We start from the raw sequence: 144,179 nt of genomic DNA on the forward strand, positions 1-144,179 counted from the left end.
TGGTCAATGGAGAGGCTATTTAATGGTGGTGGAAGGATTTATGGAATGAGAATGTTGGAGGAAACGGGAGTACCCGAGAAAATCCACGGCCACGATGTTGTCCACCACAAATTTACTTGACCGGGGATCAAACCAGGGAAGCCAGACACCAGAAGAAATAACACAATGCACATTTGATCATCTAAAATGTCCATATAATTGCTGGCAGTAATGTGTCATGTACATATAATAATTAAAGCCCGGAATTAATGTCAAAATTCCATAAGCGCCATTATTGCAATTTTCATGATATTTTTAGGAAAAGTGCAATTTCACAATTTAGAAGCAATTTGTTGCCATTGTCACAGGTTTTCTCTCCCGCTACTCTTTATTTACTCATAAACGACAGCATACCACAAATTTGGGTCGCTCTTATCTGGCCAAGCAATCTCGGTGTCTGATAATAACCGGTCTTCAGTGGCGTAACTAAAGACTTGGGGACCTCCCCGCAGACAGCGTGGAGTGGGGCCCCTTCTCTACGTCCTACTTCACGATTTGGGGGCCCCTTGATGGCTTGAGCCCCCCGCAATGCGGGGTCTGCGGGGCCCTTATTTACGCCACTAGGTCTGTTCCCGTTGGAATGTGACAAGTTGAGGAGCGGGGATGCTAGTGCGTATTCAGTTCTTGGAATTTTGAAGTAATGTTCGGTTCTTGGAATAACAAATGAAGATGTTTACATTCAAGAAGTAACCAGGTGGGCAGTTATTGTGAATCTTAGGCGTGTGCGATACAGGACTTGTATTTATGTGGGTTTCAGTATTTCAAGATGCTGAAAGTTGGTCTTTCTAGGCAACAGAAGTTGGAAAAATTTGGGAGTGAGTTCGGGCGTACTGTGTTTACAACAGACGTTTCTGTACTGTTTTGTAAGTTACAGTATGTGAAACTGTGGTTTCCGCTGAAAAGCGTTATTTTGTAACACACCATATAAGCACTGCAAAACATAATTCTGCAAAGACACGTAAATCAGCTGGTGAAAAGGTTCAAAATCTTCTTGGAACAGTCACGAATCCCGCTTCGAGTACTAACAGTTTTGCGAATGATCTGTGTGAAGCTCTAATTAACGCGGACATTCCTTTATGGAAGTTAGAAAATGTTTCCTTTAGAAACTTCCTCCAGAAATACACGAAAAAAAAACTCCAAGCGAATCATTTTTGAGAAAGACTTATGTTGATAGCGCGTACAGCAGAACTATTGACGATGTCCGTAAAAGTGTTGCTGACAAAAATATATGGATTTCAATTGATGAAACTTGCGATATTCTAGGACGTTCCATTGCCAACATTGTAATTGGAATTTGGGAAGGGAAGAAGGCACACAAACATTTTTGATTGCATCAGAAGTTCTGGAAAGAGTAAATGGCACGACAATTGCAGAAGATTTTACGAAATCGCTGAGTATTCTGTGGCCAGAATGTGTAAAATACGATAAGGTCCTTCTTTTTGTCACAGACGGAGCTGCATACATGAAAAGTGCAGCAAAAGGCCTTAAGGTTCTATTCCCACTGCATGTCACCTCTGCCACACGCACTACATAGAATTGCAGAGGAAGTTTGTTTTCATTTTCCTGACGTTGACCTTCTTGTGTCAAATATGAAAAAAAGTTTCTGAAAGCTCCTTCGCAAACAAGTGCGTTTCTCGAATTAGCTCCTGAACTTCCGCTTCCACCACAGCCTGTCTTAACGAGATGGGGTACATGGATTACAGCTGTTGTCTATTATGCTCACAACTTTGAACTCATCAAAAGAATCATTGATACTTTTGATGAGGATGATGCGTCTTCAATTAAGGTTGCTCAAAGTTTGCTTAAGAAGAATTCCTTGAAAAAGGACAGTCTCCGTTGCAACACATTTTGCAAAGTTACCAGATGCTATTGCCAAGCTTGAATAAAAACAACAGACTCTCGCTAGTTCTCTGAAAATTTTCAATGATACCCTCAGCGATCTGACTGTAGTACCTGGTGACAAGGGTAAGTACATTCGGCGTAAGTGTGATCGTGTTGTAAGTGATAATCCAGATTTTGGAAAATTGAGGGAAAAATGAAATGAAATCTTTAAGTTTAACGTCCCACAGTTATGCCGGTTAGGCTAAAGGAGACGGTGATAATAAGAAATGAGTGAAATGAAGGAAGTGGGAGGAAACGGGAGAACCCCGAGAAAACCCACGAGCACGGTGTTTGTCCACCACAAAGTCCACACGGCGCGAGCTGGGCTCGAACCAGGGACCCCAAGCACCGGAGGTGAACGCTTTACCACTGAGACACCTAGCCCCCGAAAATTGAAGGACATCACTAGTGTTATGAAAGGTGATGCTGATACAACTGTTGACAGTGATATGGATCCTTCCCAAATTACATGTTTCAAACATGCTCCAGTGATATCTATAGATGTGGAAAGATTATTTTCACATCTAAAGCGAATTCTTTCTGACAGGAGACAAAGTCTTTCCTTTGAAAAATCTTGAAAAGATGTTAATAATTTCAGAGAAAAAATATGAAAAACCTTTCGTAAGGGAAAATAAACTGCTAGTTTAGTGTAAAATGATTTTACTTTAGTATTTCTTGTGCTTTGAATGTTTGTGCTAATGTAACCGCGTGTGAATAAAATGTGATAGTGTTTTTAAATTATTGTTTCATTGTTATTACTGAAGAATGGCGAATGAATTGTTAGATGTCGTTCCTTCACTGGTGGCGCAAGTTTTCCAGAATTTTAAGTGGTAAGTACAAAATGCAAAATGAAATATTTTATTCGATTAGTAAACGAATATTTAATACTATAGATTTTACATATTTTAGTATTTATTTTTTCCACAAAGTTCGTGATTGCTTGTTTATTTTATTTCTCCATTTTACCTGCCATTTTTGGGTGTTTATTTTGCAATTTTGCCAGCCATTTTCGGGCTTATATTTCACCATTAATTTCGGGCTTTAATAATAATCACAGGACTCATATAACACCAGGAAATTGCGACTCTCTCCTTGCTCTGTTTCATGGTAGAGACGAGACATTTAATAGTATACGGTTCTTTGGGTAACACCACACATAAAAGGACTCTTAGAAATAACGTGCAAGAGAACTCATCGCCAGGGCCGGATTTCCCAATAGGAATTGATTAAAAAATCAGGCTAATAAAGCATTCTTTATTAGAGTTTTTTTTATTTATTTGCCCAAATGGCTAAATTGAACAAAACCAAAGTTATTCACCAATCTTTTGTTAATACATTAACGGTATTTTGTTAAGCCCAGAACCAAGTAAATTCCTCAAAAAACTTGCAATGATAAAATTGCATCGTGGAGTGGTGTTTAAGCAATTAACATATAGGCCTGATATAATTTTTTAATAAAGGTTTTTAGGTAAGTAACTTTAACCAGACTAGGGGGCGGAAAAATTATTGGGCCTAGGGGCGCCAAAATGCTAAATCCGGCCCTGCTCATCGGATCGTACTAGGCATTCCTATAATTGGTCGTCCATTCTTCATGTTGTCTGCCATTTTCTTCGTGCTAAACTATTATTTATAAATACGCTCATTGAAATGATTTACGTAACTTTATATTATTGCTAACATAAAATTAACCGCTTCGCTAGGTTAAAGCAAATTTAATAGCATATTCCGTTAGTCAATCACTTTTTACTATTACTGAAGCGCTCTTTGATATCAGTCATTTTCGACCATTTTTATAAAGTTCTCTTCCTTCCCGCCAAGTTCCGGGGCTGAATTTGGATTTATACGGTATCGGAAGTGTCACTGACTCCGAAAACTATGGACTCGACACTAATATCGGTTATTTTCTATCGTCTTTGTATACCTCCCCTTTCCCTCCCTTTAAGCTGCATAGTCAAAGTGAAATGATAAAAAACATTCCAGGTCCGAACCTCATCTGTGTTGATCGAGATCAGTCGGATGGTTCAACAGTTGTTAAGTCACAAACGTAGTCACTTACAGTTTTATTTATTTATGTAAATAGATAGATAGATATAAAATTGTAATCTTTAATATGTATTCCCACTACTAATTGAGCTCAAATTTTGTACACCAACGATAAAGACACAACTTAATCACTAGATTACAAAGCAATAAGAAAACATGAAATATTAATGTATTTTAAAGTATTTTATTACTGTTTTTACAGAGGTTTAAGACGAAACTTTCTTACACAATTTACGAAAGAAACTATTCCATTAACTGCTGAGTATTGTTACTGTGATCAGTTGTCAGAACTATTGTCAGCAGTATTATGTTTCTCCTTACTGTTAGACGAAAGCTTGGACTGAAACACAAAGCAATACATAATGTATTAGATACTATGAAAAATATGTTTGAAGCGAGCCTGAAATGTTACATTGTTTCCACTAGAGTTCTCCTTGAAACTTTTCATTTAAAGCTACATACATTTTTCATATACGACCAGTTAAATATAATAGATGTCATAACTAAGTAACACTATGGCCTATGGAACTCAAAGGTTCAATGCCACGATCACAAAAGCTCTCCACTGACTTCTATCCTTAGCCACATGGATCTAGTTTGTACTTTGTACTCCTATTTCTGAGAGATCCATCTTAACATTATTCTGGCACCTGTGCTTTGGTCTTCCTAATGGTCGTTTTCTGATTGGATTTCCAGTAAAAATTTTGAAAGTGTTCATATTTTCTTCTATTCTGGTTACGTGACCTACCCATCTGTCTCTCCTATACTTCATGACCCTAACAATCTTTTGTAAACGGTATAAATTATGTAGTTCCTCTTTACGAAGTTTCCGCCATTCCTCATTTCCGTTTCTTTTGGCGTCCAAATATTCGTCTCAGGACACTTTTCTGAAATACTTTCAGTCTGCGTTCTTTCCTCAGAGTAAGTGACCATGTTTCGCAACCATACAACACAACAGGCTCGTTTAATATATTTTAAGCTTCAAATTCCTCGACAGAATTCGCGACAACAATAGATTTTGAGCTGAATAATGACACGAATTCCCTGCTTTCAGTCAACATTTTATTTCTTCATGGATACAATTTTGATCTGTTAATATTGATCCTATATGAATGGATTAATGTATTGATTAGTCCATGCAGAAAATGTTTGCATGGAATAATTTAAAACACAGTAATGTAATATATGACATTCATTATTAACAGGATAAGGTCATAAATTATATTAATGTACTTCTAAAGTAAGCCATGCATACATTTTCTGAAATTATTGGACACTGTATTGAGTACTTAATGGACATACCAAAAATGGTAGAACGGGAGCTAGATTAACTTGGTGAGATTTGTCTTTAGATATTCGCCCATAAAGATCTTGGTTTGTTTACCACTCCTATTGTTTCAGCTAAAAAAAATAAAGTCCCTTGTTAGTTTTATGCAGTTCAGACTACTGATGACTCGTTGGTGATAACAGCAGAGAGCTAACTAATCAAATTAGGCCGAGGTTGATTAATTGATAGATCTGAATTTGGTATCTTCATTTTGTCTCTGTTACTCTAATGATTACCATGTTTTACTTCTTTCTTATACAGATACCCAGCATGTTATCACTTGCCTAGTATTTTGTCATGCCACATCTTTTACCTTCTACTAACGGAATTAATTACTTTGTTTCGTATTTGTTGATTATTATTAAATGAGAGGTAATCATAAGAAAATTAAGTGTTGATACATTTCTGACCTATTCCTAGCAGTTGCGACCAATTAACACAGTCAATAGAACAAAACTCGTACCATACATAATAATGAAAACAGTCAACTTCTCGTAATTCGCTTTGTTGCGATTTTACTTTCACTAATTTTTAACTTATATTTCTACTGTCGGTTCCTCATCAACCCTCAATAATATTAAACTCTATCTACAATATTACTAACTATTATCTAACAAAAGGGTTGTCATTTATTTACAATTATCTAATTTTCCAAAAGAATCTACATCATTGCCATAAATACCACAATACAACATTGAATCCTTACAACAAAATATCAACTTCTATTTTAAAGAAGTTTCTTTTTTCATAATTTTAGAGTGAAAAATGTACGACAGTATTAAATTACTACTAACCATAAACGGCTAGAAATTGGCAACGTTGTGTTGCAGAATTGGCCAAAATTATATCTGAACTACAGTGTAAAAAATCATTGTGTTATTTCAACGACATGCCTATGTGTTAACACGATTGTGTTTAAATAATAACACAAACAGGTGGTTAGAACAACTCACTCTCCATTTGGAGTTGTGTCTCAAATGCCGGTAGTTGAAATGACACAACGTTCAATTAACACAAGTGTAGAAACTTCGGTGTTGTTTTCTGCGTGATTGTCAAATATGTTGGGCAACTAATTATAAAGACTTATGTATTGAAGCTACAGACAAAGTAGAAAGACATACTTAAAACAAAACCAGGTATTCACAAACTTTCAAGTGCAAACCACGCGAAGTGTTCCCAATTGTTTTATTTAAAATGTCTGAAGGAATATGCCAACAGCGAGAAACAACACCGTATTACTGTGTCACTTCTACACTGCACTAGAGCTCACCAGTCAACGCCAGGGACTGTGTTTCAAAAATGGCGGAAAATAAATAGAAACATGATTAAGAGGCAAACATACTATAAGGATATAGGTAAGAGTTTCTTATCATGCTTGAACAAGACGTTGGTGAAAGTAGAATTTCGCACCTTCAAGAAATACTTCACAATAAATGATGGGGAGAATGACAAAAAAAAAAAAAAAAAAAAAAAAAAAAAAAATTAAATGAAGTGTTCTGTAGTTTACAATTCTTATTTTAAAACTAGAATCTTCGGTAATCGTAAGCGTACACACCACAAGTTTTTCCAACCCAGAAAAATGGTTACATCAACACCGCACACGGAGTTATTTCAACACCGAAATAGCTGTCGTAGTAACACAGAAGTAGAGTCGAACTAACACCAAAAACGGTGTAATCTGGTGGTCTGACCTTGAATTTTAATACAGGGAGTCTTGAATTAACACCAAAAGGGTATTACATATACGGCTTTGACCTTGAATTATGACACAGATTGTGTGTTGAAATAATGAGAAAATGATGTTGAAATAACACAGGGACTGTGTTATATTGATACTTGACATGGTGTAATATTAGCACAAAATTATTAACACACTACACATTGTGTTACTTTTTGTGTTGGTGCAACACTGCTACAAGTAACACTCAACACTTTTTTCCTATCGACTCTGACATAGTCGACCCTGACCAATCGATATATATATTTAGATAAATAATTCTACAGGCTATGTATCTTGTTACTTGTCTATTCTTATATATATATCGATTTTATGTAAAGGGCTATACTTCAGTTGTATATGTATGTATGCGTGAATGTATGTCTATGCAAGTATGTATATGTATATAAGTACATGTGAGTGTGTGGGAGGGGACACAAATTTTGCTGCATTTCTCTTTGTTGATTGATTTATTTATTTCTTATTTAAAATGGCGGAGTTAAGGCATAACCTTTTCTTCCACTCAACCATTTACATTTTTCTTGTACAATTGGACCTCATAATAGAGTTTTTTTTTTTTTTTTTTTTTTACGACGAGAATAAAAAGGATATACACTTAGGTACGTTAAAGAGCTACCGACATACAAAACAATACAGAAAATAAAACATGAAAAGTGAAAATGAAACTTATTACATATAAAATAAACACTAAAATAAACAAGCGACAATGCTTGAAGACATGTTAAACTATTAACAAATAAAAGGGGGAATTTATTACCTTGATGTAAATACATGCATAGCAAAATAAGATATACATATAATGAAATAAGTACCCTGTTCATTCACTCCCTCAATATGAGTGAGCTAATCATACTTACGATAGTATAGTGGCATTGATAGTTATAATATGTAAATAATACCTCAATATTGCCATGTCACTACCATGTCACGGGAAAGAACGGGGATTTTCATTATTACTACTGGTAAATAGATCAATAATGACACTAGGAATCTAGTCTATCATTTTATTTACAGTAATCTGAATGAATCATAAAGATGAGCTTAGTTGGCCCTCACAACTAAATTAATCATTACATAAAAGCACGACGCGAATGTCGGCACAATATCTTGGACCAACAAGCTCATGAAACATGTACAATTATTTGCAATGAATGCTATAAATTACTCCTGTCCATTATCTTGATCAATAACATGAATTTAAACCATTAAATCAAATAGTTTTGGACATAAGCGTATTTAAAACCTGAATCAATTTCATATGCAAATTCAGATAATAGTACAATGTCAAATTACAAGTCCTGGCACATAGGCCTAAGGTGCTTGAGGAATATGATTCGGATATATGCTACCTCTGGTTGTAATCTTATGCATCTTAAGAAACAAATAAAGAATAATTCCAACTTACATGTTTCCAAGTATAACATCCAACAATGGAATGGAGAGCAGGACAAAGTCTACGTGAGTACTGAGTACGGATAACGCGACTAGTATAGTTTCATCCGAGAATAATCAACTGACCCCTAGTAAATTTTTACTAGTGTTTTTATACACAATTTGTTATTCTCTTCTATCTTCCTGTTTTCTATTTCTGGTCTTTCTTACCCACAAAATTGTTATTTCTCTGTGACGTCAATCAGGAAGTCCTTGCCTATCTCGTCACAGGTCTACTTTTCTATGGTCAGAAATAGTTGTTGTTTTCCCTTTCACTTCACTTTGTTTGTCCAAATAAGAGGATCATTTCCGTGAATCAACTTTCTAGGTATATTTTAAATCAATTGTTTTAATAAACAATAAAGAATTTCATCCTAGTCTCTATTCACGTCACACTATAAAAGGAGAAACAAAGAAATCAATCATGATTATATACAGCATATAAAATACATTCCTATGATTGACTATGTATAGATAAAATGATGCACATACTTAAGTGATTGTGTATAATGTATACGTTCATACACATGTATCAGAAGGGAATAGAAAAGAAAATAAGAAGAAATAGAAAGAGAGAAAAAAAGAAAAAACGAACAACTGCATGATAACGCAAGGAATAGTTTCGTGTGTAACTTTTTTTTTGTTTTTTTTTTTTTTTACTGAGGACCTTCATTAGAAAGATATTATTTAAGCCGACGTTTAAAAATCAACACTGAACCAGAGTTTCTGATGCTTTTGGGGGTGTCATTCCAAACTTTGGTAGCAAATATAGTGTGAAAGATTTGGAAAAGAAATTAGATTTGTGCGTTTGAACGGCGAGTGTTGTGTTTCCTTTAGAACGGGTATTTAGTGGATGAGTATCGCCGAGAAATTTAAATTTAGACGATAGATAAATAGCTTATTTTTACAATTAATTATTTTATATAAAAATGTTAGAGAATGAATGCGGAGGCAGGTATTTAGATTGCGTCATCCTACAGTAGTTGCTGATAACAATGGGAGATGTGGTCGAAGCGCTTTTTATTAAATATGAAGTGAACGCAGGCATTCTGAATGCGCTGTAAACGTTTTGCCAGATCTTCGGTTAAATCAACATATGCTGCATCACAATAATCTAAATGAGAGATTACCAATGATTGAACCAGGGACGCTTTAGTGGGTTCCGGAAGAAGGTTTTTTAAACGCTGAAGAGAATGAAGGGAGCCGTAAGCTTTCTTGCATACTCTATTAATATGGTCTGACCAATTTAAGAATTTATCGATCTGGAGTCCTAGGCTATTGACGCCATCGCTTACAGGAATTGCTATGTTGTTTACAAGAACATTCGGTAGGCTTGTAATATTGATTGTAGAGAGTAGTTTACGAGAACCAAGTATGATATATTTTGATTTGGTTGGGTTTACTTGCAGTCCATTGTTACGTACCCATGTGCAGATACTTTCAATGTCACTGTTTAAGTGATCAATCGCGGTCATTAAATTTAGGGGATTAGTGGTTAAATAGCATTGTATATCATCTGCATATAAGTGATATTTACAATGGGTGATGTGTTCAGGTAAATCGTTGATGTATAAGGAAAACAGAAGAGGTCCTAGGGCGCTACCCTGCGGCACTCCACATGAGACAAGTTTCGTATTGGAGCATGTGTTATTAGTGACAACTTTTTGTTTTCTATTTGATAAATAGGAGCTAAACCAAGATAAAGTTGACTGGGAAAAGTTGTAGAAGGAAGACAGTTTGACAATCAGTATGTCATGGGTCTATAGTTTGGAAAGCTTTGATTATAGTATATTATTGATTATATATAATATAATGATGACTGCGATTGATTATATTACAGTTGTTTCTCTTACCCTTTTCATTTTTTAATAAGTATTGATATTTATTTCAATTATTACAATGCCTATTGTAAAAGGAATAATAGCTCTGTTTTGGGTGAATGATAAATAAATAAATAAATAAATAATGTCGAATCAACACCGAAAATACGAGGGCAAGTCAAGAAAGACTTGGACTGATTTTTTTCCCGGCAGTTCTGTTAACGCTGGAGCTTCATAGTTTGGCATACAAGTAGGGTGGGTCTTGCTGTGCATATATATAAAATGTTGTTAAGGAATCATTGCATGTTTGGTAACCACGACTTTTTATTGCAGGTGATGTTCTGCGCCGCCTCTAGAAGTCGTCTGTAGAAGACATGGAGTCATTAAGAGATGAACAATTTGCAGCTATACGGTTCTGCTATCGCCTGGGGAAAAGTGCAACAGAAACTCTAGGAATGTTGAGAGCAGCCTACAAAGATGACGCTCTGCCACGAAGTGCCGTGTTCTGGTGGTTCAAAGAGTTCAAAGAGGGCCGAATGATAATCACGAAAGCTGGTGGACCAGGTGTATCAGCGTCAGCTGTTACTGAGGTGAACATTAACACGGCAGCAGTCATTGTTAGAGAAGATCGCCGCATCAGTATCGACGATCTGGCAGCCGCACTACGCATATCTCATGGCAGTGCCTTCAAAATTTTGCATGACCACCTCCACATGAGCCGAGTGTGTGTGCGATGGATTCCGCGACTCCTGACATCAGAGCAGAAGGCCGTTCGAGTGGAGACTTGCAGGGAGCTGTTGCAAAGGTTTGAGGATGGTGGAGACGCCTACCGCACCGTGCGACTTTTTTCTATTCCCTGCCCTAAAATCCAGACTGCGTGGACGCCGCTTCTCCGATAATTCCGAGGTTCTGAAGGCATCGGAGGCGGTTTTGAAGGACCTCTCAAAGAATGGCCTGCGACACGTGATTGAGGACTGGAAGACTCGAATGAAAAAGTGCATTCAAATGGGCGGGGACTACTTTGAAAAGGATCATGTGCCTGTTGCTGAGTAATAATAAATTGCCTAGAAAAAAAATCAGTCCAAGTCTTTCTTGACTAGCCCTCGTATTAACACAGATCCGAATTTAACACTCCTCAACACCTGTTATGTGCTAAAAAGTAACACAACCCGTGTGTTAAACGCCAACACCGCGGGATCTGTGTTGAATTAACACTCCATAGCGGTAGTCTTGCTGGAACCACTGCCGTGTGTTAAATTTGAGTTGAATTAACACAATCATTTTTTACTGTGTACTTTCTTATTGGATATGTTTACTAGATCATGTAAAATTTCTACGTTTAGCCAGAAAATGGTCCATTGATAACAAAGTGAAACAAGTGCAACACGTCAAGCGAATAGCATAATTAATCAACAACAAATTATTGAATTATTTAATCAACACTATGCGTATTAAATACGTTTAACACAAACATAGCAATTAAAATAATTTCTACTGAACAACACGATTAACTTTCACTTACCTCTGTATGAATAGCCATAACACCATCAAAACCACTTGTGAGGATCTGAATATATGCTCTACCATCATTCCCTACTTCGACATATTTTCCTGTGCATTGGCCATTTTGTTTGTCTCCGCTAATGACATCGCAGTAAGTGCCAGCTGGCAAGCAAGTCTGTCAAATAAATAATATAAACTTTTATATATTTGAAATGCCTTTATATATGAAGAGAATATTGTAGAAAGAAAATCTTTCACTTTTATATTTTTATTATTTGTTTAGGTTTTACAATTTACTCACAAGTAGGTCCATTGTACCCTTGTAAAACAATGAAAATACTTCATATTTTATATTCATTACAAAATATTATTTATAGTATATATATATATATATATATATATATATATATATATATATATATATATATATATATATATATATACAGGGTGGTGCATTTAAAATTTACCACCCCCTCCATCTTCGAAACGACTACGAATATGAGAAAACGCAAACACATGTCCATCATTATTTTAAAGAGCTTGAATTTTGAGCTATAAAAGGTTCACCCCAGATACCCCTATATAGGGGTACGTAGGGTCAATTTGAAAATTTTAAATAGCAAAGGGAGTCGAGTGATATATCGTTGGAAAGGTCTCGACAAAAAATATTTTGCCGAAAGTTTCAAGTCTCTATGCTGACCCCGTTCTAAATGACGGGGATTCACATTTTGTGTGCATAAAGTCCGTTGCCACCCTGTGTATCTTCAAAACGACTGCGAATATGAGAAAACGGAAAAACACAGTCGTAATTATTTTAAGGGATTGAAATTATGTGCTATAAAAGGTCCACCCCAGAAATCCCAAATAGGGGTACGGGAGTAAACTTGAAGATTTCAAATGGCAAAGGGGGTTGAGTAATTGAACGGGCTCGACAAGTGAACTTTTTGATGTACGTTCTGAACTTGCTAGTTTGCCGAAATCTAAAATGTCGGTGAAATCAAATTTTGGATTGAGGGCCTTTGATTACTTTTAGATATCTATGGGTTGTGAATGTGGTGCTTCTACGTTTTTTTTTAAAAAAATATTTTTAGGTAGGGTGTAAGTATCATAAAAACGTAACACGAGAAAATTATAATTTATTGGGCTAAACTTGGTTTTTGTGCATCTTACTCCAGGTTTTGTAAACGGAGACGCATGTTGTGTTATATTGTATTGTCATTAGATTAAAGTTTTAAGAAATGGTTATTTCAAAAGTAGGAATACAGTGTTGCGAAAATATGGACATCAGAAAGAGGGATCAGTACTACCAGAGTATAGAGAAGTGGTAATCACTACAGATTTTAGACATGTAGGACTACGTAGTTTCGCTGTTTGAAAATTAAACAACCCGCGTACAGAGTCCCAAATTACCTTCCAATTAGTTACATTGGCGTAAATCAATTTTCGCATAAACATCTTAATGTGTCACTTGTTCGTCTGAGATTTGCCTCTAGGCGCACCAGTCGAAGCAGAGATGAATACACCGGTTGAGTGTTCGGACAAGCAAGTTATCCATTTGACAGAGTTGAGTTGAGTTGATTATGAGATTAGCATCCCTTTCAGCAGCGAGGCTACATGAGACGGGACCTACTGATAAACGTGGAATCCGAACCACTTGAGCTCCCGGCGGAAATCAAACCTGGGTCTCCCACGCAAAAAGGCGTGCACCCATTTGACAGAGACATTCCTAAGACCAAGAGAAATTAGGCTCATGTAAGCAATTAAAAGTACAATTGCCTATCCCATTTGCACATTTGGATGTTATTTTGCTTAGCAACTTTTACACTTCTCACATACAATTGTAAGTCATGCGTTACAGTGCTCATAAATTTTAATATTGTAGTTCTGCCTGTCTTCACGCCGAATCCAATCTTCATACAAACGAATGTAATTGGGTGCAGTCTTGCAATCAGTATTGAAATGAAGTAGTGGACGCTGTGTTGTTATAAGACATTTTATGGAGGATAGTTTGATTGAGCTTGTGTGTGTTCGAATTTTGCTGAAGATTTTCTTACGGCACTCATAATGAATCGTATGAAAGGAGCACGTTCTGCTGAAGATCTATTTGAACTTATTTTTGTTTTCGGAGAATGTGGGCGAAATTATTGTGCGACTACTAGGAGATTTAATGAATTGTATCCCGATTTTATAGCGCATAATTTCAATCCATTAAAATAATAAAGAATGTATTTTTTTCGTTTCTCATATTCGGAGTCGTTTCGCAGAAAACGGGGTGTCAACGGATTTTATGGACACGAAATGTGAATCCCCGTCATTTTAGATGAGGTCAACACAGGGACTTCAAACTTTCAGCACAATATTTCTCTTGCCGAGTCCATTTCAAGGATGTATCACTCCGTCCCCTTTGTCATTAAAAATTTTCAAGTTGACCCCACGTACCTCTATATGGAGGTGTCTGGGGGGACCTTTTATAGCTCAAAACTCAAGTCCCTTAAAATAATGATGACTGTGTTTTTGAATTTTATCATATTCACTATCGTTTCGAAGATACACTGAGTGGCAACGGACTTTATGAACACGAAATGTACACACCCGCCATTTAGGATGAGGTCAAGATAGAGACTTGAAACTTTCGGCAAAATATTTTTCTTATCGAATCCTTTCCAATGGTTCGATTCCGTCTTTTCCCTCTTCCCTTTCGGAGATGCACACTATGCACCTTAAACGTGATGTCACCTCCGCTCAGGAACTCCTCATTACTATTGAGAATGTTTTCTACTATGAAGAAAAGGATTTTCTGCGTCAAGGAATATGGATAGGGTTATTTAACTTAGACACAATGCTCTCAATTGTCATTCTTACAAAACTGTATTTATCAGCATCCTTTAATGTATGGACCAATACGAAATCAAACAGATGTTTTTCCGGATTTTCGATTTCATTAAGGCCGACACACATGATGGTTGCTTCTTTTCTCTTAATTCCAAAGTACGCATAATTATGGAATGCTCTCTTCACGACTTAAAATTTTGACACACCCGTAAAATACATTTTCCCAAGAACTCTCAAAACCTGATCCTGCTAAGTTCATAGGTTTCCCAGAACTCTCAGAACTTGGTCCTCCTCAGTTTACCTAATAGTTCAATAACGATCTTATTAAATAAACCATTTGTCTTACCTGCCAATACCAACTGCTTCAATTTTTCGCAAGTTTGCTTCTTTATCTTACCAAGGCAAAAGAATCCTGCCCGACAAAAATCGGTGATATCGGTTGCTGATCTACATCCTGCTAAAATAACACCCTGACTACCCTCATAATGATTTCTTAATTCTCGTAGTAAAGGTTGATACTTTTCATTACACACACATGCATAGCCATGAAATGGTAATTTTCAACTAATCTTGTCCATGTATAGTACACCACTTTAGGGGAAACAACCAGATATATGAATTATATCAAGGAGCTCTCCATCCCATTTAAATAACTGCGTATGTATCATCTGTAATAACGAAATTATATTCTTGTAATGAAATGACAGCATGTCACCCTTCCGGAACTTCATTAGTTAGTTCTCCTAAGTAAAACGCAATTGTAAGTTTGAGCTTATCATTACGTGCTTACACAAATATGATACTGTCCATGTAATCCTGCATTAGTCATGCATCTGTCGTCAATACGTCATGAAGTCAGAGCCTTACCAATGTCTTTTCCATTTCGTTTTTAAAAATTTCAAAATCTCATATTATTATTTTAACTCAACCACTTTCTGTGAAACCTCAGAACACTCATAGATTGTGAAGATTGTAAAATACCTGCCGAAGCTTTCGGCTCAGTTAAAATTTCCACGGATTGTTTTCATTCTCGATGTTTTTGTACATAATGATGAAGTGTTTCCCACAATGATTAGTACGTTATTTCTTTTTGTACTTTTGTACGTTATTTCCTTTTGTAGGTTTCGTAAAGTGAATTGAGGACTATTCTAACAATATTCCTTAAACCTGGATTCGTTCCGATATTGTCATGATTTAGCTGTATGCCTACGTAGTCATAATACTCTTGGATATTTTTCTTTGTCTTCTTTAGTTTGACACGAGGTAGGAAAACCTGAAAATTCCTGCTTCATTTTCACGAAGGAATTTACATAAACTTTCGTCAAACAATCCGAATTATCCTCCTTACGTCCAAACACTTCGGAATCCTATATCTTTTGAACGTAGAGGATTTTGTAAGCGTTTCTACAGAGCGGTAAAAACATATCATCTACGAACAGATAAAAGCATTACAACTAATATTCTATTATCAATACCCATCATGGTGTCAAACTTCCTTTGTATTTGCGTTCGGTACTGCATCATGTTTCAACAGGTTCATCCGTCATCATGCCAACATTATTTTGTATTCCACTAACCCAATCTTATTTTGTATTCCCGTCGGCATTCTGTGATATCCGTCCACCGGTGTGGCGGTCTTCTTTTGTATTTGTGTTCATGTTACAACACCCACCAGTAAGCTCATTATCCTACAACGCCAACTTTCACTTTCACGCAACCGGTTTCCGAAAGCCCGCACATACCTGTATATGTACCAGCATAGCCTATCATTGAAAAGTACATGTACCTCGTAAAACAAGTAATATTTTATATATTACGAATGAATAAAAACATGTCCCGCATGAATGAAGTTAATTCCCTCTCATGTTTAATATGATCACAGCATAGCTTTTCTACATTATGTAAATGAGCTTCGTATCTATGCGAAAGAACAAATAATTACAGTTTAAGTGTCCGAGTAAATTATTCCGAGAGAATAAAAAGATACGATCCATTTAAAAATAATATTGAATTATTAAAAATCGATCTGATAAATAACCTGGGTTCAAGATTAATTTTAATTTTAATATGTTCACACTTTAAGTGTTCATCGAGTAAATTACACGAAAATAAATAATTAACAACAAATTCTTAATACGTTCACACAGTGTTCGTATAAATTATTACGAGACATTAAAAGATATGATCTAATACATAACCTGAATTTCCTATAGAAACGATCCTGATAAAGAAATTACGTGATACAGGTCATTCAACCTTCCAGTAACTACTTCAACCCTCCTAACAATGAACCTTCCAGGAACCAGTCCAACCACACCAGGGTTATAAAAACCAATTAATTAAACAAAAGGACGGCTTCCTTTCATCTAAACACAACAGGGTCATAAATCAAATTTGACAATCGCTATTCACGATCACCGGTATGTCTGTCCCTACTAGCCCTCCTAAAATAATCTCACCCTCTTCACCCACGCCTTCATATTCTGGCTATGAGCCTGTCAACAATAGTAAAACAAATTGCAGAGACAACTTGCTTGAGTCACAATAACTATTTCTTAACGCGTAATACATTCAGGGAAATGTATTTTAAATTCGGATGAAATTGATACAGGGATTCACTGGAATACTCTTAATAGTGACGATGCCAGTTTTAATTTCTGGGGGTGTAAACAGAGAAATAGAAAAGAATTAAGGGCACCAATTTTGGTATACCGTAAGGGGTAGTTTTATATTGCGTGACCAACATTAAAACACAAAACGTCTAGAGGAGCAGGCGTTGTCATGAGGCGCAAGCACTTGCTATTCAATTTCCCCTCTTGTGATGTTACAGATTCTTTATTTTCCATAACTCAGAATATCACAAACTTATTTGGGCCCCGAAACCAGAAGAGCACCGCGAAGAGAACACAGCTATGAAACTTCAACTATGGGAACTTTAAGAGAATATTACAGGATTGAATATACGTACTTCTATCCGACCGAAAGTAAGCTACGTCTCGACTTCAGGAGCCCAGACTAAGTCCCGCTCTGTACCTCATCTTCCAATGAGAAAGTATACGAGATCGTTTAAATAAAATAGTACTTCCGAACTACCAATTTACTATAGAAATAAACCCAAAACTGTAAAGCGAAATTTTGATACTTTGATAGTGCAAGATGATATAGGGTATTATAGGAGATAAATAGTTAATGAGATTACTCTACTTTACCCCTAAAGATGACACTACTGAAAAAATAAATTAAAAAGTAGTACAGTCCTTCAACTGTTTATTGGATAATAGCACAAACATACCTGATAATATTTTACATGCTATAAAATTAGTTTAAGTTTAATCTTACAGTGATTATTCAAAGTCCATAATGAGCCCCACACTATATTAGTTCTGCTGACATCGCGAACGTTTAATACGGCAAATGACACGAATTAAGACTCGTAACGATTAACTATGCCTTTCGAAGCAACATCAACTGCACACACATCACTCATTGTCCAGATGGCGTTGTTCGAAGTGTCCATCATTTGTTTTTTACCAATCTTCCTTGCTGTGTACCTTAGCAGAAAGTTAGGTCTTCTTACACTGGGATTATCGACATAAATGCAAGGGTAAAACTGAGGGGGAACGCGGGGGACGTCGTTCCGCCACTTCTAGAAAATATCTAATGCGTCCTTCCACTTCTTAAAAATACAATGGGGAAAGATAGGCACGGGGGAAGCGTAACGTCATGCATCTCCCTACCTTTTCAGGTCCACTGCATAGGTATCTTATTTTCTTCGTGTTTCAGCGTTTACTGAAGCGATAAAATTGAAATTCTTAACACGTCACTTATTTTTTCCGTAAGTTCTAGAATAGTTTTCTTTTTGTTAATTGCGTCACTTAGCAAAAATGAAAACTTGTTTATGGCACACAACAGTTTCGAATACTTCTAGCTTACATACTAAACACATTTATTACAACACTTCTTACAAATTCAAATCTTTTCATTTTGAGGTGGAGATTTATATACATGCGGCAAAATGAACTTATTACCATTACTATGCAAGTTTGAAGTTTACACTACTTTTACACACACTCACTCACATACACACAATGTTTGACGGCGTGTTTCTTCTCTTAACTTCTTTGTTTAAATCGTTAATTCCATCATTACAAGATGGCAGAGTGAGAGAAAACAGAACACTGTCAAAGTGTCAATATATATAGAGACTTTATAGAAAAACAGTTTAGTTCACTGAATTTACACTTATATGAACAAAATAAATTTCAGTGAAAATCAGATTACTTGCAAGTAAGAGAGAAAAAGATGGAGAATTGTGAAAATGTCGTAGATAGATTGTACTATTAAAAAAATAGAAGAGAAAAAATTAAAATGGTAGATTGGTTTTAAAGTACAAGATATTTTTAATATTTCACTTACAAAAGTAGCAAACTACTACGCATCATACATACTATAATATTAATTGTAAACAGTTGAACCTGCATAATTTACACAGCGCACAGTTCTAATATGAGCGTAAATCTCCTTCCCACTTCTCATTATATCTGTGCAAGCCCCTTTACGGGCACAAGTAAAGGACAGGAGGACTCAAAGGGAGTGAATTGCTAGACAAACATATAGATGTAGTATTTTAACAAATAGGAGGTTGGGGTGAGTTTGTGGCAAACTTCGATAAGTAATAGATTATACCAAATGCAAATATTTTTCTTATACTTCCATATCCGAGTAAGCCTCATTGTGGGTCCACAAGCCTTCGAGGTTGTCAGCTTGCAATAGGTTTTGTCATTCAGATTAACCCGCCATACGTAACTCGTCTACTGGTTGCCTTTCACAAGGGTTTCTATCTTAATGTCCTGGTGGCAATATTTTAAACTAATAGGGCCAAAACGACGCGACGCCTAAATCGTTGACTAGAAAAATAAAGACAAGTTTTTCTTAAAAAAATAAATGAATGAGACTGCTAAATTTACACGAAAATTTGGAATCGAGCAGCGAAAACGACACGTTTGTTACACTTGTGGTTTTCGGGATATCATTGTCGAAAGTATTGGCCACATGCATATAAACTTTTCTTGACCACAAACATATAAAACTCGCATTTTAATATATAGTCTAGCTGAACCTGCGCTTTCTACACAGCGCATCATTCACATATGAGCATGAATCTCCTTCTCATTCCTCATAACATCTGTACATGTCCCTTTACAGACACAAGTGAAAGTCCCCTTGATAAAAATTGGCAATGGGTATTATCATAAAAAGGATATATTTTTTGACAATGTGTTCAATATCTCGCACCGTTTGCAAGGTTTAAGACTACTTCCGATTGGAGTTAGAATTGTCGTAGGTGGGTTAAATTTGGTATCTGTATGTATTGTAATGAATATCTACAAAGGGGTATCATAAAGGAGAGACTTTATCGATTATTTTTTGAATATCTCGCACCGTTTGCGAGATATGATTCTATTTCCGGTTTTGGAGCTACAATAATTGTAGTAGGGACGTGAAATTTGGTATAGGCCTATGTACGTATCTTGAAAAGAATCGGCAAGAGGAGTGATAAAGGAGAGATATTTTCAATTATTTTTTCAATATCTGGCACCGTTTCCTAGATTCGATCCTACTCCCGGTTTTTATTGATTAATTGATTATCGTTTACCGCTCGTTTGCAGTAGAGATGCTATATGAGGTGTGCACGTACACTTTAAATTGTAATCTGAACTATTCTTTCTGTATGCTCCCTCTGGGAATCGAAAAAGTACCCTTTAAACCAAAGTCGTGCACGCTAGCCCATAGACCAGCGGGGAAGGCTTTACAGTTTTGGAGTTAGAATTGTTGTAGGTAGGTGAAATATGATACATGTATGTAATTTGATAAAAACAAAACGGGAAATAGACATCATAAAGGGGAGATTTTTGATTACTTTTCGATATGTCTCAATGTTTGAAAGACATGATCCTACTTCCGATTTTAAATTTAGAATTGTCGTAGGAAATGAAATGAGGTATATATGTATTTAGCTTGAAAAAAACCGACAAGGGGTATTATAGAGGGGATTTTTTTAAATTATTTTTCCAATATCTCGCACTGTTTACGAGATATGATCCTATTATCGGTTGTAGTTGGAACTGTCGAGGAAAAATGAAATCTTTGAGTTTTACGTCCCACATTTACGCCGAGTAGGCTAAAGAAGACGGTGATTATGAGAAATGAAAGAAATGATGGAATTAAGAAATATGGATGAAACAGGAGAACTCATGAAAACTCACACACAAGGTGTTTGTCCACTACAAAGTCCAATGGCGCGGGCTGAGATCGAACCAGGGACCCCCACACACCAGAGGAGAACGGTCTACCACTGAGCCACCGCAGCCCCAATTGTCGAGTAAGATGCAATTGTCGAAAGGATTGCCAACAAATATATAAAACTAGGATTTTAATATTAGACTAGCTGAACCTGCTTGTATCATTACAGTTGGGGTAATGAAATTTTTGTTTAGTGGGGCCAAATATTTTTTGAACGTACTGTATACTGTAGATTTTTCAATATATGTATATTCTTCGGTCCATGTAGTATATTCATTTGTTTCTTATTCAAACCAAAATTAATGTGGAAACTTTGAATAACATAGCAAGAATTATATTTTGGGGAATGATATCTTTATTTATACATTATTTTAATGTAAACCTTGTATATGGGCATTACAAATGGACGAGTATTCAAATTATACACTTTAATACTATACGAAAACATAGGCCCGCAATTGGATAGAAATTCTTTAAAATTATCCACCAATCTGATATTTGGCAGAATAATTTAGATCCCCTTCGTCCTTCTGAGATGTCCGTATCCTCCCACAAATCCGGTTTCATCCAGTTTTTTTTTATTATTTTCTATTCGCTTTATATTTTCCGCCGCCAAAACTCTTTGTTCTGATTGGGACAATTTCCGAAGCTCTAGTATTAAGGTGCGCTTCTTGTCACTTTGCTAACTGGAAGGCATCGAGCAACAACCTGCTAGTCTCGCTTCTGAAATATTTAGTAGTTTGGAATAGAAAAGCAGTAAGATCAAGTAAAATTAGTCTTTTTAAGAAATGAACCATCCAAGAAGCCTTTGGGAGTCTCACAGTGTTGAAATTTTTATTCTAGACAGTCCGGAAACCGTAAAATAGGAATTTAAGTCAGGAACGCCATGTTGGTGTATATCGATGGTGATGGATACAAGATTTACAGTGTAGTGTATTAATTCTTAGTTGCAAGTGATTTTCAAATGAAGTTTCAGTGACCTAAATATTAAAAATATCCTTCCTACCCCTCCAAATTTGCGTAGGGTACGATAGGCCAGTCCACTTATAGTTCTGTATCTGTAGTATACGTGATTTTTTTCTATTAGCAACATGGTGGTAGGTGTAGCTTCCGTTGTAGGTAAATTGAATTCCACAATGTACGTGTAAGTTAGACCTAGAACTCTCACTTACTCCTGAGTTGATCACGGCGTCCAACACATTATTGGCCGAATAAAGGGTCAAAAAACGGTTATTTTCCTTTCAGGAAAGGGACCCTTACTATTAGTACTTTCAATATGTCGTTTCTAGAGGATTGAAAGAAATTGGAAAACCATGATTAGTAGAAAGGCCATTTGGGTCTGATTATTCCTTCCTTTATCATAGTGCATAGAGACGGTTTAGGATGGTACTTTCAGTAATTTGTTTGATTTATGTGCAGTTGAACTGGGTGATAAGATGATTTAATATGTGTAGCATGTATGTGTGTGTAAATTTTAGTATGTTGAACGTAGTGATGTGTAAGTGAAAATGTTATTTATTTCTTTATGGACAGTGTATTGCTTAATTAGTCATCTCTTGTAGTCAATCTAAACGCATAAACCAATTCGCATCTCAAAGTCATAGTAACACTGTACCGTAATCAGTCCCTAGATTAGTCATAGTTATCGATGACAAAGTACAAATTTCATTTACTAGTGCAAAATTAGTTTGCGTACTATTAATGCCATCTCGTGCTGAGTTCTGAATTATCCGCCACTAGGTTTTTGTTACTCTGATACTTAGTAAACTGGCAAACACGAAAATTACCCTTCTTTTGCAATTAATGATGAGTAAATATTTGTTCTGGCCCATATGAATAGGTATTTAGATAATTTACATTGCAATTAACTTTCCTGAGAAGCACAGTCATTTATACAGTCCAGTAATCAAATTATTAATAATAGTCAATTTTGCTTTTCCCCTTAACTTGAAGTATGTCTATATGGCATTATTTTTGTGGTCAGGCTACAGTTTTAAATTCTCTCTTTCCGTTGCTTTCTCTGAACGATCTCATTGTTGACATTTGCTGATATATAATTGAATGTAGTTAAGAATATTGAGTTTTCATCGCGTATAAAATAATCCGAAGCCGTAAAGTGAAATATACTATGATTTGTTTTGAAAGAATCTGATATCAGTCCACACAAGCTCACGCGTGTTCATGAACGTATTAGAATAATGTGTTGATTTTAGTTATATAACAAGACTGCTGTGAACAGACTTGGGCGTAATGATAGAGTATAGGATGTCTGAAAAATAAATCGACGTTATAGAAATGAATAGATATGTAAGTGAGTAATGTGTATGATAGAGGGTATGAAGAAATAATAGGACACCAGTGTATATATGTGCCCGGTTGTGAATTTTACTACGACATATGGATTGTGTTTACATAATTATAAATAGTACATTTAGTACATTAAGTACATTTAGTACATTAATCATTACGCCAGGATATTTGTGTGAGCATAGTGTGTTACGTAAAAATGATGATTGGTATTTTCATTTGTGGCTTGACATTTAATAGTAAACATACAGGCCATCAAATCAACAGGCCTGACAATACGAATAATGGTCATATATCAAAGGATTCCAGACATTTTTCACTTAATCACAGAACAGAATAACCGTTTGCAGAATAGACAACATTTAACAAATACGCGTTTAGTTTACATTTGCGATACTACTCTCCAAATTTTTTCACGTCAACTGATTAAGCTAAGTTCACTACTATTTGCAGAGGTGACGCTGTGAATAGGATCGATTAATATAGAAAATTTCTTACAGTGGAATTTCGTTATCTGTACCAAGATGTCGATCCTCCCCCTCCAAATATTTTCATTTTCCTTACTTTTAAATTAGGTAGCAATTGAAATTAAATGACACCTCAAGGTTGGAGCCCTTGCGGATGTGGAAACTCCTAGTAAGATTTTGCACATAACTTACTAGTACAACATTTATTATATTTAAATTTTTTAATTTTGGTAAATCCTAGTTAGAATACTTTATCCACTTTATTCTAGTTTCCATACTATACTCGGAACTCTTCTCAGTTTCTGAGGGATCGGAAAAATTCTTTTCAGAAATTCTAAATTAGGGACCACACTGACACTTCCGGCTGGATCGGTCGTAATCTGAGTGAATTGGTACCGGAAACGGTTAATAATCAATCATTCCACAGGGCTTATTCCTTGTGCGATGGTTGACTACAAGACACTCAGAGGCCCCGTTGGGTCAGGCATTTTAGTAGGCCATCTTTTTCGGCATATGAAAGTATATTTGGCTGTGAATTTCATATGTCTAAATTCGACCACTTATCTTTGTAGTTTTAGTGTCCTAGTTTATTCCCTTAGCGCCGTTTTTTCTTTTTCTTTTCTCTTCTCAATCTATCTTTCTATTTTCTTCTTCAAGATTTTTCTTATTTTCACCTCCCCCTGTTTTGAACTTGACGCATATCGTCAATTCAACATATGTCATTTGAACTTGATTTACTAATTGTGATGTCGCGATACACTATTCGTAGAGTTATTCATTGATGTGGGAGGTTAAGGGAACGTTTCTCAATCATATTTCGACGGACTGCGATAGTGAGCGATGGTTCAGTAGACGATAAAATGTTATTCTTTTTATTATCCGTTCAGAATTCTGCGTTAGAATATCAGTTATTTTCTATTTTTGCTTCCATTGGTAACCATAAAAGTCAATGTTGTTATAGTTGTTCTAGTGTTAAATTAGTGTTAACCTTTTAGAACCATATAGTTAAACAGAAGTTGTTCAGTCTACATTTGGCCAATTTCGACTTGTCTAAAAATTTAGAAGAATCCAGGGCGCCAGGTGTGTAAGTGCTCGATGTGTTTCCCTTGGTTCCTAACAATAGCCCTCATGCTTGTAGACCGCATAATCTGCTCTTGAAAATAATGCGAATTTATTTTCCAGTTCTTCGCCACCCTACAAATATTCAGTTTACCTCGGTAACAGTGGCCAATAACGACCATGAATCCTTTTGGAAAGTATTTTTACAGACACGGACCCATCTTCTGAAGTTCTTTGCTCCTTTCTCTCGGTACATGATGGCTTTCGGTTTGCTACAGTCGGAAAAGTTCATCGAACGTTACGATGTACATCCACTTTTGTTTTGCCAAATGCAGTTCGTACAGCTTCCGGGCGTTACACTTTCGTTCCTTTTGGTGGGCATGCGTGAGAAGATGGCCGCGAGCTTTCATGACTTTTTCCAGATTGAGTTGATGGTGTAAAGTCCGGCTCAGTCCCCAAAGACACGTCAGGACGATTAGCCATACACCTTTTTGTTGGCGGATTTTCTTGCATTGCCATTTTGCGATGATTCCTCTGCATGGTGGGGGTGACCTTGGTGCATTCCCGCTTCCTAGGCAACTTCGTTCGTGATCCAAATGGTGGAGCTTCATTGCCCTTGTACTTTTCAATATCATTTTTATTCCACTTAAACTGATGTTCTAACCATTCTTTTTGCACTGTTTTCTAATGACAGAAACAGAAAAGTGGGCGTCATGAAGAGCCGCAACGTAGCCTTCCCAAAAGTTTGGGTGGCATTTGGGTCAGAGAGCGGAAACCCACACACTTGCAAGCCAATTTAACACAACACTCACAACAATGATCCTGTTTTGTGTGCTATTTTCGTCCGCGCGGAAAAACAAGTCCGTTCCCAGGAAGCCACTGCACAACACACTGTAGGATGCCACGAGCCAGATCGGGTGAGTCCATTCTGCTCGGGATGGGAAGGAACGAAATCGGCCAAGCGTAGGCTGAACAACCTCTGTACATATTTCTGTGTTTACGTCCCTGCCATGCGAATTAAATGTCTAAACTAACTAATTCCATGGCCTACGGAACCCGGAGGTTCAACGCCGCATTCACAAAAGCTCTCCACTGACTTCTACCCTTAGCTAACTGCATCCAGTTTCTACTTTGTATTCCAATCTCTGCGAGATCCATCTTAATATTGTCCTCCCATCTGCGCCTAGGTCTTCCTAATGGTCTTTTTCCGATTGGTCTTCCAGTCAAGACTTTGAAAGCGTTTCTACTTTCTTCCATTCTAGCTAAATGACCCGCCCACCTAAGCCTCCTAGACTTGACGACCCTAACAATGTTGGGTAAACCGTATAAATTATGTAGTTCCTCGTTATGAAGTTTCCGCCATTCCCCATTCTCGTTCCTCTTGGGTCCGAATATTCTTCTCAGGATCCTGTTCTCAAATACTTTCAGTCTATGTTCTTCCCTCAGAGTAAGCGACCAAGTTTCACAACCATACAGAACAACAGACATGATTATCGTTGTATATATTTTAAGCTTCAAATTGCTCGACAGAATCCGCAACGACGAGAGATTTTGAACCGAATAGTAACACGAATTCCGTGCTTTTAGTTGACATTTAATTTCTTCGTGAATATGAATTTCTTCTGTTAATATTGATCCTAGATATTTGAAACTATCCACTTTATCAAAAGTATTATTTAATATTTTAACGCATCTATAATTTGCTGTATTACGGTCCCGACGCACTTCCATGAATTTAGTTTTAAATGTCTACCAGTCTTAATAAAATGCTTGGGAATACTAATCTTATTATTATGTGCAGTCAGTTAGTTATATGTAAATGTGCGATATATTCGGATTCTCTCTTAGGTGAAGTGTTGCAACCTAGAAAATTTAATTTGTCGGGGTTATTGATTTGAAAGTTTAAATGATTATTGAATATATGTATATTAAGATCTAAATATGTGTGGAATGGAGAATTGAATAAATATGTGTAAAGGGTCTTGGTACCTACCCCGAACGGTTCTTGGTTGCTATAGTTCCGAGATATCCGATAAATGTAAAATGTGAATGTTAGTAGAGTAGTAGGGGTCCCCGTTGGCGCGAATGACTCATCCTCACTCTCTTTTATGACCAGGATTTTTGAAATTCGTTCCCTTTTACGGCTAAGATGAATGCTTTGGTACCTCGATTCTGATTGGCTGAGAGAGGTCACGTGACGTTAGGCCCCGCCCACGCGGGAAATTCAAACTTTCCAGGTCACGTGGTATGACGTCATGAGTCACCTGCGGGGAAAATCCCTCACCCGGGATTTTTAATGTTCGTTTCCTTTTACGGGTAAGATGTGTGTTTCTGATTGGTTGATAGCTGTCACGTGATTTTAGACCCTACGATATTTGAAATTCGTTCCCTTTTACGGGTAAGATGAGTGTTTATGATTGGCTGATAGAGGTCACGTGATCTTAGACCATGCGATATTTGAAATTCGTTCCCTTTTTTATGGGTAAGATGAATCCTTTGGTACCACGATGATAGAGGTCACGTGATCTTAAGCCCTGTGACTTTTGAAATTCGTTTCCTTTTTTACGAGTAAGATGAGTGCTTTGGTACCTCGATTCTGATTGGCCGACAGAGGTCACATGATCTTAGACCCACCACACACCCCATGAGTGAAATATAGAGCGATATGTCGGTGATCACCCTAGACCTGTATTTTAGAATTTTGTTCCCTTTTTATGGTTATCCTTAAAGTTCCCATGAAGGGTTCAACCTCCTCCTTAAATAACCCTTTTTGGTATCATGATATTGTACTGAAGTTTACATTAAATATTATCGTTCTCTTTGACAGATAAGATGATTACCAGCTTTCTTACCTTGATGGAGATCATGTCCTTGAATTAGTTGCCTATGTCTCTGGAAGTAACAATGGTGAAAGAGGGGTGTCGCTTGTGTCGCTTAACTATTAAACACATATATAATTAGTTCTCTATAATATATATATAGTTGATAATATATTACATATATACTTTCAAGTGAAAATTTCGCTCCTTCCCGGTCTAATCCGGGGAAAAAAGAATAAAAAAAAAATCCTAACGGTTTCCTTGAATAGAGCTACACAAGTAACAGGAAAAATATAGAGACTATTCAATAACTTGTGAATCAATCTTTGTTTTTGCGAAAATTAAACATAAAAAAATATAATTATCTTGGTTTTAATTCTTTAATGAGTTCCCTTAAATTCTTTACAATTTTTGTACAATTTTTATACAATATTTATATTCTTGTTCATATCAAATTATATTCTTCGACCTACTATCTTTTAGGCCGTCAGTTCATTTAGCCGAGCGGCCAATATCCATTCCGGAAGAGGACTCATTCGATCCCCGACCGAAGCAAACCTAGTATTATATTTGTCGCCAGCTTACTCGACTAGACGACTGTTAAAAAATGGGACCTAGTAGAAGACTCACTCGATCTTTTACAGGTTAAAAAAGAAATTACTCTTTCAGCTTTAATTCAGCTGTTCCTACTTAAAATTTCTTAAATAATAGAAAAAATCCGCAGCTATTCATCACTCAGATAGCTGGGTTAAAAAAATCAGAAATGTCCCCTCATTTAAGAGACAATCAAAAATGTTTATCTAAATGCCCCCTCATTCAAGAGACAATTAAAAAATTAAAACTCTAAATGCCTCCTCATTCCAAAGGCAATAACAACTCAGTGAATGCCCCCTCATTCAAGAGACAATCACAATATTCTAAAAAAAAAATCCGCAGCCGACATCATTCAGGCGACTGGGTACTAAAAAGCAAAAAAAAGAACAGCGCCTCCTCATTCCGAAAGTGGTTCCAAAAAAAAAAACCTTTATCTGGTTCGTCGTATAACGACCGCCATCACCTATTAAAAAAAATAGCTAAATTTTATCTCTATCAAACCCTCTTCCAGGCTCACTTATCCCGAAAGAAGAGTTATCATTATTAACTTAAAATGAACAGTCTCTATCATTTAAGAGAGCTGCCCAAATAAAATTAAGCAAAATATTTTAAAAATACTACATCAAAAAATAAAAGGTAGACTCCCTTATAATAGGAATCTAACTAAAAATCCTTAATTCATCCTATCTAAAAATATCTTAATTTCCTAAGATTTAAAAAGAAATGATAGGGTATATCTCAGAGCCGACTACTCATTGTGTAAGTCCGGTTGAGTGGTAGAAAACTTCATCCCTGCGTCCCTTCACTATTGGAGGCGCAGAGGGGTAAGGATCTCTGGGAGATGTGAAGAAGTTAGTGGTTGAGAAGAGAGTGCCTCCCCCACACAACATGGACCGTATTTATACGATCAGCCTCCCAGCTCACCAAGCATCCATATGTTTATAAAAAAAAATCTTTTCCCACGGCTACTTCTTCTAAGGAGAACAGTAACTAAAGTGCAAAATACTGTATGTGAAAAATCTTAAAAAACAATTAAAAAAATTCATGACAATTAATATAATCAATATACTATAATTATTTATGTAAATTATACAAAAATTAATGTGTAGATTTTTAAATCAACACACGCTTGTAGATTTCTTATAACACATTGTTGTGAGTTTAAGCGATTTATTGCTCAGTAAGCGCTTCATTAATGGAAACAGTGTTGCCAGATTTTTCTTACCGAAACTGCTCCGATTCTTTTCGAAACGGTTCCGCAGAGTACAAGAAATTTTAAACTAAAAAATTTTTCGAACTAAAAAAATTTCAAAACTAAAAAAACTTAAACAAAAATTTTCGAACTAAAAAATTTTGAAACAAAAAAGTTTCAAACAAAAAATTTTCGAACCCAAAAAAAATTTTCGAACTAAAAAAATTGAAACAAAATTTTGTCGAACTAAAACATTTTTAAACTAAAAACTTTCGAACTAAATTTTCAAATCAAAATTTTTCGAACTAAAAATTTTAAAAAAATTTCGAACCAATTTTAAAAACAAGTTTCGAACTAAAGATGTAAACCACATTTGAAAATTTTCAAATTAAAAATTTTTCGAACTAAATTAAAAATCAAATTTTGGACACTAAAAAATTCTTTAATTATTTTTTCGAACAAAATCGTGTAAACCAAATCTTGAATATATTTTTCACCTTAAATTTTCAAGATTACCATGATTTGAAAACAAGTGTTCAGGGTTTCAAGAAATAATAAAACATATTTTTTTTTTCAACTTGTTGTATTTAACGAAAGGTATGTGGTCTTCCTATACATGTTTATTAACATAATAAATACAGGATCTAGTTAATGAATATGTTGGACGCGTCATCATCTTCGAATCTTGTAGCCGTATCCTGTAAAGAAAAAGAAGAAACGACGGATTAATTTAAGAATTTCTTTTTTTCTGAAACAATAAAAATGAGTCAATATTGATAAGAGAGAAATAAAACTTACTCGTAAATGATGGATCTGTTTAGGTTCATCTTCCTCCTCGGGTACAGGATCACTGCATTTTTTTCACCGATGGATGTTTATGAACTTTTTCTGGGTACTGCATTTTTCTTGGTGTTGCAGCTTTATGGTCAAGGTTCCTCCTTGGATACGAGATGACTGCATTTTCTTCCACTGATGGTGGTGTTGATGGTTTATGAACTCTTGTGGGTACTTCATTTTCTTCTTGGTGTTGCTGCTTTGTGGTTAAGGAAGGGAAAGAAGAAAAGTAAAAGGAAAAAAGAAATGGCGGCCTTATTGGGTATTTACAGTTTTTTCTTCATCTTCTTCTTTTTCCAGTTCCATCTTCTGTTTTTTAACGTACCCGTACGGAACCGTATCATAAGAATTGAATTCTTTAAATCGACGTTTTATGTACTGGATACTGTACATTTTTTCTTCCTTTCGTGTGACGATGGTATGGTCTTTGGTCCTGCATATCTTATGGGGGATAGTGATGGTGACTTGTCCACGGCATTGATTTGTAATCATTTCTTTTAGCGTGTTGAAATTTAATTGTTGTCCTGCATTGTAATTTAATGTAAATCCTCTAATTTTACATATGTAACTGGTGACGCTGGTATCCGGATTGTATATTTCTAGGCTGTAATTTTTTGGTCCTCCACTGACAAATGTTTTGATGTATGCTCGTGGTCCGTAAGACTCCATCTCGTCCGATAAGCATCCCAAGTACGTTGAAGGTTCAATGGTTGGCTCCCCGGGCTTCTCCGTAAATATTACAGAATCCGTGTCGAAATATAAAACACGTTCCTGCAACATTTCCAGGTATTTGTACAGTTCCAGACGTGCCTGACATGTTGTAAATGCACCTAACACGACATTGGTGTTTCGGTTTTGAACAGGCACATGTTCATTGTACTCCCAGAACGCATACAACATCGTATCATTGATGGGTACAATTTGATGGAGTTTAATGTCGGGGGAAGTGAGTTTTTCATAAAATTCTTCCGGCCGATCAATAATTGTGGTCTGGCTAAAGTTTGATCTTTGCGAAAGTTTTCCCCAAAGAGCATTAAGACAAAGCTTAGATAAACTTCTTCGTGTAGGATTATTTTCAATTTTGGACCGATCCAATGCAATACCTTCACGCTCCAGGACGGTTTGTATGAATTTTGATTTGTCTTCTTCGGTCACACAGGAACTGGGCCAGCCAGACGTTTCCATTTTTGATTTTAAAAATGTATTGATATATTCCGTGAACAAGCCACCTGTTTTCGTGATGGGATCATATTGTTCAATGTCATAGTCCCAAATTTCAAAAATTTCCACTGGTTGATATCCCAATTCTACTGCTTTCTGGATTTCATATGATACCCATGTTCCAGTGAGGCACCGCTCCTGATCATTGTGCGTACACGTTGCTGTAGGGTCTGGGTTCATTTCTTCGGCACACGCAGCACACAGTGGAAAGAGTAGTTTCTTGTTACATCGGTAAGGCAGGAGACCATGATAAAGATGGCGACTTGGTAATATCGACATTTTGATTAGACCATTGACTTTATTTATTGGTGGTATATTTTCATCACCCTGTAGATAAATTCGTGGATGGCCTACAGGGTATTTAGCACACTTATTGATGTAAGGATAAAGCGAGACAATATCGAAATATTTTATTACTTCCCCTGCTTTTTCGTCGACTTGGTGGTACAATTTCACGCAATTGGTCCTTCCTCCAAAAAAGCTATCTCTTGGATTTAATGGTCTGCGGTTCATGTACGGGTGATTCTTCAGATACGTCGTCATTGCAGGATTTTGTTTTAAGAACTGATTAAATTCGCACTCCCACATTTCATGTACAATGTACCCCAATTCACGCAGTCTTGCATTTTTGCGTTGTGTTCGTTCATAACGGAATTCCATGGTGTCTTCTGGATTGCCATAGATGGGCTGATTACGGCCTGTAGTAAAACATACTTTACACCCGTGGTAAAAGCAGCCGGCATGCTCGTAGACGTGCTCCTCTAACGTCTCAGGATCTTGGTAGTAACCATCAACATGGAATCCCGCAATAAACACTTCTTTTTGTCGGGCCGCATGTAAGATTTGTTTTCCTTCGCTTTTTTCAATGTAGGCCAGCCATTGCATTGCAGCGATCGATTGGGTACTTCTCCATCGATAGCCATGTGCCGGTAGAATTCCTATGGTGTTGGGTTTAAGGAAATTCCGGCGGAATACTAAATTAGAAGCACTGGCAATCGTGATCGTCTCCAAGAAGGGATTCACTTTGGTTTCTGTTTCAAATGACGTCATAAACGAAACGCATGCTTGTCGCAGTACATTGACATCTTGAATACAATACTTGAGAATTTCTTTCTGAAAATCAAACGTGTCATTACGATGATCGTTGTACCACTGCATGAACTTGTTTCTGTCTTCGACGGCCATTTCATTTGCACCATAATACTTTGTTTCTGGAAGTGGTCCAATATACGATTGATTCTCCTTGGTGTTGAAGAAATGCGGGAAGTAGCCTTTGGTTGCGGGTAAATTGAACGCTTTTGACAATTTACTTAATGCCATAGGTAGGAAGTTCAACGAGTCAATGAACGTCAGATTATTCAAGGTTAAACTCAGTATCTTGGTCCCATTTAATATGACGTCAGGTCTCCATTGGCATTGTTCTACCATAGCCTTTAAAATAAAATGTCCATCGTAGCCCTTAGCGTTGTGCGCGACACAGAAAATCCTATTTATATTGGGACGACGTTCCCGCAAGTACTGGAGAAAATCATAAACTGGATCCTCTCCTTGGAAAATATGCTGGCGCTGACCACACGTACTGCAAGACTGCTGGATATTATCGTTTTCAACACATGCGTAACATACTTGTTCTGCAACCAATAAATTTGGAATGTGTACATACGTATTATCGCCAATATTCGTGTCCTGCATAGATTCTATATCATAGAATATCAATAAGGCTTTCTTTGCGTGCATGAGTGAAGGAACACCAGGTTTCAAACATTGTCGATCAGGAAGCATAAAACATTGATGTGATCCTGGAACAATCTTCTTACAAACATTGCAAAAGATCTCATTGCAATCATGAAGTCGTTGTCCGGTATGCACAAAAGAATATACTCTGTAACATCTAGTACATTGCTTCACCATTTTGCATATAGGTTCCCCTTGATGATATACAATATTACGATGATTATTAAAACATTCTTCGCCGTAAAATTGACGATTGCAGTCGTTGCATAATATCGGCGTTTGGTTCTTGTCGCATAGAGGTCTCTGTAAACATTTGGAGCATGTTACAGGACAATTTTTCACATGCTCATTACGTTTACTATACTTTTTATGGCACGCTTCACAGTAGAACTTGGTTGCAAAACAAGCAGTTAAAGATTGGATGATGTCAAAATGGCCAGCCAAACAAATCAAATTTATGGGAGTGCGATTTTCATCGTTGGGCCCCTCGTACATGATGTCACGGCCTGTGAAACTGGTATACACTGTAATTTTATATTCTTTAAGGTATGCCTGGAATTGTCGAATTTCATTTACACTGGCACCATGATCCAAAGTGACTCCTGCATTTGCACATAACGCATTCACTTCATCGTCCACAACACATTTCGATTGATGTTTATACTGCTTATGTCGTTTCATATCTGTATTCTTGTATTTTTTCAGGCCAATAGCAATAACAATGGCGTACGCCAGACACCTTGAGTCTTGATTTTTTACTCGTACAATCCCACGTTTGCAACGTAACAATTCTTCATTTTGAAGTATTCCTTGTGCTAAACGATCTCCATATCCGTATCCTCTTGGAATATCCACACGATGGAAATGAACGGTGAATGGTTCGTGCAGGAGAAATGCATTGTTACTTTGTAACACTCTTTCAAAGGAGGCCCACATTGTTTCCAGTGTCAAGTTTCGTGCTTGGCGAAAACTCACCCAAAACGGTTTATTCGTATTCCGTGGCGATATTACTGATAAACCAACCATCGCCTCATCGTCGACATTGGCTAACAAATGGTCCAGCATTGCTTGGAAACTATTATGTACATACTGTATGATATCGGTTCCTACGGGTGGTGCGTTGAATTGAATTTCGAGCATTCTGCCTTCAATGTTAAATCGTCTATAATGGCGAGTGATTTCATTGCGAACAGTAAAACCCGATTCGGCCATGGTTAAAAATGAAAACAAACAAACAGGTACGGTAAAACAAATATGTAATGGGAAAAAAGGAATTGAGCAGCGTGAATTTACTACAAAAGAAAAGAAGAAAGAAAAATCTTAATCACTTGATAAACAGGAAATCATAACATTCATGATAAATTCTTAACTAAGTGATTCATGTAAAGGTCCTGAGTTTGATTCCCTGGCGGTGACGTTTAGAATCTCATTATGAAAGCACGCGTACTAGAAATCAGTTTTTTTTAAAATAATTATGTTACTGAAATGAGTGTTTTATTGCTGTCAAACTCGAGACCAATACATCAGCATGTAACTGACCTATCATTCTATAGTGATAAAAAGAATGCATGAAATGAATGAATGTTTCATCAGTACTGAGATGTGACAAAGTACGCGTCAGCATTTTTTTTTTCCCACTCACAACGACCTTTAAATGATGCGTTTGCAAGTTGAAGAGATTTACCAAGCATTAACGATACACATACGTAATTGTCGAAACAAAATCTGTATAGCGTATTTTTTTATTATTGTGACTAAGCGGTTAGCGTACATGCTTCGGACGTGGAAGGCCCTGGTTCAAGCCTCGGTGGGTTTGCTTTCCACGTCGGGGCATGTCAAGCCTTTTCTGTAATTTAATATTCTCACACGTTATCATACATTCTTTTCAAACTAAGCTAAATGGTTGACGTGCACCCCTCATAATACATAAACGTACATAAATCGTCTATAATGACGAGTGATTTCATTGCGAACAGTAAAACCCGATTCGGCCATGGTTAAAAAATGAAAACAAACAAACAGGTACGGTAAAACAAATATGTAATGGGAAAAAGGAATTGAGCAGCGTGAATTTGAGTTGATTTTTTGATTTTTTAGTTTAGCGTCCCTTTCAGCAGCGAGGCTATATGAGACGTGGACCTACTGATTAACGTGGAATCCGTACCACATGAGCTCCCCGCCGGGAATCGAACCCTGGTCTCCCACGTCAAAGGTACGTATGCTAACCGCTTAGTTCGGGAAATCATAACATTCATGATAAATAATTAACTAAGCAATTCATGTAAAGGTCCTGAGTTTGATTCCCCTGGCGGTGACGTTCAGAATCTCATTATGAAAGCACATGTACTAGAAATCAAAGTTTTTTAAAAATAATTATGTTACTGAAATGTGTGTTTTATTGCTGTCAAACTCGAAACCATTACATCAGCATGTAACTGACCTACCATTCTATAGTGATAAAAAGAATGCATGAATGAATGAATGTTTCAACAGTACTGAGATGTTAGAAAGTACGCGTAAGCATTTTTTTCCACTCACAACGACCTTTAAATGATGCGTTTGCAAGTTGAAGAGATTCACCAACCGTTAACGTAACACATACGTAATTGTCAAAACAAAATCTGTATAGCGTAAATCTTTTTAACCACATATTCATGCACTCGTGGCTAAGTGGTTAGCGTACATGCTTCTAACGTGGAAGTCCCTGGTTCAATCCTCGGTGGGTTTGCTTTCCCACATCGGATCGCTGTCAAGCCTTTTCTGAAATTTAATATTCTCATGCGTTATCATACATTCTTTTCAAAACTAAGCTAAATGGTTGACGTACACGCCTCTGGCCTTGGTTCAATCCCAGGTGATTGCTCGAATATCACGTTAAGCTGAAGGGACGCTAATGATTTCAAAGGGTATCGAACCATATTATTCTCAGGCATAGTTTCTGAAATTTTGTAATGTATTCTTTTCAAAACTAAGCGCACACATCTTTGGCCATGGCTCAATTCCCGGCGGGTGCTCGCTGAAGGGGCGCTAAACCATATCATTTATCGTGCTTACTTCTAATGTGTGGGGTTCCTGATTCGTACTCCCACTTTCCCATTCCACTAATTTCTTCATAGTCTAAATATTTCGTACTAAAAGTAAAACACTGTATGAGTGATCCACCCCCACAAATATAAAATAAAAATGATTTTCGAATCTTGTGTGAAAAATAAAATCTCACTGAACTTACCTCAAATTCAATGAACAAAAAGTCGGTGCAGTAAAGCTTAAATGAAGACACTTCTAAAAAAGCAGATCTTCTTCACTTCACAGTTGAGAGCGATGTAGGATTTGAAAAATGAAATTTAGATTTTTATTTAGGTCGTTGTGAAAACGATGTCATCATCAACCAATCAGAAACGAGGAAATTTATAAAATGACATCACAACGAACCAATCAAAACGCTCGCTGCTTTTGTCATGAATCACGAACGAAAACGATGTGTAACAATCGATCGTGACGTCATTCAAGTTTCTCAATAGTTACAACATCTAGTATCACAGTTCTGATCCCAAATGCTTTCTGTCAGGATCATGTCACTACTTGTCGTAACTGTGACGACATTTCATTTTCCTCATATTCCATACGAGAATGTCAATGTTTGCTTTTTTTCCATGAATCATGCTGACACGTTCGTAGTAAAACAAAAGTAATGCGATCCGCTGACGTTTGCATTTTCAATCATATGTGCTTCTATGTCTACACACAAAGAAGTCTATCAGCATTTTATTTTAATCCACGTTACACTGTCAGATTTATTTTCTTAAAGTATATATGTATCCTTTTCAAGAACCATGGTTCGAAACCCACCAAGCACGATTAAAAAACCGAATTCATTCATAGCTAAGCGGTTAGCATACACATCTTTGGTTTGAAAGACCTGAGTTCGATTCCTGGAGAAACATTTCTTAGGATTTTTCTAGAACTTGTTTAAATTTCTAGTTCGAAAATTTTAAAAGTTTAGTTCGATAAAAAGTTTGATTTGAGAAGTGTTACACTGTCAGATTTATTTTCTTAAAGTATATGTGTATCCTTTTCAAGGACCATGGTTCGAAACCCACCAAGATCGATTAAAACCGAATTCATTTAAGCGGTTAGCATACACATCTTTGGTTTGAAAGACCTGAGATCGATTCCTGAAAAAAACATTTCTTAGGATTTTTTCTTAAACTTGGTTTAAATTTCTAGTTCGAAAATTTTAAAAGTTTAGTTCGATAAAAAGTTTGATTTGAAAATTTTTAGATGTGATTTACATCTTTAGTTCGAAACTTTTGTTTTTAAAAATGTTTTAGTTCGACAAAATTTTGTTTCAATTTTTTTTAGTTCGAAATTTTTTTTGGGTTCGAAAATTTTTTGTTTGAAACTTTTTTGTTTCAAAATTTTTTTTGGGTTCGAAAATTTTTTGTTTGAAACTTTTTTGTTTCAAAATTTTTTGTTTGAAAATTTTTGTTTAAAATTTTTTTTTAGTTTTGAAATTTTTTTAGTTCGAAAAATTTTTTAGTTTAAAATTTCTTGTACTCTGCGGAACCGTTTCGAAAAGAATCGGAGCAGTTTAGGTAGAAAAAAATCTGGCAACGCTGTTTCCATTAATGAAGCGCTTACTGAGCAATAAATCGCTTAAACTCACAACAATGTGTTATAAGAAATCTACAAGCGACACCCCCTCTTTCACCATTGTTACTTCCAGAGACATAGACTACTAATTCAAGGACATGATCTCCATCAAGGTAAAAAAGCTGGTAATCATCTTATCTGTCACAGAGAACGATAATATTTAAGGTAAACTTCAGTACAATATCATGATACCAAAAAAGGGTTATTTAAGGAGGAGGTTGAACCCTCCATGGGAACTTTACGCATAACCATAAAAGGGAACAAAATTCTAAAATCCAGGATCACCGACATATCGCTCTATATTTCACTCATGGGGTGTGTGGCGGGTCTAAGAGCATGTGACCTCTGTCGGCCAATCAGCATCGAGGTACCAAAGGACTCATCTTACCCATAAAAAGGGAACGAATTTAAAAAATCCCAGGGCTTAAGATCACGTGACCTCTATCAACCAATCAGCATTGGGGTACCAAAGGATTCATCTTACCCGTAAAAGGGAACGAATTTTCAAATATAGCAGGGTCTAAGATCATGTGACATTTGTCAACCAATCAGAATCACACATCTTACCCGTAAAAGGGAACAAATTTCAAAAATCCCGGTCATAAAAGAGAATGAGGGATTTCCCCGCAGGGTGACTCATGACGTCATACCACGTGACCTGAAAATTTGAATTTCCCGCGTGGGCGGGGCCTAACGTCACGTGACCTCTCTCAGCCAATCAGAATCGAGAAAATTTTTGCTGACTCGGCTGGCCATAACGGGGGGACTACTACTAGTAGATACCGCCGCATGTTATAGATATTCTCTTCAAACTTTGTAATATTATTAAATGACATATGTAATGACTAACATCATCTGTGTTAAACTAACTGCAGGTAGCATGGTATTTAGGCAGGTCATCGTAACCCTATTTTATCCTTAAATCTACCTTCAAGTTCGTAAACTAAAATCCTTCCGTAAAACTACATTTCGAGTTCATTCTTCCCATACGAATCCTCAAACTTGACCAGTGTTTCCACCTCAGTAGTCGTGTTCTCAATACAAACGAAAGTTCTTCTGATCTTGGAAAATTCTCGTTCCTACATATACATTGTGTGAATCTCACGTTAAATGTGTGAATCTGGTAGTATAAGGTGATATTAACTGAAAGATCGTCAATTAACAAATCTTTAAAAAATAATATGATTGATTGAATGCCATAGGGCAGGTAGTATAGAGTTAGAAACCAAAAGAGCTTATTAAATGAATGATATTTACAAGATAATTGAAGGGTTCACATTCTCGTCTTACATGTCAGGACTGCCTATGTGTATTTTTCACCAGAGTCACTAACAGAGCTCTATGCGAGCGTACTTACAGTGTCTTTACGTCCATTTCCATCAGTAACAGAACTACTCCTTCCCAATGTCACTTTTCTACGAAGCAAGAGTGGTAACTAGGAGGTTGATAGATTATCTGCACACCTAGACTGAATTGTCTACGGTTTTTATAATATTTTCATTTCACGGAACTGGAATTGTTTTTGTTTTCACTTTTCTAAATTCGTCCGCGTTACCTACAAACGTGTTGTTAGTTCTATTTAAAACTGTTTTCACTCTGCTATATTGTTCTAGAAACTTAGAGTTGATCCGTTAACTGTGTACTTCTATATTATTATTTTTAAACCTCAAAATGAGGAATGTCTTAATCCTCGGCTCAAAAAAATGTCTGTCATCTGTTCTTATGAACTAGTGACTTTTAAACCTCGAAATAAAACACTAAAGGGTGTGAACACATGGGATGAAGAAAAAAAAACACTGACATGCGAAGAAGGTCCATGTGAAAATGCAGAAGGCTGCAAACTGGAATGCCGTGGAGAAGTGCTGGTTGCATATCGTACCGGAGCACTAGGAGCAGGGCTGGCTGCGTCGCTCTGGAGCTAGAAGTCTCTGGAGACAGGGCTGTTTTGATCTCTCAGGAACAGGAATTCTCTGGAGGCATACTGGATGCATTTCTCAGGAACAGGGCTGTTTGCATCTCTCAGGAACAGGAAATCTCTGGAGACATTGCTGGCTGCTTTTCTCAGGAACAGGGCTGTTTGCATCTCTCAGGAACAGGAAATCTCTGAAGACATTGCTGGCTGCATTTCTCAGGAACAGGGCTGTTTGCATCTCTCAGGAACAGGAAATCTCTGGAGACATTGCTGGCTGCTTTTCTCAGGAACAGGGCTGTTTGCATCTCTCAGGAACAGGAAATCTCTGAAGACATTGCTGGCTGCATTTCTCAGGAACAGGGCTGTTTGCATCTCTCAGGAACAGGAAATCTCTGGAGACATTGCTGGCTGCATCCCTCTGGATTCTGGAAATGGCTGTCCCAGAGCGGGTGGAGCACGGGTCCAGGAAGTAGGACGTGAATGAAAGGAACTCAAAAAACACAAAAGTACGCTTGTGCATGAATATCTCTGTTAGGTTGTAGGCAAGGCTGTTTATATTCAAATTTCATTATAGGAAAAGAAGAGAAAAAAATGGAAAGAAAGGTGAAAAGAAAAAATAATGATAAGACATGTCTGATACCATGTATGCACCACAAAATTGCTGTTGACAAAGGTCACGGGTGAAAAAAAATGTAATCGGTGACAGACAGAAAATAGTGCAAGTTGTTTGTAGGAGGCAATAATTATTGCAAGTGATTGGAGCTAATCGGGAGTCGAAGGCAGGAATTTGTGGAACGAGGGACAACACAATAAACTGCAAGGAGGAAAAGGGATGGAAGTAGGAGTGAATTATTGTTATTATTATTATTATTATTATTATTATTATTATTATTATTATTATTATTATTATTATTATTATTATTATTATTGTAGTCCCTATAATCTGGTGTAGTTCTTTTGTTGTGGTCCTCAACAGAAACAAAATATTTTGGTAGAAGAGTAACGGTATGGAGAGGCGATTATGTCCACTAGTATAAGTAGGTCATACTGCATCATAGAGAATTCAAGGGAAATGACCTGTGCGAAAGTGTATTCTTGGAGATTTGTACCGTAATTGTGTGCGAGTAGAAGGAAGGTTCAAGGGTGAAAGTGTAGTGTTTGTGTAAGTGATATTGGAACAGGATGTTGTGAGTGTCCGGAAGAAGAAATTTGGTACGTATTACCTAGAAATCTTTTTTTTTTTTTTTTTTTGATGTGTCGAAAATAAAGTAAACACCTAAATTTAAAGATAAACAGTATGTAACGCTGAATTAGTGAGTGATTATGACGTACCGAAGGCAAAGGGGTCGTAGGAGAGGAAAGGACATAGTGGCGGAGTAGTATTTCGTTGGGGAGGGTCACGACGGAACCATATATTTGAATCGAAAGAAACGGAATTTAGTCGCTTTGTATTAAGATGCTATGAAAATGGTAAAGGGTGGGTGTGTCTTTTCTTATATAAATAATGGCTATTGAGCGTGAGTTGTATGGAAATATTCAACAGATTTCATTCGTGTATCCTAAGGTGCGCACAAATGTTTAAACAGAACCAGCTGTTTAAAATTAAGATACAAGAAGGAAATAAGTGAATATAAACAAGTACTTTTCCTTGCATTCTTAGGAAAAGGTGTGCTGAGTACATTCAGCGTGGCTATTGTTTAAGTGGCGGGTTACGTACGGGAAGGGAAGAAAGGGGAAAAGGGATAAGAGGTTAAGGTGGTATGTCGGGCAGTGAACCAATGCCTCAATATGAAATCAGGATTTGGGAGGTGAGATATGAATGCATTGTACGGCCGAAAATTAATGCACGGGAGAAAGATTTTTTTGTGAAGTGTGTTGCCTACCTAACAGGGAATTTGAAAATAAAGTTCCTTTTGAAATACGAGTCCAGGGCAGAACGAGAGACAAAGTCGGAAGTTTTGCCAGCTGAAAACTTTAATTAGACGATTTCAAAAAACGCTTATATTTCATTTCGAACTCTGAATTAGGTGTTGTTGGTGGTACGTAATGTTTCAAACGAGTCTTTCCTATAAGGGTGGGTTTACCCTCTATGTCAACGAGGACTTCGTTTGGAGAAACAGTTGATATGAGCCTATAAGGTCCTTTATAAATTCTGGACAGTGGTTTACAAGTACCAGGCTGAGAAGATGTGTCCAAAATCATAACTTGAGAGTCCGGTAGGAACTCTGTGGGCGGTTTGCTTGATTCGACTTTTTTCTTGAAGTCAAGAAATGCTTGATGCTTCCTATATTCAACTAAATCCCTCATGTCTTTCAGTGCCAAAAGGCGGTCCTGTAAATCTAGATGTTCTTTCTCAACATGCAGCAAGTTATCTATGGGTAGGCGAGGAGGTACTCCATATAACAATTCATGAGATGAGACACCTAAAGATGTTAATGGAGTCTTGTTAAGTGCGGAAGTGGCGTGAGGCAAATATTTTGGCCAGAGTTTTTGGTTAGATTGGCACAGAAATTTAAGACTAGTTTGCAATGTGCCCAAACGTTGTTCAACTTTTCCTAGTGTGAAATGCTGATATGGTAATCCATACTTAACTGTAATGTTGAGTGATTTGAGAAAGCTCAGGGATAAAGTGGAAGTGTGGCTTGACTGACGGTCAGTATAAATACAGGAAGGAACACCAAAGGGAATGATTATTTGATTAGTAATGAAGGAAATGAAATTGTCAGTATTTGGGGTAGTGATGGGTTGTGTAATGGTAAAGCCTGTGCAATGTTCGGTTGCGGCATAGAAATATTGGTATTTCTCTGGGTCACTGGCTATGAATTTCCCTGCTAAGTCCAAGCTATAAACCGAAAATAGGGGAGCTTGGGGAAAACGTTGTATGTTGGGGTTGTTGGGCAAATAATTGCGTTTGAAAATTGCACACTGTTTGCAAGATTTGAGTTCACTCGCTAACCAAGATTTCAAGCGTGGTACGTAATATTTATAACGTATCATCCAGTAAAGTTTGTTAAAGCCTACATGAGTAAGTTCACCGTGGTATTCCTGAAATAAAGCAGGTTTTAGCGCGTCCGGAATACAGACAAGCAAACGGGTTTGCGAGGCACGATACATTTTTCTGTACAAGATGTTGTTCTTAAGAACGTACTGTTTCGTGAGACGTTGAAAGGCCGGGTCTGATTCATTTTTGGTATTTAGAGTCGTAATAATTTTGCCAAAAAAACGGTCCTGAAGCTGGAGATTTGGTAGGTCAGTGTTGTCACCTATTGTAGTTAGAACAGTAGGAGGAGTGTCCTCCAAGGATGGGTGGGTCTGGTCAGTATCAGTCGTGTTGGAAAAGAGGACGGCATCGGGAGTGTCATCCTGTTCTAAGGCAATGGCGTCTGGTGAGACGTCCAGAGGAAAACGGCTAAGTAGGTCGGCAACTGCGTTTGACTGACTTTTTACCCCCGCCTGTCACGCGGGAGACCGGGGTTCGATTCCCCGCCGGGGAGCCATAACAAATCTTTAAAAAATAATATGATTGATTGAATGCCATAGGGCAGGTAGTATAGAGTTAGAAACCAAAAGAGCTTATTAAATGAATGATATTTACAAGATAATTGAAGGGTTCACATTCTCGTCTTACATGTCAGGACTGCCTATGTGTATTTTTCACCAGAGTCACTAACAGAGCTCTATGCGAGCGTACTTACAGTGTCTTTACGTCCATTTCCATCAGTAACAGAACTACTCCTTCCCAATGTCACTTTTCTACGAAGCAAGAGTGGTAACTAGGAGGTTGATAGATTATCTGCACACCTAGACTGAATTGTCTACGGTTTTTATAATATTTTCATTTCACGGAACTGGAATTGTTTTTGTTTTCACTTTTCTAAATTCGTCCGCGTTACCTACAAACGTGTTGTTAGTTCTATTTAAAACTGTTTTCACTCTGCTATATTGTTCTAGAAACTTAGAGTTGATCCGTTAACTGTGTACTTCTATATTATTATTTTTAAACCTCAAAATGAGGAATGTCTTACAATGAATGGAATAGTAAGTGAATGACAGAATAAGTAACATTAGTCAACGTGATATGAGGGGTGTAGATGCAAAAGTGGCAATCTCCAATTTTTTGAGAAATTGAATTAGAGGTGGCACTGTATTGCTTTAAGTGTCCGCGACCGAGCGGTGAAGTCTGTTTGGATCACAACATACATCCTTCCAGTAAAAACTGAAGGCGAATATCACAATTTTTGCAAAACTTGCAATCTCTACTATCCAGTGCGGTTTAAAAGTGACAATCTCCACTTCAGCCAATCAGAGGCCCGCTTGCGTCAGACGTTGCCATGGCGACCGTGTCGCTTGCCTGGAATCGTTCCAAACTTCCTCACTAGTTTCTAATGTGTCAACAAGTCTGTACTAGTTCACTAGTCCACGTTCATTTTCAAAACGAAATCTCCAATTTTGAAACGGTAATTACAAAAAATGAGGGACTTTCTCTGGGGAAAATATATGTTCAACCCTCTAATACTATGCCAAAATATCTGTAGGTTAAAATCTTATGGGGTTTACGAGATATTAATTAATCGCTCGTCCTGAAAAATTCGGCCGAGTGGAGATTGCCACTTTTGCATCTACACCTCCCATATCAGTGACAAGACTTTGATATCTTAACCCCAGAAATGGGACAAATATATTCGATAGATACTTCGACGGACATAATATGTGCTAATGACGATTAGTAAACGTAATCTTATGTGTGTATAAGAAATGCAATAAAGTGAAATGCATGGACATCAGAAAAGGTGCTTCCACACTATTCATAATATTATAGCTCGTCTGAAAGTACGAGAGAGGACTCGTATAACTACTTTCAAAATGTTAATATATGTGATAAGGACTCATTCCTAATCCTCATTTTAAGATTTTTTTTTTCATTCATCATATTGTATGCTAAATTTATCAAAGGACGTATATCATATTTCCCAAGTTAAAAGAATATATTTTTTCCTTTCCTGTAAATTGTCTTTCTCTATATATTCCTTCAGTTTCTTTCCTACCTCCAACATTAACATAGAAAATTCATTTTCACTTTGTTCTTGTACAAGCTGCACAAATGTCAAAATATTTGGATGCTATTTTGTCAGTTTTCTGTTTAATTTAGAGTTCCATCCCTCTACAACATCAGTTGTTCTTCCCTTAACATTGTCATAATGATTCCATATCTCTGCAAAAGAGAGAAACATTAATTACATAAAACAAATCAAAGCTTAACAAAAGGCATTCTGCAGCGATTCGAGGTTTCACTAAGCATTGTGTTCGTGGAATTTACAAGTATTCAGTTTTGTAATCATTACTCACTAGCAAGGGCGCCCATGTTGTGGTTTCCAAGGGGGGCAAATATAAGCGAGGTTTCAAATATAGTTTCAAATTTTACTATAACTAATGTAAAAATTCTATTGGATTTCGATATTCCCAAGTACGATTTCCTCTTAGGGGGGCGAGCACCCCACCTTGCCTCCCCTGATGGGCGCCCTTGCTCACTAGTATTGGGTTAATTTCAAATCTCTGTTATGAGCAGGTTAAAATTTTGTATTGGCATACTGATCTCTAAAATGAGTGGTTATGGAATAAGAATAATGATTACGCTTACCGTACTCCACTAAAGACACTACCTACCATTATCTATCCAGAAACTTATCATTTTTTTCATAATTATGTAACACATTAACAACAATATGAAAATACGTAAATATGAACACAAGTGTGAAAATTGACGTATATATGATACTATTGCATATAGTATAGAATCTTATATAGAAGACAAATCAGCTGATAAGGTAATGCCGAAAATGAAGTTGTGATAAAAAAAGACTAGCATGTCTTTAGGATATTTAAACTGTGGCACCTTTTACGTCTACTACTGGCAAACTTTTTTTTTTTTTTTTTTTTTTTTTTTTTTTTTTTTTGGTAAAATGACTTCATATTAGACCAATGTAAGCTTGTTTTATGTCCGCTTCAGTTACAATGTCAAACGGCTTTCTTGCCACTGAGTCAATCAATTTTCCATTTTCCTGCAGGTACGGTATTTGAAAAAAAAATCACATTCCACTTTACTAAAGTAGATGAGAAAAACACTGCTAATAGCAGAACTTTAGTAGAATAACATCTAAAATTTGTGATGAAACATTAAAATATATTTATTCTTCTTACAGAATTTGTTACAATTAGTATACTAAAGGAAAATTCCCTAGAAAATTCCTCCCTGCACACAATTTTTGGTTCTGAAATATTAGGCAGAACGAGGGTTCCCGTTCTGTCTAAAGATAAGATCGTTTAAAATATTTTCTACAAAGTGCTGGAGGGCCTTTAGGCAGAACGGGAAGACACCGATTTGAACCAAACTCGGTGCTCAAGTATCCCATGGCCAAATAAATTTAATATGCTATATTTGGTGGCTTTCGTGAGTCAGAAACAGGCCCCGCTGAACTTGCCTTGTATATTGGACTCCATTTCTCGGAACTGCTGGCTGAATCTGAACCAAATTTGATGGGCAAATAGCCTATGACCTAGGGAATGCAAAATGCTATATGTTGTGGCCGGACTTGATCAGAAACAAACTCGATTTGCCTTGTATGTGTTATGGGTAAGTAGAACATCGCTTAGAAACTAAAGATCCCTATAATTGGTGACCAGGCTTGGCCCAGGACAGGCTCAGCTCGACAACAGAGGATGTGGTCATCAGCTTTGCTTCTGAGTTGGGTTCACCTCGGCTTGGGAATTATATAAAAATCCTTTTTAAAGCCGGCGCTTGTACCAATTCGTACTACTAATATTTACGACGGCTTTCTAGAAAGTACAGAACGATGCACATCTCGCGCGGTGCCGACTCCTCACCACTGCGATCGCGTACGCGGCAGTTAGCACCTTCCTGCACCTCAGTCTGAGCTGAGTTTGTGCGGTGACGCTACTTGTTTTTGCAGCGATTCAAAATGTTGGTGTAAGTTGAAAATCCCGCCAAATTTGAAGTGCGGAGTTTATGCCAAGAGGAGCAACAATAAACTGAGAAGCGTATTGTGAAAATCTCCAACGACTTGGAAGCGCCATCCAAAACAAGAGACGTGGAATGCTGTCGACAAAAGTGTTGTTGATGTATGACAATGCCCGTCCTCATGCATAAACACGAACACAGGCAGGAACTTCAACGTATAAAGTGGTCATTCTGCTTATAGCCCTGACTTGGCACCAAGTGATTTTCACTTATTCTTGAAACTTAAGGAATGTTTGGTGCAAAACAGTTCGCACACGATACGGAACTCAAGCAAGTAGTAACAGCCTTGCTCACATTTTTGGTGGCAGATGAGTATAACATCGGCATTGAAAAACTGGTCCCACATTATAACAAGTATCTTGAGAACTGTGTCGATTAAATAAAAAAGTAGAGTAAGGTCCTGTGTCTTTGTAAATAAAGTTTTGTGCTGATATCTTTTGTTTTTATTTAACAATGCCAAAACGTTCTTTACTTTCTTGATGATCCTCGTAAACACAACAATAAAACTCAGACAATATATATTTCTGGAGTTGAAATACAAACTAGAATGCATTTGTCGCCTCCTATTACGACATTCGCTGTATGTGAATTAATATTAGAGCCTGAAGTTATAACTTTTTGTACCACTTTCAGTTGCAATCGAGGAATAAATTCAGATATGGGATCTGTTTTTGCGCTATTGAATTTAATTCAAATAATTGTTTCTCGTTATTTGTTACGATTTTTCACTATAATGATAAGCCTTTGAGACAGATACCATAGATTTCCACGACTTTCCGCTCACATACAGGAACAAAGGTAGAGACAAAAGTTATTCTTGACAGGTTTTAATCCATACTAAAAACCTACTTCTCGCTCTCTCCTTCTTTTCGCTCTATGGGCATCAATATTAACACAGGAAGCTGTAATAATTTTCTATAACTTCCAGCTTAATAGAGAGATAATATGCAGATGAGACACTGGATCTATTCTTAAAAAAAAAATCATATTTCATCAACCACATGATACGCAATAAATTAATATTGCCTCGGGCAAAATACCAGGAATCCTAGAACTCCATTCTCACAATACGGAGGTAAACAGGATGTTTTGACTCTTAGAATGGTTATCATTAGAATTCCCGTAAGAAGGCATCACTACAATATTTAAAGATGATCCCAACAAACGTTTAGGACGTCTCAGGAACACCGTACTATAGTGGTTAAAGCGCTTGACTCAAGCCTGCATGCTCTCGGCTTCGATTCTCGGCTGGTACTTCCCAATTTTTGTTGCCAGAGTCGTTTGACGTTTGCCAGTGTCGTGAGGCAAACTGATGAGTCACATCAATAGAAGATGTTACGGCCATTAGGTCTAGAAATCTCTTAATAACCTGTTACAGAAAAGAAAATTGTTAGAGAGCTTCCAATACGCCTCTGCTCGTCGCTAGGCTAGGCGTAAATTTTAGTTCAGCCGATCGCTAACAGATGGCATTAGACGGAATCAGGGCCATAAGGGCTGTCATCCCAATGGTTAGCTAGTTTTATAGCTTTATAGCTCTAGGCTTTGGGAGTGTTACTAGTAAATAATGGAAATATCTTACCTTGTATATCCTGTCGTCCTTGTACGTTAGAATACTGGCACTTTCAGCCCCATTTCCTCTTTGGTTGTCATGGTTGTCAATAAACACCACGACGTCGCCAGATGGATGCATACTCCACGCCTCACCTTTTACAATAATAAAAAATAAAAAAATACTTTCTTACTATAAATTTGATTAAAAATAAACACACACACACACACACTGCAGAAAGTGTATTTAATCAATTAACCTTTAAACATCAGTTAATGTTGAGGCCCCGGAGACTCAGCGGTAAAGCGTTCACCTTTGTTGCATGGGGTCATTAGTTCGATACGAGCTAGCGCCAAGGGAACTTGTGAGCTTTGTAGTGGACAAACACTGTGCGCGTGGGTTTTTGTCAGGGTTCTTCCGTTTCCTCCCACCTTCTTCATTCCACAATTTCATTCATTTCTCGTCATCAGCGTTTCTTTTAGTTTAGCCGGGCCAACATAATAGCCGGGCCGGCGGGACGTAAAACTTAACGATTACATTTTATTTCATTTGATCAGTTAATGTTGCGAGGTCTGGGGCACATAAAAATCAGGCTTGCCCAAATTCTGACTCAAAATATCGTTAAAGAATACATGAAATACTGTTATTTTGAGTGAAAAGTCGATAAAAAGTGAACCTGTAATTAGGGATGCGCACAAGACAAGATTTATGGCTGTCTCGTCTCGGAAGTGTGCTGTAAAAGTGATATCTCGACTCGAAAAATGTATATTTCTCTATTGGAAGAGCCGTGTCTCGACTCGAATTTGGTCAGGAAAATCCTGTCTCGACTCGTCTCGTGCGCATCCCTACCTGTAATACTTCGGCACAATTAACACTATAAAACAATTATGGTATGATTTCTAAAAATGTATAAAAATTAAATACACAAAGTAAAAAAAAAGAAAAGAAAATTAATGAAAATTTAACAACCATTTCCTCGCGCTTCTAAAGATAGTTGGTTTACTGTCTGTAATGCTGTTTTAAATGTCATCTTTTAACGAAAGTTGTGCTAACTAGAGATTGTAGGTTTGGATCGAGATGTTCCGGGTAGGAAGCAAGAAAAAAGAATTGTTTTTTACGGAAAATGCATTTTAAACTTTCTTCATTAGGTTAAACTAAAAAAAAACGTTCTTCATCAATTAGTTTTTATTATTATGGTGGTTGTAATTTCTTGTATTATTGCTATTACTTTGGGCAAATAATAATGAAAGAATATGTTGAGTTTGATCTTACTATAGTAAAACCTATCAACTGGCCACCTCTCTAAATTGGACACCTGCTCATTTTGGCCTGGTTCCTCTTGAACCAGCATTTTCGCCGTTACTTATTACTCTGTAAGTTGACCACCTGTCTACCTTGGAAGTTGGCCGCATTGAAGCAATGTTTGCCCTGTGATGATAATGATAAATTTACTTGCGTATTTTGACCTCGCAAAATACCGTTTTGTTATTTTTCTTAACTCTTCCATATTCACATATGAGAGGCAGATGTTCTGTATTTGTGGCTGGAGACAAAGAAGTATAGATTCCAACGATTTGTTCTGAAGCTCAATCGCCAGAACACTACGCTGATGAAGGGGAATCAGAATACATGAATAAGAAAAAAAAACGTACAGGAATTCAGGAAATGGTTGTAGGTATTTGTTTGCCCTGTCTGTTTTGGTAAACTCATTAGCTATATCAGCTCCTTTCTTCAGTGGGAAGCTTTAGTAATTCCGAAAAATTCTCAAAGTTAAAGCTAAACATCTTAATTGCCAACTGTTGGCACCTCACGGCTTGTCAAAAGGTAGCTGAGATTTTGAGGTATGAATTCCCTTAAGACGTTCTCAAAACGTCTTTTCACTCCGAGAGAAACACTTGTAGCTCATTAACAAGAGATAGTTAACTACAAAATTAGGATGTGCATATGTGTCGAAAAGAACAAAATACATCCATATATTAAACTTATTGTAGTATTTTTTTTAACATTGTGTATTGTTATGTTACTCTATACGGGGTATTTCAAAACAACACCGACAATGTTTGGAAAGCGATTCCTGGCACTGAGATAAGACAAAAAAATATAGAGCAACCCGGGTGCACAAATGCTTCCTTTTGGAGCTATAGGCTGCCTAAAACATGAAAAAATGAAATTTAAAGGTTCACAGATCCATGGGACCTACCGTAGTCGGGTCAAGACTTCACTTAGGAACTAGTATGTGCCTTATCCAAATATCTAAGTTTCAGAATCCTGGGGTATTTCTGCCACAATTTTTATAAAGGTAGTTGATGAGTACTTCAGATTATATGCTTATAACCCAGCTCCCTCTATAATATTTGTTGCGTGAGTAGCTTAGAATTCTGAAACATGTATTTTTGGATAGCGCACGTATTGGTTCCTAAGTGAAATCTTTACCCGACTACGGTAGCTCTCCTAGTTTTGGAGTTACGGAATTTTAGCCTATAACTCCGAAAGAAAGTATTTGTATACCTAGGTTGGTCTATACTTTTTGTATTAGCTCGGTGTCAGGAATCACCTCCCAAACGTTGTCGGTATTGTTTTGAAATACCCTGTATATATTATTTAAAAGTAGCTGTCGTGACATTGCTTATTTAAATATTACAATCAAGTAATAGAAATCCTATTCTAAAAATACGCCAATCACACTTATTTTCTGTAAGTTGCCACCTGTCTAAGTTGGTCACTTTTCAATGGAATCGATGGTGGCCAACCTAGACAGGTTTCACTGTACCTGGAACGTCTCGGTTGTTCTCTGTTAGAGGATAGCAGAAGAAAAAGCAGGATTTTGGGGAGAGAAGGTTCAGATACAACTCGTTCTCGCTTGCGCTGATTTAAAAAGAAGAAGAAATTAAAATATGTATCAAACGTGTCCCAAAGTAACTCTACTTCATTACAGAAAATCAAGTTGTTTGTAGGATAAAGTACTAGATTTGTAATTCGTCAAATCATCATTTTAACTCCAACCCCCCCCCCCCAAAAAAGTCATTAGTCGGGAAAATGATTCGTGTCACTATGATGATGGAAGTTAAATCACCTAAATTTAACGATTTTTTCATTAAACTGGCACCATTGAAGACAAGAATTATATAAACCATACACTTGCCGGAAGAAAAGAAATAAACTTGAATTATCTGATGTGCCAGTTGCATAGCCTAATGGTATATACAATAGCGTCTCTTGCTTCACGACTCAGAAACTACTTTCTGATGTAATGTCAGTCAGGGGCGGATCCAGGACGGACTTCTGGGGGGTCGGTCGGTAGTAATACTGCTACTTAGAGCTCCTTTTAAGAGCTACAAACTCTTTATGGATGGGTTTATTTATATATAAAATAATAAAGTTTCCTCTTCTTGGGGGGTGGGGCGATTGCCCCGATCGTCCGCCCCTGGATCCGCCCCTGATGTCAGTTGTATGAATTTTTTTCATTTAACTCTCAACTGGTATTCGGGAAAGGAATTGCAGTGTGCATAGACACGAAAATAGGCAAGTAAATTAATATCCGAACTTAGATATACTCAGTGGCGTATTTAGGGGGAGCTTCCGGGCTTAAGTCCCCCCCCCCGAAATCTTACTTACTATAGTAAAGTATATGAAATATCTTGCAGAATTTTCACATTTCCCCCGAAAGTTAGCAAAGCCCTCTCCGAAACAAAATCGTAAATACGCCACTGCATATACTATAGTTCAAAAACCGGGAAAAAAAAGTAGCACATGGTTGCTTCGATTAAAGTTACTGATGGCTACAATAGAGGAAACAAATGAGTAGCAGACAGATATTCAGTTGAGTTAATTTTGTATCTGATCTTTCCTCATTGAGCCTACAACTTACAGACAAGTGAAACATAAAAACATGCTCACAACTATGACAACCTATGTCGCCACGTACAAACAGACGGCAGCACCAACTCTGTGTGACCCTATGGAACATTGATTGGGCCTGGCCCTTTCACCTTTTAGACGATGAAAGGAGATTTCTGCAGTGCAAATTAAGAAAGTGTTTCTCTATCTATTTTTTTTTTGTAGTATAAGGTACCATAGAAGCTATTAATAAACAAGGGTAATAATATCGCAAACTTTACTGTAAATCAGGTTTCTCAACCTGGGTGTCGCGACCCCTATTGGGATCGCAAATATACTCGGAAGAGATAAATATAATTAGAATCTAATACCGGAAAATATTAGTTTATTTCAATTTTGTTCTGATTGACATAATTTCATTTTTATATATACTGTTAAAAACAACAAAAGATAGGTCTACTATTGTGCTGCAAAATTGTCTTGATCCCTGGCAAAAATGCGAACTAAGGCTCACACCCATGCGTTGAGCCAATAAGGGTTCAGCTGTTGCTAAGCGAGAGAGCGGATGACGAATGAGAGTGGAATTCCTTCAGCCAATAGCAGCGCTTGGAATGGGAGACTAAGTGTCAAGTCAATGTGGTATATCTTTAAACATTTTTAACAAGTGCAGAATTGTTTAAAAATCAATTTAAGTGAAAGAGAATCGAATTCGATATTTGCAATATGGGTCGAACTGACCAAATTTAATTTTAATCCATTCGCTTTTAGGGAAGTTAGTATATCCACTATATACAATAAATTGATTCTACTATTATAGAAATAGATGGAAATCATGAGATCTCCGCAATAGGTATATTAGAAATCCCATATAAGCTTATTACAAATCAGAAATTATGAGAGGGTCGTTGGCAAGAGGATGTGATACAGTGGGGGTCGTGTTAGGAATTAGGTTGAGAACCACTTCTGTTAATTATTATTATTATGAATCCAGAATGAAAACTTACCAAAATTTTCCAGCCATTTGATTGGATTGTTCCCTCGGAAAGCATTTCCTAATTCCATTCCGTATCTAAACTCGGTCACTCTACTGAATGAGGTATACTCAGTAGCGTGAATTGCTTCAATACCTGAAAATAATAACAATACATACACACCAGTTCAGTATATTCATTCCCTTCTCCTTTCAGAGTATAAAGAAGCTAGACATGTCTGTTAATAAATAATACATTACAATAAAAGGATCTAAAAAAATGGATTAATTATAATGCAGAAATGTCAAATTTAATAGCATACGCACCTACCACCGCACGCACACACACGCAGACACACATACATACACACACACGCACACACACGCAGACACACATACATACACACACACACACACACACACATATATATATATATATATATATATATATATATATATATATATATATATATATATATATATATATATATATATATATATATATAAACCAAACCTACGCCACCTCAAGAAATTTCTGGATATGCCCGCTGATATACACAATGTGGGTTGCTAATTTATAAAGAAAAAAGTCCTGTCTAGGTCAAAAATAGCTAATTTTATACTATTGTTGCCAAAGAGAAATCAAAATATTCATTTACAGTAGATATTATTTTTAATAGAAATAGATAATAGGAGTGAACGAGAAAATTACATACGCCATTCTGTAAAGAAAATGCTTTCCAAAATTATTTAAATGAATCTTTCACGAGCGTGGATGAGAATTGATGAAAACAATATTTTCCACAAACAAATTATACAGGTGCAAATTACATTTTAGTTGACAAGTGTGACATAACCTTTAAAGTATTTCCCCATCAAAGTAGAAGACATACATAGTTAGGAGATTCCTAATAAATTCTGTTTTTAGTTAGTCATTTTTATAGAGAATTACCAACACTGTCCCTTCTATTCACCGGGTGAACTATATGCAACCTAGAACGTAGCAAACCGTTAAGAGTTGTCTAACTTGAGGGTTTTCTGATTAGGTGCTTAGCTGTATGAGGATGGTGCACAGTGGTCGGAATGGCGAGAAAACGCGGCAAAACTATTTGCAGGCGTATTTGAAGCATGCTTTTTGTCAATATGGTATTTTTTGAAGACATATTAGGCTATTGCTGATTGTTATGCCGTAATGTGTGCAATAATCTAACATTTATGGCCGTAATGCGGGTTGCCTATGTAGGCGGCTAAAGAAAGTGGACATCTTAATGAGTATGCTTTCAAAATAGGTTTACAAATATCATCATGGTTCGGTATAAAAAATAATAAATAATTCAGAACTTTTGGTAATGTTATACTTATTAAAATTGCAGAGCAAAAATGTCATTTTAAACAAAATAAACATGTTTCTGGCCAGCAAAAACGCGAACGATGAAGTTAACCAGAAGTCAGTCCGTGTAAGACATTGTTTACAAAAACGAAATTATCTCGCAATACGCATATTTGAAAAAAAATAGAGAGTTGTCCAATCAAGTACAATGAGAGTCACAAAAACAAAAATTCGATTTTGAAATTAATCACCTTCAAAACAATTTGGTACCCAAACATGAGATTGCTGATGCTATTTAAAAGTTGAAACATTTCGTTTGGAATATTGTTATACTTTTTGGGCATATTGAAATTATCATGTCAGACTATGTCAAAATATGTGTAGGAAATCTAAGTTTGTATCTTGTCTAGACTTTTTCGGTACCGTTTCTAGCGATACCTGCTGAAGTCTCTTTCGAGACTCCTGAACTTCCTCACTTAGTATTCCTATTGGGAGAAGAGCTATGGATATAGTTGACATCTTCACAATACCATTGATCACACTAACACCCACTAAGATCAGGGTGCGAAATCATCTCATTCAAAGTGAGGGGGAAGTTCTTTTAAACATAATACCTGTACACAAAATCATAACCTATCAGAAAGAAAAGAAGCTAACCTAAGCTTACCAGCTTGTCGCAAAACACACTCATTTCCAATTATGCTATTCCGTATTGAATAAAACTTAAACAATACAAGAAAAATGTACTCTGAAGTAAAACGTTGTGCTTTATTTTATTAACCTTCAATATGTTCTACAAGCTTGCATTAATAAACCATCAAAAATAGAAATAAGGCTATTGTTCTAACTGGTGGCCTACCAGGCTATATTATTATCTAGTGTTACATCTAAAAATGATTGGCCATTTAAGTATTTAATTTTATTTTTGTTGAGATATAAATCCGGGTCTATTGACTCATGTCCTTTATTAATATAACCACAATTTAAAAGAATACTGTTTAGGTTAGAGCTCGGTAGGTTACAAGTTAGAACAATACCGAAATGAGAAACTGTATATAAAAAATAAGAATTACAGCCATCCGTTAAATCTGACAAACACGGGGCTATCGGTAACCTGTAGTACTCTTTATAGAAATAAATTATGTTCATACTCATCTTCATTCTTCTGTATAGTGCTATATTTATTGTCTGCCATATGGTGCCCCTCCTTAACCCAAGACTGTGAAACACTTAATGCATTCCACAAATTCAAGGGTGGTCCACACAATTTAACAGTCATTAAGGCTTCTAATGTATCTATTGTTAATCGATTTCTTCAATAGCTTTTCAAGTCATGTGCAACACTGAAACGAGGCTCACATTCTGCAGTCGACAGTGTAACTGATTTTATTTTTCGCAACAGCAGTTTAAATACGGGTAGATCATCAATAGATTTGTGACCAGATTTCAAATGTCTCCATTCTATTACAGCTATAGACGGATCTATACCCAATAATTCAGCAGCGTTATAGACATTAGAATTGCCGTACAATAGGTTGTTTCTTGAATTTAAAGTTTTATCAAATACTTTAAAACAGGAAATCAGTTCATCTGCTGGAAATCTTCTTCGTAGTTAATCTAAATCCCTTGTAAGATTTGACATTTTACTCGCTCGAATTGAAATGATGTCGAGTTACTGTCAACTCAATAACACAGATCGAGAAATAAAAACTCAGCTACGTACTGCGGGCACAACTCTTACTGAAATGAAAGAAAATGGTGACGTTTATCTCTTTGCAACTCGTGAGATAAACGTCACCATTTTCTTTCATTTCAGTAAGAGTTGTGCCCGCAGTACGTAGCTGAGTTTTTATTTCTCGATATAATACAGATTTGTTTTTTGCATTGTTGTACTGACCGTAGTTAATACATGTGCAATGTCTAAAAGCAACCCTAACATAAGTATGGTTTGTATTGAAGTTGGCTTATGATACAAACGTTCAAAGTTTAACACCGTTTGTTCACTCCACTCTTTTCTCACTTCGGCAGAAGACAAATAATCAATTATGGATGATAGTCTCTATATACGGCTAAGAACATCTTTTTCACTGGAAATCCAACGGATTCGAAACAGTTTCTTTACTTTCAAAATACCTTCTTTGCCAATGACTTTGGCAATGTTTTCGAGGCGAGCAAATGCAGAAGGCTTTCTGAAGACTTTATAAAGTTCGTTAAGCAGATTTTCGAAGTGGTGTACTATGTTCACGACTCCAAAAACATTTTCTGTTACTAAATCAAGCCTATGAGCCATGCAATGAATACTGACTAAGTGGGGAACAAAATTTCTTCTAATGCGAGCAGCAACTCTATCGTGCCTAGCTACGAGAACCGATGCGCCATCTGATTCAAGACTCACAAGCTTCTCTTTAATAATATCTGAATCAATGCCTAATTTGCGAAAGCTTTAATGATCTTCATTTCTATTCCTTCTGCGTCTGCTTTCTCAATGCGTACTAGTTTACCTAGGTATAAAAACAGCTCCGAGCAATATTCCTCTCATCCACGTAGCCTACGTAATATACAAAATCAAATGCTTTTCAGAAAATTGATCTGTAAACTCATCAACAGATATAGAGAAGCAATCAGTAAACTTCAAAAAATGTTACCAATTTCTTGTGTAGCTGGTCTGCAATGAAACGTGTTATCAAAGCAGCACTTTTGTCTGTATGGAGATGAGTTCCCATATCTAAACCATTTGCACGTTGTAATTTAATCATTTCTGGGTGATTCCTGAAACTCCAACCTCGCTTTGCACTAATATACACAGTACGAAATACTATTATACCGTTACATCTAATTGCTGTTCTTGCTTTCTCACACACGTTTTCCTTGCTGTTTCTGTGTTTTTTCCAGTGCCTTTTTCTGACAAGTAACTTCTGCATCTAAGCACAACCGATGAACTGAACTTAGTTCATGTCTGTATACGGCATCCAAATTTTCATTTTTCCGAGAAACACCTTTCGATGACCACGGCAAGTCATTATTGGTAGTTTTAATGTTATTGTTTTCACACATGGAAGAAGCATGCAGTTTACAAATATTACACATCATCACCTCCTGTCCTGCTTTCATTTCGAAAACAAGCCATGATCTATCTTGATTCCACGAATTCTGAAATCTTTTTCATTCCATGGGCGGTTGACTTTCTTCTAACAATTTTACATTTTGGTTCATTTTACTTGACATTGTTTTATCACTTCCATCACACAAACTCTCTCATAAATGTATTTTAGAAGCTTCCATCACATTTGAACTAAAACACTTCTTTTCAGCTTCACCCGTTTCACCACTACTGCATTCGTCACTGCTTTTGTTCGTGAATAGCGACCCATTATTAGTAACATGCGAATTGTCACTATTTAGTTTGCGAACTTTCTTGTCTGACTCAGAATTAACGTTAAAGTACTTTGTAATTACGTTATTCGTAGCACTCTTCCTACGTTTCATTTTTGTTACATTCAAGAAGTCAATAACACCGCACTCAAGTATGATCATCTTAGTAGTAGAAGGACAAAAAAAGAATAATTACTTCAGATCCCATTTCTATTTTGTTTTCAGAGTTGCCAGATCAAAGCACAGTTTAATTATTCACTGCATTTTTATTTTTGCTTAACGTTAACTGCACTTCGATGATTTTCATTATACTTTTCCTCCTGAAATATTTCCAAATATATTGATAAGTGTATTGAACATGTATTAATGGTAAACATGTGCCTTTGAAAGCATTTTGTAGGGAAACTAACGTTACATTTTCAAGAAATATGAATGACTTCTGACAAATATCTGCATATTCTCTTCCCCCCAGTAACTCTGCAGTGAGGGGGATTATTTTTCAAAAATCAGTAAGTGAGGGGGAATTCCCCCTCATCCCCCCCCCAGGATTTCGCACCCTGACTAAGATGACGCAAAGTAACGAGACTATTGAGCTTCTGTGAGTATTACGCGACTGTCTGGACTCATTGAAGCTCGCTTTGTTTGCCAAGGAGCAGGTAGGAGCAGCTAATTCTAACAAAACTCATTAAGGATCTTCACTACAGCGAAATTAAACTACCGCTAATTTTAAAGTTTTTTCTGTAATATCTTCAAAACAAATAAAAATATTTGAAAAGCAAAAAACGTAGTCCACTAGACAATGTTATTTTGTATGTAATTCCATTATCACAACTCATCTATCAGCTTTCGATTTGCAACTGTCGACAGATTTAGCATTTTTTGTGGGCTCTGTAAATAACGGCACACCAAAAGCAAATAGGTAAGTTGTGGTAAAAGTATCACATGCAAAATCATATTGTCTAGTTCACTATGTTTCTCCTTTCCGAATATTTTTATTTGTTTTGAAGATATTACAGAAAAACTTTAAAATTAGCGGTAGTTTAACTTCGCTGCAGTGAAAACCCTGAATTTGGAAACCACAGAAAATACTAAAATAATAAAGAAACCTTGGACTTGCTAGGAAAATTTTAAAAGTCAGAAAATATGTAGCAAAGCTTTGACTCTGAATAGATTGTTGTAATAATGCTCCCAGTGCGCATATGAAGTGCCTCAGAGGCCTGCTGTTGACCTTAGAGGATTGCTATTGTTCTGATCAACAATATCTATAGTTCACATTTCATAACTATGAACATACTTGCGAGTAACAATTTCGTCATACTGTCCCACACGAAAAGCATTTTTACAAGGACAGCATTTTTACAAAAGAATCATTCACTTTCGACAGGTGTCTTTTCATGAACGAGTGTCAGAATGAAAAACAGATCTGTTCTATATAGAGTGGACATTCACTTACTAAAAAAAACTTCAGCGTCCAATCCGGTGATGGAATTCATTTTTGAGGTTTTCCAGCTTTTTTGTTATTCGAACAACGGTGTGGCTTAAAGATCATGGAGAAAATTCCATTAAAATTCTCCTATGATAGGGAGACCGTGTCAGACAGGAAGTTGGTGGACGTGGGTGGTGAGGTTGGAAAGGTCTTTGCTCTTTAAGCACAGCGATGATATCAGAAATAGGGTCCGGGCCCGAAGTTTCGGGTTGTGTTGCAAACCTTTGCTGTGGCTTAATTTCAATACTTGATTGCTCAAAATGAAAGCATCAATTCAGCTTTTCATATGGTTTTATCTCGCAGAATCAAATATTGAGATTAAGCCACAGCAAAAGTTTGGGACAGAACCCAAAACTTCGGGGCGGCCAGGACTCGATTTCTGACATCATCACTGTGCTTAAGGGAGCAAGAACTTTTCAATCCCACTACTTGCGTCTTACAACTCCATGTTTAATGGACGAATAGAGAGAATCCGTGCCCGAAAACCCAAGACTTCATTTCTGGGGCCTCGGGACGAGGGCCCGATTTCTAACGTTATTGCTATGTTTAGGAGACCTGAACCACAACCCGTGCCTAAAAACTCCACGTGGACGAACTCGTGAGACGTGTAGAAGGGACTCGTGTTCAAAATTTCGGGACATCATTACTCTGTTCAGGAGACTTGAACCTTTCTAATGCCACCATCGGGTCTACCAACTTCATGTTTAACTACCGTAGGAGAATCGGTTCCATGCTCTTTTTATAGGAGAGCAAATTTCGACCTTACTACCGTAGGAGAATCGGTTCCATGCTCTTTTTATAGGAGAGCAAATTTCTACCTTACGAATTAAATTTAAAATACCTTCAGTCAGTGGCGAACTTACCATTAGGCACACTAGGCACGTGCATGAGGACGCAGCCATTGAGGAGCGGCAGCCAGAAAAAAAATTTTTATCGGTAAGTTATAGGAACATTTGTACTTATAGTTGTTATAGTATAATGTGACCCTCAATTTAATTTCATTGGGAGAGTTTATTTTTGAAAAAAATTCATTAATGAAACATTCCGTGCCAACTTTTAATATAGTAGGTAGGGGGGTTCGGAATTCGATTTCGTATTCCGGAATTCGGAATTCATCTAATTCCGGAATGTTCCGGCATTGGAGAACGTCTAGAAACTGTGTTCCGATTCCGGAATTGGAATTTCCGTTCCGAAAAATTCCGGAATTAGGAACAGCCCTATTGTACTGCCACCTTTTATAGAAACAACAGCCGAGCAATTAATAACTGTACACCGTACTTCGTCCTTTCCTTCTATGCGTTTAAAGTACTTCCACGTATAAGATTTCATTGTGACTTGTTCCCACTTCTGTTCCTCCAACTCGTTGTGAAAAATCTATTACTGCTGGAGAGACTACGACAGAGTCTAAACTTCGGGACAGTACCGAGCAATGAAACGAGTTTGCGAATTCGGGTAAGTCCCGAACAACGGAAGAGATGGGATTGAGTACTTCGAAAGTACTGTGTATTTCAGATGTAAAGCATCACGGGCAATAGCCAATGGTGCGCGATATTCCGCTCGGTGTTGCCGGATCATGGACTCCCCTTTCCCTTCTCGCTCTTCCTCCAGTTGAGGTTATGACACATACATTTGCAACATTATTCGCAATGTAAATATACTATTCCAGCAAACTCAAGAATTTTGACTGTGCATCCTAGAAGTATATATGGCAATTAAATTACTTACCTATTAACTTTTCCAGTGGCTTTGCTAAACACTCGTCTTCAACACTACTTTCACTATGTCAGTTAATATTTCGTCATTGTCTGAATCTGAGTCTTGTAAATTTATTATCATGGGCTAAAAAAAATGTAAACACAAAAAATAATTCTTCGAGACTGATTTCGTAGCACTTTATTTTTTATTTTTATTTATTCATTTTTTTTTAAAGAAGGCTCAGCACTTGTACTCGGTTTGCTTAAAGACTTTGTCAACTATAATTTTGGAGAAGAAACGAACTACAACGAAAAAAAGTAACCCAGACACTGATGAATTCTGTTTATGCTAGAAGAGAACTTACGTTCCAACACAACTAACACCTTTGTTTCCTTCTCAGTTTTCATAACAAATAACTTTCTTGGGCTTGGTCTAAGTCACACAAAAACAATACGTCTGATTCCTTAATGATCGAGTTTGTTTTGGGATACGATAATTTACGAGACCATTTAGACGCCTGGTGCTTTTGAATCCCTGCTGGAGGAGGAAAGAGGGAATAAGTGGTCGCATATATGTAAGGTAGTGAAACGTAAAGAAAAAAATCATACTGCGTTTTTTCTGTCGAGTAAGGAAAAATTTATCCCGAAGTAAATTTCAAAACAATATTACGAACTTCCCATACTTTGTTCTTACGATGTTAGGCATATTATATATATATATAAATGAATCAGATTCCAAAGGCGTGTAGCCACGGGGGAAACGGGGGCCCTGTCTTTCCAAACTATTTCCAACTCCAAAATGAGGTTCGTGGTATGTGTTTAATAAACTTATGCAAATGAGGGACGTTTATAATAAAATATGAAATTTTTTAAAAAAAAATCAAACATCATCTATGCGGTTTCTGTACCTAATTAAAACAACTAAAATTAACCATATGCTTTATATTCTCATTTCAATAACTGAGAGCACACCGTATGAACTCTCTATTAGATTATTGCATAATAATATCTGAGTTGATATTTTTTCGAGTTTTTTTTTCTTTACTGTTTTAACCCATATAAATACAAAGTCAGATAAACAGACTGCTATAAGCAGCATTTGTTTTCTTATGAATAGGTTATTGATTCATCTACAATCCGGTTTTCAACTCAGTACTGTCAACATCCGTCTTTTGATAAGGTAGCATCGTGAAAATATAACATGTGTATAGTATGTATGGTGAGTTAAAATGCTTTCATATTCTGAAAGAGATCATTTGTTCTCTTTTAAATGTGTAAAAAAGCTTTCCTCCCCCTGAAAGTAATGTTCCCCTAGAACAACCTGCTGGTTACACCCATGATTATTCTGTAATAAAAGTTGAGTTCTATTTCCAAATTGAAGAAAAATCCACTGGAAATTAGACGCGGGACTCATCGCTCGTTTTACTAATTGTTTTATATGGAAACCTTTAAAAGCTGTATCATAACAACCAGTTGACATAAAAAGATGTAGTTTTCACGTATGTGTTCGTAATTCTTTTCTCTACTTCGTAAAGTGAGCATGTGGTCGCCGGCTCATTTAATTAAAATAATTTTGAAGAGATATTCACATTAAATGATCCGGGGACCCACAAACCCTCACAAGAAGTGAAAATTTCACCGTTGTCGGCCAAGGCAGCTAACAGCAGGAATACGCTTCCTAATTACTTACTTAAAACGCAGGTAAAACACATGTAAGAAAAGCTACAGCTAAAGGCATGCGATTCAAGCAGGTGGATGAACGAAAACAATTGAATATAAACAACAATTTTTATTAGGCTGAGGGCCTCAATATTTAAGTACAAAATTTAAAATATTTTATATTTCGAAGTATTTAACTAAATATTTGTCCACTGTTCAGATATACTAAGATACTTATGAAGTTTATTCTGCCATGTAGCACGTCCTATTCTTCCTTCTTGATTAGGAGCTCACTACTTGCTCCTGCCTGCTCCAGCAACCGTCGAGTTCCAAGTGGTCGAGCCTCTCTCGCTGCTTTCCGTGTATATCCGCTTCGTAGGCTCGCCGACTGGACAGCAGTGTTGCTAACCCTTTGGGTGACGTCACCTGCAGAGTTCTGTGGGAGGGGACTACCACAAGCAGTTGATGTGCTAATACAATATTTCTAATAAGCGCCTCTGGTATTGTCAAGATTCGCAGTAGCGCGAGAAGTCAGCGTGTGGACTGCTTGTCGCGAATTGTCAAGACCGCTCAAAGCCAATTGGACGCCGCGTGAAGCCAACTCAAGGCCATGCCGCTTATCATCTGAAATCTGTTATAGTGTACGAGAGCGCGCGTGTCCATATAAAAAGCATTCATTACAGGAACGTTGAAATTGGAAGCAGGTTGGACACCGGTGACTCAGAAGAGTCTCCTGTGTATCACTAAAGCATTCATGTGCCTGTGGTTAGGCGTTGATAGGAGTATAGCTTATGCTAGATGTAAATTAAGTTGAGTTGATTTTAGTTTAGCGTCCCGTTCAGCAGCGAGGCTATATGAGACGTGGACCTACTAGTTAACGTGGAATCCGAACCACATGAGCTAGATGTGAGTATGAGTAGGGGGAGTAATGGGGACGTCAGCAACTAGGCTATACGTCCCCGTTACGATTAACAACGTTGCTCATACGCTAGATGTGGTCCAATCCAACGACGGTCTCCCAATTCCATACTCCTGTGGTGAACACATATGCTCGTAAGCGTCTACAATTCGGGAACGTACCGAGGCCTACCAAAGATTAGAAACAAGTTTACAAGCCAAGCTTTGATTTTGGCGCAACAAATTCGATGCTTTGGGTACTTCATGTAAATTCGCTTTTACGTCTTGTAGGGTATTATTTCAGATTCTTGAATACAAAAGGGTCTTATTTCCAAAAGGACACTGCTTCATAGCGTATGCTATGCTATGGCATACTGAAATGCCACGAAAACTATACGCTAGTGTTTACGTCATGTTGCATATACACATGTAGTTTTAGCCAACGAAAGGATCTATTTGTTCACAAAACGGAAACACCTGACTTAGCAAAATAATATTCTGTGCAGTATTGAAGATTATAACAAATCAAAATGCTAAGACATCAACCAACGATCAAGAAAAAAATCTAGGAACAAAGCACGGACGTCGGTGAGTTGGGAATCATTTTCCTCTTTAGATTACTGACAAATAATGGCAACTTCCCTCCCAGTAAGCAGGGGTGTGGGGCCACCAGAAATAGTGGTCAGATTTTTTTTTCAAATATTTCAGACTATCCTATCCCTTTAATTACTGAAAATCGTATTTTCTTTTAAATGATTCTCTGTCCCTCCTTCAGGTACTTATACTTAACAATGGCCATACATCAAAGGATATGCAGTTCAATTTCTTGTTAGGATTCCCTTGTATAAATGGAAAAGGTAATGTCGGTATTCATTTGAAAAAAAATATACGAAATCGTTTACTTAAAAAAATGTACTTTTTGAAAGATTAAACAAACTAAAGGGAAGAACTAGATCGAATTTCTAGGTTCCAATTTCTGCACCAAAATCACGGGATTTACACTGCATCACTTATGATTGAGACTCTAAGGATAACCAGACAAAGTTCCAAATCTTATGCGCAATCGTTCACAGTGAACGAATCTAGAGAATGAAACAAACCAGTTGCCGTGGACCAAAAGCTCCTTCCTTCAGCACAGCGGAATCAGTATCCAGTTTCAAAGCTAAGCTTTGCGCACACCTCTCAGTTTGGGGTAACAGCAAAAATTACGTTTTCAATAAGAAGTTCCGAAATGTTCCGAAATTCCAAAATGTTCCGGAATTCCGGAACGTCTTGAAACTGTGTTCCGATTCAGGAATTGGTATTTCCGTTCCGAAGAATTCCGGAATTAGGAACAGCCCTAATAGTAGGCTATAGCATAACCTTCTTTATAATTCCTTGCCATTAAGTAAGCAACAAAACGTTGCATTTTGTGACATAGGTAGTCCGACGGTCTTACTACCAAGTGGTTGTAGTCTGCAGATTGCACAATAAAGTTGTAATATTTATAAGTCTTATTGCACAGTTTTCGATGTTTTGTAATTATTTTACGATTTTATTTCTTTGAAACATGTATTTTTGGAAAATAATAAGAGTGTGAAGTGTAGGAAAATTAAAATAAAGAATTAGCATTTAATATTAAAATAGGCGTAAACGTTTAACGTAAGAATATATTTTCAGCTTAACAGCTTTGTTTTGGTAGCAAAACTTGTAAACAATACTATGTGTTACACATACAAATAATATTAACCCAGTTATGCCTGAAAAAAAAATCTACTGTTAATTGTTTTAATCTTTTTTATTTTAGCTCATATTACTGCCTTATGACGAAAAAAGGCAAAAAAGATGATCCCCCACTTCCAGTTTCACCGGGAGGGGGTGTCCTTTAAAAAGGACAGTAGGCACATGCACGAATAAGCACATTGGATTGATAGAGCATAGATGAGGGCGCCTTAAAGTCAGTATTGCAGAGTGTCCTTTTAAAAGTACGGTAGGCATATCTGGGTTAATGATAGTTTTTACACTATTTTTTAGTTTTTACACTATTTTTATCACTATAAACTATTATATCAACAAGTAAAAATATGAGTGTAAGTAAATTTCTCCTGTTTGTGTGTGTTTTGTTTACTACTTCAGTGCAGTAAACAACACTTACAAATCTTCTGAGCTATATTATTTTCCATCACCTTCGGTCGCGAATGTAAAACTGAAGGTATGAATATTTTTTCATAGTATATTACGTTAAAATATAGTACATAATATAGACTAAGCAAATTTTAGTCGAATTTTGCCAAGAAAGATATTGCGTCCAGCGATTAATTGATCCATATTCAATCTCACCTAAATGGCAAAATATCTTTTCATCTCAAAACGTATTAATAAAAATTCAAAACAATGTATTTCACTATGCCTTTCTTGGACAAATGCATGCACTGGCGTCTCTGACATGTAAAAAGTGGGGAGGACATCGAAGAAAGTGATTAAAATGGTGCTATCTAGCCCAACCTATTTATTATCTTCGATTCCATTTGTTACCTTTCTGCTTACCTTCACGGATCCCCTAAGGTATATCAAGAACTCTGATATTTCTATAATCGTTTCACAGCCTGAATAATATATTCCAAATAATAATAATAATAATAATAATAATAATAATAATAATAATAATAATAATAATAATAATAATAATAATAATAATAATAATAATTATTATTATTATTATTATTATTATTATTATTATTATTATTATTATTATTATTATTATTATTATTATTATTATTATTATTATTATTATTATTATTATTTATTTGTTATTCTGTCGTAGTAAATAAATTAAATTAGAATGAAATATTGAATATTTTGTACTTCAAAATATTGGGGGGAACGCGACCTCCTCGTCCTCCCGCCAGAGACGCCTATGAATGCATGAATAAAAGCGTGCCAATGACGGAATATTAAATATCGCCTATTACGTTAAGACGTTTCCTATATTCAGGGGCCGCGGTGGCTCAGTGGTAGAGCGTTCACCTCTGGTGCTTGGAGTCCCGGGTTCGATCTCAGTGAACTTTGTGGTGGACAAACACCGTGTGCGTGGGTTTTCTCGGGGTTCTCCCGTTTTCTTCCACTTTCTTCATTCGACCATTTCATTCATCACTCATCATCACCGTCTCCTTTAGCCTAACCGGCATATTCGTGGGACGTAAAACTCAAAGAATTCATTTCATTTCATTTACGTTTCCTATACGGTATTCGTGATACACAAAGGGGTGGACGGCCGAATTGTGCCTAGAGGCGACACCATAGGTAACTCCGCCACTGCTTTCAGTTTACTGGTGAAAAGGAAATATATATATGCAGGCGCGGAACCAAGGGGAGGGCTATAGCCCCCCTTGACGCTCAGATATACATTGGATAAAATGGGCTTCAATCCTGCTTTACACTGGATAAAGCGACAAACTATGGTTTAGCCCCTCCTTTGATCACAGGAGCGTCATTTCAGATTTTACTTGGAGGGCAAGACCCCTTGATTTAAGTAAAATTTCTCGTTTTTCACTGATTTACCATTATTCTTTTGATAAAATCTATATAAATCCCAAACTCGGGGGAGGGGGGCAAATGCCTCCCTGCCCCCCTAAATGACGCCCCTGCTTGATCATATTGATCATATCCTGGATCCGCCACTGTATATATGTGTATGTCATGTTTTGTCATCCTCGTGTAGATAAGTACTCAATAACCCTGTCCTGCTTCCTTTAGAATATGCATTTTAAAAATCCTGAACAGCCTAGGGATCTTTCTTATAGTTATCTAAAAGTATAACAATCCAATGGTGTACATTTGTACAAAGGACAAAGAAATATTCAGCTTTATAGTCTACATTGAGAGAACCATAATATTACAAAACGCTGGTACACAGTAAACAAGAATCACATTCTAGAAGTTTCAATTTCGTCCGACAGATGTCCGGTTGAAATACGTTTGCGGGCACCTAACGGTGGTATTTTACTATCTTTGTATATTAATTACTACTTGCTGCCACTTAACTTCTACTATCTTTCCAAAAAAGCAGAATCCGAAAATTCGCTTTCGTTTGAGAGTTAACGTGTGAGGTAACGGACTGATGTAGGTCGCCGTTATACGTTAGGGTGTTAACGGGTTGCCACCATTAACGAATTCGACCGAGATAATCCCTTTACCTCTCCGTTACCGAAAAAAAAATCGAAACATTTGCTTTAGTTCAGGTTTATCACGAGGAGTAACGGGCGTTGAGATGTAGCAATATGACAATAGTAGTATGGGCCTGACTTGATCGAAGTTTGGACTTTGACCCTAACATTTGTGACGTCATAGGTCAAAGGTCAATTACCTTGGCTCGGGATCAATGACCTAGGGGTACTTAGGACCACCCCCTTAAAATTTGGAAATTGCCAAATCTAAAAATTGGGTATGGTGGCCTAGGACCAGGGTATGTACCTCTATTAGTATTAGGGGTCCACCTCGTTCCCTTTCATGGGTAAAAATTGCCAAAAAGTTAAATTTTGGGGTTTTTTGACCTAATCTATCCCCTTTGATGAGGTGTTATTACCTTATATAGTTATATGAGTGTATAGAAGGGCCAATTCCCTTTCATAAGATTTTGATATATTGGTACACCCCTTTAAATTTTTTGAAGGGGTACCTTGGCCCACCCCTTAAATTTTGGAAATTGCCCAATTTAAACATTTGGTATTATAGTACTGGACCCTAATATGTATTATGATAAATTTGGGTGGTCCACCTCGTTCCCTTTCATGGGTAAAAAATTGCCAAAATATAAACGTAAGCAATATGTTGTACCACGTGTTTGGTTTTGACCTAAGTTATACCCCTTTGATGAGGTCCTATTACCTTATATGTTTATATGTTCATGTATAGGGATTAATTTCCTAGAATATGACATGGCTACATTGATGCACCCCTTTAAAAATTTAGGAGGTGTTGACATGGCGACATTGATGCACCCCTTTAAAAATTTAGGAGGTGTACCTTGGCTTACCCCCTCAATTTTAGAAATTGTTCAATATAAACATTTGGTATCATAGTACAGGACCTCAATATGTACCACTATAATTTTGGACGGTTTACCTCTTTCATGGGTAAAGAACTACCAAAAATTAAATTTCGGAGGTTATTGACCCCTTTGATGACGTTTATTATCTTATGTGATTGTGTGGGCATGTACATGGGTCTATTTTATTTCTTGAGATATAGGTACATCGATGCACCCCTTTCCATTTTTGGTAGAGGTACATTGGCCCACCCTTACATTTTGAAAATTGTCCAATTTAAACTTTGATATAATAATATAGGACTTTAATATGTATTGCTACTTATAAACTTCGGTAATCCATCTTGTTTTCTTTTAGGGTTAGAAAATTGATAAAAATTAGTAGGACCCTGTGTTCGGTTATTGACCCCATTTGATAAAGTCTTAAGTACCTTATATTATTATATGGACGTGTACAGAGGTCTATTTTCTTTCTTAAGATATAGTTACATTGAAAATTTCAGAGGGGTACATTGACTCACCCCTTAAAATTTGGAAAATGAGAAATTTGGTATACTAGTATAGTGCCTTAATAAATACCATTATAAATCTCGTTCCCTTTCATGGATAAAATATTATCAAAAATGTAAATGAATCCTTTGATAAGGATGGATGTGTACAGGAGTCATTTCCTTTATATTTTTATATTCCCTATCAAATTTTGTTGGGGTACATAGAACCATTCCTTAAATTTGGGAATTATCAAATAACAAAATTCGGTAAACGTTTTCTAGGACCCTTTGAAAAATGTTGGTGTCCCTCTTATGGCCAAATATTCAAATTCGAAGATAATTAATCTATTTTATCTTCTTTGATACGGCTTTATCATTGAATGAGTCAAGATTTATTTCCTTTTTCATAAGACACAGGTGTATTTGTGTACCAATCTTAAATTTTGGGAGGGGTACATTTCTTATTGTTAAATCAATAATTGGTAATTGTTCTTAGAATTGACTAGTATCTCATTCTTTGGGTAAATCATTGTCAAATCTTAGTATGATCACGTGGTCAGTTATTGACCTATGATGGGTTTAGGAGTCCAGGACATTGGTACATTGAAACTTTGTAGGATAATTTGAGAATTGTCAAAATGGAATTACGTCATTAATTTTGATTATTCCTGCCTACGGACCAAATTTAAACTTAAGCAATACGATGTACCACGTGATTGACCTTGATGAGGTAGTGTACAGGGATTCATTTCCTTTGTTGTCGTACTTCTTAAGTTTGAGTACACACTTCTAGAAAACAGTTGGTTCTACTAAGGTAATCAATTGACGTACATTATTGCCCTTATTGAACATATAATGATATGATTAATTCTAAGACTTAGGTATATCGAGAGAAGTATTCTTTAAATTCGGGAATTGTGATAAACAGAATTTTAACATAAGACGCGAAATTTGAAACAATACTTTAAACTTTAGTCACAGCTCATAGTCTAAGATCATTAGTGGTGGTTGATTTGCCCTTGAGCTTTAGAAATCTGATAGCTAACCTTATTGAATCTTATGACTCATAGTCTAAAGACAATACATGCTACAATACTTTGAAATTTAATCACAAGTTGATGTAATTTGACACTGGCAAAGTTATTGTTGATGCAATTTGATTGGATGATCGCTATTTTTCGTGCAATCTGATTGGTTGATCACTATCTTTCACTATCACTATCGAACAAAAATTTTGAAACGAAAAAACTTCAAACAAAATTTAAAACAAATAATTTTACGCTTCACGGTTACCCGTCAAACTTTATCCGGTTTTTAACTATTCGATTAACAAATGAACGGTTTTGACCATATTTATCAGTGAGTGCAAAATGTTGAACGAAAATGTTCAAACCAAGATTTTTAAACAGTAATCGATAAATGTTAAACAAAACTTAAAACTAAATGCAGCAAAGAATTGAAAATCATCAACCGATCAGATTTCACGAAAGATAGTGATCAACCAATCAGATTGTATGAAAGATAGTGATCAGCCAATCAAATTGCATCAACAATAACTTTGCCAGTGTCACCTTGTGATTAAATTTCAAAGTGTTGTAGCATGTATTGCCTTTAGACTATGAGTCATAAGATTCAATAAGGTTAGCTATCAGATTTCTGAAAACTCAAGGTTAATTCAACCACCACCAATGATCTTAGACTATGAGCTGTGACTAAAGTTTAAAGTATTGTTTCAAATTTCGCGTCTTATGTTAAAATTCTGTTTATCACAATTCCCGAATTTAAAGAATACTTCTCTCGATATACCTAAGTCTTAGAATTAATCATATCATTATATATTCAATAAGGGCAATAATGTACGTCAATTGATTACCTTAGTAGAACCAACTGTTTTCTAGGAGTGTGTACTCAAACTTAAGGAGTACCACCACAAAGGAAATGTACACTACCTCATCAAGGTCAATCACGTGGTACATCGTATTGCTTAAGTTTGTATTTGGTCCATAGGCAGGAATAATCAAAACCAATGACGTAATTCCATTTTGACAATTCTCAAATTATCCTACAAAGTTTCAATGTACCAATGTCCTGGACTTCTAATCCCATCATAGGTCAATAACTGACAACATGATCATACTAATATTTGACAATGATTTACCCAATGAATAAGATACCATCCAATTTTAAGAAGAATTACCAATTATTGATATGACAATAAGAAATGTACCCTGTTGCGAATAACCACAACATACATAATTCAGGGCAACATGCAAACGTCTACCTCGGTAGACCAGCCCTAGCTCCTTTCTTCAAAACTTTTTTTTTCAAAGGAGGAACCACTGGACAAATCCACCGAAATACAAGTTTACTTTTGCACTACGTGTAATGGAGCAATCGATACTTTCCATTAAAAATACTACTTCAATTTTCCTTTAACCATATATAGAAAATACTTTTTTTTTTCATAAAAATATTTAACAAATCCTTTCCCTTTTATTTTATGAAATCCTCCTTCAAAGTTCCGAAATAGGGAGGGGTTATGTTCAAAATTCTAAATCTGATTTACTTTTAGCTTTAATTTAAATTCTTCGTTTCTTGTCATTAATTTTTTGAAATCAAAAGGAAGCTTACCTTGAGAAAGATACTGAATAGTGTCAGTGACTGACTCCTCTATAAATTTAGAATAAAACAAAACACCAAAAGAGGATTGACATAGAGGAACCTTTCACTAACTCACCCACCTCTTCTGTGAATCAAACATTTCCAGTTAAAGCTTATGAGGCTTTCAAAGATGGTAACAACTTACTCGTAAATATTTAAATCAAATACCTGTTACTTCAATTTACATATTATGTTCACCTTCATTTGCAATATTTCAAGTCTTCCAAAGCTATAATGTTTAACACAACAAAAATGCAACTGTTAAATTATTAATGTATAATACTATTTCACGTTCCCATTTTCTTTTTTAAACACAGCTAATTTTCTCCTACATTACACTCACCAGTCTTCCAGTCAACAGGAAGGGCCTCTCGTCATCCACAGAGAGGAAGCCATGGCTGTGACGTCAGCTACTCACTCGCGCAGCCAGTCTCGGCAGTGAGCTACTACGTAGTCGCGTGACAAGGCAGGGTTGCCACCTACTTTTACGGAAACATTCAAAGGGTGTTTCATTTACAAATAGATTTCAATACAATGATAATAATTAATCGTAACAACCCCTCCCAAAATTTGAGATTGGTACACAAATACACCTGTGTCTTATGAAAAAACTAATAAATCCTGTACTCATTCAATAATAAAGCCGTATCAAGATAGGTAAAATAGGTCAATGACCTTTAAAATTTGAATATTTGTCCATAAAAGCGACATCAACTTGTTATTTGATAATTCCCAAATTTAAAAGGGAACATAAACATATAAAGGTAATAAACCTATGTACATACCCATATAACGTGCTAAATCCTTATCAAAGGGGGCCAAATTTGATTTTTGGTAGTTCTTTACCCATGAAAGCGAAAGAGGTGGACCATCCAAATGTATAATGGTACACATTGAAGTCCTGTACTATGATACCAAATGCTTATATTAAACACTTTCTAAAATTGAGTGGATGAGCCAAGATACCCAAATTTTTAAAGGCTGCATCAATGTACCCACGTCTTATGATAGAAAATGAACCTATATACATGATCATATAACCATATAAGATAATAAGACTTCATCAAAGGGGATAAATTGGGCCAAAACCAAACACGTGGTACAACATATTGCTTATGTTTATATTTTTGCAATTTTTACCAATAAAAGGGAACAAGGTGGACCGCCCAAATTTATCATCATACATGTTGAGGTCATGTACTATGATACCGAATGCTTAAATTGGAAAATTTCAAAAATTTAAGTGGTTGGTCATGGCACCCCTCCCAAAAATTTAAAGGGGAGTATCAATGTACCTATGTTTTATGATAGGGAATGGACCCCTATACATGATCATATAACCATATAAGGTAATAGGACCTCATCCAAGAGGGTAAATTGGGCCAAAACGAAACACGTGGTACAACGTATTGCTTACGTTTATATTTTGGCAATTTTGTACCTCTAAAGGGAACGAGGTGGACCACTCAAATTTATAGCGATCTATATTAGAGTTCTATACTATAATACAAAATGTTTAAATGGGCAATTTCCAAAATTAAAGGGGGTAGGGCCAAGGTAACCCTCCCAAAAATTTAAAGGGGTGCACCAATGTACGTATGTTTTATGATAGGGAGTGGACCCCTATACATGATCATATAATCATATAAGGTAATAGGACCTCATTCAAGAGGGTAAATTGGGCCAAAACCAAACACGTGGTACAACATATTGCTTACGTTTATATTTTGGCAATTTTGTACCCCTAAAAGGGAACGAGGTGGACCACCCAAATTTATCATAATACATATAAGGGTCCAGTACTATAATACCAAATGTTTAAATTGGGCAATTTCCAAAATTTAAGGGGTGGGCCAAGGTACCCCTTCAAAAAATTTAAATGGGTGCACCAATATATCCATATCTTATGAAAGGGAATGGACCCCTGTATACGCTCATATAATTATATAAGGTAATAACACCTCATCAATAGGTCAAAAATTCCCGAAATTTAACTTTTTGGCAATTTTTACCCATGAAAGGGAACGAAGTAGACCCCTAATACTAATAGAGGTACATACCCTGGTCCTAGGCTACTATACCCAATTTTTAGATTTGGCAATTTCCAAATTTTAAGGCGGGTGGTCCTAAGTACCCCTAGGTCATTGATCCCGGGCCAAGGTCATTGACCTTTGACCTATGACGTCACAAATGTCGGAGTCAAAGTCCAAACTTCGATCAAGTCAGGCCCATACTACTACAATATTATAACCTTTGATTGCGTGATTCTAATAATTGGTGAACTCTACCATGATAATCTCACATTTATTTATATATAACTATCTCTTGTAGTAGGCAATGCTTCCATAACTTCCTAATGAGATTTTTAACATCCACACAAAGGAATTAATTAAATCCTTGTGTACTTACGAAATCTCACATCGTTCTCGCACATACAGTATTTTTTCCTAAAGTACGTATGAAGTGAGAATTTCATAGAGGAAAAAAAATCTCTTCCGCAAGTGAAGTTAAACAACATTTTTAAAGCGCGATCTCTAAGCAACAATCACAGCAGCATGTATTTTACCTGTGTCAATCACTTCCTGATAGATGAGAGGTCGTTGCCCAGCTGTGAACCCATGTTCCGTTGACAGATCGTTGACTTGATTGAAAATGGCTTCCAGATCTTCAGGCCACATATGGTTCGCTTAATCAATTCTACAAAAAATTAAATCACTTTCATTATATATGTGATAAATTTCAGATAAAAGAAAAGCTTCCAGTTCATTTATCAAAGCATATATTAAAGAATTCAATAGCATGTGATTAAATATCCAAGAGATAATTGCCTTCATATTACAGTACGTAGACCTAGAAAGAAATTATACGTCTTTCTGTAAGATCATTTCAGTGTATGTATCTAAGTTTTTTTATTATTATTTTTTTAATTATACAAACTATGAGATACACAAATATTGACCTTTTATATAATAACTACATATATCCGTCAGTCTGTTCGACAAAACATACTAGATCAAAATTGAAAAAAAAAATATCCACAAACTTTTCTTTAGTCAACTGTGTCCCAAGAAAATATTCTTTGAAATTAAATTATATGAAATCTTTCAGCTTTTAGCCATGATTTTGGAAAAAATCTTTGAGTTTTATGTCCCACGCTTATGCCGGTTAGGCTAAAGGAGACGGTGATGATGAGTGATGAATGAAATGGTGGAATGAATAAAGTGGGAGGAAACAGGAGAACCTCGAGAAAACCCACGCACACGGTATTTGTCCACCACAAAGTTCACTTGGCGGGGGCTGGGATCGAACCCCTGACCCCAAGCACCAGAGGTGAACGCTCTACCACTGAGACACCGCGGTCCCGCCATGATTTTGGACCCCTAAGCTAAGAGAGACCAAGACCGCGGTGGCTCAGTGGTAGAGCTTTTGCTTCTGGTGTTTGAGGTCCTTGGTTCGATCTCAGCTCGTTCCAAGTTAGATTTGTAGTGGATAAACACCATGTGCGTGGCATTTCTCGTAGTTCTCCTGTTTCCTCCCACTTTATTCATTCCACCATTTCATGTATTTCTCATCATCACCGTCTCCTTTAGACTAGCCGGCGTAATAGTGGGACGAAAGCCAGGGAATAATGATCGAACAATTGCTGGAATGATAATGTAGGAGGAAATGAAGGTACTCTGAGAAAACTGACGTACATGATGTTGTCCATCACAAACTTACTTGCCCAGAGATCGAACCAGGGACCCCAAACACCAGAGGCAAATGCTGTACCACTGAACCAATGTGCCCACAAGAAAAAAAATTACGTCTTCTCCCTTAACCCTCTATTCAAACTAGAAGTGGTAGAAATAAACCATTTCCGGTCTGAACGTTGATTACCAATAGAACTAAAACGGTAGTAGATAGCAAGAAGTGGTTTTCTGGAATAAAATGACGTTCCCAAGTATAGGTTTCCTGTTCATTATTGGAATCACGCCAGTCGGACTTATAATATTTTAAGTTTCGTGTTCGTCATTATTGGAATCACCCCAGAGGGACTTACATTTCAAGTTTCCTATTCGTTATTATTGGAATCACACTAGTGGAACTTATAACATTTTAAGTTTCATTTTCATATAATTAGAATCACGCCAGTGGAACTTAAAATATTCTAACGAGGAAACGGTCTTAAGAGTAAACAACCGATTTGGCTGGGGTCGGGATATGTGTTACGGAAGACCAAAGTAGGCCAAAGTACGAGACACGTATTTTGGCGTTTAGGCCCATACGCAGAAATTTCCGAAATACGGAGCCCCAATGTGGTACTGCATGCCATAACTAGGAAGCGAATTACTTTACTTGTACACAGCCGATTTGGCTGGGATCCGGATATGTGTTACGGAAGACCAAAGTAGGAGACACGTATTTTGGCGTTTGGGCCCATACGCAGAAATTTCCGAAATACGGAACCCCAAAGTGACCCTACATGTTATAACTAGAAAGCGAATGACGTTACTTGTACACAAACGATTTGACTGGGGTCCGGATATGTGTTACGGAAGACCAAAGTAGAAGACTAGTATCCGGACCCCAGCCAAATCGGTTGTTTACACTTAAGACAGTTTCCTCGTAAGTTCCACTGTGATAAACATTGATAAAGTTTGCTACACTGTTAATAATGGCATATTTGAGGGAAATTTTTAAAATGATTGTTGTTTTCTTTGTCTTTTATAGCATTACAGCGATAGTTTTTAGTATATATAATTATAAGTTCCCGCAATTACAGGATTTAAGCAGTGTTGCAAATTTAAGCAATGGTTTCCATATCTCCGGAACGGTTTGTGATACCGAAGTGCTGTAAACGGCAAAATGATTTCTGTTCGAATTGCTAACCATGTTTTCAAAATAAAACCTTTCGAAAAAAAAAAACATTAAGTGTTCAAGCCTTTGTAATTTCGTTCTATTCATTTGAAACAAGTAATACCATGACCATGATATCTAACACAAAGATACTTTTTGATGTGTATTATCCTGTCCAGCTCTGTTGTGCTGCATATGTGATAAAGGCTTCCAAACTTTAAATGTCTGTGATACAATAACATCCTTAGTTTGCACTACTGAATAGTAAATGTGATATTTTATGCTTTTGTTTGAAATGTTAGTTTGAAATATGTAATATAATCTGACGTAGTGCATTTTGAAAAATAATAACTTTATATTGGATTGGTAACATTGTTTGTTGGGTGTTTTCTATTTAATACGTAGAAATATTTCCCCTTCCTTATACTTCCTTCGTGCAAATTTTTTTTTTCTCTGCCTGTTTTGGTTTCTCCGTTATCACGATTGGATATTATAAATGATGCTCCCTCTAGTGTAGATACTGAATAAATATTGTTCTTTTTTATTTTGTACACTTCTTACATGTATTGCTTTTTATTAGCCAATTTTGAGCTAGTTTTAGGTTAAACTGATTGAGATACATTCAGGGACGGATCCAGGGGTGCAATCGGGGTGATTGCCCCCTCCAAAAGAGGAAACTTTTTTATTTTATATATAAATAAAATATATAGTTTATTTTTTGACGCTCTTAAAAGTAGCTCTAAGTAGCAGTATTACAACCCACCGCCCCCCCCAGAAGTCCGTCCTGGATCCGCCCCTGCAGGTTTGGTTAAATATTGAGAATAAAAATTCCGGGTGTTCTTAATTTTAAAAAATAAGGGAATAGTAATATTTGCCTAAATCCAGCAACGCCATAATTGATAAGCTTATTCATGTATTCGACTATTTGTTGTCGGACATGGTCATTTCCTTGATTCAAATCGTGAAGGCCCTCAAGCTTACACACTCTAACCTGTTTGAAATAATTAAGCACATACAGTCAATAAAACTTAACTTTATTTCCCTATTATTCGGCATAGAATCAGACAGCATGTAGTTTACTAATTGAGGACATTACAACTAGATAACAAGTAATAGATAGCTGGCTCATACTTTTCATAGTATACGAGGTGCGTTCATTAAATATCGAACCTTGAGTTGGCAAAAATACATTTATTGATTTGGAAATCCGAAACACTAATCATTTTCAAAGTAGTCTCCTTGGTAACGGAGACTTCTCCCAGCGATCCCGCCATTGTTAGAAGTACTTGTAGAACACAGTTTTAGGAATGGTGACCATGTCGTCGCATTTCGCATGAAATCTCTTGACTCAAATTGGGTTCCATTTACTGGCACTTTCAGCTTGGAAAATAACCAAAAGTCACACGGATCCATGTCGGGTAATTAAGGAGCCTGACGACAAAGGAATGTTAGGTTTGAAAGCTTGAATCAAGTTTCGTGGACACTCTCCTCATGCCCAAATTTATCGTTCAAAATTGAATGTACCGATCTGATTGAATGTTTCCGCTTGGGTATCGCCAAATTTTGCCAAACTTCATGCAATATCACTGGTGAAGTTTTTCTGTCATTTTACAAAAAAGTGAAATCCGACGATCGCGCACTGCACGTTGGAAGATTGTCAGTGACTGACACTTTCTACAGACGGAAAAAATTCACGACTGCGCATAAATGTTCCCTCTACATCTACACTGATCAAAGTCTCTCGTCCTTTATTTGTTTACTCGGGAATATTTTTTGAATACACCTCGTGTATATTATTCAAATTGAAATGCATCCTTTAAGGAGGAGTTATACAGAAGGAATTATACTACTAGGTTTTAGTCAAGATTTGATTTTATGATAGGATTGAGACTTGACGTAACCAGGAACAAATTGTTTTCTTGAATCTAATTTTACAGTAATAGCCAATCAGCGATTATCAAAATTATCCAAAATATCACTCAAACTACCAATTGAATGCGAATTTGTTAAAACCAAACATGGAAAGAGATGTATTAAGTTGTCCTACACTTATTAGGTATTGTCACCGTGAAAATGCCCGAGCCAGCATTCTTGCACAGAAAGAAGCATGTTTCATAAATTCTTTTATAGTATAAAACTAAAAAGAAACGACATTTTGTATTTTGTTGATTTGTTACTAAATCTTGAAAGTTACACTTGATTTTATTTTGTTTTGTTATTTTGATAACTTTAAAGTTCCTCAGTGCTTTGTAACTAAAACTAATTTTGATTTTCTTTTACGAGAGGAATTCGGAAGAAAAACGTCTGTTTGCGCACATGCTAGAAATAGCCGGGAAGCCACATAGTTCACCCAAACGAAACCGAAAACTATTGACTGGACAACATCAGTCATTTTCGATTACCTTTACATGTATCTCTCTCTACGCCTCACAGCGATGGGGAGAAAAGTTGGACTTAAACGGCATACAGAGTATAACTATGCAATCTCAGCAACCTCGAAAACTGATTGATTGATTGATTGATTGATTGATATGGGCATTACCGGCATCTATAACCTTAATCCCGTGGGATGTCCCTCGGTGAGCACACTATTCGGGTTAGAGATGAAGAAAGGAAGCGGCTTGGGATCTATATGTTAGGTGCTATCCCGGTATTTGTTTGGTGTGGATGAACCTAGAAAAAAATTCAGGATGGCTAGCCTGAGAAAGCTGATACACCTTTTCGACCGAGTGTTCTCTACTATGGATTGATGGTTTTTGATTATATTAACATCTCATCACTTCCCACTCTTAAGGGTAATAACTTAAAGTAGGTACTAATTATGTGTCAAAATTCATTTTAAACAAGTCCGTGTTTTCCTCGTGATACGATCACAAACAACAGATAGTTTTGATTTTTGACGTTTCAATTTTTATCCCTACTCATCCCCACGCCGATAAGGCCTGACCTTAGACTCAAACGTGATCGAAAGCTTCACTATTCATCCAATCGACACTTAAAACTAATGGGGTTGGACACTAATATCGGTGGGATTAGATTATCTTTAGTAGATGCAAGTAGATGAATAATTCCAGTTTACTATTTATGATTATATAGAATTATATAAATATAATAAAGTGAACTAAATTCATCCACGATTACAAGTAAGGGAACAGAAGGAACAGTATTTGCGAAAATGTCAGCAAACTTCAAACTGCACATATTTGTTATTACTAGTAGTGTGGTTTCTCTAGTTTGCAATGGAGCAGAATTTAATTTTTGAGCATTCGGACATGTGATTTTCTCATGGTACTGTGTGCTCCTTGTGAGCACTGATTTTGTCTTTCTAGGAGTACAAAATCCGTGGTTTATAGTCCTCATCTAAAGAACACGTTTAATTTTTTTTATGTTTTTATGTTACGTGTTTGAATTTTTGAAATTGTTCCTTTGTTTTATGTCTCACATATCTAAAAATTAGTTGTTTTAGAAAAAATTGACAATTGACGTCTTTACAACTTTCCTAAACTTTGACAATGTATAAGATTTGGATTTTTTAAAAATATATTTTGTGTCTAAATGTTGATTGTCCTGCTCTCATATGTTACTAAAAAGATAGTAATAGAATTGGTAAAAATAGAGTAGCTAGAGTCTCTTGTAATACTCAAAATATATTCAAAACACTTTATATGTATATATTTAATTGCACCTTAAATTTTTAGCTCCTGCATTACTAAGTAAAATATTTACCTGATAACAGTGGCGTAGGGAAGGGGGGGGGCGGAGGGGCCGGGCCCCCCCAAAGTGGTCCGACAATGTACTTTGGTACTTTAATGTTTGTAATTTTTTATATATTTTTGTTTATATATTTTTTTGTTTGTAATTTTTCTATATGTGCCTATAACAGCACTTGCCCCCCCCCCCCAAACACACATCCTGGCTACGCTACTGCCTGATAAGGATCATGATAAGTTTCTATTCCTGCGCTAGCCGTTGGGCAATCCGACCGACTGTGAAAATTCTCAGGTCCATAAGGAACTGCTGGATATTGCCTATTTTGTGGATCTGCAGCGCTTCCTCCAGTACCTATATTAACTGGATGGTCAGCGGTCATATGGTTGAGGACCAAGTCTGCATATATTCTAGAAGGTTTGAACATTAGATTAAAATTAAAATAGTATGTATAAAATTTGTGATTAAGTGAATTAACAACTTTGGTATGTTTAAGGGGGATATCCGTATTTGGGGTTGAAATTTTCGATTTTTGCAAAGTAGCATTTTCAAAATTTACAGTCTCTGCAGTTTTATTGAAGGAAGTTTCATGTTCATACATCATGAGATTCCCTTCCAGAAATGCAAATTATTGTGTGTTTCTGATGTATTTTGAGGCTTAAATATATCTATTTTCAGTTGCAATGTTCATTCCAGATTGTTAGATCATCCCACTCTTCTGTAATGGTGTAGTAAATATATTTTTTAGGAATGCGCACGAGACGAGTCGAGACAGAATTTTCCTGACAAAATTCGAGTCGAGACACAGCTCTTCCAATAGAAAAATATATATTTTTCAAGTCGAAACATCACTTTTAGAGCACATTTTCGAGACGAGACAGTCTCAAATCTGGTCTCGTTCGCATTCCTAATATTTTTGCTTTGTCGTTCCGAAAATAATAGACAGATCATTTTGTTTACTATTGTTTACCATTCTGCGTTCACAGTTCATTGTTTTCCTTATTAGTAGGGCAACCCAAAAACATAAAAAGCATAACAGCCTTTTACACAGATGGTAGGTGCCTTAAACATGATTGCGGTTGTCTAAAAGCCCAGGAGAAACTAATTTTAAAAGCATAATAAAGCATAATTTTAGAAACTAAAGCATAAAGCATAATTTAGAATATATAGCACAATTCTTGGAAAATTCTGTTTAACTGCAAGCTTAGCGTATTGTATTTATATTTTGTACAACCAATATTTATGATGCAAAATCTTTGAGAACATAACAATGCAACAATGAAAAGCTTGTTTTTACTTTTGTAATCTTTTCGATGTAATCCTTTGATGTGGAGAAAAGAACAAAAAAGGAAAAGAACAAGAAAACTTCCCGACAACAATGAATAGTACAGAAGAACTCCACACTATATTGTTATGTGTAGCTCTTAAAGTTGAGCACTTTCAGTACTGCATAATGTGAGTTGCTCTACTTATTAGTCTGTGTTAGTAAACTTAGTGCCAAAGGTATATTATAGGAACGCAATCAGGGAAGACTTGGCAACCTGCAGGAGATGAAGACAACAGGCAACTTACTTTCATGAGTATTCAACTGACGAGAAACCAACGCATATGCTTTGTCCCAAAAGAGAAAATGTTGTTGTGGGTATAAAAGATCTCAAGCAACTGAAGAACATTATGAACATAAGCATTCATTGCGTGCTGCAGTGATGGATGCTATCACACCTATCTACAGAGCTATGCGGATGCCGCCCTTTTGGGAAAATGTTTGTATGGGAAAACACAGAACCCCAATGAAAGTTTCAATGCACTGGTATGGCAACAATGCTCAAAAACTACATTTGCGGGCTCAAAAATCGTACCAATTGTAATGTATGATGCTGTTTTATGTTTTAATAGTGGTCGTGAAGCAAGAACTGGTGTTCTGGAAAAGATGGGGATTTCAAGCAGTGAATACACCTCCAAACTACTGCTAGACATGGACAGAAAGCGTATAACGGGTGGGGTGCTGACTGCCACGGGTGCTGACTGCCACAGCCAATTATTGGTGCTGATTGCCACGACTGGCGCTGATTGCCAATATCAAGGTGCTGACTGCCACGATGGCGTGCTGACTGACACGAGCCTGAGAGAAAGTTGCTAGACGTAACATTACCGGACGCCAAGAAGCATGAAAGAAACTAGATGATCCTTAGGATCGTGTTGTTCAGACCAACACCTAACAAAGGTAAACAGGTCTCTGTATGTACACTCATGTCCAAAATTATTGTCACATGATTATAAATACGTTGTTCTAGTAATATAATTTTATAACGAATTCGCCCGGTATTTCTTATAATATTAGTATGTGCATAATCGGCAAAGACAAGTATGTGGTAAATTTCATGTCAAAAGAGCAGTAAATAAGAACAATAAAACGAAAATAAAATTTTCTTGTCCATTTAGTTACATTTTATCTTACTCTTTATGATTTTCGTATTTATAATTCTTTTCCTATGAAATTTATCACAAATATAAATTTCCTGATTATACACATAATATAAGTATTAAAAGTACTCTGCAAAATTATCAAATTATATTCTTACAAGAAGACAGTTATAGATATGCGACAATAATTTTGGACATGAGTGTACTTTCAGTTTTGTCAGGGCTGTGCGTACAAAATTGGTACGATTTATGTATTCTCACTTGAACTCCCTATGTCAGCATGAACTGTGTACAGCTGTGCAAATTGTTTCGAGCAGCTCTTGAAAGTTCCATCAAAAAAGCACTGCTGGCTGTACCTCACAAGGAAAGTTCAGGAGAAAGCACTCGCCTACAGAGAAAATAAGTATGCCATTTGAAGTCCCAATTCATGCTGATTATAACAAGCTAATAAAATTCCTGTACGGTTGAGAACGGTTCGAGATATTCAACTTGGAAGTTTATATGAGAAAATGAGGATATAGGCATTTAAACGCGTTAAGTACAACATAATTAGTAACGAATATTGACATACGAATTGAAAGCTATCGGAAGGAACAGAAAAAAAGTGTTTCGCAATAACTAACGGGTTTGTTAGATACAATTAGTCATTACATTGTTTACAATAATCATAGGTTAGAGATGAAAATTGATCACTGTTGTTCTTCTGTTTTATGAAGAAATGACGCAGGCAAAAGACTCCCTTGCACCTTGAACATTTTATATGTGCAATTGTGTTGCATCCGTCAAGAGAACAGTTCGCAGAACCAAAGCAAAAAGCAAATTCGACAAGTAATTCAAAAGTTATAGGCCTATAATTTGTTCGTAACCTGCCTTGCAGAACGCAAACTGAAACAATCCAATGTATCGCGGTGATCGGAAGTGATTCGTATGGACACTTACTTCAGTTGATTGTTTCGTTGGTACATTATAACGTCCAGATGAAGAAGATTCATACTATGTACAAATCTCCTACTATAATCTTTGATTGATCGGAATCAAAACACATCAAATGGTTGCACAAATCGTGTGCAATTCTTTGGTATCTTCTCAACCATTAGGTCTTTACCATCCGTCATGCAACTTGTAATGGACAATTTGTCTGTGAATGGACCCCAGTGATCAAGCAATAGCAAGTTCAAACAATCAGGCTTCGCCATGGGTGAGAATACTTAACGCATTGAAACGTGCATCCAGTCATTTTCTCATATAAATTTTCAAGCTGAATATCTCAAACAGTTCTCAACGTATAGGAGTTTTATTACCTGTTGTAATCAGCATGAATTGGTCCTTCAAATGACATGCTTATTTCTCTGCAGGCGATTGCTTCACCCAAACTTCCCTTGTCAGCTGGCTTCAGACCATCATATCCATTAAATAATACAATAAAACAATTAATATAAACAATGAAATGTGCAAATTGTATATACATATAACAGAAAAGACAATCCCTTTATAAACATCCAAGTTTATGTCGTTCCACTTAGTGATCAACTTTGTAACTTATAGGATGCCACATAGATTTGCTGTGATGATTACTAAATTAATCCCTACTAAATTAATTAATAATCATAAATTTAGTATGAGGGATTAATTCCTCTCTTTCCAAATACAGTTTCTCCCAGGCTCGTGGCAGTCAGCACGCCGTCGTGGCAGTCAGCACCTTCATATTTGCAATCAGCGACAGTCGTGGCAGTCAGCACCAATAATTGGCTGTGGCAGTCAGCACCCGTGGCAATCAGCACCTATCCGTATAACGGAACCTGAGTTGGCAATCTTGAAACTAACCAAGGAATCAAGATTGAGGAAAAGAAGGTGTAGGAAAGGTGAAGAATACACGGGCAAAGACGAAGAATATTGTGATAGTCCTTATTGATAAAAATCCATTGTAAATTTTAAACTTTTAATTTCTCAAATTTCCATTTTTTGGATATTATAATGTACAAATTTTTCACAAACTATTAAAGCTAAAGTAGCCAAATTTTGCACAAATCTTATTTATACACCTCTATTTACTGAACTAGGATTATAGCATAGTTCGTTTATTTATTTCAACTACTGTTTGGTGAATATAAAAAATCGCATTAATAAAATTCTTCGAATTTTTTTTTAAAAAAACAATTGTTAGTTTTGTATGTAACCTAGAAAAATAATTATAGTTCGGTAGCATTACCAGCTAGTGGAGAGTGCATGGTATAAAAATTAAACAAATCCCTCCAGTAGTTTCTAAGAAAAAGATACAAACATTTTTAGGGTTGTGCTAAAAGTTTGAGCCCATATTCGTAAAAGGCAAGATTCAGGGGAAAAATAAGTCAAAAACGCAGAAGTACTATACACATCTACCGATCAAAAATTAAACTTCTGCTAGCAGTAGCAAGGTGTTGGTTGGCAATTTTTTTCGTAAGCAACCAAAAAACGGACATTCCCCACTTAATGATATTTAAACTATTGCAAATGAAATAATCAGAACTTTACTATATTTTAAACTTTCTACTGTTATTATCTGTCTATTATCATAATTGATATGTTCTACAGAAGGAATGAGGAATCTTTTTTTTTTGTTTGTTTGTTTGTTTGTTTCCAAGGACACATTGACAATGCTCATTTCCAAAGAAAGCCACTTATAACAGTTTCGAATAGACTTTTTGTGGTTATTTTAGTTATTAGTTACATCAGAAAAGTTATAATGTATTTACTTTTTCAGATTTATATTTCTCATATAATTCATATTCATTATGCAAGTTAACGTTAAAACAACAAACCCAGAAGGCTGCACTTTATGACTCTAAAAGCCACAAGTTCCCTATTCCTATTTCATGCATTTGTATTATTTTTTTTCATCCTACAGTTAAAAACAATTTTCTCCAATCCTTTGAAGGTGGTTTCATTTCAGAAGAAAATGAGAGAATAAAATTCAATTGACTGATACAGTTTTGAACATTCGTCAATTTCAATGTGACTAGTGTGTACAGTGAGATCCAAACCACAATTTTGATTTATCAACTAACTTAAAAAGTTCGTACTGAATTCTCTATGTCTCTGTGTGTGTTTGTGTGTGTGTGTGGGGGGGGGGTATGTGTGTTATTTGCGAATTTTTCAATTTTGAGCCCTCCATTCGATAGGGCATCAAAAACTATTTCAAAGAAGTGATGGAATTTTTCGCGTCACTCTTACCGTTCCCTATATATTGGCCAAAAAAAAGTTCGGATTTCGGGAGATTTAAGGAGCAATATCTCAGGAACCGTAAGTCATAGGGATTTGAACCCTCCATTCGATAGAGCATCAAAAACTATTTCAAAGAAGTGATGGAATTTTTCGCGTCTCTCTTACCGTTCCCTATATATTGGCCAAAAAAAAAGTTCGGATTTCGGGAGATTTAAGGAGCCATATCTCAGGAACCGTAAGTCATAGGGATTTGAACCCTCCATTCGATAGAGCATCAAAAACTATTTCAAAGAAGTGATGGAATTTTTCGCGTCACTCTTACCGTTCCCTATATATTGGCCAAAAAAAAAAAGTTCGGATTTCGGGAGATTTAAGGAGCCATATCTCAGGAACCGTAAGTCATAGGGATTTGAACCCTCCATTCGATAGAGCATCAAAAACTATCTCAAAGAAGTGATGGAATTTTTCGCGTCACTCTTACCGTTCCCTATATATTGGCCAAAAAAAAAGTTCGGATTTCGGGAGATTTAAGGAGCCATATCTCAGGAACCGTAAGTCATAGGGATTTGAACCCTCCATTCGATAGAGCATCAAAAACTATCTCAAAGAAGTGATGGAATTTTTCGCGTCACTCTTACCGTTCCCTATATATTGGCCAAAAAAAAAGTTCGGATTTCGGGAGATTTAAGGAGCCATATCTCAGGAACCGTAAGTCATAGGGATTTGAACCCTCCATTCGATAGAGCATCAAAAACTATTTCAAAGAAGTGATGGAATTTTTCGCGTCACTCTTACCGTTCCCTATATATTGGCCAAAAAAAGTTCGGATTTTGGGAGATTTAAGGAGCCATATCTCAGGAACCGTAAGTCATAGGGATTTGAACCCTCCATTCGATAGAGCATCAAAAACTATCTCAAAGAAGTGATGGAATTTTTCGCGTCACTCTTACCGTTCCCTATATATTGGCCAAAAAAAAAGTTCGGATTTCGGGAGATTTAAGGAGCCATATCTCAGGAACCGTAAGTCATAGGGATTTGAACCCTCCATTCGATAGAGCATCAAAAACTATTTCAAAGAAGTGATGGAATTTTTCGCGTCACTCTTACCGTTCCCTATATATTGGCCAAAAAAAGTTCGGATTTTGGGAGATTTAAGGAGCCATATCTCAGGAACCGTAAGTCATAGGGATTTGAACCCTCCATTCGATAGAGCATCAAAATCTATCTGAGAAAGTGATGGAATTTTTCGCGTCACTCTTACCGTTCCCTATATATTGGCCAAAAAAAAGTTCGGATTTTGGGAGATTTAAGGAGCCATATCTCAGGAACCGTAAGTCATAGGGATTTGAACCCTCCATTCGATAGAGCATCAAAAACTATTTCAAAGAAGTGATGGAATTTTTCGCGTCTCTCTTACCGTTCCCTATATATTGGCCAAAAAAAAAGTTTTGATTTCGGGAGATTTAAGGAGCCATATCTCAGGAACCGTAAGTCATAGGGATTTGAACCCTCCATTCGATAGAGCATCAAAAACTATTTCAAAGAAGTGATGGAATTTTTCGCGTCTCTCTTACCGTTCCCTATATATTGGCCAAAAAAAAAGTTTTGATTTCGGGAGATTTAAGGAGCCATATCTCAGGAACCGTAAGTCATAGGGATTTGAACCCTCCATTCGATAGAGCATCAAAATCTATCTGAGAAAGTGATGGAATTTTTCGCGTCTCTCTTACCGTTCCCTATATATTGGCCAAAAAAAAAGTTTTGATTTTGGGAGATTTAAGGAGCCATATCTCAGGAACCGTAAGTCATAGGGATTTGAACCCTCCATTCGATAGAGCATCAAAATCTATCTGAGAAAGTGATGGAATTTTTCGCGTCACTCTTACCGTTCCCTATATATTGGCCAAAAAAAAAGTTCGGATTTCGGGAGATTTAAGGAGCCATATCTCAGGAACCGTAAGTCATAGGGATTTGAACCCTCCATTCGATAGAGCATCAAAATCTATCTGAGAAAGTGATGGAATTTTTCGCGTCTCTCTTACCGTTCCCTATATATTGGCCAAAAAAAAAGTTTTGATTTTGGGAGATTTAAGGAGCCATATCTCAGGAACCGTAAGTCATAGGGATTTGAACCCTCCATTCGATAGAGCATCAAAAACTATCTCAAAGAAGTGATGGAATTTTCCGCGTCTCTCTTACCGTTCCCTATATATTGGCCAAAAAAAAAGTTTTGATTTCGGGAGATTTAAGGAGCCATATCTCAGGAACCGTAAGTCATAGGGATTTGAACCCTCCATTCGATAGAGCATCAAAAACTATTTCAAAGAAGTGATGGAATTTTTCGCGTCACTCTTACCGTTCCCTATATATTGGCCAAAAAAAAGTTCGGATTTCGGGAGATTTAAGGAGCCATATCTCAGGAACCGTAAGTCATAGGGATTTGAACCCTCCATTCGATAGAGCATCAAAAACTATTTCAAAGAAGTGATGGAATTTTTCGCGTCTCTCTTACCGTTCCCTATATATTGGCCAAAAAAAAAGTTCGGATTTCGGGAGATTTAAGGAGCCATATCTCAGGAACCGTAAGTCATAGGGATTTGAACCCTCCATTCGATAGAGCATCAAAAACTATTTCAAAGAAGTGATGGAATTTTTCGCGTCTCTCTTACCGTTCCCTATATATTGGCCAAAAAAAAAGTTCGGATTTCGGGAGATTTAAGGAGCCATATCTCAGGAACCGTAAGTCATAGGGATTTGAACCCTCCATTCGATAGAGCATCAAAAACTATTTCAAAGAAGTGATGGAATTTTTCGCGTCTCTCTTACCGTTCCCTATATATTGGCCAAAAAAAAAGTTCGGATTTCGGGAGATTTAAGGAGCCATATCTCAGGAACCGTAAGTCATAGGGATTTGAACCCTCCATTCGATAGAGCATCAAAAACTATTTCAAAGAAGTGATGGAATTTTTCGCGTCTCTCTTACCGTTCCCTATATATTGGCCAAAAAAAAAGTTCGGATTTCGGGAGATTTAAGGAGCCATATCTCAGGAACCGTAAGTCATAGGGATTTGAACCCTCCATTCGATAGAGCATCAAAAACTATTTCAAAGAAGTGATGGAATTTTTCGCGTCTCTCTTACCGTTCCCTATATATTGGCCAAAAAAAAAGTTCGGATTTCGGGAGATTTAAGGAGCCATATCTCAGGAACCGTAAGTCATAGGGATTTGAACCCTCCATTCGATAGAGCATCAAAAACTATTTCAAAGAAGTGATGGAATTTTTCGCGTCTCTCTTACCGTTCCCTATATATTGGCCAAAAAAAAAGTTCGGATTTCGGGAGATTTAAGGAGCCATATCTCAGGAACCGTAAGTCATAGGGATTTGAACCCTCCATTCGATAGAGCATCAAAAACTATTTCAAAGAAGTGATGGAATTTTTCGCGTCTCTCTTACCGTTCCCTATATATTGGCCAAAAAAAAAGTTCGGATTTCGGGAGATTTAAGGAGCCATATCTCAGGAACCGTAAGTCATAGGGATTTGAACCCTCCATTCGATAGAGCATCAAAAACTATCTCAAAGAAGTGATGGAATTTTTCGCGTCTCTCTTACCGTTCCCTATATATTGGCCAAAAAAAAGGTTTTGATTTCGGGAGATTTAAGGAGCCATATCTCAGGAACCGTAAGTCATAGGGATTTGAACCCTCCATTCGATAGAGCATCAAAAACTATCTCAAAGAAGTGATGGAATTTTTCGCGTCTCTCTTACCGTTCCCTATATATTGGCCAAAAAAAAGGTTTTGATTTCGGGAGATTTAAGGAGCCATATCTCAGGAACCGTAAGTCATAGGGATTTGAACCCTCCATTCGATAGAGCATCAAAAACTATTTCAAAGAAGTGATGGAATTTTTCGCGTCTCTCTTACCGTTCCCTATATATTGGCCAAAAAAAAAGTTCGGATTTTGGGAGATTTAAGGAGCCATATCTCAGGAACCGTAAGTCATAGGGATTTGAACCCTCCATTCGATAGAGCATCAAAAACTATTTCAAAGAAGTGATGGAATTTTTCGCGTCTCTCTTACCGTTCCCTATATATTGGCCAAAAAAAAGGTTTTGATTTCGGGAGATTTAAGGAGCCATATCTCAGGAACCGTAAGTCATAGGGATTTGAACCCTCCATTCGATAGAGCATCAAAATCTATCTGAGAAAGTGATGGAATTTTTCGCGTCTCTCTTACCGTTCCCTATATATTGGCCAAAAAAAAGTTCGGATTTTGGGAGATTTAAGGAGCCATATCTCAGGAACCGTAAGTCATAGGGATTTGAACCCTCCATTCGATAGAGCATCAAAAACTATTTCAAAGAAGTGATGGAATTTTTCGCGTCTCTCTTACCGTTCCCTATATATTGGCCAAAAAAAAGGTTTTGATTTCGGGAGATTTAAGGAGCCATATCTCAGGAACCGTAAGTCATAGGGATTTGAACCCTCCATTCGATAGAGCATCAAAATCTATCTGAGAAAGTGATGGAATTTTTCGCGTCTCTCTTACAGTTCCCTATATATTGGCCAAAAAAATGTTCGGATTTTGGGAGATTTAAGGAGCCATATCTCAGGAACCGTAAGTCATAGGGATTTGAACCCTCCATTCGATAGAGCATCAAAAACTATTTCAAAGAAGTGATGGAATTTTTCGCGTCTCTCTTACCGTTCCCTATATATTGGCCAAAAAAAAGGTTTTGATTTCGGGAGATTTAAGGAGCCATATCTCAGGAACCGTAAGTCATAGGGATTTGAACCCTCCATTCGATAGAGCATCAAAATCTATCTGAGAAAGTGATGGAATTTTTCGCGTCTCTCTTACCGTTCCCTATATATTGGCCAAAAAAAAAGTTTTGATTTTGGGAGATTTAAGGAGCCATATCTCAGGAACCGTAAGTCATAGGGATTTGAACCCTCCATTCGATAGAGCATCAAAAACTATTTCAAAGAAGTGATGGAATTTTTCGCGTCTCTCTTACCGTTCCCTATATATTGGCCAAAAAAAAAGTTCGGATTTCGGGAGATTTAAGGAGCCATATCTCAGGAACCGTAAGTCATAGGGATTTGAACCCTCCATTCGATAGAGCATCAAAAACTATTTCAAAGAAGTGATGGAATTTTTCGCGTCTCTCTTACCGTTCCCTATATATTGGCCAAAAAAAAAGTTCGGATTTCGGGAGATTTAAGGAGCCATATCTCAGGAACCGTAAGTCATAGGGATTTGAACCCTCCATTCGATAGAGCATCAAAAACTATCTCAAAGAAGTGATGGAATTTTTCGCGTCTCTCTTACCGTTCCCTATATATTGGCCAAAAAAAAGGTTTTGATTTCGGGAGATTTAAGGAGCCATATCTCAGGAACCGTAAGTCATAGGGATTTGAACCCTCCATTCGATAGAGCATCAAAAACTATCTCAAAGAAGTGATGGAATTTTTCGCGTCTCTCTTACCGTTCCCTATATATTGGCCAAAAAAAAGGTTTTGATTTCGGGAGATTTAAGGAGCCATATCTCAGGAACCGTAAGTCATAGGGATTTGAACCCTCCATTCGATAGAGCATCAAAATCTATCTGAGAAAGTGATGGAATTTTTCGCGTCTCTCTTACCGTTCCCTATATATTGGCCAAAAAAAAGTTCGGATTTTGGGAGATTTAAGGAGCCATATCTCAGGAACCGTAAGTCATAGGGATTTGAACCCTCCATTCGATAGAGCATCAAAATCTATCTGAGAAAGTGATGGAATTTTTCGCGTCACTCTTACCGTTCCCTATATATTGGCCAAAAAAAAGTTCGGATTTCGGGAGATTTAAGGAGCCATATCTCAGGAACCGTAAGTCATAGGGATTTGAACCCTCCATTCGATAGAGCATCAAAATCTATCTGAGAAAGTGATGGAATTTTTCGCGTCACTCTTACCGTTCCCTATATATTGGCCAAAAAAAAAGTTCGGATTTCGGGAGATTTAAGGAGCCATATCTCAGGAACCGTAAGTCATAGGGATTTGAACCCTCCATTCGATAGAGCATCAAAAACTATTTCAAAGAAGTGATGGAATTTTTCGCGTCACTCTTACCGTTCCCTATATATTGGCCAAAAAAAAGTTCGGATTTTGGGAGATTTAAGGAGCCATATCTCAGGAACCGTAAGTCATAGGGATTTGAACCCTCCATTCGATAGAGCATCAAAATCTATCTGAGAAAGTGATGGAATTTTTCGCGTCACTCTTACCGTTCCCTATATATTGGCCAAAAAAAAAGTTCGGATTTCGGGAGATTTAAGGAGCCATATCTCAGGAACCGTAAGTCATAGGGATTTGAACCCTCCATTCGATAGAGCATCAAAAACTATCTCAAAGAAGTGATGGAATTTTTCGCGTCACTCTTACCGTTCCCTATATATTGGCCAAAAAAAAGAAAGTTCGGATTTCGGGAGATTTAAGGAGCCATATCTCAGGAACCGTAAGTCATAGGGATTTGAACCCTCCATTCGATAGAGCATCAAAAACTATCTCAAAGAAGTGATGGAATTTTTCGCGTCACTCTTACCGTTCCCTATATATTGGCCAAAAAAAAAAGTTCGGATTTCGGGAGATTTAAGGAGCCATATCTCAGGAACCGTAAGTCATAGGGATTTGAACCCTCCATTCGATAGAGCATCAAAAACTATCTCAAAGAAGTGATGGAATTTTTCGCGTCACTCTTACCGTTCCCTATATATTGGCCAAAAAAAAAAGTTCGGATTTCGGGAGATTTAAGGAGCCATATCTCAGGAACCGTAAGTCATAGGGATTTGAACCCTCCATTCGATAGAGCATCAAAAACTATCTCAAAGAAGTGATGGAATTTTTCGCGTCACTCTTACCGTTCCCTATATATTGGCCAAAAAAAAAAAAGTTCGGATTTCGGGAGATTTAAGGAGCCATATCTCAGGAACCGTAAGTCATAGGGATTTGAACCCTCCATTCGATAGAGCATCAAAAACTATCTCAAAGAAGTGATGGAATTTTTCGCGTCTCTCTTACCGTTCCCTATATATTGGCCAAAAAAAAAGTTCGGATTTCGGGAGATTTAAGGAGCCATATCTCAGGAACCGTAAGTCATAGGGATTTGAACCCTCCATTCGATAGAGCATCAAAAACTATCTCAAAGAAGTGATGGAATTTTTCGCGTCACTCTTACCGTTCCCTATATATTGGCCAAAAAAAAAAAAGTTCGGATTTCGGGAGATTTAAGGAGCCATATCTCAGGAACCGTAAGTCATAGGGATTTGAACCCTCCATTCGATAGAGCATCAAAAACTATCTCAAAGAAGTGATGGAATTTTTCGCGTCACTCTTACCGTTCCCTATATATTGGCCAAAAAAAAAAGTTCGGATTTCGGGAGATTTAAGGAGCCATATCTCAGGAACCGTAAGTCATAGGGATTTGAACCCTCCATTCGATAGAGCATCAAAAACTATCTCAAAGAAGTGATGGAATTTTTCGCGTCTCTCTTACCGTTCCCTATATATTGGCCAAAAAAAAAGTTTGGATTTCGGGAGATTTAAGGAGCCATATCTCAGGAACCGTAAGTCATAGGGATTTGAACCCTCCATTCGATAGAGCATCAAAAACTATCTCAAAGAAGTGATGGAATTTTTCGCGTCTCTCTTACCGTTCCCTATATATTGGCCAAAAAAAAAGTTCGGATTTCGGGAGATTTAAGGAGCCATATCTCAGGAACCGTAAGTCATAGGGATTTGAACCCTCCATTCGATAGAGCATCAAAAACTATCTCAAAGAAGTGATGGAATTTTTCGCGTCACTCTTACCGTTCCCTATATATTGGCCAAAAAAAAAAAAGTTCGGATTTCGGGAGATTTAAGGAGCCATATCTCAGGAACCGTAAGTCATAGGGATTTGAACCCTCCATTCGATAGAGCATCAAACACTATCTCAAAGAAGTGATGGAATTTTTCGCGTCACTCTTACCGTTCCCTATATATTGGCCAAAAAAAAAAAGTTCGGATTTCGGGAGATTTAAGGAGCCATATCTCAGGAACCGTAAGTCATAGGGATTTGAACCCTCCATTCGATAGAGCATCAAAATCTATCTGAGAAAGTGATGGAATTTTTCGCGTCACTCTTACCGTTCCCTATATATTGGCCAAAAAAAAAGTTCGGATTTCGGGAGATTTAAGGAGCCATATCTCAGGAACCGTAAGTCATAGGGATTTGAACCCTCCATTCGATAGAGCATCAAAAACTATCTCAAAGAAGTGATGGAATTTTTCGCGTCACTCTTACCGTTCCCTATATATTGGCCAAAAAAAAAAAAGTTCGGATTTCGGGAGATTTAAGGAGCCATATCTCAGGAACCGTAAGTCATAGGGATTTGAACCCTCCATTCGATAGAGCATCAAAAACTATCTCAAAGAAGTGATGGAATTTTTCGCGTCACTCTTACCGTTCCCTATATATTGGCCAAAAAAAAAAAAGTTCGGATTTCGGGAGATTTAAGGAGCCATATCTCAGGAACCGTAAGTCATAGGGATTTGAACCCTCCATTCGATAGAGCATCAAAAACTATCTCAAAGAAGTGATGGAATTTTTCGCGTCACTCTTACCGTTCCCTATATATTGGCCAAAAAAAAAAAGTTCGGATTTCGGGAGATTTAAGGAGCCATATCTCAGGAACCGTAAGTCATAGGGATTTGAACCCTCCATTCGATAGAGCATCAAAATCTATCTGAGAAAGTGATGGAATTTTTCGCGTCTCTCTTACCGTTCCCTATATATTGGCCAAAAAAAAAGTTTTGATTTTGGGAGATTTAAGGAGCCATATCTCAGGAACCGTAAGTCAAAGGGATTTGAACCCTCCATTCGATAGAGCATCAAAATCTATCTGAGAAAGTGATGGAATTTTTCGCGTCACTCTTACCGTTCCCTATATATTGGCCAAAAAAAAAGTTCGGATTTCGGGAGATTTAAGGAGCCATATCTCAGGAACCGTAAGTCATCGGGATTTGAACCCTCCATTCGATAGAGCATCAAAAACTATCTCAAAGAAGTGATGGAATTTTTCGCGTCTCTCTTACCGTTCCCTATATATTGGCCAAAAAAAAAGTTCGGATTTCGGGAGATTTAAGGAGCCATATCTCAGGAACCGTAAGTCATAGGGATTTGAACCCTCCATTCGATAGAGCATCAAAAACTATTTCAAAGAAGTGATGGAATTTTTCGCGTCTCTCTTACCGTTCCCTATATATTGGCCAAAAAAAAAGTTCGGATTTCGGGAGATTTAAGGAGCCATATCTCAGGAACCGTAAGTCATAGGGATTTGAACCCTCCATTCGATAGAGCATCAAAAACTATCTCAAAGAAGTGATGGAATTTTTCGCGTCACTCTTACCGTTCCCTATATATTGGCCAAAAAAAAAAAAAGTTCGGATTTCGGGAGATTTAAGGAGCCATATCTCAGGAACCGTAAGTCATAGGGATTTGAACCCTCCATTCGATAGAGCATCAAAAACTATCTCAAAGAAGTGATGGAATTTTTCGCGTCACTCTTACCGTTCCCTATATATTGGCCAAAAAAAAAAAAAGTTCGGATTTCGGGAGATTTAAGGAGCCATATCTCAGGAACCGTAAGTCATAGGGATTTGAACCCTCCATTCGATAGAGCATCAAAAACTATCTCAAAGAAGTGATGGAATTTTTCGCGTCACTCTTACCGTTCCCTATATATTGGCCAAAAAAAAAAAGTTCGGATTTCGGGAGATTTAAGGAGCCATATCTCAGGAACCGTAAGTCATAGGGATTTGAACCCTCCATTCGATAGAGCATCAAAAACTATCTCAAAGAAGTGATGGAATTTTTCGCGTCACTCTTACCGTTCCCTATATATTGGCCAAAAAAAAAAAGTTCGGATTTCGGGAGATTTAAGGAGCAATATCTCAGGAACCGTAAGTCATAGGGATTTGAACCCTCCATTCGATAGAGCATCAAAAACTATCTCAAAGAAGTGATGGAATTTTTCGCGTCACTCTTACCGTTCCCTATATATTGGCCAAAAAAAAAAAAGTTCGGATTTCGGGAGATTTAAGGAGCCATATCTCAGGAACCGTAAGTCATAGGGATTTGAACCCTCCATTCGATAGAGCATCAAAAACTATCTCAAAGAAGTGATGGAATTTTTCGCGTCACTCTTACCGTTCCCTATATATTGGCCAAAAAAAAAAGTTCGGATTTCGGGAGATTTAAGGAGCCATATCTCAGGAACCGTAAGTCATAGGGATTTGAACCCTCCATTCGATAGAGCATCAAAAACTATCTCAAAGAAGTGATGGAATTTTTCGCGTCTCTCTTACCGTTCCCTATATATTGGCCAAAAAAAAAGTTCGGATTTTGGGAGATTTAAGGAGCCATATCTCAGGAACCGTAAGTCATAGGGATTTGAACCCTCCATTCGATAGAGCATCAAAAACTATTTCAAAGAAGTGATGGAATTTTTCGCGTCTCTCTTACCGTTCCCTATATATTGGCCAAAAAAAAAGTTCGGATTTCGGGAAATTTAAGGAGCCATATCTCAGGAACCGTAAGTCATAGGGATTTGAACCCTCCATTCGATAGAGCATCAAAAACTATCTCAAAGAAGTGATGGAATTTTTCGCGTCTCTCTTACCGTTCCCTATATATTGGCCAAAAAAAAAGTTCGGATTTTGGGAGATTTAAGGAGCCATATCTCAGGAACCGTAAGTCATAGGGATTTGAACCCTCCATTCGATAGAGCATCAAAAACTATCTCAAAGAAGTGATGGAATTTTTCGCGTCACTCTTACCGTTCCCTATATATTGGCCAAAAAAAAAAAGTTCGGATTTCGGGAGATTTAAGGAGCCATATCTCAGGAACCGTAAGTCATAGGGATTTGAACCCTCCATTCGATAGAGCATCAAAAACTATCTCAAAGAAGTGATGGAATTTTTCGCGTCTCTCTTACCGTTCCCTATATATTGGCCAAAAAAAAAGTTCGGATTTTGGGAGATTTAAGGAGCCATATCTCAGGAACCGTAAGTCATAGGGATTTGAACCCTCCATTCGATAGAGCATCAAAAACTATTTCAAAGAAGTGATGGAATTTTTCGCGTCTCTCTTACCGTTCCCTATATATTGGCCAAAAAAAAAGTTTTGATTTCGGGAGATTTAAGGAGCCATATCTCAGGAACCGTAAGTCATAGGGATTTGAACCCTCCATTCGATAGAGCATCAAAATCTATCTGAGAAAGTGATGGAATTTTTCGCGTCTCTCTTACCGTTCCCTATATATTGGCCAAAAAAAAAGTTTTGATTTTGGGAGATTTAAGGAGCCATATCTCAGGAACCGTAAGTCATAGGGATTTGAACCCTCCATTCGATAGAGCATCAAAAACTATTTCAAAGAAGTGATGGAATTTTTCGCGTCTCTCTTACCGTTCCCTATATATTGGCCAAAAAAAAAGTTCGGATTTCGGGAGATTTAAGGAGCCATATCTCAGGAACCGTAAGTCATAGGGATTTGAACCCTCCATTCGATAGAGCATCAAAAACTATCTCAAAGAAGTGATGGAATTTTTCGCGTCTCTCTTACCGTTCCCTATATATTGGCCAAAAAAAAAGTTCGGATTTCGGGAGATTTAAGGAGCCATATCTCAGGAACCGTAAGTCATAGGGATTTGAACCCTCCATTCGATAGAGCGTCAGAAACTATCTGAGAAAGTGATGGAATTTTTCGCGTCACTCTTACCGTTCCCTATATATTGGCCAAAAAAAAAGTTCGGATTTCGGGAGATTTAAGGAGCCATATCTCAGGAACCGTAAGTCATAGGGATTTGAACCCTCCATTCGATAGAGCATCAAAAACTATTTCAAAGAAGTGATGGAATTTTTCGCGTCTCTCTTACCGTTCCCTATATATTGGCCAAAAAAAAAGTTCGGATTTCGGGAGATTTAAGGAGCCATATCTCAGGAACCGTAAGTCATAGGGATTTGAACCCTCCATTCGATAGAGCGTCAGAAACTATCTGAGAAAGTGATGGAATTTTTCGCGTCACTCTTACCGTTCCCTATATATTGGCCAAAAAAAAGTTCGGATTTCGGGAGATTTAAGGAGCCATATCTCAGGAACCGTAAGTCATAGGGATTTGAACCCTCCATTCGATAGAGCATCAAAAACTATTTCAAAGAAGTGATGGAATTTTTCGCGTCACTCTTACCGTTCCCTATATATTGGCCAAAAAAAAGTTCGGATTTTGGGAGATTTAAGGAGCCATATCTCAGGAACCGTAAGTCATAGGGATTTGAACCCTCCATTCGATAGAGCATCAAAAACTATTTCAAAGAAGTGATGGAATTTTTCGCGTCACTCTTACCGTTCCCTATATATTGGCCAAAAAAAAGTTCGGATTTTGGGAGATTTAAGGAGCCATATCTCAGGAACCGTAAGTCATAGGGATTTGAACCCTCCATTCGATAGAGCATCAAAATCTATCTGAGAAAGTGATGGAATTTTTCGCGTCACTCTTACCGTTCCCTATATATTGGCCAAAAAAAAGTTCGGATTTCGGGAGATTTAAGGAGCCATATCTCAGGAACCGTAAGTCATAGGGATTTGAACCCTCCATTCGATAGAGCATCAAAATCTATCTGAGAAAGTGATGGAATTTTTCGCGTCACTCTTACCGTTCCCTATATATTGGCCAAAAAAAAAGTTCGGATTTCGGGAGATTTAAGGAGCCATATCTCAGGAACCGTAAGTCATAGGGATTTGAACCCTCCATTCGATAGAGCATCAAAAACTATTTCAAAGAAGTGATGGAATTTTTCGCGTCACTCTTACCGTTCCCTATATATTGGCCAAAAAAAAGTTCGGATTTTGGGAGATTTAAGGAGCCATATCTCAGGAACCGTAAGTCATAGGGATTTGAACCCTCCATTCGATAGAGCATCAAAAACTATTTCAAAGAAGTGATGGAATTTTTCGCGTCACTCTTACCGTTCCCTATATATTGGCCAAAAAAAAGTTCGGATTTTGGGAGATTTAAGGAGCCATATCTCAGGAACCGTAAGTCATAGGGATTTGAACCCTCCATTCGATAGAGCATCAAAAACTATTTCAAAGAAGTGATGGAATTTTTCGCGTCACTCTTACCGTTCCCTATATATTGGCCAAAAAAAAGTTCGGATTTTGGGAGATTTAAGGAGCCATATCTCAGGAACCGTAAGTCATAGGGATTTGAACCCTCCATTCGATAGAGCATCAAAAACTATTTCAAAGAAGTGATGGAATTTTTCGCGTCACTCTTACCGTTCCCTATATATTGGCCAAAAAAAAAAGTTCGGATTTCGGGAGATTTAAGGAGCCATATCTCAGGAACCGTAAGTCATAGGGATTTGAACCCTCCATTCGATAGAGCATCAAAATCTATCTGAGAAAGTGATGGAATTTTTCGCGTCACTCTTACCGTTCCCTATATATTGGCCAAAAAAAAAGTTCGGATTTTGGGAGATTTAAGGAGCCATATCTCAGGAACCGTAAGTCATAGGGATTTGAACCCTCCATTCGATAGAGCATCAAAATCTATCTGAGAAAGTGATGGAATTTTTCGCGTCACTCTTACCGTTCCCTATATATTGGCCAAAAAAAAAGTTCGGATTTCGGGAGATTTAAGGAGCCATATCTCAGGAACCGTAAGTCATAGGGATTTGAACCCTCCATTCGATAGAGCATCAAAAACTATTTCAAAGAAGTGATGGAATTTTTCGCGTCACTCTTACCGTTCCCTATATATTGGCCAAAAAAAAGTTCGGATTTTGGGAGATTTAAGGAGCCATATCTCAGGAACCGTAAGTCATAGGGATTTGAACCCTCCATTCGATAGAGCATCAAAAACTATTTCAAAGAAGTGATGGAATTTTTCGCGTCACTCTTACCGTTCCCTATATATTGGCCAAAAAAAAGTTCGGATTTTGGGAGATTTAAGGAGCCATATCTCAGGAACCGTAAGTCATAGGGATTTGAACCCTCCATTCGATAGAGCATCAAAAACTATTTCAAAGAAGTGATGGAATTTTTCGCGTCACTCTTACCGTTCCCTATATATTGGCCAAAAAAAAGTTCGGATTTTGGGAGATTTAAGGAGCCATATCTCAGGAACCGTAAGTCATAGGGATTTGAACCCTCCATTCGATAGAGCATCAAAAACTATTTCAAAGAAGTGATGGAATTTTTCGCGTCACTCTTACCGTTCCCTATATATTGGCCAAAAAAAAGTTCGGATTTTGGGAGATTTAAGGAGCCATATCTCAGGAACCGTAAGTCATAGGGATTTGAACCCTCCATTCGATAGAGCATCAAAAACTATTTCAAAGAAGTGATGGAATTTTTCGCGTCACTCTTACCGTTCCCTATATATTGGCCAAAAAAAAAAAGTTCGGATTTCGGGAGATTTAAGGAGCCATATCTCAGGAACCGTAAGTCATAGGGATTTGAACCCTCCATTCGATAGAGCATCAAAAACTATCTCAAAGAAGTGATGGAATTTTTCGCGTCACTCTTACCGTTCCCTATATATTGGCCAAAAAAAAAAAGTTCGGATTTCGGGAGATTTAAGGAGCCATATCTCAGGAACCGTAAGTCATAGGGATTTGAACCCTCCATTCGATAGAGCATCAAAAACTATTTCAAAGAAGTGATGGAATTTTTCGCGTCTCTCTTACCGTTCCCTATATATTGGCCAAAAAAAAAGTTCGGATTTCGGGAGATTTAAGGAGCCATATCTCAGGAACCGTAAGTCATAGGGATTTGAACCCTCCATTCGATAGAGCATCAAAAACTATCTCAAAGAAGTGATGGAATTTTTCGCGTCTCTCTTACCGTTCCCTATATATTGGCCAAAAAAAAAGTTCGGATTTTGGGAGATTTAAGGAGCCATATCTCAGGAACCGTAAGTCATAGGGATTTGAACCCTCCATTCGATAGAGCATCAAAAACTATTTCAAAGAAGTGATGGAATTTTTCGCGTCACTCTTACCGTTCCCTATATATTGGCCAAAAAAAAGTTCGGATTTTGGGAGATTTAAGGAGCCATATCTCAGGAACCGTAAGTCATAGGGATTTGAACCCTCCATTCGATAGAGCATCAAAAACTATTTCAAAGAAGTGATGGAATTTTTCGCGTCACTCTTACCGTTCCCTATATATTGGCCAAAAAAAAGTTCGGATTTTGGGAGATTTAAGGAGCCATATCTCAGGAACCGTAAGTCATAGGGATTTGAACCCTCCATTCGATAGAGCATCAAAATCTATCTGAGAAAGTGATGGAATTTTTCGCGTCACTCTTACCGTTCCCTATATATTGGCCAAAAAAAAAGTTCGGATTTCGGGAGATTTAAGGAGCCATATCTCAGGAACCGTAAGTCATAGGGATTTGAACCCTCCATTCGATAGAGCATCAAAATCTATCTGAGAAAGTGATGGAATTTTTCGCGTCACTCTTACCGTTCCCTATATATTGGCCAAAAAAAAAGTTCGGATTTTGGGAGATTTAAGGAGCCATATCTCAGGAACCGTAAGTCATAGGGATTTGAACCCTCCATTCGATAGAGCATCAAAATCTATCTGAGAAAGTGATGGAATTTTTCGCGTCACTCTTACCGTTCCCTATATATTGGCCAAAAAAAAAGTTCGGATTTCGGGAGATTTAAGGAGCCATATCTCAGGAACCGTAAGTCATAGGGATTTGAACCCTCCATTCGATAGAGCATCAAAAACTATCTCAAAGAAGTGATGGAATTTTTCGCGTCTCTCTTACCGTTCCCTATATATTGGCCAAAAAAAAAGTTCGGATTTTGGGAGATTTAAGGAGCCATATCTCAGGAACCGTAAGTCATAGGGATTTGAACCCTCCATTCGATAGAGCATCAAAAACTATTTCAAAGAAGTGATGGAATTTTTCGCGTCACTCTTACCGTTCCCTATATATTGGCCAAAAAAAAGTTCGGATTTTGGGAGATTTAAGGAGCCATATCTCAGGAACCGTAAGTCATAGGGATTTGAACCCTCCATTCGATAGAGCATCAAAAACTATTTCAAAGAAGTGATGGAATTTTTCGCGTCACTCTTACCGTTCCCTATATATTGGCCAAAAAAAAGTTCGGATTTTGGGAGATTTAAGGAGCCATATCTCAGGAACCGTAAGTCATAGGGATTTGAACCCTCCATTCGATAGAGCATCAAAATCTATCTGAGAAAGTGATGGAATTTTTCGCGTCACTCTTACCGTTCCCTATATATTGGCCAAAAAAAAAGTTCGGATTTCGGGAGATTTAAGGAGCCATATCTCAGGAACCGTAAGTCATAGGGATTTGAACCCTCCATTCGATAGAGCATCAAAATCTATCTGAGAAAGTGATGGAATTTTTCGCGTCACTCTTACCGTTCCCTATATATTGGCCAAAAAAAAAGTTTTGATTTCGGGAGATTTAAGGAGCCATATCTCAGGAACCGTAAGTCATAGGGATTTGAACCCTCCATTCGATAGAGCATCAAAAACTATTTCAAAGAAGTGATGGAATTTTTCGCGTCACTCTTACCGTTCCCTATATATTGGCCAAAAAAAAGTTCGGATTTTGGGAGATTTAAGGAGCCATATCTCAGGAACCGTAAGTCATAGGGATTTGAACCCTCCATTCGATAGAGCATCAAAATCTATCTGAGAAAGTGATGGAATTTTTCGCGTCACTCTTACCGTTCCCTATATATTGGCCAAAAAAAAAAAAAGTTCGGATTTCGGGAGATTTAAGGAGCCATATCTCAGGAACCGTAAGTCATAGGGATTTGAACCCTCCATTCGATAGAGCATCAAAAACTATCTCAAAGAAGTGATGGAATTTTTCGCGTCTCTCTTACCGTTCCCTATATATTGGCCAAAAAAAAAGTTCGGATTTTGGGAGATTTAAGGAGCCATATCTCAGGAACCGTAAGTCATAGGGATTTGAACCCTCCATTCGATAGAGCATCAAAATCTATCTGAGAAAGTGATGGAATTTTTCGCGTCACTCTTACCGTTCCCTATATATTGGCCAAAAAAAAAAAAGTTCGGATTTCGGGAGATTTAAGGAGCCATATCTCAGGAACCGTAAGTCATAGGGATTTGAACCCTCCATTCGATAGAGCATCAAAAACTATCTCAAAGAAGTGATGGAATTTTTCGCGTCTCTCTTACCGTTCCCTATATATTGGCCAAAAAAAAAGTTCGGATTTTGGGAGATTTAAGGAGCCATATCTCAGGAACCGTAAGTCATAGGGATTTGAACCCTCCATTCGATAGAGCATCAAAATCTATCTGAGAAAGTGATGGAATTTTTCGCGTCACTCTTACCGTTCCCTATATATTGGCCAAAAAAAAAAAGTTCGGATTTCGGGAGATTTAAGGAGCCATATCTCAGGAACCGTAAGTCATAGGGATTTGAACCCTCCATTCGATAGAGCATCAAAAACTATCTCAAAGAAGTGATGGAATTTTTCGCGTCTCTCTTACCGTTCCCTATATATTGGCCAAAAAAAAAGTTCGGATTTTGGGAGATTTAAGGAGCCATATCTCAGGAACCGTAAGTCATAGGGATTTGAACCCTCCATTCGATAGAGCATCAAAATCTATCTGAGAAAGTGATGGAATTTTTCGCGTCACTCTTACCGTTCCCTATATATTGGCCAAAAAAAAAAAAGTTCGGATTTCGGGAGATTTAAGGAGCCATATCTCAGGAACCGTAAGTCATAGGGATTTGAACCCTCCATTCGATAGAGCATCAAAAACTATCTCAAAGAAGTGATGGAATTTTTCGCGTCTCTCTTACCGTTCCCTATATATTGGCCAAAAAAAAAGTTCGGATTTTGGGAGATTTAAGGAGCCATATCTCAGGAACCGTAAGTCATAGGGATTTGAACCCTCCATTCGATAGAGCATCAAAATCTATCTGAGAAAGTGATGGAATTTTTCGCGTCACTCTTACCGTTCCCTATATATTGGCCAAAAAAAAAAAAGTTCGGATTTCGGGAGATTTAAGGAGCCATATCTCAGGAACCGTAAGTCATAGGGATTTGAACCCTCCATTCGATAGAGCATCAAAAACTATCTCAAAGAAGTGATGGAATTTTTCGCGTCTCTCTTACCGTTCCCTATATATTGGCCAAAAAAAAAGTTCGGATTTTGGGAGATTTAAGGAGCCATATCTCAGGAACCGTAAGTCATAGGGATTTGAACCCTCCATTCGATAGAGCATCAAAAACTATTTCAAAGAAGTGATGGAATTTTTCGCGTCACTCTTACCGTTCCCTATATATTGGCCAAAAAAAAAGTTCGGATTTCGGGAGATTTAAGGAGCCATATCTCAGGAACCGTAAGTCATAGGGATTTGAACCCTCCATTCGATAGAGCATCAAAAACTATCTCAAAGAAGTGATGGAATTTTTCGCGTCACTCTTACCGTTCCCTATATATTGGCCAAAAAAAAAAAGTTCGGATTTCGGGAGATTTAAGGAGCCATATCTCAGGAACCGTAAGTCATAGGGATTTGAACCCTCCATTCGATAGAGCATCAAAAACTATCTCAAAGAAGTGATGGAATTTTTCGCGTCACTCTTACCGTTCCCTATATATTGGCCAAAAAAAAAGTTTTGATTTCGGGAGATTTAAGGAGCCATATCTCAGGAACCGTAAGTCATAGGGATTTGAACCCTCCATTCGATAGAGCATCAAAATCTATCTGAGAAAGTGATGGAATTTTTCGCGTCACTCTTACCGTTCCCTATATATTGGCCAAAAAAAAAAAGTTCGGATTTCGGGAGATTTAAGGAGCCATATCTCAGGAACCGTAAGTCATAGGGATTTGAACCCTCCATTCGATAGAGCATCAAAAACTATTTCAAAGAAGTGATGGAATTTTTCGCGTCACTCTTACCGTTCCCTATATATTGGCCAAAAAAAAAAAGTTCGGATTTTGGGAGATTTAAGGAGCCATATCTCAGGAACCGTAAGTCATAGGGATTTGAACCCTCCATTCGATAGAGCATCAAAAACTATTTCAAAGAAGTGATGGAATTTTTCGCGTCACTCTTACCGTTCCCTATATATTGGCCAAAAAAAAAAAAGTTCGGATTTCGGGAGATTTAAGGAGCCATATCTCAGGAACCGTAAGTCATAGGGATTTGAACCCTCCATTCGATAGAGCATCAAAATCTATCTGAGAAAGTGATGGAATTTTTCGCGTCACTCTTACCGTTCCCTATATATTGGCCAAAAAAAAAAAAGTTCGGATTTCGGGAGATTTAAGGAGCCATATCTCAGGAACCGTAAGTCATAGGGATTTGAACCCTCCATTCGATAGAGCATCAAAAACTATTTCAAAGAAGTGATGGAATTTTTCGCGTCACTCTTACCGTACCCTATATATTGGCCAAAAAAAAAGTTCGGATTTCGGGAGATTTAAGGAGCCATATCTCAGGAACCGTAAGTCATAGGGATTTGAACCCTCCATTCGATAGAGCATCAAAAACTATCTCAAAGAAGTGATGGAATTTTTCGCGTCACTCTTACCGTTCCCTATATATTGGCCAAAAAAAAAGTTCGGATTTCGGGAGATTTAAGGAGCCATATCTCAGGAACCGTAAGTCATAGGGATTTGAACCCTCCATTCGATAGAGCATCAAAAACTATTTCAAAGAAGTGATGGAATTTTTCGCGTCACTCTTACCGTTCCCTATATATTGGCCAAAAAAAAAAAGTTCGGATTTCGGGAGATTTAAGGAGCCATATCTCAGGAACCGTAAGTCATAGGGATTTGAACCCTCCATTCGATAGAGCATCAAAAACTATTTCAAAGAAGTGATGGAATTTTTCGCGTCACTCTTACCGTTCCCTATATATTGGCCAAAAAAAGTTCGGATTTTGGGAGATTTAAGGAGCCATATCTCAGGAACCGTAAGTCATAGGGATTTGAACCCTCCATTCGATAGAGCATCAAAAACTATTTCAAAGAAGTGATGGAATTTTTCGCGTCTCTCTTACCGTTCCCTATATATTGGCCAAAAAAAAAGTTCGGATTTCGGGAAATTTAAGGAGCCATATCTCAGGAACCGTAAGTCATAGGGATTTGAACCCTCCATTCGATAGAGCATCAAAAACTATCTCAAAGAAGTGATGGAATTTTTCGCGTCTCTCTTACCGTTCCCTATATATTGGCCAAAAAAAAAGTTCGGATTTTGGGAGATTTAAGGAGCCATATCTCAGGAACCGTAAGTCATAGGGATTTGAACCCTCCATTCGATAGAGCATCAAAAACTATCTCAAAGAAGTGATGGAATTTTTCGCGTCACTCTTACCGTTCCCTATATATTGGCCAAAAAAAAAGTTCGGATTTCGGGAGATTTAAGGAGCCATATCTCAGGAACCGTAAGTCATAGGGATTTGAACCCTCCATTCGATAGAGCATCAAAAACTATTTCAAAGAAGTGATGGAATTTTTCGCGTCTCTCTTACCGTTCCCTATATATTGGCCAAAAAAAAAAAAGTTCGGATTTTGGGAGATTTAAGGAGCCATATCTCAGGAACCGTAAGTCATAGGGATTTGAACCCTCCATTCGATAGAGCATCAAAAACTATCTCAAAGAAGTGATGGAATTTTTCGCGTCACTCTTACCGTTCCCTATATATTGGCCAAAAAAAAAGTTCGGATTTCGGGAGATTTAAGGAGCCATATCTCAGGAACCGTAAGTCATAGGGATTTGAACCCTCCATTCGATAGAGCATCAAAAACTATCTCAAAGAAGTGATGGAATTTTTCGCGTCACTCTTACCGTTCCCTATATATTGGCCAAAAAAAAAGTTCGGATTTCGGGAAATTTAAGGAGCCATATCTCAGGAACCGTAAGTCATAGGGATTTGAACCCTCCATTCGATAGAGCATCAAAAACTATCTCAAAGAAGTGATGGAATTTTTCGCGTCTCTCTTACCGTTCCCTATATATTGGCCAAAAAAAAAGTTCGGATTTTGGGAGATTTAAGGAGCCATATCTCAGGAACCGTAAGTCATAGGGATTTGAACCCTCCATTCGATAGAGCATCAAAAACTATCTCAAAGAAGTGATGGAATTTTTCGCGTCTCTCTTACCGTTCCCTATATATTGGCCAAAAAAAAGGTTTTGATTTCGGGAGATTTAAGGAGCCATATCTCAGGAACCGTAAGTCATAGGGATTTGAACCCTCCATTCGATAGAGCATCAAAATCTATCTGAGAAAGTGATGGAATTTTTCGCGTCTCTCTTACCGTTCCCTATATATTGGCCAAAAAAAAGTTCGGATTTTGGGAGATTTAAGGAGCCATATCTCAGGAACCGTAAGTCATAGGGATTTGAACCCTCCATTCGATAGAGCATCAAAAACTATTTCAAAGAAGTGATGGAATTTTTCGCGTCACTCTTACCGTTCCCTATATATTGGCCAAAAAAAAAAAGTTCGGATTTCGGGAGATTTAAGGAGCCATATCTCAGGAACCGTAAGTCATAGGGATTTGAACCCTCCATTCGATAGAGCATCAAAATCTATCTGAGAAAGTGATGGAATTTTTCGCGTCTCTCTTACCGTTCCCTATATATTGGCCAAAAAAAAAAAGTTCGGATTTCGGGAGATTTAAGGATCCATATCTCGGGAACTGTAAGTCATAGAGATATGACATTGGTGTTGATCAATACGTAAGAGGACAGAGAACATTTTGGTACCAAATAGTAACCGGTAGCCACTGGCGAACTGGCCATCGTTGCCCGCCCAACAGATATTGGCCAGAAAAGTTCGGATTTCGGGAGATTGAAGAAGTCATATCTCGGGAACCATAAGTCATAGGAGGATGATATTTTGAGAATTTTTCAATTTTGAACCCTCCATTTTGAGCATGTTTCTTCGTAAAACAACATATCGTAAAACGTTTTAACAGAACTCTTAAACAAAACATGTGGGAAAAAAATGTACTCAAGGAAATTATAAATGGACAGACATATATTACACACATTAAAAAATTGTTTAATGTGTATAATAATATGATACATAGAACAATTGGTATAAAGCCTGTAGAAGTTAATAAGAAAAAAAAAATTTAAATTCGTTCAGGGAATGCTTTTGGAGAATTCTCAACTGGTTTCTATCTTAATAAAATATCAAATCCAGGCCACATAAAGCAAAATATTTGCCAACAAAAAAAGATATCATTGACTTTTTCTGAGTTCTGAATCATATATATATATATATATATATATATATATATATATATATATATATATATATAATATCTCATCACAAGTGCTTATTTAAGATAAGGACACCTACTTCTACCTCTATCGTAACACTAAAAAACGGTTTTTCGACGAAACCGGTTTCGGTTTTCTCCAAAACCGCTTTCAGTTTTTCCAAAACTGGTTCTATTTCTGATCAGAATAGTGCTTCGTTGTTCTCCGGAAACCGATTCCGGTTCCACATACATAGTCTTTTGTGTTTTCCAAAACAGTTTTTACCGAAACCGGTTTTGGTGAAAACCGAACCGCTTTTTGGAGAAAAACGAAACTGGTTTCGGTTAAAAACCGAACCGTTTTTGGAGAAAAGTGAAATCAGTTTCGGTGAAAAACGGAACCGGTTTTGGAGAAAACTGAAATGGTTTTTCGGGTTTCGATTTTTCTAGAAACCGGTTTCCCGTTTTTATAAAAACCGGTTATGCCCATCTCTAATTTGAACAGCATTAGAACTGAGAGCTTGTAACGCGAAATGTCTCTTCAACATTGATTGTTGTACGATCGACGGCAATAATATGCCTAACCAAATATATTGAAAAGATTAGTTTTTACTTGTATAAAGTTTTCAGCAAGTGTTATAGCAGAAAATAGCAAAAAAATATTTCTCAATATAAATGTTTAATTATTTTTAGCATTGCATGTCTTGACCCATGTGATATGTGCTGTACATTAGAAGGGAAACGTTGTCCACTGAAATCTTCCTACAATATTGAATGGTTCGGCGGTCAGAGTTGGGAGCTTGACATAACTGAGTTAAGTGTTATGTTGCTATCATAATAACGTTCATTAGCACTATAGGTGATCTGAATATATAGACAATACGTTGGTGAAGAATGTAGTGGATGTTTTCTCTAGCACTAGTATTTATGTACTAGAAATTTGAACGGTAAACATCACTCAAAAGCTCCAAACAAACACATAAGAACTTAAACGATGGATGTAGGTTTAACCTAATTTATAAATTAATTGCCGTTGAAATTAACAAAACGTAATTTCAAATACAGGTAGATAGTGCAGCAGATAAATTGGCGAGGTAGAATATGATATTTAGCTAATAAATGGTTTGACTGTAAAGTTTCCTAATATGTCAGCCTCAACAACAATATCTTGGTGTTGAATTCTTGGTCCATGGCTACTTCGATGTAACACGAAGCATCTTCTCCAAAAGTCTCAATTGTGGCTCATCTTCGATCTCGGAGTCGGTGGTTTTGTTCAGAAAGGGTTCACATGGACCTACCTCCTTTGTCTTCTCATCTTCATATTTCGTGAAGGATTGAAGTGTTCGGAAACACTCGCAATCACGTTGCCATGACGTCAAGTCGTCGCATACCTCTAATATCAACAACAAAGTAGGTAAGCATCTATACAATCTCCTTTTCCCATAACTTCAAAGTAGAAGAACCTACTTCAGTACAGTAATAAACTTCGGATTTCTTAAGTTAATAAAAATAAAACTTCTAATCGAATAGTGTCCATATTTTAATAGTAGGTGATCGCTATGAGTAGGTGGTCGCTTACTTTAAGGGACTTGCTTATCATAATAGTGAGTAAGCTTTGTGTCACATATTCAAACTTACGTATGTTAAGTTTTGTAATATTTGTTGCAAAAGTATTATTTAGTATTTTTTTAAAATTAGCCAAGCTCACTTCTTAGAAAGACAGAGATTTCAAAATAATAAACAAGAGTGAAAGTATTGAAATAGAAAATGAAAACAGGAAAACACACAGGTGAAAACATAAACTGATCTGTGTATATAAACTGTCTTCAATACGTTCATTCTAGTGATTCGGGTCTCTTTGAACACACTGGTCACTTTGGTCTCATCAAATCAATTTGTCTTGCCAACCATTCAGTCTGAAAGACGTTGAAATGTCCTACAGGCTGGAAGTGAGCGAAATGGTATTCAGATGTCAAAGTTCAGCGCTTTTTATATTGTTATAGAAATTCAGAAAATGCGGAGGTCTTTCGCTGACAGCTCCATGCTCTTTAATTACTTTCAGTTTCCGTAAGCTTCATGCAATATTTCGGGTCATTTATGTAAATACTAATATTTATCCAAAATGTATAACTCTTTGTATTAGCTAGGTCAAAGATGCGCCAATAATCAGAGAAATTCCCTATAGTACCGATAACATTGGATGGTAAATTTTTAATTAGAGATCAATCAAAACGTAACTTTCACCGTTTATTATTTTATACTAAGAACACAGTCTATTTAATCAATATTAGTTTTAAAGATACGAAACAGTTTTCTGAACACAATTTAGAATTCAGGAAACTAATTTTGTCAATCCCTGCATCTAAATACATTTGGGGTATGCATACGCTCCAAGAAAGAAATACTACATCATTTTATAAGTAATATTGTATATCATATTGAAGGTAGGAGGGTTCAACTTAAGCACTAGTTGAATACGTCTCCTTTCAGAGTTATGAGCTGCTGAAAGTACCTTAAAAGTGTAAATACGAAAAGAAATGTGCTCAAGTTTGAAAACTAATGTACTTAACTCTAGCGGCGGGGGAAGAAAAGAAATATAAACGAAATAGTAAACGAATTAGTAAACATTTTAACTATATCTCCATAGTTGCGAATAGTACACTGTAAAAGATCGTTGTGTTATTTCGACGATATGCCTATGTGTTAACACGATTGTGTTAAAATATGACACAAACCGGTGGTTAGAACAACTGACTCTGCATTTGGAGTTGAGTGTCAAATGCCGATAGTTGAAATGACACAGAGCCTGTGTGTTAAATTAACACAAATGTAGCATCTTCGGTGTTGTTTTCTGTGTGATTGCCAAATATGTTGGACATCTAATTATAAAGGCTTATGAATTGAAGCTACAGACAAACACAGTAGAAAGAAATACTTAAAGAAATCCAGGTATACACAAAATTTCAACATGTAAACCGTGTGATGTGTTTTCAATTGTTTTACATATTGTTTTGGAAGAAATATGTGAACAGCGAGAAACAACATCGTATTACTGTGTCACTTCTACACTACACTAGAGCTCACCAGTCAACACCGGGGTCTGTGCTTCAAAAATGGCGGGAAAGTAGGATATCACGATTAAGAGTTTAACGATATTTGGAAGAGAGAATAAGAGAGAAAGATCATAAAAAAGAATAAAAAAACAGAACTCGAAACTTATGATTAAGGCCCGGATTTTTATGTAGTGTAAAGTGCCGAAATATGTACATAAATATGTAACAAAAATCAATGAAATATGTAAGAAATATGTTAAAAATATGAAAATATGTAAAAATATTTTTTCGTGTTTATTTTGTGTCTGTGCTATTTTCTTAGCTAATAAATATACTGTAACATCTTTCTGTAATAACTTCCTACAGATACGTACACATTTTCAAGAGAATCAAATGAAAATATGTATCAAGAAAGTAAAAAATCACATTATTGAACATAAAAAATATTGATTTTTTTTCTAGCTTCTCGCTAACATTTGCAATCCACCCGAAATTACTTGCAATGTACGTTAGTGAACATTGAACAACAGGATTTTTGAACGCACTTTGAGAATCACGCACTGCTGCACTGGACTCTGCAGGAAATGTGGTGACAACTGACTTTACAGCATCAAAATTTTCATTGTAGAAGTTAACAGCCTGTATCCAAGTGCCCCACCGTGTCAGTACAGGCTGCGGTGGTAGCGACATATTTGGTAGCATATTGTTGTAGCACTGCACACGACCAGGGGCTTTCACAAAAAAAAAAAAAAAAAAAAAAACTTTCTTAGTAGAAGACACAAGCTTATTGACTTCAGGAAAGTTGATCCGCACTTCCTCTGCTACACGATGTAATCCATGGACCAAACAGCACATATGAATGAGGTTTGGGTAGAACACTTTAACCGCATCGGCAGCTCTTAACATGTACGCCGCAGCATCAGAACACATCAGAAGCACTTTTTCTGCAGGAACACTTTCTGGCCACAACACTCTCAGTCCATCATTTACGAAACGTGCAACAGTGGAATGGTTTGTTTTGTCCAAAACTTTTGTACAGATCAGAAATGGTCGTGATGGAGAATCAGGGTCAAGCTTTCCTGCTACCAAATTGGCAATGAAACGTCTTAATACGTCTGTAGTTTCATCCACCGCAAACCATATATGGGAATCACCAATTTCAGCTCGAATGTGTTTGATAGTATCTTCATAGCACACATCCAAATAATTTTTGCGGATAGTAGATTCGTCAGAAATGTCTCTCTTGCAATATTTTTAAAAAGGGACGCGAACTGTGAGACTTGCAATTTATACCACGGTATCTCTGCTGCTATGAACGCATTGGCAAGGTCTTTGTAAAATTCACTGCTGTTTTCAGATGCTGGTTTTGTTTGGGTTAAAAGTTTTTGCTTTGTGGCACGCTGTAACACCTTGTTTTTCATGTGAATAGCTGTTTTCGTGTTCTGGTCCAATTGCGACTTCCTTGAACCCACTTTCTTATCGAATACTTGACAAAATACAATTTTACCGTCTGTGGTATAAGCGTCATCCATAGCTATCCACGATTCCAATTTTGACGCTAAAGAGGAAGCCATCATTGAAAACAAGAAACAAACTGACTCGGTCACAAGCTGCACACTAACAAACCGGTTGCGAAACTGAATTTTTTTCCCTTTGTTTGAAGGAAGAAGTGGCGAAGTAGCCATCGAGTTATACAAAAGAGATTTTTTATTCGATTTAAGAAACAAGTGATAAAGCCTAGCCGCTCCAATCACCTCCTTCTCATCGCCACCCCCACCCACACCCGTAGAGGTTGCACATACAAAAAAAAAAAAAAAGATGAGAGAGCCAGTCAACTGTGTGCATTTTAGTTTGTTTTGTCGGTACATATCCGAGTGGCGTCTGCTTGCAAAGGCGATAAGGACAAAAATCCTTATATTGTTTTCTTTCTTTATATATAAAAAACATTTTTTTTCAGGATTGTAAGCGATAACTGACTACGTTTCTTTGCATATTGTAGGGTGTATGATTTGTTTTAATCCAGCTTTCCCGCAATGCAAATCGGTTGAACAAAGTGAGAAAAAAATACAGATATTTAAATAAAGTACTTTTTCAGTTATTGTTCCATATATAGGCCTATTTTTATTTCCGTATTATTTAAAGAAAATTAGCGAAAAGGAGCAAGGAAACTGAATTTATGTAAAAATATGTACAGTAGACGGAAAATATGTAACAGACTTCAAAATATGTAAAAATATGTAACGTGATTTTGGTTTATATGGCTCTTTACTTCGTAATTTGCGAACATTTCATATTTTCACCAGCGTACATACAAAGGAAAAAATATGTAAAAACATAAAAATCCGGGCCTTACTTATGATAATATTTCAGTTTCGCAGCGCCGTGGTGCCAGAAAATGGAACTACGCTGTCTGCCGGTTGCTGTTTCGGATACGGGTTAATATAGCTACTTAAAGTATCAGGTGGAACACATCGAATTTTGGAAACCTTGTGCTGTTAGATAAAAGACGTAAAGGCATGGCTCGGAGGGAGATTATCGTAATATATGTTAGCACCGTGAAAAGAAACCCTAGTATTGAGTGTGAATTATATAATAATCTACATTAAATTATTATTGTGCTATGTTCCTTCTACAAGGTTTCATCATTAGACAATTTGTGAAGTGAAGTTGTATTCCGTATTGCTGGAATGGTTCTTTTCGAGTGATGTGATTAGTGGTTGGCCAGTTTGCCTTATGTATCTGGTCGTTAAGTAGAAATTCTATGACGTACACAAAGGAATTTTCTCTCTATTTCTCGCAAGAACATTTTATTCTATGAAGAAGGGTGAAAATATATTATATAGAAGATTATTGAAGCACCTATATGAGTTGTAAAAGGGACAAGCAGTTTTACTCATTGGTAAGTGACTCAATTATATGCTCTCTGGGAGACCCGGGTTCGATTCCCAGCGGGAGCTCATATAGTTCGGATTCCACGTTAATCAGTAGGTCCACGTCTCATATAGCCTCGCTGCTGAACGGGACGTAAAACTCAAAATCACCTCACCTCAATTATATGCTTTGATAATATATATAAAATAGCAATATATTAAATTATGTTGTAAGAATAGAGATTGTAATATATATATATATATATATATATATATATATATATATATATATATATATATATATATATACATATATATATATATCTATATATATAAAAGAGAACGTACAAATCCTTTGTCCGCTCATCACGCTAATACGGCTGAACCAATTTCTTTCATTTTTGGGGGGTTATTAGGATTTGGACCCTAGATGGTTTTTATCATATCACTTTAATTTTTAATTACCAGTGTCTTGAGATAATTGACCATTCAAGTGTCCATAACGTACAAATCCTTTGTTAGTTCATCATAGGTAAAAATAAACGTATTTATATGCAACCCGCATGACCGTGTCACTCGGCGGGTTAACATAAATGACAGGCGATATAATATCACTTGAAAGCGAAAAAGTAAAAATTATCTAAGTAACAAAGTTTATTGCGTTCCGGGGTGACCGCAGCGAAGCGGGGTGAACGCTGCTAGTATATATATATATATATATATATATATATATATATATATATATCCTTTCAAGTTTGTCATATAAATATTTTCGATAATATACAGCTTTTCTTTGCTATAAAACTAAAATCAATATATTCATCTGACCTATAAACCCGATAGGTAATGAGTTATTTCGATTAGTAGCTTGTTTTACCTTACTAAATCATGAAATTATTACTCTAATGATTTGAACTTAATTGTGATTTCAGTGTAGTGAGTTTTGTAGGGCAGTATTAGTTGTCCCGGCTCACTTCCACCCAACGTCACTTCTATTCCATACTCTATGGGACGGGGTACGTTGCAAGAGGCAAACATATTATAAGGATATAGGTAAGAGTTTCCTATCATTCTTGAACAAGACGTTGGTGAAGGTTGTGTTTCGCATCATCAAAAAATGCTTTACAATACATGCTGGGGGTGGGGAACAAAATTTGTTATGAAGATTTTCAATATGAAGTGTTCTCCAGTTTACTATTCTTATTTTAAAATCTTTAGTAAGCGTAAGCATGCACACCACATGATTTTCCAACACATGGTTGACATCAATACCACACACGGAGTTATTCAACACCGGAAGAGTTGCCGTAATAACACAGAAGTGGAGTTTACTTAACACCAAAAACAGTGTTAATCTGATCGTCTGACCTTGAATTTTAACACAGGGAGTGTTGAATTAACACCAAAAAAGTGTTACTTTACGACTTTGACCTTGAATTATGACACAGATTGTGTATTGAAATAATAACAAAATGATGTTGAAGTAACACAGGGGCTGTGTTATATTGATACCTGACATAGTGTAATATTAATACAAAATAATTAACACACTACACACAGTGTAACTTTCTTCGTGTTGGTGCAACACCGCCACAAGTAACACTCAACACTTTTTTTCCACACTATCGGCCCTGACACGGTGTCGAATCAACACCGAAAATACTAACACATCCAACTTCAACACCGCCCAATACCGGTTGTGTGCTAAAGACGTAACACACCCCCTGTGTTAAACGCCAACACCACGGGGTCTGTATTGAACTAACACGCTGCAACTATTGCCCTGTGTTAAAATTGAGTTCAATTAACACAACCATATTTACTGTGTATAGTACCAATACAATAGATTTTAGAGGAGTAAGTTGCGTCATTGACAGAAATACGTTTGATGATGAACTTCATCTTCTGCAATACTCTGTCTTGATACTGCACAACTCGTAAACATGTATATTTAGATTAATCTGTATTAACACCTCGATACTGTCTCAAACTGCATGACATAGATTCCATAGATTTCATATTATGTTCTGAGAAAGCTGATTTCTCGAACACTGAAGACAATAGTTGTCAATGAAGTTGTTCTTCTAGAAAAGTTTATTAGAAAATTTTTGTTTATTTGAAATAATAAATAATTATCTTCCGAAGTTCTATGTTATAATTTTTGTGCACCCCAAATTCTATCACTACTTACCTGACACCCACAGCATTGCACCTTTTCACCATGTCCTGAAATTCTTGCTCATTGCCTGACCTGGTTACTAAGTTATAAGAAATAGGTTGATAACGCTCATACCAGGGCCTAGTTTCAAGGATTACATTTTCACTTGGAGGAGAGATCTGCATAAAAGTTTTTTTTAAAAAAATATATTGTACAGTTACAACCAAAAGTGAGCATATACCACGTATATTTTTCTATTATTAATAACATTCTAACAAATTAACCAAATAAAAGACACTTTTAAACGAGAACAGGGAATTCATTGTATCACAGATTCATTCAACTCAAAATAGTAACAGAAGAAAAAGGAGATAACTAAACTCAAGCTTTGCGTTTATGGTTTACCTAGGTATGATAGTCCTCTTTTTAAGTAATGAAAAAGAAGTTCTTAAAAGCATCTCTGGTAAAATTTGAATAATGACGTATTTGAATATTCTATCAATATAGTTTGTGAATTTCGTCATTTATCTTTCAACGAAAAGTATATTAGGTTAAAGTGATCAAACTAAGGATGTTATAAAATAGAGGATCTGCACATATGATTCTTCATCCTATTAACTCAATAAAACCAAAAACCAACTGAGAATCGTCACGTCTGATTGGCTACTCTCGTTTCCACCATGAATGTTGTCTCAAAACATTGCGATCTTAGTTTGCCTGGCGGATAGAGTGGGTGTGGCGAAACTGTGAAGTATGGGTGGGTTCACGATTTTCTTGTATACGCAGATTCTCTATTTTATAATATCCTTGGTTCAAACTATCCATTCCTTTATCAAATAATTAATTATTAGAATAATTTTAATATAATACAACAAATATTTGAATTAGTATAGAAATAAACAACAATGCATCCAATTATTATTAAAATGGGTCAATAATTCTTTGAGTTATAGTTTAAATAAACCAATAATTCCTTTAATAAATTATTTACGTAAACCAGATATTGTTGAAGTAAGAATTCCATAAAGAAAAAGAGTTTGAAAAGAAGAAAAATATTCTTACAATAATTGTACAACTATTGGAATTTTTACTATTCAAATAAACCAATCATTGAATCAATAATTAGAAATAATTATACAAGTGGACAATAATACTATAAACAATAATTCTATGCAGTAATAATTATTGACTAATCAATCATTTATCTTTGAATTGTTATTCAAGTAAATCAATTATGAATTTAAGTGGAACAAGTTCACTCTGTCTTTGAAACAAACAACTAATTACAAGTAATAATTAATTAATTATCAAAATTTTAAAAATATTTTGCACGTAAAAACCTTCCTTGGAAATAGCCTATTATACTAGTGAAAACCACAGCAAAATATGCTCAAATGGTTCTTGATATATAATCGCAAACGTAGATACATACAGGTCAAATGTTTTTTCTAAAGCCAGCTTAAAACAGAAAACAGTTTTTGCACATAAAAGTGTACATCCTTTAAACATACCATCACGAGGAACAAGGGCCAGAACTGCTAAGCGACGAACTCACTTTCAGTATAATTTCTGTCCATTTATGCATTTTTTTATTATTCACTATTTCAGGTGAAACAAATTTCTTATTACGCCTAAAATAGCAGATTGAAATCTTACCAGTTACTGTATCTGTCATAATTAAATGTGATAATTGGTTTGGCGAAACAAAAATTAGACCAAACGATTCAATATAGTTTTAATTCAAAGTATGTAAAAGGAAGTGACAAAGAAAGGGCCATTATATCAAATAAGACAAAGAAATAAAGCATTAAACATGTTCTACGTATTAAGGTTATTCTTCTGTGTATTTTGACTTTATAAAATTTTGTATAAGGAGTGAACAAATAAAACCCATTCGGTACTCTTAGTAGGACAAGTTGAAGACATAGGATTGCATTGTTGTAATGATGTGTATGCTTGTAGCATTTAATGTAGTGATCATTGTGAAACGTTTCCTGTCTTTGCAGGAATAAGATTTGAACCATGACATTCACTATCCCAAATTCGTCCAGATCGGATTAAGGAGCAGTCATCCAGTTTCTGAATGCAGTGCAGAGAGATGTCAACCGGCTGAGGCATGTCGTCCGATGAAGTAAGTATTACTGGTCTTTAGTATCAAAGAACTACGTAGTCTCTTCGTGTTTTAGAACAACTTGTGACGAAGGTTTCATTGGTTAGTTTCAAATAAGATTCCCTTTCCAGCACCGAGGTTAAACAAAACGTGTTCCTGTACTTTAAGGAATCCAAACCGTCATTACGTGTTAAAGGTTTCCGCCAGAATCCAACCTGATACACTGCACTAGCCAGTAGACCGGGAGAAAGGGCTAACTTCTAACATATAAAGGTAATCAAAAAAAAAAATATATTGTTTTTTCACCCACCACCTTCGAAAATCGATATGTCATCTACGACGTACATGGAAGATCAAAAATAATCCCTATCAGCATCGACGACTTTCTGCCAACGTTCTGGAAGGTCCTAGATTCCATCGCGGTAAAGTTTGGTGGGCCGTGAAGCGAAGAAGGTATCAAGTTCATATTGCTCCTCTACTAAGGATTTGAACTGGTGTCCTTTAAGGTGATTGTCCAAGAAATGGAACAGGTTATAATCGGACGATGCAGTGTCCGAAGAGTATGGTGGATGAAATAGTGTTTCCCATCCAAGGAGTAGAATGGTGTCCCGGGTCATCCTAGCCACGTGGGGCTTAGCGTCGTCCTGTAACAGGAGGACCCCTTTGCGATTCAGAAGTGTTGCTCCAAGTGTTTTGAGTTTTTCTTGAACATGGCTCAACTGCTGACAGCATACAACTACATTGATGCTCTGATCAGATGATAGCAGTTCCCAATGGACGATGCCGCGAGCAGTCCACCAAACACGTAGGAGGAACTTCTTCTGGTGCAGTGCTGGTTTCGGCTGTTTTGGAACCGGTTCATGGGATGTTAACCAATAATGAAGGCGTCGTGGAGTTGCATACAGAACCCATTTCTCATCACACGTCAACACCTTGTCCAGAAATAGCTCCTTCCTCAGAACAGACAACAAAGAAATACAGATATCTGCTCGCGTTTCCTTCTAACCCGAAGTCAAATCATGTGGAACCCAACTTGTGGTACTTCTCAAGTTGACGGAGGTGCTGCCGAATGGTTTCTATACTCACCCTGAATTGTTGTTCCAGTTTCTCACATGTCTCGCCACTGTTCGCCTCAATTGCTGTCTGAAGATCTTCATTTTGTATATATATATATATATATATATATATATATATATATATATATATATATATATATGTGTGTGTGTGTGTGTGTGTGTGTGTGTGTGTGTGTGTTGTTCTTACTGCACACGGTGCGTTTTCGAGTGTTTCGTCATCGTTCTTAAACTTGTTAAACCACCGCTGCAGTGTCCGCGTAGTTACGACACTTCATTAAAGGCCAGACATATCTTCTTCCCCGCTGCAGCTGCGTTTGACTCCAGAATGAACTCGTACAGCATGTATGCCCTTTTTGACGCTCTGTGGAGGACCCATGTTCACTCTGCCCTTACGCAAGTTCACGGTGTAACTGAAGTGCCACAGCCAGGAAGTATGTTGAATATACCTACACCAACAACTGACCTTCGCTTTTTCTCCATTCGCATTCAACTCACGGTGTGAGGGCCAATTCAACACAGACCTCCATAAAAAGCAACAGAACTTTCTTGGTTACCTTTCATAGTATAGTAATATTGTAGTAGTTTTCTGCGATTTTAAGGTCCACAAATAACTTATTGATTATTATTATTATTATTATTTATTGCAAACGTTTATGTACATGTAAACTTTTCTTTACTGAAAAATGTCACTAAAATAACTTTTGGAAGTTAACTTTACAGAGGCAACTATTTTAGTCCTACCTGCACACCTCCAAAGTCATAGGGTGCCAGAAATCTTTCGCATTCTTCCGCAATGTCCTGCCATCTCCATTCAAACAGATGAACAATAGGCTTTGTATTATTGTTTGGAGGAGTTTTCTGCGATTTTCCACTCAGCACTAACAGTATTAGAGCTATAAGAAATATCATACTCATAAATGATTTTGAATTATTGACAGCTAAATTTCTGTAAGACAAATATGTGAAGAACATGTGCAATGCATCTGATCAAGTCCGTTAATCATAAATATTAGTAGAGATATTGAAATATGTGAAAAGTTCTGAATCAATATGCACTTTGCTGAATCAATAGGCATTATGTACACTTGTTACTATGCTAAACCTCGTTTTACCGCAATTCCATTTCTTATTTTTCACATAAAGAAGATAATTGTCTTATAATTACAGAGACTGCAGAATTTTCTTTTGACAATATTTTTTTTTTACAATGACATTCGCACATGCTGCATCTGTGCCAATATGTAATAAAGTGTTGTTTCGTTATTGGTTACAGAGTATTAGCAGATGTTCGTAACATTGTCGCTAGTTTCAAACACCTATGTTGTGAACATCATTTATTTATTCAACAAATATTGGGAGCAGCATGAAAAAAAAAATCACATAGAATATTTAGCGATCAATGATAATGAAATAGAAGGACTGTGTTTAACAAGCCCCATTACGGAGAAATTAAAATACCGCTAATTTTATAGTAATTGTGTGATATCTTCAAATAGATAAAAGATAATCGAAAAGTGGAACAAGACCTCGCTTATTTTATATGAGATACCGTTATCACCAGTCACTTATCTGCTTCCGACTTCCAGCCATTTAGAAAATCGATATTTATTTTCGCGTTTCTAAATGGCTGGAAACGGAAAGCTACTGAGGGACCCCTGATAATGGTACCTTATGCAAAATAATATTGTCAAGGCGCTCTGTCCAACATTTGAATTATCTTTTAACTATTTGAAGAAGTGATGTAAAATTAGTGGTATTTAAATTTTCCAGTGATTAGGCCTCTTAAGGGAGAGAACTGTATCGACCAGGGACTGTATTTAAAGATATAAGCACGTTATGTGCTGGGGGTTAAAAGGGGTCTGGAAAAATGTCAGTCAAGATAATGGTCAATTGAATCAAACCCAGGAGCTCCAGACTACGACAAGAGAATGGTTCGGATTTATTAAAAGTCCTCAATACATTATTTTTCCTAAAATAGTAATACTAATCTCAAGGACATGTTATTTCGTATGCAATCTTCATTCAGTTTACCCGATCTTCACTAACCTTGGCGTAAAGGTAGCGTTGTCTAAGAGACGAGACAAGAAAAGTAATAAGAGTTCCTTGTCTTGTCTCGGAAAATTTCGACGAATTCTTGTCTAGTCTCAATTTCCAAGATTTGTTTCTTGTCGACTTTGTTTTGTAAAATTATGTATGGGTACAAAATTTATTCTCTGATTTTCTTTATTTCATCAAGAAGTTATCAGAATGATTCTGCACCGAGAGATCCGCGAAGGAAGCACTTAAAACCACATTTGTTTTCAAAGTATACTATATTGCGTAAGAACTTGCGTACTCTTTAGTGTTGATAAATGCTCTTCATTATGCTTTTACAATTAGTTTATAAATGTATAGTCTTTATAGAATGAGGACTTGCTGTCCCAACTATTTGGCCATGAAGAGGTTGGCAGAAGATCGCGATACCTCAAGAGCTGCTCCAAACCAATCTTCGAGTTGGAAACTGAAGAACAAGATACTTCTTCTAAACAGTGAAGAAATATCTAGCATCTTGGTCCTAGATCTAGCATAATTCACATGCATTTAGCATCTAACATCTTGACTTTAGCATCTTGGCCAAATCTAGCATAATTTCATTCTTCCCTCTGGTGAACAGAAAAAGAACGAACGATGGTTCAAGAACTGTCTGGAATTATTCTTCTTAGTTGAAGCGATGGTTGGAGCAATGAAATTAGTCAGTATTTTCGTGATTGTAACTTGTTGTTGAATTCAGAGAAATGTTTAAAAATAGCAAAACGTGACTCTACAAAACATATTTACTTACCCATAGTTTTATTACTGCCAACTGAGACCTGAATGTGTGATTATTTAGAATGTTTCTGTCCCTTTCAATTTAAAACTTGAGAGGGGAGGGATATGAGCATCAGGGGGACAGCTAGTAATACAATAAAAGAAATGCTTCAGGGCTGTGTCGGAAGCGGCATATTGTGCATATGTTTCTTAAAATGTTATCCATTCATAAAATATAAATTCGACCTTCCTCCCCTATAATGTACCATTTTTACCAATTTATTTCATTTTCATTCCTGATAGCGTCATATTAGCTTTGGACATGAATACAGTTGAAACACTTCATTAAAATAATGAAGATAAGTAGGGGCGGGTCTTTAAAATTAATTAGGAACGATAATTTGAAAATCTGGCATAATTTACAAAAATCTAGCATAATTAAGACCTGTGTTTGGCATCATCGCGAGTCTGGAGTGTGGCAACCCTGCTTCTAAACATTCTTTACAGTTAGCTTTCCAGACCACTGTCCTCCGCCTGTTTCTATAGGGGCCCATACACGTAAACACATGCCTGAAGAAACAGCCCGACTTGCATGAAAAATGATAAAACCACAGGCAAGTTGATCGTGTATGGCTTCGTTCATTCATGTGGAAAGTTTTCAAAATCTTCTGAAAACATGTTTGATGTTTTTGCCGTTCTGCATGCATGTTTACCGTGTATGGGCTCGTTCATGCAAGGTGGCTATTTTATATTTAGGTCCGCCAATCACGACAGCGGAAGAAATCCCGTGAGTCTCTCCTCCGTCGCATGCCAAGGTCGTTGAAGATGAATGGTCTCCACATTTCTCAAACTACTTTCAGTAAGTTGGATAGCATGTTGGTACGTGTGTGGGCAAAAAATTCTTTCAAGATGCATGATGAAAGAAACCTTTCATACATGTTGGCGTCTATGGCGCGCTTATCTTGAGTCATATCCGCTGTGACACCACACTGCGCATCATATCGTTCTTAACATAATCTCCGCACTCAGTGTTGCCACACTTGGTACAATTATACCAGATTCAGCTCTTTTTGTCATTCACCGTCCCGTTGGTACCACGCTGGCATTTTCAGCCCCTTTTGTGAAAAAGTTGGTATATTTCTACCCAATTCAGCACTATTTAACAAATATTGTCACATTTTCAAAAGTTCACGTTACTCATACTGTGTTGGACTCTTAAGAAATTCTGAACGTTCATTCTGTGACGTTGCACCGTATAACGGTAAAAAAAAAAAAAAAAAAAAAAAAAAAAAAACTTTGTGTGGAAAATTCGTAATTCGAACTATACTGGGAAACAAATTACGCTAGATGGGCGCATTAGAAAGGAGACGAGAAAGAAGCAGTGTGGTGGAAATTTTATCTTGAAATCTTTTCTTGTTTTTCTCTTTTCTTTAAAAAAAAAATACACACACACGTTGAACCAAGTGCTGCATATTCTGAAGAAGACCAGTTGGTGCTGAAGTAAGTATATAATTTACTTGTTGTTGAAAAGATTCTACATCAAAACAATAATAGCACCAGGGCCGTACCGTGGAAAATTAGCGTCTGGGCGAGAATATACAATGGCGTCCCCGTATTGTCCGTTTACTGTAGCTTGGCGCTGTGTTTTGACACAAAACCTGGCTAGCGAATCTTAGCAGTCCTTCCCCTTCTTTCCCCTTATCGCAGTGGTAACAGTGGCACTAACTCATCAACTTTGGCACTAGTAGGGTTTGGTATTTGCAAGTTGCGTAAATTTCGAAACAATTTACTTCTTCTCTAATCAGGGCCTGTAACTTGTGTGGGGCAGGGGAGGAGCAACTGCCCCCAGGAAGGTTCCCCGCCGTTCGAAGGGGCGCATTTTGAGGCAAAATTTTCTTAATCCATATACGATACGAACATGAAATTATAAATGAAGCATCAAATAGTTTCACTACATTGCATAAAGCAGCTCACAAAAGGTAAATAAAACAAAGGTGAGACGTGGGCCCACTTCAGTAAAAGAGTCTACTATTAGGGGCCCTAGAAATAACATTTATTCGTATGGTTTTAAGATTTGCCAATATTATCCCCTGAATTAATTTGTCATGTATGGAAGGGGCCCAGGGGCGTAAGTAACGGCCCCGCAGACCTTGCCGTGAGGGCGGGCCCACAGGCTCCGGGGGACATAAATAGTAAGAGAAAGATAGAAAGATGAGGGCCCAAGAATGAGAAAAACTTTTTCTAGGAGGCCCAAATACCGTATTAATGCTTGCCCCCCAGAAAAAAATCGAAGTTACGGCGCTGTCTCTAATGTGAATTTATTGGTACAGTTCTGCTAATAGTTAACTATATCAGGTTGGTCTCTTTAAACCTTGGGTCGTGGAGAAAAACAATCTTACAGGAGGATAGTATTCGGATTTTAAGAAGGTGGGGAAAAGAGAGCGAGGATGAGAAAGATGAGAAGAAAGAAAGAAAGAGAATGAAACACTTCTACATTTACTTCATAATAAATTTCAACACATATAAACGAAAAAGGGATATCGGAACCCAGCACCATAATATTTGTGGAAGTGTTGGCAACGTAATATTCTGGCGTAATATATTTCCCGCCAATTCTGGGGCCTCAGTGTTTGGCCCAATTCTGGCCTTACAGCAGTGGCGGATCCAGGGGTGATCGGGGCGATTGTCCTCTTCCCCCCGAGAGGAAACTTTCTTATTTTATATATTTAAATAAAATCCATCCCAGAGTTTGAAGCTCTTAAAAGTAGCTCTAAGTAGCAGTATTAAAACCCACCGCACCCCCCCCCAGATGCCCGTCCTGAATCCGCCCCTGCCTTACAGAAGCTATCGTCTAGGCATCCACCTCGTGGGACTGAGGAAAACCGTAATAAGGAATACCAGTCAGAGCTGGGTTCATGTCACGCTCGATCTACCTACTTTAATGCCTTTTTTTTTTGTGTGTGTGTGATGGACAGTGTCTGGTAAGCGTACTGCTTTAAAATGTTTACATGTTAAAATTCGCTTTATACTATACTTTGAACACGTAATTCAATGTGTATTATATTCTCCTTACAGCAACATGCTTTATTTCCTAATACATTAAGTCTATGGTTGTTAGTATTTATAATTATTGCATCATTCTAATCCTTCTGAAAGCTCGTTCAATTAGTTTGAAATTCAAGACTTGGCAGTTTGCAACGTTGCAAACCTTCACCAACAGGCAATATGTGGCGAGAATATTTCCACCTATACTCGCATCGAAATTCCCACCCTCTGTTTACAATCAGTACAATATGTTTCTGTCGCCTTATCATGAAAACAACGCTGTCCAGCGAACCTAACGGTCTTCGGTCCCTCTGTTTATTGTTTACAATATAAACTACATGCTTCCAGTATTGCCAGGCGTACAAGGTTTTCGCACACTTTCGAACAAGAACACTTGTACAAAATTGACTGTGCATTGTATGTAAGATTGTTGTACATAATAACTAACGATTTGTCATAACGTTAATATCTCAGTAATCTCAAAAGCAGCAATTTATGTAGTAATAATGATTGTTCTATGACTGTGCAGAAGTAGGTACATTCGGTTCGGCGATTCGTGTGCCTGGCAACCATGAATTAACTATGTAGGGGTGAGAAGCAAGGTGTTGACGCTCGCACTACAATTGTTGTTTGTAAACAATTTTCCATCCTAGAGTGAACAGACAATACATATGACTGTGGTCGATAGACTATGGTTTGCGCGAAGGGTAATATTTTTTTAAAAAAATAAGCCCTGGTTTTCCTCGATTTTGAGCACTTTTTCTTACTTTTTCCTTCAATTATATATATTCTTTTTCTTCCTTCCGAATTTTGCGCCCCCTTACTTAGGCGCCCCGTCCTTTTCCCCCAACGGCATGGTATAGCACGAAAAAATACATTGACGTAGTTGCCGGTTTACCAGGCTAAGTTGTTTACTAGTGACGCCATATTGACGAATATAAAAATGCCCGAACATTTCTGCGTTTTACAGGGTGTCTATCGGTCACGAATGTCACAAAAAAGTCACGAAATCAGAAAACAGTCATGAAAGTCACGAAAAAGTCACGGAATTTAGCTTTTGGGTCACGATTTTTTTTTTTAACTGTACAAATGTAAGTACAAATTGGAAAATTTCGTTCTATAAAACGTCAAAATTCATAACCAAAAATGTCTATGGTTGGCTTTAGACGCTACCAAATAGCAAGCAAAGTACGTTTCTGTCGCATGGAAGAAACTTCGGCCTAATTCGCACCCAAATTTGCTCTTGAAAATGTTAGGAAATTTTATGATTTAGTGAAGAAAAGGTCACGAAAAAGTGACGAAATTTCATTTTGGAATTTTAGTAGACACCCTGTTTTGGATATCTATATCGACGCGTTGTAACAAACATTATGTATAGGCCTAAAGTTAGATCAGGGATGTTCATACGTGGGCAAAAAATATTTTACTTTTTTAACAAAAATGAATTCAGCCCTGTTTGTTTCAATTTGGTACTATTTTTTCAGCCCACTCCAGAGCTAGAACTGTGGCAACACCTGTCCTCACTTCTTCTTTGGCCGACGTCGAGCTCGTTTCCCACTCATTTCTGTAGCAACTACTCGGTGAGCTACATATTTCAAAGGTCTTCTTTTTACATGCCCAAACCATCTCAAGAATAAGACACTATGAACTATATAACACTAGGACAGCAGCCGTGAACCACTGTTGTCCACGAGACGAAAGAAATTTCTCAGTTTGTTTTGCTTATCGTCTCAAAAAACAAGACGAGAATTGTAATGCTTTTTGTTTCGTCTCGAATTTGAAAATGATCTCACCCACTTTTTTTTTTTTTTTTTTTTTTTAAGACAAGAATCCGTATGAGACGAGACATTTCACGTCTCGTTAACAACAATACATGAAGATAAAGCTTGACTGCCTAGACTTGACTTAGATCTTGGGAAATATTTCGTTCTCGAGCTACAGCTATCAAATTTTGGGTTCGGACCAGGCCCGTACCCAGCCCGAAAATGTAGAGGGCGCCCGGTGGAAGTTAGGGGGGGGGCGATCCAAAAAATATTAGTTCATCCCATATTATAGTTCATTTGCAAACCTACCGTGAAAATTTTAGAGGGGGCCAGTAAAAATTTAGGGGGAACCCGGTCCCCCTAGACCCCCTGGATACGGGCCTGGTTCGCACTTGGTCAAACTTTCGAAAAGAATCAAAAGTTGAAAGTTTCAAAAGAACAAACCTGTTAAATGTTCAGTATATGAAGTGTATACTCATAAGAAATGTCAAAATTAGCGAAGAAAGATTTTCAATTTCATAATCGGAAAATCCGTTAATATTGTTGCGAGAATGCGCTATTTTACTTTAGTTTTCTCGAATACGTAAAAAATAGCCTTTACAACTGTCAACGCTGCAAAACAACATGCAGTTTGTGTCCCAATCGATAAACATTGATAAGTACTAAACATTTACATTAAGAATTACGGCGATTAATTCTTTTATATATATTCCTCGCTATTGAATTAAGCAATTTCCATTTAAAAAAAAAATCACACTTGTGGTCATTGAAACAATTACTAAAATTCAATGTTACGATTTGTCTCATTGGTTTTATTCTCAAAATATCTCCGTAGGCTTTTGTCTCTAGCATTCTTACTTCAAAAAATATACGCGATCAAAGTTTGGGTTAAATTTCTTTTGTGACACTCTGTGTATAGTATCTCTTAATTTACATATATTTTGTCTGTAATTTTTAAAGAAAATTGTGTAACAGTTTAATACTTCAAGTCAAGAATTAAATTAATACTTAGTTTCATTGATGTTTGTAATAAAATCATTTATTAACGGGAACCCACAATACAGAGTCATTTCGGATATTAACATTTTAGATGGGATTAAATAGGGTACAGCGATACATTTTAGATAAAAGCGATACATATGAATCTCAGCAAATAAAACTAGTGCTTATACGAGAGTAAAATTTACACAAGAAAGTAACTTTTAATCGACGCTGAACTGTAAAATTAAGGATATTCTAGGTAAACAAAATTAATATACTCTATGGCCAAGGGAACCCAGAGATTCAATCCTGAGCTCCCCAAAGCTCTCTATTGACTTCTATCCTTAACCAACTGGATCCAGTTTCTACTTTGTATTCTTATTTCTGAGAGATTCATCTTAATATTGTCCTCCCATCTGCGCCTAGGTCTTCCTAGAGGTCGTTTTCCGACTGGATTTCCAGTTAAAACTTTGAAATCATTCCTACTAAATTAAATGACACTGATAGTAAAACATGCTATCATCAACCTCTTTAACACGATGCTAGCAAAATGACAGTACATAACATTGTTAATGAAATGTAGCCCTAAACATCATTAACTTTTAAACTTTAATTATATTTAATTAAAATGTTGTTCAAGGATGCGATATACATCGAAGAATAAATCACATCCAGCGAAAAGAAAATGAGACGCTTGAGGATACATTCTTATGAGTAGTTTACGAGGAAGTTCAGCAAAAGGATTTTTTTTGTGCCAGTAAAAATGTAGGCCTATGTTGTTCGGTAACTGACATTCTTTTCATACATCAGGAACAGAGTACAGTGGAATCCCGCTAATCCGAACTAATTGGGACCGAACCCTGTTCGGATTACGTGATTGCTCGGATTATTAGCTGGAATAACAGTAAAATCGTGGTTTGAAGCGGGCGAACGAGCATATTATGTTGTAATACATAGTGTCTAGTATTCTAAAACACGTTTTCTGACTATAGTTTATGTACTGTACTGGAAAAATATTAAAAATGTTGGCAAAACTTGATGTCTTTATTTTTCGAATAAACTCTCTTCGCTTCGACAAAAGACAATAACTGAATTTATGTCTTGTAGCAAGTAATATTAGTACGCGAATATGGTACTATGGTGGATACTAGTAATATACTAGTACTGTACACTACCAGTATTGTACATTCAGTTTTATGTTACAGTACAGTACGTACTTATTCTACTACGTTACTGTATTTCACTTATATTAAACCTATAAGTTTCAATATCGTACAGTACGTATTGTATTCTATTTCAAACTTTGTGTAATTGTCGTAATCTGGCTTAAGGCCTAAATACAGGCATTAAGGTTAGTTTAAAGGGACAAGTTTTGCCGATAGATGTCACTACAGTCTTCGTATCTCTCTCTCTCATGTATTTTTTACCTTTCTCGAAACTTCAAGATTTCTCTTACAAATTTCAAACTAGAGATTTCAAATTTTTAGAGAAGGAACTTCATAACCTATCGAAGACAACAATTTGTGCCGATTTTTTTATTTTGAATTTTCTTCATTGTTGAAATGGCTTGATTGTTGAAAGGGTTATCCAAATCCTTACCAATATAACTCTTTCAACAACGAAGGAAATCAAAATAAGAAATCGGTACGGATCGTTGTCTTCGACAGGTTATCAGGTTCCTTCTTCAAAAATTTCAAGTATCTAGGTTCAAATTTGTAAGAGAAATTATAAATTTTCGTGAAAGGTAAAAAATGCATGAGAGAAGACTGTAGTGACATCTGTTGGCAAAACTTGTCCCTTTACAGCAACCTTAAACAAACTGTATTTAACAAAAGTTTACTTTGTTTTCTACGAAAACATGCACGGATTTTCATTCTTTTAGTAATTAATTTCCTAAAAACTGCATATTTTCCCCACAAAAAATAAAATAAAATTTTCCTTTCGGACCTGTTCGGATTAACCGGATGTTCGGGTTATCGGAACTCCACTGTGTTTGTTTATACGGAGTATACGTAAGAAAATACTGTTAAATGACAAATAGAATCTGCATTAGTATTGTTGTTTGTGTTTTCATAACACATCTGCTCCTAACAGTTAAACAATACTTCAAGTAGAACGAATTTTTATGTCTTTTAAACATGTCCGTACGAGATAATTTGTTTGCTGTTCATGAGAAAGTGAGGTTTATTATTGCTGTTTAAAGTTTCAATTACAACAGAGCACATTATACACTATATATGTTCATACTTAAGTAGATTTGCATTTCGTTTATGGATTTGCCCTTGAGGAATTACTATTCTCTGCTCTTATATATATATATATATATATATATATATATATATATATATATATATATATATATATATATATTTCCCCCACACGTAGAAGTGTGATTCTCATTTTTCTTTCTGATGACAGTACTAATGAATGAATACTTGGGATATCGTAATAACACAACATAACACCTATTAAAACAAACAATTTCCAGTGTTGTAACTACACATCTTCAGTTACTTTGGTATCATATAATTAAATGTCGAAATATCACAAATTATTATAGAAGAAACATGCATAAGGATATAGAATTGCATAAGGAAAGAAAATAACACCTCTAGAAGAATGATGACTAATTTTCTCAGCTTTGCTTGTTATTAACACAGTTGCACTTATATTATCTTATAATTTTGTCATAACTATGTTATTACAGAATTTACTTGATATCTTAAGCGTACATTTCTTTGTTATAAAGTTTCATTGTGAATCAATACATTTTCTCACTAAAATTACCGTTATAGTTTCTTATGATAAACAACATGATTATATCATCACTATTTCAACTCAGGCTCTTGTCTTAAGGAGTATCTTCATTACGCATTCACCTCTTTATTGACGCACTTACAGGTATATCTTGGTTACTAATTTATTTCCAATACAAGTGTTTTGTTAACATATACACGAATTCTAATGTCTAAGTGATTAGCGTACTCGCCTTTCGCGTGGGACACCCGGACTCGATTCCCGGCGGGAGGTCGCGTGGTTTGGATTTCCACGTTTCATCTAGCCTCGCTGCTGAACGGGACGTTAAACTAAAAAATCAACTCAACTCAACCTAAGCTAATGTATAAAAATGAAAGTGGTCTTGTATGAAATTGAATCACGGGAAAACGGTTGAATTCTTTAAAATGAACCACCCATCTCGAACTCGGTTTTTTATCATGTTGCTTTGATTAAAATGCGTATATTAAGGACGAATGGGAGGGAATATTTACTTAGCAACACTGATCGTTAAACGATTGCAATCTGTTTTCTTTGTGGTTAGTAGTCACGGAGCCCGAATAGCTGATGATCGTCATTTGTTTTCTGTACGAGTACAGAGATGGTAATTTTTCCTAACCCTCCCTTACCCTCACCCTCAATTGACGCCCCTCACCCTCATCCTCCATCACACTCACTCTCCATTGACGCCCTTCCCTCAACCTCCCTCACACTCACCCTCCATTGACGCCCTCACACTCACCCTCAATTACTTTATCGCCCTCACCCTCCAACGCCCTCACCCTCAACTACTAAAATGAGGGTGAGGTGAGGGTGAGGGCTGCCCTCATGAGGGCAAAATGAGAGAGGATGACCATCTCTGTACGAGTATGAATGGGGCGTTTCACGACGTAACAGCGTGTTGTTATATTGAAAACAAATGTAGTTAATATTGTGCAGATACTGTTCACAAACTCCATGCAATGCTTGGTGGATGTAATGCACCGAATAAATCTACTGAGATGAGATTGATTGCTAAATTTGAGAAAATTGGTTTCGTTGTGGACATGAAACCCACGGGGCGTCCTCGTGTTAGTCGTTCTGCGGAAAATATCGCCAGTGTAAGTAATAATGTTGCTGTAAAAAAAAAAAAAAAAAAAAAACAGACGACGATCATGCGTAGCCACAAGAACAATAGATAGAAATCGTGTAACGTTCAGTGCTGCCAACTTACTACAACAGAAATAGCTGGTATTTTTACAAGTTTCGCTCTTTATGGGACATCCTGTATATATCTAATGTGTTTATGTCATTACATTCATTGAAATGCGTTTTCTATCGGGGAAGAAGGTTCACATATTTTCTATTAAACTATTCTTTCATGCGAAGAATAGGGTTTTTGAATTATTATCTCCATATTTGTGACTTGTCAGTTTTAATTGGTGTCAAGAACACAGAGTGATTACTTTTTTTGGTCTGATACTAGAACACGATTTATTGCAACACAAGAGAAATCATTCTTCATAATAAAACAAGTAATACTTTGCTTTTGGGTTCCGTTTCGTTTTCTTCTTTTGACAATTTTCTCAAAAACGATTCAGGTGACTTTTTTTGATATGTCATAACTAAACATCCCTAAGATAGCCTATGGCATAACTCATCTCTCATGGAAACATCCATAAGAAATACTTTACTCTTAGCAGATCAGTTTACATTGGTCTTATAATTCATAACATCGTAAAAGGAAAGGGAACACTAAAAACAAAAGAAACAAAGCTGTTTTATGATTTGAAATGTAAGAGATAAAACTATTCGGAGTAGAAGAGGAATCGGAAGATTGAAAAACTTGTAAGAAAAACATCCAGACACGAACTTAAAAAAAAAAATCTAAAAATTAAACTCATTGGTCCCAGAACTTGCCAATAATAATAGTAATAATAATACAGTAAAACCTGTCAACTTGGCCACCTCTCTAATTTGGCCACCTGTCTATTTTGGAAGTTGACCGTATTGAAGCAATGTTTATACTGTGATGATAATGATAAATTTACCTGCGTATCTTGGTAACACATAATACCATTTTGTTATTTTTCTTAAAGCCACATTGCCACGTTAAATGAATCTTGTAGCTGTCATTAAAAAAAAAAAAAAAAACTCTTTCAACCCGATCTTTCTATTTACTCTTTACATGTTACAACTACTTGAAGGCAAGAAAGGTTTCTCACACATGCAGCACTGCACTCTAGTGGACAAACAGTGAACCTCCTCATTAAAAGCGTGTATTTTGGCTCACTTCTCCTCCAAAATAATCCATTGTCTCGGAAGCGGCGAAACTGTTTTATCTTTTATGTCAGTGGGAGGGCGATAGCAGGTAGCAAGCAAGACGTCCCAGAAAGTTGCGCATCGTTCAACTCCTTGCAACATGGAAAAAATGTTTTATGACTCTTTCAAAACTATGTGTACACGATGAAATATGGTACGGTTTCAAGATTTTTTAATGACAGCTACAAGTTCTTCTAACGTGATAATGTGGCTTATCTCTTCCGTATTCACATATGAGGGGCAGATGTTCTGTATTTGTGATTGGAGACAAGAAAGCATGGATTCCCACGATTTGTTCTTGGAGGTCAATGACCAGAATACGACCCTGGTAAAGATATGGTGCAGGAAGAAGAAAAAGTAGGTACAGGAATTCAGGAACTTGTTGTAGGTATTTGTTTACCCTGTCTGTTTCGGTAAAACCATTAGCTATATCGGCTCCTTTCATCAGTGTGGAGCTTTAGTAATTCCGAAAAAATTCTCAACGTTAAAGCTAACCATCGCGGGCGTGTCGAAAGGTAGCGGAGGTTTTGAGATATGAATTCCCTTAAGATTTTCTCAAAACACTTGCAGCTCATTAACAAGAGGTAGTTAACTACAAAATTAGAATGTGCATATGTGCCAAAAAAAAAAAAAAGAATAATAAATCAAATACGTCTATAACGAACCACCATAAATAAATTTATCAATAAATAATTATCTATTTTTCGAAAGGTATCTACATAAAATATTTGTGACTGTTTAATCAGTTCAGATGAAAGTTTCTTAGTCTAGAGACTGCAAAACGTCATTAAACATACTGTAGTAATTGTTTCTGGTACTGTATACTGTTATGATTACTCTATATACATCATTTTTTTTTAAGTAGTTGACGTGCTGTTGCTTATTAAAATTTCACAAACAAGTTATACTAGACTTTCTATTCTAAAAATATACCAATCACACTTATTTTCTGGAATTTGGCCACCTATTTAAGTTAGCCACTTTTGAATAGAACCGATGGTGATCAATATAGACAAGTTTTACTGTAATAGCCTTGGAAAGATATACCAGAAACATATTACAATCCTAATTTCAACCATGAGTAGAGATAGACCACTTTGAGTTTCAATCATTTAATAATTGTCCATTTAAGAGTATAAACAGTGTTACTCACAAGACGAGATTTCAAGCTGTCTTGCCTCGAAAAGTAATTGTAGGCTTATTTCTATTAGAAAGTCTCAGTCTTGTCTTGTTTCTTGTCACGAAAATTATGTCTCGTCTCGTCTAGTGATCAAATACTAAGCATGAAGAACAGTGTTGCCAGATCTGAAGATTAAAAAGTAGCGAGGTGCTACTCCGAAGTAGCGGATTTGAAGTATTTGTAGCCCAAGTCGAAATATAAATTATTTTGCAGCCTTACTTTTAGGAACCGATTTATTCTTATCGATTGAATGAAGGCATCTGGAGTTGGAAATACATAAGATGTCTGGGTTGGCAACAGTCAAACGACGACCGCAGTTTCGGACTGTTGAAGGTGGTGTGTTAGGACAAACTCCATACTTCGTCAGGAGCAATAGAACTGCGCAACGAACTGTGCAGACAGTGATTTCTAGGAGACGTGTTTGCTTAAGTCGGTTTTGTGGCCTCTAGAATACACTTTATGGCATTTAACAATATGTTTTCTTCTTTTAGTCACTTCTGTAATTCATTTGTTAAATTCTTTATCTGGGAGCCATGAATTTTGGATGTTTTTATTTAACTTCACTTACTCATTATTTTAATATGGATAATAGACCTATAGTAACACAAATTTGCGATGTTCACGTCTACACAGCTCCGTACAACCATAAGCCTAGGGATTAACAGACAGGAACACAGTCAGTGATGGAGCTCCCCCATGGCTAAGCGGTTAGCGTACGCGCCTTTGGCGTGAGAGTTCCGGGTTCCATTCACAAAAATAGCATAACACAAAAAAAATGTGAATCACAAAATCATTTTATTACCAAAAGTCAAGCACAATTACAGTAACTTCTCAACATAGCCATCATAAAGATTAAGGCATTTGTCTTATAGCTAGATGAACGAGCTTTCCAATGCCCTCTTCATAACCGGTTGCCACCAGCGTATGGAGATAGGTCTTCACAACATTCTGAAGTTCTCCATTTGTGCGAAAGTGCTGTCCTCCTAGACGTTGTTCCAGCAGCCCGAAAAAGATGAAAGTCACTAAGCGATATATCTGGGCTGTATGCCGGGTGCTGGAACACTTCCCACTGAAACTGAGCAAGCAGCTGCCTGGTTATGGCAGCAGTATGCGGTTTCGCGTTGTCATGTATCAACACAATTACAGATGACAGCACAACAGTCTCACTCATACAGTGTGCACCATAAACACGGGTCATTTTGCGATGAATTTCAGCTCCATTATTCCGTTCTGCTTGTAGAAAACGAATGACGCTTCGCATCGCAACTCACACTTGGCGGGAGAGTCAATGATTGCAGCCAGGTTTACTCACCTGTAGCTCAGCTCCTAGTAACGTGCTGAACCGAGTCCGCATCCTTATGCTCGTCTGGTCACGTGTAAGAGCAACCAAAGGTTGAAAAAAAAAAAAAAAGATGGCCCTCATATCAGAGAAAAATTGTAATTTGTGAAATGCTATAACTTTTTACTTGTTCGAGCTTTCCAAAATTATGGCCTTTAGGCTAAATGAGGCGGACGGTTAATAAAAGTGACTGACTGTGAAATAACATGCTACAACACGAAATTTATTCTTTTGCTGTAAAATGCTGCATGTTATTCTATTGATTTTTTTTTTCAAGAAAACTCGAATCTCCTATTTCTTTCTTCGTATCACGTACAGTTTTCCCGATTTTTATACATTACATGCATTACCTAAAACAATATGTGAATCTCATTACATGCATCTCCACTGATTGATGAAAGCAATATTGCTGAAATAATGTTGGTATAAATTTATCACATAATAATCACAGACGAACATGCGCTGCTATCTGTTTTGTGCTATGCAAAAAGAAGGTTTAGCTTCGCAATTGCAGATGTTTGTAAAGTTTTAACGTTTATGTTGGGTTTCTGCCAATGAGGTATGTATGAAAAGGAGACTATATTTAGTGTGGCAGAATTTTCTGTCAGTGTAAGAATAACCGTGATTCATTTTGTTATACTACTACTACTACTACTACTACTATTATTATTATTATTATTATTATTATTATTATTATTATTATTATTATTATTATTATTATTATTATTATTATTATTATTATTGTAGTAGTACGTAGCTCGAGTCAAGGTGTATAATGATATTTATGCTTACCACACGTACAAAAATCTCGCTAGTTATTGATATAGAGCGTTTTAAACTTTTTAAATTACGTGCACACTTTCAAACACATATTTCTATAATCCCCTCAAACTTCTGTAGCTGGTTGAGGGCCTGGATTGCAAGATAGCATACGCAAAGGTCCATTTGGACTAATACCCATCAAGTATAAATATATATATTTTTTTTTGTATTTAATATTTGTAATAGATTTTTCCAATTGAATATGTAACAATACAACTTATATATTAAATTTCTTTACAGTTATTCTCGTAACTAATATGTTACAAGATCAGTTATAAAATGGTTGCTCAATGGCGTATCCCACCTTATACTCTTCTCCATATAGGAACATGTTTTATTCCGTACTACACAAGAAACATACCAGTTAATAATGACTATATTGGAATCTCACATCATTTATGTGCCCACTACAAACAACATATGCAGTTTACAATTTTACATGAATCACTAAACAAGCATATAGTGAACATTTATGTACTTAACTTGTTTCATATTTGCGTTTTACCAATAATAATTCAAGACCTTCATGAATCTGCATCATATGTTATTAGCAATAATCAATATGTAAAAATATCTCACCTTCTACTTTTGTTGGATGACTCAAGAAATCTCCCTCAAACAATTTCTAAAGCTAAAACACTTTTTAATTGGAATGGAAGAGCAAGCATTTTTGTTATACTTGTTAACGAAAGACTAAATAGTGATGAAGAATATAGAAACTATGTTTAATTTGTTTTGATCGGAGAAGATCCTGAATGTAAAAATTGTTTTGAAAGGAATATCTAATGATTCTGCGTTATATATCATGTCTTATAATCCATTCATACAGAGGTATCGGTCGCTACCTCTAAAGAAGCAAGATTCTGCTTCAAACATAGAATCAAATTCTAAATTTGATGGATATAAAAGTAAGAAATGTCTATGGATACAAATTTCTTATAAGTACGTACAACGTTAAACCTTGTTCGCTGATAAATCAAATCGAAAATGGAACTCTTCAATATTTTCTTGTTTGTGGTAACATAATGGAATCCATTCATAACACTATGAACTTTACTCCTGTTCTTGTGGAAAGAAACCAACCAAGATTTCACAACATTCGTCTGCCATGGAGTGGACCACTGGGAGAAGTCATTTCTTCATTCTCAGATATTTGTCCCATGACAATGATGATGCTCTATCATAGATATCAAGTAGTTGATTATGCTAAAATATTCTTCTATGACACTTTTGGATTCATTTGTCCCAGAGCGAAGAAATTATCTCAATGGATGTGCTGTTTCTACCATTTAACATAAATTTATGATCTTTCGTAATAGCTATGTTTGTGTATAATTATATATGTGATCTATTTATGCGTTGTTTAATTTTAAGGGAGTATTCATTACGTAATGCTGTTGATTCTTTCTCGTATGTAATATCGATATATTTGCAAGGCGGTGTCTCTAGAATACCCAGGAACCAAGTTTTCAAGATTGTGTTAATCTTGTCCCTTGCTGGGGTAGTTGTTATTAACACATTGTATCAGGGGTCTTTAGCGGGGTATATGTTAACACCGCAATATGAGAAAGAGTTGAACACTTTAGAAGATATAGAAAAGTCAAAATTAGTATTTACCATAGTTCCACAGTTGTTACCGTTACTCAAAACATATGATTCCCCAATCATAAAAAAGCTGAAAATCAATTCTATCTCAGTAAACACATTAATACCTGTGATAGATAACATACCATATAAAAGAAATAGTATATTATTTGGGTTTACCTCTGGTTCAAAGCACCAACAACAGCGTTATAAGACGAAAGAGGGGCATTATCTGTTACATGTTTAGAAACAAACTGTAGGAAGATTCCAGGCATCTTTTATTCTACCAAAACACTCCACCTATTTGCCAAGGATAAACACAATCACTACAAGACTACTAGAAACGATTGATTTTCAAGTGGATTCGTGAATCAACGAGTAAAGATTCAATATTTGCAAATGGAAATGTTACAAGTAGAGAAACTGTAATATCACTATCCTAGGACCATCTGCAAACAGCCTTCTACTTTATTGTAATATTTTTTATCTGCGAGTTTTCTAATCTTTGTGACAGAGATTATTTTAAACAAATCGTAAAACAAATTCGAAGTACTGTGCTAATAATGAGTAGTTTGCAAGCTTGTTATTCCCGAGCAACGTGACACCAAGAACTCTCTTGAGACCTTGAGTTACAAGTAATACTAAACTAAGGACAACCTTCAGGTTTTCAAATATGTTTAGATATGATGTGATTACGGGTCTTGTTCTAATAATAACCTCCAAAGTACGTTCATGTTAGTATCGTCACTATCCACTTAAAATAATTATGGTGAAATAATACAGTTTTAGTTGCTACTGAATCCAAACAAATGCTAATCCTATCATTTATTTATTTATTGTTTGGGCGTCCATCGGCTGTACTGCACATGCACCATATGTTGATTATAAAATCACAATACATTTTTTGTGTTTTCACATAATTAATGATAGCATATAGGTTTTATTAAATGAAATAAAATTTTAATGTTATGAAATTTTAATTTCTTGGTGTTATTTAAGAATTCTTTTATTTATAGTATTTTGCGCTTTAGTTGCTTTTTACCATTAGTTAGAAGAGGAAGACAAAGATTATTTTAAAACTAAAATGGTATATATATATATATATATATATATATATATATATATATATATATATATATATATATATATATATATTGTTACACAGTTGTGCCTCGAAGTCCTAGGCCGGACTCCAAATTATAGGGCGAGACGCCCGCGCGTTTCAAATTGTGTGTGCAGTAAGGGAAAAGAGAAATATGGAGAACGGAGTCAGGTGAGGTCCAGATTGAATTATCAACCTGATGCCTCATTGACACCAAACCACACGCATGTAATAGTGGTATGACCCTAGCTTTGATTTTACTCAGATCACAGAGCTGGGTCCTAGAGGCAATAGTTAGGGAACACCACGAGAGCAATAAAGATATGAAATCTATTATGTAGTTAGAACCAGGTATAAAAAAAAAACTGTAAAAAGAGATGTACAATAGGAATTTCAATCCCGGCGTGATAGAGAAGAAATCATAGAAATACTAGAAGTCTTAACCACTATTGAGCATGCGCGTGAAGAAGTCTCTCCCATGCTCGATGAGGCTCGTGACGTCGCCTTCGAGCTACGTCAGAAAAGGCAGAAATGCGTGGGACGAAGCGCCTTTATAAGCGAGGCTTGTCTGCCGCACCGGTTGATTCTACGGACGGACGACTAACAGTGAACTTCGCTTTGGTTCGGGACACTCTTCATAAAAATCAGGTATGTGCTAATTTTTTCTAAGTTCCCCCTCCACACGGGATGAGCACTTTGAGATTGTTTAGTGATCAATATGAGTTTTATTTTCAAGTCCCATCAATCTGAGACCACATTCCCTCCTCGAGACTTAACATGTTATCCTTTCGGGCCAATGCAAGTTGCGATGTACAAAGTTCTCACTTTACTATTTTCAATAACTCGCGGTTTAGCGTAAAAACCTTCTAGCACCCATTGAGTATAATAGGGTTGTGCTCCCACTTGAATAATGTAGAAAAACTTCCAAGTTGTAACTCCAAGTAACCGATTTTGTTAAATTCAGCTGTATTCTTATTTTTATTTTTTTTAATAAAAAGTAAAGTGAAATGGTCTCTTTGATTCAGTCAAGCTATCCCACCTAGTTAGATTCAACTCACAGTCTTCAAGTGTTACCTGGGTTTCGATTTCCAGTACCAAGCTCTACCACTTTAGTGCATTTTCTCATCATCTTCGAACCAGTGGGCCAACGACGTTTTCGAAACCGAGGCTAAAAGAGAGTTGGACTCCGAACCAACTTTGTAATACTGGGTGGAGAGTGAAGAAGTGATCTCAATTACGATTTCACCAAAGAAAGTGTACACAATTGCTACGCCAATCCCAGAACCAAGACATCATATATAACATTTTATGGTGTTCGGTGTTCGCCGGGTAACCAACTGTGTGTTCTTAAATCTCTGAACAACTCTCTGGTGCTCATTCATTTTATAGGGGAATCAAATATCTCAATTGCCTGAAACGCGATTTTTGCAAATCGGGAGTGATTTTTTTTTTATCGAAAGAGTTTTCAATAGATAAAAGTGAAACGTATACGCGAAGTTTTCTTTTGAGTAGTCAAGTGGTGTATCGGTACTATGTAAAGTCAGTACAGTTCAGTGGCGTACTTGGACTAGGCGGTGTTCAGCCTATGACTCTGATATACAAGTATAATTTTTCTGCTCTAAATAGTGCGTTTCACAAGTAGTGAAGTGACGACGAAAATTTATTTTTTTATTCTCAACTTCTCTCGCTTTAAGTTGTTATAAGTCAGCAGAAAAAGTTGCTAGGTTCAGCAGAACAAGACTCGGTTTACCTCACGACGTTTCCTTGTGTAGTAAGGGAAATGGAAAATCGGGACGCGAGTGTTAAAAAAGAATTCAGCTCTTGTCTCATGTACTTGCAAAACTTTAAGTCTGCTTATGCTTCTGCTCGCTTTGGTGGGGTCACAGTCAGTTTTATCTCTGGTCAACAGAACCTCCCGTTTTACGGGATGAAAGTTCGACTAGTTTGTCCGGCGATAAGTGGCTAATACCCTTACCACTTATTTGGGGAGGATCACAGGCAGTTTATCTCTAGACAGTAGAACCGCCCGTTTTACGGGATGAAAGTTCGACTAGTCTGTCCGGCGATAAGTGTCTAAAATCCTTTCCCATGCAACGCTTGGGGGTCACAGGTATCTTATTCTCTAGGTCCAGCAGGGCCCCTCTGTAATAGGGGTGCAAGCCCGACGGCTGCCTGGGAATAACTGCCTAAAACTCACCTTTATGCAAATGCAATATTGGAAATAAAAATGCAGGTACATGATCCAATGGTTGGATGATCGCAATTCCCCTTGTGAATTTAACAAAAAAAAAAAAAAATTGAATTTCTTTTAAGAAAAGAAAAGAAAAAAAAAACAGTTAAAGAATAGAAGTAAAAAGTAAAACTCCTCATAAGTGAACAAATAGGCATTATCTGTTATAAACAGCTGTGTAGTCACTTTCCGTTTCCCGTTCTAAAAAGTAAAGCAAAATTTATAAAGAAAGGGAAGTTGAGTATTTCAAGTTCAAAGGAAGTTAAATAAAGATATTAAAATAATAATAAGTCGCAAAATACGTAAGAAATTTTGACGTAGCATTTCCGAGGGAAGTAGCTATCAGTGATTACATTCTTACTATATCAGAGGAAATAGGTTGATTACCCACTGCCCTGGTTTGAGAGGCCACTGACTTGTGAAAAACACTTATTATCAAAAATGAGTTTCGCGCAGAAAATAAAAGAAAAGCTATTAGATTTAGGGCAATCTCATTGTCCTAAGACGCCCACGGGCAAGCACCGTTATATTTTAGATCGGTGGAATAATTACTATTGTATTGAGTGCAATAAAATAAAAGTACACGGGCATTCTCCTCCTGAATTTGGTCGTTGGAAAAAGAATCCATTACCGAGATACTTGGATACGTGGAGTCAGCCAAGGTATCGTGAACCAACGACCGCGAGCCCGCAAACCCCAGACGCACCAGCGAGTGGTTGCGATCTAACGCCGCTGGCCGCGTCTAGCCCTATCCCGACTAGAAATGATATAGAAATACAAAGTGCTGGTTCAAGTGAAAAACCAATGCCAGCTCCTAGGACGATATATGTAAATTCAGATACGGACGAGACCCCACCGGGGGTAGATCCGAAAACTCTAGTGAATGATGTAAATTTAAAAGATGAACTAGAGATAGCCGAACTAATAACTGCAGGTCAGGAATGGCCTCAGGCAACAATTGAGATAGAAACAACAGCAGGTGTAATACCTGATGTCCCCTCGAACCAAAGTCCCCTAGATAATAATAAGTTAGTTGTTAAGGAAAATAGAATAAGTGACTTAGTGTTAAGTTCAGAAAATAAAGATATTGGTGTATCTAAAGGACCAGATAGCCCAGTAGCGCTATATTTTCCTATTAAATACGAGCTGTCAGATCCTAGAACGCCATTAGAAATTCAAAGACCCACCTTTCAATCCTTTTATGCTGGTAGTAGTGATGAAACGGTTTATGCAGAGATCGGTCCTAGAGCTATGTATGCTAACGTAGATACTGAATCACGAACATCAATGAATAAAGAGCCAATTTACGAAAATATTGGTCTCGAACCCAAGGCTTTCACGAATAAAGAGCCAATTTATGCGAATATAGGAACCGAACCAAGGGAAACGAAAATTGAGAACCCTGACGAGAATAATGAAAATGAATCGCGCTCTTTGTCACAATTTAACGATGAAGCGTTAATAGACCAGATTAAGCATTCATTACAAACAGAACTGTCCCCGGCAGTAGGAAACTTAATTCGACCCTTAACTAGACAACTACGAAACAAGAAAGTACAGGTCACAGTTGTTCGTCGCCAAAGTGACGAAGAAGAGAAATTAGGTATTTTATTCCAAGCGGACCCCTCAGCCCCCTTTGAAGATTTATTACCTGAGGAAAATGTAGTTGGAAATTTTGATATGGACATACAGACCGACGTTTTTCAAAAGAAAGATGTTAGTGTTCAGACCGAATATAAGTTTCCTAAAATGATCCGGATTGATACAGACCGTGAACTTAAGGTTCTTCGGACAACAGCTACCCAAACCAATCCTGTCATGTTTGAAGATAACCTTACTCTCCAAGAGAAACTGCAATATTTGGACAGTATAGATAACGTACTCAGTGTAGTTAGTAAAGTTAGGTGGTCAAACGGAGATATTAGTAGTGCAGATTCAGATGGAGGTGAATCGTTGAAAGACGATTGGTTAGGTTACGAACTAGAGAAATTACAAAACGAAGAAATAGCGAAATTACAAGACGACAACCCGGAGTCTTCTCCTGCGTCATCCCTGGAGGATGAGTCAAAACCTTCGTGGAACTCCGAAGAAGAACTCCGATATGACCATTGGGATCCTCCCACGGTTTCTACCCCCCGAGCAGCGAACCAAGAACCTCCCACAGAGCACGCTGACCAGAGAAATGACCTCGTCGCCCCTGCTCCAATTGAGAGTAGGTTAGGCGAAGAGAAGAAAAGTTATGATGCTTTTCCCTCAGTTTGCTCTGACCACCAGAAGCAAATTGAAGAGGAAGAAAAAGAAAATAACGATTCCTGGTCTGAAAGTAGAATAAACGAAAACATTGGTAAAATTTTTGATTACGCGGAATTTGGTGCGTCAGTAATTTGTTTAGAAGAAGTAGAAAATAGAAACGATCCCTCAACCTCTCCAACCCAAAGTGACTCTAACAAACAAACTGATAGTGTTCAGACTAGTGGTTTACAACCTTCAGCTAGTACTAGTTCTAAAATTAGTTCCTATAATGAAACTAGTGAATCACCTGCGACTAAAGAAATGAAAAAGTATCAACAAGAGGAAAAGTTAAATCCCTTACAGATAGTGTTCATTTCGCCACCTAGTAGCGTAGTTACACCCATGGCCCCCATGGAGAAATTAGAGTTTAGCGAAGGGGAAAAGACCGGAAAATCAGCATTCAGCGAACAAGATAGATCTTATACCTCAGAATTTAGTTCAGAACAAACCTCCGAGTTAGAAAATAGAAGCGTAACTGATACCGACTATAGG

The 144,179-nt window shown here is 36.8% G+C and overlaps 1 pseudogene; it reads right to left on the bottom strand.

Annotated features, from left to right (window-relative positions):
* Nucleotides 1-4,240: 4,240 nt before the first annotated feature.
* On the bottom strand, nucleotides 4,241-120,401 carry LOC145676599 (alpha-amylase-related protein-like; annotated as a pseudogene).
* Between the last annotated feature and the right edge of the window lie 23,778 nt (nucleotides 120,402-144,179).

The sequence above is a fragment of the Thermobia domestica genome, unplaced genomic scaffold (genome assembly GCF_964235325.1).
Source record: "Thermobia domestica unplaced genomic scaffold, izTheDome1.hap1.1 HAP1_SCAFFOLD_238, whole genome shotgun sequence".
Lineage (NCBI taxonomy): Eukaryota > Metazoa > Arthropoda > Insecta > Zygentoma > Lepismatidae > Thermobia > Thermobia domestica.